The 142396-nt window shown below is 47.6% G+C and overlaps 5 protein-coding genes across 10 annotated transcripts in view; 1 reads left to right on the top strand and 4 right to left on the bottom strand.

Moving 5' to 3' along the window:
• Window positions 1–48116: 48116 nt before the first annotated feature.
• Window positions 48117–65601, bottom strand: znf574 (zinc finger protein 574). 2 transcript variants are annotated; one of them, XM_076040789.1, is made up of 10 exons: window positions 65508–65601; window positions 62731–62888; window positions 59250–60639; window positions 58952–59148; window positions 58352–58531; window positions 58124–58218; window positions 56163–56257; window positions 52970–53118; window positions 50617–50904; window positions 48117–48997 (listed from the first exon to the last, which is right to left on the bottom strand). In XM_076040789.1, the coding sequence occupies exons 1-10, from the start codon at window positions 65518–65520 to the stop codon at window positions 48407–48409; spliced, it is 3156 nt and encodes a 1051-aa protein (XP_075896904.1). In that variant the 5' UTR covers window positions 65521–65601; the 3' UTR covers window positions 48117–48406. The 2 variants fall into 2 exon arrangements, with proteins under 2 accessions (XP_075896904.1, XP_075896905.1); XM_076040790.1 differs by lacking the exon at window positions 65508–65601 and adding an exon at window positions 65296–65402.
• A 1193-nt stretch (window positions 65602–66794) lies between these two features.
• On the bottom strand, window positions 66795–81299 carry gsk3ab (glycogen synthase kinase 3 alpha b). Its single transcript, XM_076040968.1, has 11 exons — window positions 81153–81299; window positions 80864–81049; window positions 76981–77168; window positions 76505–76588; window positions 75768–75878; window positions 72596–72726; window positions 72232–72436; window positions 71821–71916; window positions 70248–70434; window positions 69543–69620; window positions 66795–68922 (listed from the first exon to the last, which is right to left on the bottom strand). Exons 1-11 carry the CDS (start codon window positions 81253–81255, stop codon window positions 68855–68857), a joined length of 1437 nt encoding a protein of 478 aa, XP_075897083.1. The 5' UTR covers window positions 81256–81299; the 3' UTR covers window positions 66795–68854.
• Window positions 81300–81427: 128 nt separating this feature from the next.
• Window positions 81428–87836, top strand: znf526 (zinc finger protein 526). Of its 3 annotated transcripts, none has more exons than XM_076040967.1 (8): window positions 81428–81763; window positions 82271–82699; window positions 82857–83026; window positions 83351–83446; window positions 83883–84613; window positions 84753–84888; window positions 85505–86989; window positions 87523–87836. In XM_076040967.1, the coding sequence occupies exons 2-8, from the start codon at window positions 82405–82407 to the stop codon at window positions 87679–87681; spliced, it is 3072 nt and encodes a 1023-aa protein (XP_075897082.1). In that variant the 5' UTR covers window positions 81428–81763; window positions 82271–82404; the 3' UTR covers window positions 87682–87836. The 3 variants fall into 3 exon arrangements, with proteins under 3 accessions (XP_075897082.1, XP_075897080.1, XP_075897081.1); XM_076040965.1 differs by having other exon boundaries at window positions 83348–83446; XM_076040966.1 differs by lacking the exon at window positions 81428–81763 and adding an exon at window positions 81798–81817 and having other exon boundaries at window positions 83348–83446.
• Window positions 87837–88960: 1124 nt separating this feature from the next.
• On the bottom strand, window positions 88961–122951 carry cicb (capicua transcriptional repressor b). Of its 3 annotated transcripts, none has more exons than XM_076040962.1 (21): window positions 122717–122951; window positions 111963–115980; window positions 100309–100458; window positions 100022–100199; window positions 99409–99520; window positions 99144–99326; window positions 98904–99036; window positions 98626–98804; window positions 98345–98483; window positions 97766–97863; window positions 96678–97671; window positions 96411–96550; window positions 96139–96299; window positions 93709–93893; window positions 93154–93606; window positions 92706–93061; window positions 92056–92213; window positions 91790–91941; window positions 91363–91497; window positions 90481–90612; window positions 88961–90295 (listed from the first exon to the last, which is right to left on the bottom strand). In XM_076040962.1, the coding sequence occupies exons 2-21, from the start codon at window positions 115849–115851 to the stop codon at window positions 90009–90011; spliced, it is 8214 nt and encodes a 2737-aa protein (XP_075897077.1). In that variant the 5' UTR covers window positions 115852–115980; window positions 122717–122951; the 3' UTR covers window positions 88961–90008. The 3 variants fall into 3 exon arrangements, with proteins under 3 accessions (XP_075897077.1, XP_075897078.1, XP_075897079.1); XM_076040963.1 differs by lacking the exon at window positions 122717–122951 and adding an exon at window positions 118420–118796; XM_076040964.1 differs by lacking the exons at window positions 111963–115980; window positions 122717–122951 and adding an exon at window positions 101139–103299.
• An 11968-nt stretch (window positions 122952–134919) lies between these two features.
• erfl3 (Ets2 repressor factor like 3) overlaps window positions 134920–142396 on the bottom strand; it is a 43234-nt gene continuing 35757 nt past the window's right edge. The window contains exons 3-5 of the mRNA XM_076041218.1: window positions 138509–138624; window positions 136796–137961; window positions 134920–135913 (exon numbers count right to left, since the gene is read on the bottom strand). Of these exons, the coding sequence (XP_075897333.1) occupies window positions 135209–135913; window positions 136796–137961; window positions 138509–138624 (1987 nt within the window). The 3' untranslated portion in view covers window positions 134920–135208. The remainder of the gene's footprint in view (window positions 135914–136795; window positions 137962–138508; window positions 138625–142396) is intronic.

Raw genomic sequence — 142396 nt, 5'->3', positions numbered from 1 at the left:
CCTAACCCTAACCCTAACCCTAGCTTCAACCTTATTTCAATGCAAGTCTATGGGGTAAAATTTCAACTTTGTCCTAGAGACATGGGGCCACTTGCTCTTTCATCAGGAGCCCCCAAGAAGCGCCCACAGCAAATTTGGGGCTTCTAGTACTTGAGGAACCCTAACCCTAACCTTAACCCTAACCCTAACCCTAACCCTAGCTTCAGCCTTATTTCAATGCAAGTCTATGGGGTGAAATTTCAACTTTGTCCTAGAGACATGGGGCCACTTGCTCTTTCATCAGGAGCCCCCAAGAAGCGCCCACAGCAAATTTGGGACTTCTAGTACTTGAGGAACCCTAACCCTAATCTTAACATTAACCCTAACCCTAACACTAGCTTCAACCTTATTTCAATGCAAGTCTATGGGGTGAAATTTCAACTTTGTCCTAGAGACATGGGGCCACTTGTTCTTTCATCAGGAGCCCCCAGGAAGCGCCCACAGCAAATTTGGGGCTTCTAGTACTTGAGGAACCCTAACCCTAACCTTAACCCTAACCCTAACCCTAACCCTAACCCTAGCTTCAGCCTTATTTCAATGCAAGTCTATGGGGTGAAATTTCAACTTTGTCCTAGAGACATGGGGCCACTTGCTCTTTCATCAGGAGCCCCCAAGAAGCGCCCACAGCAAATTTGGGGCTTCTAGTACTTGAGGAACCCTAACCCTAATCTTAACCCTAACCCTAACCCTAACCCTAACCCTAGCTTCAGCCTTATTTCAATGCAAGTCTATGGGGTGAAATTTCAACTTTGTCCTAGAGACATGGGGCCACTTGCTCTTTCATCAGGAGCCCCCAAGAAGCGCCCACAGCAAATTTGGGGCTTCTAGTACTTGAGGAACCCTAACCCTAACCTTAACCCTAACCCTAACCCTAACCCTAGCTTCAGCCTTATATCAATGCAAGTCTATGGGGTGAAATTTCAACTTTGTCCTAGAGACATGGGGCCACTTGCTCTTTCATCAGGAGCCCCCAAGAAGCGCCCACAGCAAATTTGGGGCTTCTAGTACTTGAGGAACCCTAACCCTAACCTTAACCCTAACCCTAACCCTAACCCTAGCTTCAGCCTTATTTCAATGCAAGTCTATGGGGTGAAATTTCAACTTTGTCCTAGAGACATGGGGCCACTTGCTCTTTCATCAGGAGCCCCCAAGAAGCGCCCACAGCAAATTTGGGGCTTCTAGTACTTGAGGAACTCTAACCCTAACCTTAACACTAACCCTAACCCTAACCCTAGCTTCAGCCTTATTTCAATGCAAGTCTATGGGGTGAAATTTCAACTTTGTCCTAGAGACATGGGGCCACTTGCTCTTTCATCAGGAGCCCCCAAGAAGCGCCCACAGCAAATTTGGGGCTTCTAGTACTTGAGGAACCCTAACCCTAACCTTAACCCTAACCCTAACCCTAACCCTAACCCTAGCTTCAGCCTTATTTCAATGCAAGTCTATGGGGTGAAATTTCAACTTTGTCCTAGAGACATGGGGCCACTTGCTCTTTCATCAGGAGCCCCCAAGAAGCGCCCACAGCAAATTTGGGGCTTCTAGTACTTGAGGAACCCTAACCCTAATCTTAACCCTAACCCTAACCCTAACCCTAGCTTCAGCCTTATTTCAATGCAAGTCTATGGGGTGAAATTTCAACTTTGTCCTAGAGACATGGGGCCACTTGCTCTTTCATCAGGAGCCCCCAAGAAGCGCCCACAGCAAATTTGGGGCTTCTAGTACTTGAGGAACCCTAACCCTAACCTTAACCCTAACCCTAACCCTAACCCTAACCCTAGCTTCAGCCTTATTTCAATGCAAGTCTATGGGGTGAAATTTCAACTTTGTCCTAGAGACATGGGGCCACTTGCTCTTTCATCAGGAGCCCCCAAGAAGCGCCCACAGCAAATTTGGGGCTTCTAGTACTTGAGGAACTCTAACCCTAACCTTAACCCTAACCCTAACCCTAACCCTAACCCTAGCTTCAGCCTTATTTCAATGCAAGTCTATGGGGTGAAATTTCAACTTTGTCCTAGAGACATGGGGCCACTTGCTCTTTCATCAGGAGCCCCCAAGAAGCGCCCACAGCAAATTTGGGGCTTCTAGTACTTGAGGAACCCTAACCCTAATCTTAACCCTAACCCTAACCTTAACCCTAACCCTAGCTTCAGCCTTATTTCAATGCAAGTCTAAGGGGTGAAATTTCAACTTTGTCCTAGAGACATGGGGCCACTTGCTCTTTCATCAGGAGCCCCCAAGAAGCGCCCACAGCAAATTCGGGGCTTCTAGTACTTGAGGAACCCTAACCCTAACCTTAACCCTAACCCTAACCCTAACCCTAACCCTAGCTTCAGCCTTATTTCAATGCAAGTCTATGGGGTGAAATTTCAACTTTGTCCTAGAGACATGGGGCCACTTGCTCTTTCATCAGGAGCCCCCAAGAAGCGCCCACAGCAAATTCGGGGCTTCTAGTACTTGAGGAACCCTAACCCTAACCTTAACCCTAACCCTAACCCTAACCCTAACCCTAGCTTCAGCCTTATTTCAATGCAAGTCTATGGGGTGAAATTTCAACTTTGTCCTAGAGACATGGGGCCACTTGTTCTTTCATCAGGAGCCCCCAGGAAGCGCCCACAGCAAATTTGGGGCTTCTAGTACTTGAGGAACCCTAACCCTAACCTTAACCCTAACCCTAACCCTAACCCTAACCCTAGCTTCAGCCTTATTTCAATGCAAGTCTATGGGGTGAAATTTCAACTTTGTCCTAGAGACATGGGGCCACTTGCTCTTTCATCAGGAGCCCCCAAGAAGCGCCCACAGCAAATTTGGGGCTTCTAGTACTTGAGGAACCCTAACCCTAACCTTAACCCTAACCCTAACCCTAGCTTCAGCATTATATCAATGCAAGTCTATGGGGTGAAATTTCAACTTTGTCCTAGAGACATGGGGCCACTTGCTCTTTCATCAGGAGCCCCCAAGAAGCGCCCACAGCAAATTTGGGGCTTCTAGTACTTGAGGAACCCTAACCCTAACCTTAACCCTAACCCTAACCCTAACCCTAACCCTAGCTTCAGCCTTATTTCAATGCAAGTCTATGGGGTGAAATTTCAACTTTGTCCTAGAGACATGGGGCCACTTGCTCTTTCATCAGGAGCCCCCAAGAAGCGCCCACAGCAAATTTGGGGCTTCTAGTACTTGAGGAACCCTAACCCTAATCTTAACCCTAACCCTAACCCTAACCCTAACCCTAGCTTCAGCCTTATTTCAATGCAAGTCTATGGGGTGAAATTTCAACTTTGTCCTAGAGACATGGGGCCACTTGCTCTTTCATCAGGAGCCCCCAAGAAGCGCCCACAGCAAATTTGGGGCTTCTAGTACTTGAGGAACCCTAACCCTAACCTTAACCCTAACCCTAACCCTAACCCTAGCTTCAGCCTTATATCAATGCAAGTCTATGGGGTGAAATTTCAACTTTGTCCTAGAGACATGGGGCCACTTGCTCTTTCATCAGGAGCCCCCAAGAAGCGCCCACAGCAAATTTGGGGCTTCTAGTACTTGAGGAACCCTAACCCTAACCTTAACCCTAACCCTAACCCTAACCCTAGCTTCAGCCTTATTTCAATGCAAGTCTATGGGGTGAAATTTCAACTTTGTCCTAGAGACATGGGGCCACTTGCTCTTTCATCAGGAGCCCCCAAGAAGCGCCCACAGCAAATTTGGGGCTTCTAGTACTTGAGGAACTCTAACCCTAACCTTAACCCTAACCCTAACCCTAACCCTAGCTTCAGCCTTATTTCAATGCAAGTCTATGGGGTGAAATTTCAACTTTGTCCTAGAGACATGGGGCCACTTGCTCTTTCATCAGGAGCCCCCAAGAAGCGCCCACAGCAAATTTGGGACTTCTAGTACTTGAGGAACCCTAACCCTAATCTTAACCCTAACCCTAACCCTAACCCTAGCTTCAACCTTATTTCAATGCAAGTCTATGGGGTAAAATTTCAACTTTGTCCTAGAGACATGGGGCCACTTGCTCTTTCATCAGGAGCCCCCAAGAAGCGCCCACAGCAAATTTGGGGCTTCTAGTACTTGAGGAACCCTAACCCTAACCTTAACCCTAACCCTAACCCTAACCCTAGCTTCAGCCTTATTTCAATGCAAGTCTATGGGGTGAAATTTCAACTTTGTCCTAGAGACATGGGGCCACTTGCTCTTTCATCAGGAGCCCCCAAGAAGCGCCCACAGCAAATTTGGGACTTCTAGTACTTGAGGAACCCTAACCCTAATCTTAACATTAACCCTAACCCTAACCCTAGCTTCAACCTTATTTCAATGCAAGTCTATGGGGTGAAATTTCAACTTTGTCCTAGAGACATGGGGCCACTTGTTCTTTCATCAGGAGCCCCCAGGAAGCGCCCACAGCAAATTTGGGGCTTCTAGTACTTGAGGAACCCTAACCCTAACCTTAACCCTAACCCTAACCCTAACCCTAACCCTAGCTTCAGCCTTATTTCAATGCAAGTCTATGGGGTGAAATTTCAACTTTGTCCTAGAGACATGGGGCCACTTGCTCTTTCATCAGGAGCCCCCAAGAAGCGCCCACAGCAAATTTGGGGCTTCTAGTACTTGAGGAACCCTAACCCTAATCTTAACCCTAACCCTAACCCTAACCCTAACCCTAGCTTCAGCCTTATTTCAATGCAAGTCTATGGGGTGAAATTTCAACTTTGTCCTAGAGACATGGGGCCACTTGCTCTTTCATCAGGAGCCCCCAAGAAGCGCCCACAGCAAATTTGGGGCTTCTAGTACTTGAGGAACCCTAACCCTAACCTTAACCCTAACCCTAACCCTAACCCTAGCTTCAGCCTTATATCAATGCAAGTCTATGGGGTGAAATTTCAACTTTGTCCTAGAGACATGGGGCCACTTGCTCTTTCATCAGGAGCCCCCAAGAAGCGCCCACAGCAAATTTGGGGCTTCTAGTACTTGAGGAACCCTAACCCTAACCTTAACCCTAACCCTAACCCTAACCCTAACCCTAGCTTCAGCCTTATTTCAATGCAAGTCTATGGGTTGAAATTTCAACTTTGTCCTAGAGACATGGGGCCACTTGCTCTTTCATCAGGAGCCCCCAAGAAGCGCCCACAGCAAATTTGGGGCTTCTAGTACTTGAGGAACCCTAACCCTAACCTTAACCCTAACCCTAACCCTAACCCTAGCTTCAGCCTTATTTCAATGCAAGTCTATGGGGTGAAATTTCAACTTTGTCCTAGAGACATGGGGCCACTTGCTCTTTCATCAGGAGCCCCCAAGAAGCGCCCACAGCAAATTTGGGGCTTCTAGTACTTGAGGAACTCTAACCCTAACCTTAACCCTAACCCTAACCCTAACCCTAGCTTCAGCCTTATTTCAATGCAAGTCTATGGGGTGAAATTTCAACTTTGTCCTAGAGACATGGGGCCACTTGCTCTTTCATCAGGAGCCCCCAAGAAGCGCCCACAGCAAATTTGGGACTTCTAGTACTTGAGGAACCCTAACCCTAATCTTAACATTAACCCTAACCCTAACCCTAGCTTCAACCTTATTTCAATGCAAGTCTATGGGGTGAAATTTCAACTTTGTCCTAGAGACATGGGGCCACTTGTTCTTTCATCAGGAGCCCCCAGGAAGCGCCCACAGCAAATTTGGGGCTTCTAGTACTTGAGGAACCCTAACCCTAACCTTAACCCTAACCCTAACCCTAACCCTAACCCTAGCTTCAGCCTTATTTCAATGCAAGTCTATGGGGTGAAATTTCAACTTTGTCCTAGAGACATGGGGCCACTTGCTCTTTCATCAGGAGCCCCCAAGAAGCGCCCACAGCAAATTTGGGGCTTCTAGTACTTGAGGAACCCTAACCCTAATCTTAACCCTAACCCTAACCCTAACCCTAACCCTAGCTTCAGCCTTATTTCAATGCAAGTCTATGGGGTGAAATTTCAACTTTGTCCTAGAGACATGGGGCCACTTGCTCTTTCATCAGGAGCCCCCAAGAAGCGCCCACAGCAAATTTGGGGCTTCTAGTACTTGAGGAACCCTAACCCTAACCTTAACCCTAACCCTAACCCTAACCCTAGCTTCAGCCTTATATCAATGCAAGTCTATGGGGTGAAATTTCAACTTTGTCCTAGAGACATGGGGCCACTTGCTCTTTCATCAGGAGCCCCCAAGAAGCGCCCACAGCAAATTTGGGGCTTCTAGTACTTGAGGAACCCTAACCCTAACCTTAACCCTAACCCTAACCCTAACCCTAGCTTCAGCCTTATTTCAATGCAAGTCTATGGGGTGAAATTTCAACTTTGTCCTAGAGACATGGGGCCACTTGCTCTTTCATCAGGAGCCCCCAAGAAGCGCCCACAGCAAATTTGGGGCTTCTAGTACTTGAGGAACTCTAACCCTAACCTTAACCCTAACCCTAACCCTAACCCTAGCTTCAGCCTTATTTCAATGCAAGTCTATGGGGTGAAATTTCAACTTTGTCCTAGAGACATGGGGCCACTTGCTCTTTCATCAGGAGCCCCCAAGAAGCGCCCACAGCAAATTTGGGGCTTCTAGTACTTGAGGAACCCTAACCCTAACCTTAACCCTAACCCTAACCCTAACCCTAACCCTAGCTTCAGCCTTATTTCAATGCAAGTCTAAGGGGTGAAATTTCAACTTTGTCCTAGAGACATGGGGCCACTTGCTCTTTCATCAGGAGCCCCCAAGAAGCGCCCACAGCAAATTTGGGGCTTCTAGTACTTGAGGAACCCTAACCCTAACCTTAACCCTAACCCTAACCCTAACCCTAGCTTCAGCCTTATTTCAATGCAAGTCTATGGGGTGAAATTTCAACTTTGTCCTAGAGACATGGGGCCACTTGCTCTTTCATCAGGAGCCCCCAAGAAGCGCCCACAGCAAATTTGGGGCTTCTAGTACTTGAGGAACTCTAACCCTAACCTTAACCCTAACCCTAACCCTAACCCTAGCTTCAGCCTTATTTCAATGCAAGTCTATGGGGTGAAATTTCAACTTTGTCCTAGAGACATGGGGCCACTTGCTCTTTCATCAGGAGCCCCCAAGAAGCGCCCACAGCAAATTTGGGGCTTATAGTACTTGAGGAACCCTAACCCTAATCTTAACCCTAACCCTAACCCTAACCCTAGCTTCAACCTTATTTCAATGCAAGTCTATGGGGTGAAATTTCAACTTTGTCCTAGAGACATGGGGCCACTTGTTCTTTCATCAGGAGCCCCCAAGAAGCGCCCACAGCAAATTTGGGGCTTCTAGTACTTGAGGAACCCTAACCCTAATCTTAACCCTAACCCTAACCCTAACCCTAACCCTAGCTTCAGCCTTATTTCAATGCAAGTCTATGGGGTGAAATTTCAACTTTGTCCTAGAGACATGGGGCCACTTGCTCTTTCATCAGGAGCCCCCAAGAAGCGCCCACAGCAAATTTGGGGCTTCTAGTACTTGAGGAACCCTAACCCTAACCTTAACCCTAACCCTAACCCTAACCCTAGCTTCAGCCTTATTTCAATGCAAGTCTATGGGGTGAAATTTCAACTTTGTCCTAGAGACATGAGGCCACTTGCTCTTTCATCAGGAGCCCCCAAGAAGCGCCCACAGCAAATTTGGGGCTTCTAGTACTTGAGGAACCCTAACCCTAATCTTAACCCTAACCCTAACCCTAACCCTAACCCTAGCTTCAGCCTTATTTCAATGCAAGTCTATGGGTTGAAATTTCAACTTTGTCCTAGAGACATGGGGCCACTTGCTCTTTCATCAGGAGCCCCCAAGAAGCGCCCACAGCAAATTTGGGGCTTCTAGTACTTGAGGAACCCTAACCCTAACCTTAACCCTAACCCTAACCCTAACCCTAGCTTCAGCCTTATTTCAATGCAAGTCTATGGGGTGAAATTTCAACTTTGTCCTAGAGACATGGGGCCACTTGCTCTTTCATCAGGAGCCCCCAAGAAGCGCCCACAGCAAATTTGGGGCTTCTAGTACTTGAGGAACCCTAACCCTAATCTTAACCCTAACCCTAACCCTAACCCTAACCCTAGCTTCAGCCTTATTTCAATGCAAGTCTAAGGGGTGAAATTTCAACTTTGTCCTAGAGACATGGGGCCACTTGCTCTTTCATCAGGAGCCCCCAAGAAGCGCCCACAGCAAATTTGGGGCTTCTAGTACTTGAGGAACCCTAACCCTAACCTTAACCCTAACCCTAACCCTAACCCTAACCCTAGCTTCAGCCTTATTTCAATGCAAGTCTATGGGGTGAAATTTCAACTTTGTCCTAGAGACATGGGGCCACTTGTTCTTTCATCAGGAGCCCCCAGGAAGCGCCCACAGCAAATTTGGGGCTTCTAGTACTTGAGGAACTCTAACCCTAACCTTAACCCTAACCCTAACCCTAACCCTAACCCTAGCTTCAGCCTTATTTCAATGCAAGTCTATGGGGTGAAATTTCAACTTTGTCCTAGAGACATGGGGCCACTTGCTCTTTCATCAGGAGCCCCCAAGAAGCGCCCACAGCAAATTTGGGGCTTCTAGTACTTGAGGAACCCTAACCCTAATCTTAACCCTAACCCTAACCCTAACCCTAACCCTAGCTTCAGCCTTATTTCAATGCAAGTCTATGGGTTGAAATTTCAACTTTGTCCTAGAGACATGGGGCCACTTGCTCTTTGATCAGGAGCCCCCAAGAAGCGCCCACAGCAAATTTGGGGCTTCTAGTACTTGAGGAACCCTAACCCTAACCTTAACCCTAACCCTAACCCTAACCCTAGCTTCAGCCTTATTTCATTGCAAGTCTATGGGGTGAAATTTCAACTTTGTCCTAGAGACATGGGGCCACTTGCTCTTTCATCAGGAGCCCCCAAGAAGCGCCCACAGCAAATTTGGGGCTTCTAGTACTTGAGGAACCCTAACCCTAATCTTAACCCTAACCCTAACCCTAACCCTAACCCTAGCTTCAGCCTTATTTCAATGCAAGTCTATGGGGTGAAATTTCAACTTTGTCCTAGAGACATGGGGCCACTTGCTCTTTCATCAGGAGCCCCCAAGAAGCGCCCACAGCAAATTTGGGGCTTCTAGTACTTGAGGAACCCTAACCCTAATCTTAACCCTAACCCTAACCCTAACCCTAGCTTCAACCTTATTTCAATGCAAGTCTATGGGGTGAAATTTCAACTTTGTCCTAGAGACATGGGGCCACTTGTTCTTTCATCAGGAGCCCCCAGGAAGCGCCCACAGCAAATTTGGGGCTTCTAGTACTTGAGGAACCCTAACCCTAACCTTAACCCTAACCCTAACCCTAACCCTAACCCTAGCTTCAGCCTTATTTCAATGCAAGTCTATGGGGTGAAATTTCAACTTTGTCCTAGAGACATGGGGCCACTTGCTCTTTCATCAGGAGCCCCCAAGAAGCGCCCACAGCAAATTTGGGGCTTCTAGTACTTGAGGAACCCTAACCCTAATCTTAACCCTAACCCTAACCCTAACCCTAACCCTAGCTTCAGCCTTATTTCAATGCAAGTCTATGGGGTGAAATTTCAACTTTGTCCTAGAGACATGGGGCCACTTGCTCTTTCATCAGGAGCCCCCAAGAAGCGCCCACAGCAAATTTGGGGCTTCTAGTACTTGAGGAACCCTAACCCTAACCTTAACCCTAACCCTAACCCTAACCCTAGCTTCAGCCTTATATCAATGCAAGTCTATGGGGTGAAATTTCAACTTTGTCCTAGAGACATGGGGCCACTTGCTCTTTCATCAGGAGCCCCCAAAGAAGCGCCCACAGCAAATTTGGGGCTTCTAGTACTTGAGGAACCCTAACCCTAACCTTAACCCTAACCCTAACCCTAACCCTAGCTTCAGCCTTATTTCAATGCAAGTCTATGGGGTGAAATTTCAACTTTGTCCTAGAGACATGGGGCCACTTGCTCTTTCATCAGGAGCCCCCAAGAAGCGCCCACAGCAAATTTGGGGCTTCTAGTACTTGAGGAACTCTAACCCTAACCTTAACCCTAACCCTAACCCTAACCCTAGCTTCAGCCTTATTTCAATGCAAGTCTATGGGGTGAAATTTCAACTTTGTCCTAGAGACATGGGGCCACTTGCTCTTTCATCAGGAGCCCCCAAGAAGCGCCCACAGCAAATTTGGGGCTTCTAGTACTTGAGGAACCCTAACCCTAACCTTAACCCTAACCCTAACCCTAACCCTAACCCTAGCTTCAGCCTTATTTCAATGCAAGTCTATGGGGTGAAATTTCAACTTTGTCCTAGAGACATGGGGCCACTTGCTCTTTCATCAGGAGCCCCCAAGAAGCGCCCACAGCAAATTTGGGGCTTCTAGTACTTGAGGAACCCTAACCCTAACCTTAACCCTAACCCTAACCCTAACCCTAGCTTCAGCCTTATTTCAATGCAAGTCTATGGGGTGAAATTTCAACTTTGTCCTAGAGACATGGGGCCACTTGCTCTTTCATCAGGAGCCCCCAAGAAGCGCCCACAGCAAATTTGGGGCTTCTAGTACTTGAGGAACCCTAACCCTAATCTTAACCCTAACCCTAACCCTAACCCTAACCCTAACCCTAGCTTCAGCCTTATTTCAATGCAAGTCTATGGGGTGAAATTTCAACTTTGTCCTAGAGACATGGGGCCACTTGCTCTTTCATCAGGAGCCCCCAAGAAGCGCCCACAGCAAATTTGGGGCTTCTAGTACTTGAGGAACCCTAACCCTAACCTTAACCCTAACCCTAACCCTAACCCTAACCCTAGCTTCAGCCTTATTTCAATGCAAGTCTATGGGGTGAAATTTCAACTTTGTCCTAGAGACATGGGGCCACTTGCTCTTTGATCAGGAGCCCCCAAGAAGCGCCCACAGCAAATTTGGGGCTTCTAGTACTTGAGGAACCCTAACCCTAACCTTAACCCTAACCCTAACCCTAACCCTAGCTTCAGCCTTATTTCAATGCAAGTCTATGGGGTGAAATTTCAACTTTGTCCTAGAGACATGGGGCCACTTGCTCTTTCATCAGGAGCCCCCAAGAAGCGCCCACAGCAAATTTGGGGCTTCTAGTACTTGAGGAACCCTAACCCTAACCTTAACCCTAACCCTAACCCTAACCCTAGCTTCAGCCTTATATCAATGCAAGTCTATGGGGTGAAATTTCAACTTTGTCCTAGAGACATGGGGCCACTTGCTCTTTCATCAGGAGCCCCCAAGAAGCGCCCACAGCAAATTTGGGGCTTCTAGTACTTGAGGAACCCTAACCCTAACCTTAACCCTAACCCTAACCCTAACCCTAGCTTCAGCCTTATTTCAATGCAAGTCTATGGGGTGAAATTTCAACTTTGTCCTAGAGACATGGGGCCACTTGCTCTTTCATCAGGAGCCCCCAAGAAGCGCCCACAGCAAATTTGGGGCTTCTAGTACTTGAGGAACCCTAACCCTAATCTTAACCCTAACCCTAACCCTAACCCTAGCTTCAGCCTTATTTCAATGCAAGTCTAAGGGGTGAAATTTCAACTTTGTCCTAGAGACATGGGGCCACTTGCTCTTTCATCAGGAGCCCCCAAGAAGCGCCCACAGCAAATTTGGGGCTTCTAGTACTTGAGGAACCCTAACCCTAACCTTAACCCTAACCCTAACCCTAGCTTCAGCCTTATTTCAATGCAAGTCTATGGGGTGAAATTTCAACTTTGTCCTAGAGACATGGGGCCACTTGCTCTTTCATCAGGAGCCCCCAAGAAGCGCCCACAGCAAATTTGGGGCTTCTAGTACTTGAGGAACTCTAACCCTAACCTTAACCCTAACCCTAACCCTAACCCTAGCTTCAGCCTTATTTCAATGCAAGTCTATGGGGTGAAATTTCAACTTTGTCCTAGAGACATGGGGCCACTTGCTCTTTCATCAGGAGCCCCCAAGAAGCGCCCACAGCAAATTTGGGGCTTATAGTACTTGAGGAACCCTAACCCTAATCTTAACCCTAACCCTAACCCTAACCCTAGCTTCAACCTTATTTCAATGCAAGTCTATGGGGTGAAATTTCAACTTTGTCCTAGAGACATGGGGCCACTTGTTCTTTCATCAGGAGCCCCCAAGAAGCGCCCACAGCAAATTTGGGGCTTCTAGTACTTGAGGAACCCTAACCCTAATCTTAACCCTAACCCTAACCCTAACCCTAACCCTAGCTTCAGCCTTATTTCAATGCAAGTCTATGGGGTGAAATTTCAACTTTGTCCTAGAGACATGGGGCCACTTGCTCTTTCATCAGGAGCCCCCAAGAAGCGCCCACAGCAAATTTGGGGCTTCTAGTACTTGAGGAACCCTAACCCTAACCTTAACCCTAACCCTAACCCTAACCCTAGCTTCAGCCTTATTTCAATGCAAGTCTATGGGGTGAAATTTCAACTTTGTCCTAGAGACATGAGGCCACTTGCTCTTTCATCAGGAGCCCCCAAGAAGCGCCCACAGCAAATTTGGGGCTTCTAGTACTTGAGGAACCCTAACCCTAATCTTAACCCTAACCCTAACCCTAACCCTAACCCTAGCTTCAGCCTTATTTCAATGCAAGTCTATGGGTTGAAATTTCAACTTTGTCCTAGAGACATGGGGCCACTTGCTCTTTCATCAGGAGCCCCCAAGAAGCGCCCACAGCAAATTTGGGGCTTCTAGTACTTGAGGAACCCTAACCCTAACCTTAACCCTAACCCTAACCCTAACCCTAGCTTCAGCCTTATTTCAATGCAAGTCTATGGGGTGAAATTTCAACTTTGTCCTAGAGACATGGGGCCACTTGCTCTTTCATCAGGAGCCCCCAAGAAGCGCCCACAGCAAATTTGGGGCTTCTAGTACTTGAGGAACCCTAACCCTAACCTTAACCCTAACCCTAACCCTAACCCTAACCCTAGCTTCAGCCTTATTTCAATGCAAGTCTATGGGGTGAAATTTCAACTTTGTCCTAGAGACATGAGGCCACTTGCTCTTTCATCAGGAGCCCCCAAGAAGCGCCCACAGCAAATTTGGGGCTTCTAGTACTTGAGGAACCCTAACCCTAACCTTAACCCTAACCCTAACCCTAGCTTCAGCCTTATTTCAATGCAAGTCTATGGGGTGAAATTTCAACTTTGTCCTAGAGACATGGGGCCACTTGCTCTTTCATCAGGAGCCCCCAAGAAGCGCCCACAGCAAATTTGGGGCTTCTAGTACTTGAGGAACCCTAACCCTAATCTTAACCCTAACCCTAACCCTAACCCTAGCTTCAGCCTTATTTCAATGCAAGTCTAAGGGGTGAAATTTCAACTTTGTCCTAGAGACATGGGGCCACTTGCTCTTTCATCAGGAGCCCCCAAGAAGCGCCCACAGCAAATTTGGGGCTTCTAGTACTTGAGGAACCCTAACCCTAACCTTAACCCTAACCCTAACCCTAACCCTAACCCTAGCTTCAGCCTTATTTCAATGCAAGTCTATGGGGTGAAATTTCAACTTTGTCCTAGAGACATGGGGCCACTTGTTCTTTCATCAGGAGCCCCCAGGAAGCGCCCACAGCAAATTTGGGGCTTCTAGTACTTGAGGAACCCTAACCCTAACCTTAACCCTAACCCTAACCCTAACCCTAGCTTCAGCCTTATTTCAATGCAAGTCTATGGGGTGAAATTTCAACTTTGTCCTAGAGACATGGGGCCACTTGCTCTTTCATCAGGAGCCCCCAAGAAGCGCCCACAGCAAATTTGGGGCTTCTAGTACTTGAGGAACCCTAACCCTAATCTTAACCCTAACCCTAACCCTAACCCTAACCCTAGCTTCAGCCTTATTTCAATGCAAGTCTATGGGTTGAAATTTCAACTTTGTCCTAGAGACATGGGGCCACTTGCTCTTTGATCAGGAGCCCCCAAGAAGCGCCCACAGCAAATTTGGGGCTTCTAGTACTTGAGGAACCCTAACCCTAACCTTAACCCTAACCCTAACCCTAACCCTAGCTTCAGCCTTATTTCATTGCAAGTCTATGGGGTGAAATTTCAACTTTGTCCTAGAGACATGGGGCCACTTGCTCTTTCATCAGGAGCCCCCAAGAAGCGCCCACAGCAAATTTGGGGCTTCTAGTACTTGAGGAACCCTAACCCTAATCTTAACCCTAACCCTAACCCTAACCCTAACCCTAGCTTCAGCCTTATTTCAATGCAAGTCTATGGGGTGAAATTTCAACTTTGTCCTAGAGACATGGGGCCACTTGCTCTTTCATCAGGAGCCCCCAAGAAGCGCCCACAGCAAATTTGGGGCTTCTAGTACTTGAGGAACCCTAACCCTAACCTTAACCCTAACCCTAACCCTAACCCTAACCCTAGCTTCAGCCTTATTTCAATGCAAGTCTATGGGGTGAAATTTCAACTTTGTCCTAGAGACATGGGGCCACTTGCTCTTTCATCAGGAGCCCCCAAGAAGCGCCCACAGCAAATTTGGGGCTTCTAGTACTTGAGGAACCCTAACCCTAACCTTAACCTTAACCCTAACCCTAACCCTAACCCTAGCTTCAGCCTTATTTCAATGCAAGTCTATGGGGTGAAATTTCAACTTTGTCCTAGAGACATGAGGCCACTTGCTCTTTCATCAGGAGCCCCCAAGAAGCGCCCACAGCAAATTTGGGGCTTCTAGTACTTGAGGAACCCTAACCCTAATCTTAACCCTAACCCTAACCCTAACCCTAGCTTCAGCCTTATTTCAATGCAAGTCTATGGGTTGAAATTTCAACTTTGTCCTAGAGACATGGGGCCACTTGCTCTTTCATCAGGAGCCCCCAAGAAGCGCCCACAGCAAATTTGGGGCTTCTAGTACTTGAGGAACCCTAACCCTAACCTTAACCCTAACCCTAACCCTAACCCTAGCTTCAGCCTTATTTCAATGCAAGTCTATGGGGTGAAATTTCAACTTTGTCCTAGAGACATGAGGCCACTTGCTCTTTCATCAGGAGCCCCCAAGAAGCGCCCACAGCAAATTTGGGGCTTCTAGTACTTGAGGAACCCTAACCCTAATCTTAACCCTAACCCTAACCCTAACCCTAACCCTAGCTTCAGCCTTATTTCAATGCAAGTCTATGGGTTGAAATTTCAACTTTGTCCTAGAGACATGGGGCCACTTGCTCTTTCATCAGGAGCCCCCAAGAAGCGCCCACAGCAAATTTGGGGCTTCTAGTACTTGAGGAACCCTAACCCTAACCTTAACCCTAACCCTAACCCTAACCCTAGCTTCAGCCTTATTTCAATGCAAGTCTATGGGGTGAAATTTCAACTTTGTCCTAGAGACATGGGGCCACTTGCTCTTTCATCAGGAGCCCCCAAGAAGCGCCCACAGCAAATTTGGGGCTTCTAGTACTTGAGGAACCCTAACCCTAACCTTAACCCTAACCCTAACCCTAACCCTAACCCTAGCTTCAGCCTTATTTCAATGCAAGTCTATGGGGTGAAATTTCAACTTTGTCCTAGAGACATGGGGCCACTTGCTCTTTCATCAGGAGCCCCCAAGAAGCGCCCACAGCAAATTTGGGGCTTCTAGTACTTGAGGAACCCTAACCCTAACCTTAACCCTAACCCTAACCCTAGCTTCAGCCTTATTTCAATGCAAGTCTATGGGGTGAAATTTCAACTTTGTCCTAGAGACATGGGGCCACTTGCTCTTTCATCAGGAGCCCCCAAGAAGCGCCCACAGCAAATTTGGGGCTTATAGTACTTGAGGAACCCTAACCCTAATCTTAACCCTAACCCTAACCCTAACCCTACCTTCAACCTTATTTCAATGCAAGTCTATGGGGTGAAATTTCAACTTTGTCCTAGAGACATGGGGCCACTTGTTCTTTCATCAGGAGCCCCCAAGAAGCGCCCACAGCAAATTTGGGGCTTCTAGTACTTGAGGAACCCTAACCCTAATCTTAACCCTAACCCTAACCCTAACCCTAACCCTAGCTTCAGCCTTATTTCAATGCAAGTCTATGGGGTGAAATTTCAACTTTGTCCTAGAGACATGGGGCCACTTGCTCTTTCATCAGGAGCCCCCAAGAAGCGCCCACAGCAAATTTGGGGCTTCTAGTACTTGAGGAACCCTAACCCTAACCTTAACCCTAACCCTAACCCTAAACCTAGCTTCAGCCTTATTTCATTGCAAGTCTATGGGGTGAAATTTCAACTTTGTCCTAGAGACATGGGGCCACTTGCTCTTTCATCAGGAGCCCCCAAGAAGCGCCCACAGCAAATTTGGGGCTTCTAGTACTTGAGGAACCCTAACCCTAATCTTAACCCTAACCCTAACCCTAACCCTAACCCTAGCTTCAGCCTTATTTCAATGCAAGTCTATGGGGTGAAATTTCAACTTTGTCCTAGAGACATGGGGCCACTTGCTCTTTCATCAGGAGCCCCCAAGAAGCGCCCACAGCAAATTTGGGGCTTCTAGTACTTGAGGAACCCTAACCCTAATCTTAACCCTAACCCTAACCCTAACCCTAACCCTAGCTTCAGCCTTATTTCAATGCAAGTCTATGGGGTGAAATTTCAACTTTGTCCTAGAGACATGGGGCCACTTGCTCTTTCATCAGGAGCCCCCAAGAAGCGCCCACAGCAAATTTGGGGCTTCTAGTACTTGAGGAACCCTAACCCTAACCTTAACCCTAACCCTAACCCTAACCCTAACCCTAGCTTCAGCCTTATTTCAATGCAAGTCTATGGGGTGAAATTTCAACTTTGTCCTAGAGACATGAGGCCACTTGCTCTTTCATCAGGAGCCCCCAAGAAGCGCCCACAGCAAATTTGGGGCTTCTAGTACTTGAGGAACCCTAACCCTAATCTTAACCCTAACCCTAACCCTAACCCTAACCCTAGCTTCAGCCTTATTTCAATGCAAGTCTATGGGTTGAAATTTCAACTTTGTCCTAGAGACATGGGGCCACTTGCTCTTTCATCAGGAGCCCCCAAGAAGCGCCCACAGCAAATTTGGGGCTTCTAGTACTTGAGGAACCCTAACCCTAACCTTAACCCTAACCCTAACCCTAACCCTAGCTTCAGCCTTATTTCAATGCAAGTCTATGGGGTGAAATTTCAACTTTGTCCTAGAGACATGAGGCCACTTGCTCTTTCATCAGGAGCCCCCAAGAAGCGCCCACAGCAAATTTGGGGCTTCTAGTACTTGAGGAACCCTAACCCTAATCTTAACCCTAACCCTAACCCTAACCCTAACCCTAGCTTCAGCCTTATTTCAATGCAAGTCTATGGGTTGAAATTTCAACTTTGTCCTAGAGACATGGGGCCACTTGCTCTTTCATCAGGAGCCCCCAAGAAGCGCCCACAGCAAATTTGGGGCTTCTAGTACTTGAGGAACCCTAACCCTAACCTTAACCCTAACCCTAACCCTAACCCTAGCTTCAGCCTTATTTCAATGCAAGTCTATGGGGTGAAATTTCAACTTTGTCCTAGAGACATGGGGCCACTTGCTCTTTCATCAGGAGCCCCCAAGAAGCGCCCACAGCAAATTTGGGGCTTCTAGTACTTGAGGAACCCTAACCCTAACCTTAACCCTAACCCTAACCCTAACCCTAACCCTAGCTTCAGCCTTATTTCAATGCAAGTCTATGGGGTGAAATTTCAACTTTGTCCTAGAGACATGGGGCCACTTGCTCTTTCATCAGGAGCCCCCAAGAAGCGCCCACAGCAAATTTGGGGCTTCTAGTACTTGAGGAACCCTAACCCTAACCTTAACCCTAACCCTAACCCTAGCTTCAGCCTTATTTCAATGCAAGTCTATGGGGTGAAATTTCAACTTTGTCCTAGAGACATGGGGCCACTTGCTCTTTCATCAGGAGCCCCCAAGAAGCGCCCACAGCAAATTTGGGGCTTCTAGTACTTGAGGAACCCTAACCCTAATCTTAACCCTAACCCTAACCCTAACCCTAACCCTAGCTTCAGCCTTATTTCATTGCAAGTCTATGGGGTGAAATTTCAACTTTGTCCTAGAGACATGGGGCCACTTGCTCTTTCATCAGGAGCCCCCAAGAAGCGCCCACAGCAAATTTGGGGCTTATAGTACTTGAGGAACCCTAACCCTAATCTTAACCCTAACCCTAACCCTAACCCTAGCTTCAACCTTATTTCAATGCAAGTCTATGGGGTGAAATTTCAACTTTGTCCTAGAGACATGGGGCCACTTGTTCTTTCATCAGGAGCCCCCAAGAAGCGCCCACAGCAAATTTGGGGCTTCTAGTACTTGAGGAACCCTAACCCTAATCTTAATCCTAACCCTAACCCTAACCCTAACCCTAGCTTCAGCCTTATTTCAATGCAAGTCTATGGGGTGAAATTTCAACTTTGTCCTAGAGACATGGGGCCACTTGCTCTTTCATCAGGAGCCCCCAAGAAGCGCCCACAGCAAATTTGGGGCTTCTAGTACTTGAGGAACCCTAACCCTAACCTTAACCCTAACCCTAACCCTAACCCTAACCCTAGCTTCAGCCTTATTTCAATGCAAGTCTATGGGGTGAAATTTCAACTTTGTCCTAGAGACATGAGGCCACTTGCTCTTTCATCAGGAGCCCCCAAGAAGCGCCCACAGCAAATTTGGGGCTTCTAGTACTTGAGGAACCCTAACCCTAATCTTAACCCTAACCCTAACCCTAACCCTAACCCTAGCTTCAGCCTTATTTCAATGCAAGTCTATGGGTTGAAATTTCAACTTTGTCCTAGAGACATGGGGCCACTTGCTCTTTCATCAGGAGCCCCCAAGAAGCGCCCACAGCAAATTTGGGGCTTCTAGTACTTGAGGAACCCTAACCCTAACCTTAACCCTAACCCTAACCCTAACCCTAGCTTCAGCCTTATTTCAATGCAAGTCTATGGGGTGAAATTTCAACTTTGTCCTAGAGACATGGGGCCACTTGCTCTTTGATCAGGAGCCCCCAAGAAGCGCCCACAGCAAATTTGGGGCTTCTAGTACTTGAGGAACCCTAACCCTAACCTTAACCCTAACCCTAACCCTAACCCTAACCCTAGCTTCAGCCTTATTTCAATGCAAGTCTAAGGGGTGAAATTTCAACTTTGTCCTAGAGACATGGGGCCACTTGCTCTTTCATCAGGAGCCCCCAAGAAGCGCCCACAGCAAATTTGGGGCTTCTAGTACTTGAGGAACCCTAACCCTAACCTTAACCCTAACCCTAACCCTAACCCTAACCCTAGCTTCAGCCTTATTTCAATGCAAGTCTATGGGGTGAAATTTCAACTTTGTCCTAGAGACATGAGGCCACTTGTTCTTTCATCAGGAGCCCCCAGGAAGCGCCCACAGCAAATTTGGGGCTTCTAGTACTTGAGGAACCCTAACCCTAATCTTAACCCTAACCCTAACCCTAACCCTAACCCTAGCTTCAGCCTTATTTCAATGCAAGTCTATGGGTTGAAATTTCAACTTTGTCCTAGAGACATGGGGCCACTTGCTCTTTCATCAGGAGCCCCCAAGAAGCGCCCACAGCAAATTTGGGGCTTCTAGTACTTGAGGAACCCTAACCCTAACCTTAACCCTAACCCTAACCCTAACCCTAGCTTCAGCCTTATTTCAATGCAAGTCTATGGGGTGAAATTTCAACTTTGTCCTAGAGACATGGGGCCACTTGCTCTTTCATCAGGAGCCCCCAAGAAGCGCCCACAGCAAATTTGGGGCTTCTAGTACTTGAGGAACCCTAACCCTAACCTTAACCCTAACCCTAACCCTAACCCTAACCCTAGCTTCAGCCTTATTTCAATGCAAGTCTATGGGGTGAAATTTCAACTTTGTCCTAGAGACATGGGGCCACTTGCTCTTTCATCAGGAGCCCCCAAGAAGCGCCCACAGCAAATTTGGGGCTTCTAGTACTTGAGGAACCCTAACCCTAACCTTAACCCTAACCCTAACCCTAACCCTAGCTTCAACCTTATTTCAATGCAAGTCTATGGGGTGAAATTTCAACTTTGTCCTAGAGACATGGGGCCACTTGCTCTTTCATCAGGAGCCCCCAAGAAGCGCCCACAGCAAATTTGGGGCTTCTAGTACTTGAGGAACCCTAACCCTAATCTTAACCCTAACCCTAACCCTAACCCTAACCCTAGCTTCAGCCTTATTTCAATGCAAGTCTAAGGGGTGAAATTTCAACTTTGTCCTAGAGACATGGGGCCACTTGCTCTTTCATCAGGAGCCCCCAAGAAGCGCCCACAGCAAATTTGGGGCTTCTAGTACTTGAGGAACCCTAACCCTAACCTTAACCCTAACCCTAACCCTAACCCTAGCTTCAGCCTTATTTCAATGCAAGTCTATGGGGTGAAATTTCAACTTTGTCCTAGAGACATGGGGCCACTTGTTCTTTCATCAGGAGCCCCCAGGAAGCGCCCACAGCAAATTTGGGGCTTCTAGTACTTGAGGAACCCTAACCCTAACCTTAACCCTAACCCTAACCCTAACCCTAACCCTAGCTTCAGCCTTATTTCAATGCAAGTCTATGGGGTGAAATTTCAACTTTGTCCTAGAGACATGGGGCCACTTGCTCTTTCATCAGGAGCCCCCAAGAAGCGCCCACAGCAAATTTGGGGCTTCTAGTACTTGAGGAACCCTAACCCTAATCTTAACCCTAACCCTAACCCTAACCCTAACCCTAGCTTCAGCCTTATTTCAATGCAAGTCTATGGGTTGAAATTTCAACTTTGTCCTAGAGACATGGGGCCACTTGCTCTTTGATCAGGAGCCCCCAAGAAGCGCCCACAGCAAATTTGGGGCTTCTAGTACTTGAGGAACCCTAACCCTAACCTTAACCCTAACCCTAACCCTAACTCTAGCTTCAGCCTTATTTCATTGCAAGTCTATGGGGTGAAATTTCAACTTTGTCCTAGAGACATGGGGCCACTTGCTCTTTCATCAGGAGCCCCCAAGAAGCGCCCACAGCAAATTTGGGGCTTCTAGTACTTGAGGAACCCTAACCCTAATCTTAACCCTAACCCTAACCCTAACCCTAACCCTAGCTTCAGCCTTATTTCAATGCAAGTCTATGGGGTGAAATTTCAACTTTGTCCTAGAGACATGGGGCCACTTGCTCTTTCATCAGGAGCCCCCAAGAAGCGCCCACAGCAAATTTGGGGCTTATAGTACTTGAGGAACCCTAACCCTAATCTTAACCCTAACCCTAACCCTAACCCTAGCTTCAACCTTATTTCAATGCAAGTCTATGGGGTGAAATTTCAACTTTGTCCTAGAGACATGGGGCCACTTGTTCTTTCATCAGGAGCCCCCAAGAAGCGCCCACAGCAAATTTGGGGCTTCTAGTACTTGAGGAACCCTAACCCTAATCTTAACCCTAACCCTAACCCTAACCCTAACCCTAGCTTCAGCCTTATTTCAATGCAAGTCTATGGGGTGAAATTTCAACTTTGTCCTAGAGACATGGGGCCACTTGCTCTTTCATCAGGAGCCCCCAAGAAGCGCCCACAGCAAATTTGGGGCTTCTAGTACTTGAGGAACCCTAACCCTAACCTTAACCCTAACCCTAACCCTAACCCTAACCCTAGCTTCAGCCTTATTTCAATGCAAGTCTATGGGGTGAAATTTCAACTTTGTCCTAGAGACATGAGGCCACTTGCTCTTTCATCAGGAGCCCCCAAGAAGCGCCCACAGCAAATTTGGGGCTTCTAGTACTTGAGGAACCCTAACCCTAATCTTAACCCTAACCCTAACCCTAACCCTAACCCTAGCTTCAGCCTTATTTCAATGCAAGTCTATGGGTTGAAATTTCAACTTTGTCCTAGAGACATGGGGCCACTTGCTCTTTCATCAGGAGCCCCCAAGAAGCGCCCACAGCAAATTTGGGGCTTCTAGTACTTGAGGAACCCTAACCCTAACCTTAACCCTAACCCTAACCCTAACCCTAGCTTCAGCCTTATTTCAATGCAAGTCTATGGGGTGAAATTTCAACTTTGTCCTAGAGACATGGGGCCACTTGCTCTTTCATCAGGAGCCCCCAAGAAGCGCCCACAGCAAATTTGGGGCTTCTAGTACTTGAGGAACCCTAACCCTAACCTTAACCCTAACCCTAACCCTAACCCTAACCCTAGCTTCAGCCTTATTTCAATGCAAGTCTATGGGGTGAAATTTCAACTTTGTCCTAGAGACATGGGGCCACTTGCTCTTTCATCAGGAGCCCCCAAGAAGCGCCCACAGCAAATTTGGGGCTTCTAGTACTTGAGGAACCCTAACCCTAACCTTAACCCTAACCCTAACCCTAACCCTAGCTTCAGCCTTATTTCAATGCAAGTCTATGGGGTGAAATTTCAACTTTGTCCTAGAGACATGGGGCCACTTGCTCTTTCATCAGGAGCCCCCAAGAAGCGCCCACAGCAAATTTGGGGCTTCTAGTACTTGAGGAACCCTAACCCTAATCTTAACCCTAACCCTAACCCTAACCCTAGCTTCAGCCTTATTTCAATGCAAGTCTAAGGGGTGAAATTTCAACTTTGTCCTAGAGACATGGGGCCACTTGCTCTTTCATCAGGAGCCCCCAAGAAGCGCCCACAGCAAATTTGGGGCTTCTAGTACTTGAGGAACCCTAACCCTAATCTTAACCCTAACCCTAACCCTAACCCTAACCCTAGCTTCAGCCTTATTTCAATGCAAGTCTATGGGTTGAAATTTCAACTTTGTCCTAGAGACATGGGGCCACTTGCTCTTTGATCAGGAGCCCCCAAGAAGCGCCCACAGCAAATTTGGGGCTTCTAGTACTTGAGGAACCCTAACCCTAACCTTAACCCTAACCTTAACCCTAACCCTAGCTTCAGCCTTATTTCAATGCAAGTCTATGGGGTGAAATTTCAACTTTGTCCTAGAGACATGGGGCCACTTGCTCTTTCATCAGGAGCCCCCAAGAAGCGCCCACAGCAAATTTGGGGCTTCTAGTACTTGAGGAACCCTAACCCTAATCTTAACCCTAACCCTAACCCTAACCCTAACCCTAGCTTCAGCCTTATTTCAATGCAAGTCTAAGGGGTGAAATTTCAACTTTGTCCTAGAGACATGGGGCCACTTGCTCTTTCATCAGGAGCCCCCAAGAAGCGCCCACAGCAAATTCGGGGCTTCTAGTACTTGAGGAACCCTAACCCTAACCTTAACCCTAACCCTAACCCTAACCCTAGCTTCAGCCTTATTTCAATGCAAGTCTATGGGGTGAAATTTCAACTTTGTCCTAGAGACATGGGGCCACTTGCTCTTTCATCAGGAGCCCCCAAGAAGCGCCCACAGCAAATTTGGGGCTTCTAGTACTTGAGGAACCCTAACCCTAACCTTAACCCTAACCCTAACCCTAACCCTAGCTTCAGCCTTATTTCAATGCAAGTCTATGGGGTGAAATTTCAACTTTGTCCTAGAGACATGGGGCCACTTGCTCTTTCATCAGGAGCCCCCAAGAAGCGCCCACAGCAAATTTGGGGCTTCTAGTACTTGAGGAACCCTAACCCTAACCTTAACCCTAACCCTAACCCTAACCCTAGCTTCAGCCTTATTTCAATGCAAGTCTATGGGGTTAAATTTCAACTTTGTCCTAGAGACATGGGGCCACTTGCTCTTTCATCAGGAGCCCCCAAGAAGCGCCCACAGCAAATTTGGGGCTTCTAGTACTTGAGGAACCCTAACCCTAACCTTAACCCTAACCCTAACCCTAACCCTAGCTTCAGCCTTATTTCAATGCAAGTCTATGGGGTGAAATTTCAACTTTGTCCTAGAGACATGGGGCCACTTGCTCTTTCATCAGGAGCCCCCAAGAAGCGCCCACAGCAAATTTGGGGCTTCTAGTACTTGAGGAACCCTAACCCTAATCTTAACCCTAACCCTAACCCTAACCCTAGCTTCAGCCTTATTTCAATGCAAGTCTAAGGGGTGAAATTTCAACTTTGTCCTAGAGACATGGGGCCACTTGCTCTTTCATCAGGAGCCCCCAAGAAGCGCCCACAGCAAATTTGGGGCTTCTAGTACTTGAGGAACCCTAACCCTAACCTTAACCCTAACCCTAACCCTAACCCTAACCCTAGCTTCAGCCTTATTTCAATGCAAGTCTATGGGGTGAAATTTCAACTTTGTCCTAGAGACATGGGGCCACTTGCTCTTTCATCAGGAGCCCCCAAGAAGCGCCCACAGCAAATTTGGGGCTTCTAGTACTTGAGGAACCCTAACCCTAATCTTAACCCTAACCCTAACCCTAACCCTAGCTTCAGCCTTATTTCAATGCAAGTCTAAGGGGTGAAATTTCAACTTTGTCCTAGAGACATGGGGCCACTTGCTCTTTCATCAGGAGCCCCCAAGAAGCGCCCACAGCAAATTTGGGGCTTCTAATACTTGAGGAACCCTAACCCTAACCTTAACCCTAACCCTAACCCTAACCCTAGCTTCAGCCTTATTTCAATGCAAGTCTATGGGGTGAAATTTCAACTTTGTCCTAGAGACATGGGGCCACTTGTTCTTTCATCAGGAGCCCCCAGGAAGCGCCCACAGCAAATTTGGGGCTTCTAGTACTTGAGGAACCCTAACCCTAACCTTAACCCTAACCCTAACCCTAACCCTAACCCTAGCTTCAGCCTTATTTCAATGCAAGTCTATGGGGTGAAATTTCAACTTTGTCCTAGAGACATGGGGCCACTTGCTCTTTCATCAGGAGCCCCCAAGAAGCGCCCACAGCAAATTTGGGGCTTCTAGTACTTGAGGAACCCTAACCCTAATCTTAACCCTAACCCTAACCCTAACCCTAACCCTAGCTTCAGCCTTATTTCAATGCAAGTCTATGGGTTGAAATTTCAACTTTGTCCTAGAGACATGGGGCCACTTGCTCTTTCATCAGGAGCCCCCAAGAAGCGCCCACAGCAAATTTGGGGCTTCTAGTACTTGAGGAACCCTAACCCTAATCTTAACCCTAACCCTAACCCTAACCCTAACCCTAGCTTCAGCCTTATTTCAATGCAAGTCTAAGGGGTGAAATTTCAACTTTGTCCTAGAGACATGGGGCCACTTGCTCTTTCATCAGGAGCCCCCAAGAAGCGCCCACAGCAAATTCGGGGCTTCTAGTACTTGAGGAACCCTAACCCTAACCTTAACCCTAACCCTAACCCTAACCCTAACCCTAGCTTCAGCCTTATTTCAATGCAAGTCTATGGGGTGAAATTTCAACTTTGTCCTAGAGACATGGGGCCACTTGCTCTTTCATCAGGAGCCCCCAAGAAGCGCCCACAGCAAATTTGGGGCTTCTAGTACTTGAGGAACCCTAACCCTAACCTTAACCCTAACCCTAACCCTAACCCTAGCTTCAGCCTTATTTCAATGCAAGTCTATGGGGTGAAATTTCAACTTTGTCCTAGAGACATGGGGCCACTTGCTCTTTCATCAGGAGCCCCCAAGAAGCGCCCACAGCAAATTTGGGGCTTCTAGTACTTGAGGAACCCTAACCCTAACCTTAACCCTAACCCTAACCCTAACCCTAGCTTCAGCCTTATTTCAATGCAAGTCTATGGGGTTAAATTTCAACTTTGTCCTAGAGACATGGGGCCACTTGCTCTTTCATCAGGAGCCCCCAAGAAGCGCCCACAGCAAATTTGGGGCTTCTAGTACTTGAGGAACCCTAACCCTAACCTTAACCCTAACCCTAACCCTAACCCTAGCTTCAGCCTTATTTCAATGCAAGTCTATGGGGTGAAATTTCAACTTTGTCCTAGAGACATGGGGCCACTTGCTCTTTCATCAGGAGCCCCCAAGAAGCGCCCACAGCAAATTTGGGGCTTCTAGTACTTGAGGAACCCTAACCCTAATCTTAACCCTAACCCTAACCCTAACCCTAACCCTAGCTTCAGCCTTATTTCAATGCAAGTCTAAGGGGTGAAATTTCAACTTTGTCCTAGAGACATGGGGCCACTTGCTCTTTCATCAGGAGCCCCCAAGAAGCGCCCACAGCAAATTTGGGGCTTCTAGTACTTGAGGAACCCTAACCCTAACCTTAACCCTAACCCTAACCCTAACCCTAACCCTAGCTTCAGCCTTATTTCAATGCAAGTCTATGGGGTGAAATTTCAACTTTGTCCTAGAGACATGGGGCCACTTGCTCTTTCATCAGGAGCCCCCAAGAAGCGCCCACAGCAAATTTGGGGCTTCTAGTACTTGAGGAACCCTAACCCTAATCTTAACCCTAACCCTAACCCTAACCCTAGCTTCAGCCTTATTTCAATGCAAGTCTATGGGGTGAAATTTCAACTTTGTCCTAGAGACATGGGGCCACTTGCTCTTTCATCAGGAGCCCCCAAGAAGCGCCCACAGCAAATTTGGGGCTTCTAGTACTTGAGGAACCCTAACCCTAACCTTAACCCTAACCCTAACCCTAACCCTAGCTTCAGCCTTATTTCAATGCAAGTCTATGGGGTGAAATTTCAACTTTGTCCTAGAGACATGGGGCCACTTGCTCTTTCATCAGGAGCCCCCAAGAAGCGCCCACAGCAAATTTGGGGCTTCTAGTACTTGAGGAACCCTAACCCTAACCTTAACCCTAACCCTAACCCTAACCCTAGCTTCAGCCTTATTTCAATGCAAGTCTATGGGGTGAAATTTCAACTTTGTCCTAGAGACATGGGGCCACTTGCTCTTTCATCAGGAGCCCCCAAGAAGCGCCCACAGCAAATTTGGGGCTTCTAGTACTTGAGGAACCCTAACCCTAACCTTAACCCTAACCCTAACCCTAACCCTAACCCTAGCTTCAGCCTTATTTCAATGCAAGTCTATGGGGTGAAATTTCAACTTTGTCCTAGAGACATGGGGCCACTTGCTCTTTCATCAGGAGCCCCCAAGAAGCGCCCACAGCAAATTTGGGGCTTCTAGTACTTGAGGAACCCTAACCCTAACCTTAACCCTAACCCTAACCCTAACCCTAGCTTCAGCCTTATTTCAATGCAAGTCTATGGGGTGAAATTTCAACTTTGTCCTAGAGACATGGGGCCACTTGCTCTTTCATCAGGAGCCCCCAAGAAGCGCCCACAGCAAATTTGGGGCTTCTAGTACTTGAGGAACCCTAACCCTAATCTTAACCCTAACCCTAACCCTAACCCTAGCTTCAGCCTTATTTCAATGCAAGTCTAAGGGGTGAAATTTCAACTTTGTCCTAGAGACATGGGGCCACTTGCTCTTTCATCAGGAGCCCCCAAGAAGCGCCCACAGCAAATTTGGGGCTTCTAGTACTTGAGGAACCCTAACCCTAATCTTAACCCTAACCCTAACCCTAACCCTAACCCTAGCTTCAGCCTTATTTCAATGCAAGTCTATGGGTTGAAATTTCAACTTTGTCCTAGAGACATGGGGCCACTTGCTCTTTGATCAGGAGCCCCCAAGAAGCGCCCACAGCAAATTTGGGGCTTCTAGTACTTGAGGAACCCTAACCCTAACCTTAACCCTAACCTTAACCCTAACCCTAGCTTCAGCCTTATTTCAATGCAAGTCTATGGGGTGAAATTTCAACTTTGTCCTAGAGACATGGGGCCACTTGCTCTTTCATCAGGAGCCCCCAAGAAGCGCCCACAGCAAATTTGGGGCTTCTAGTACTTGAGGAACCCTAACCCTAATCTTAACCCTAACCCTAACCCTAACCCTAACCCTAGCTTCAGCCTTATTTCAATGCAAGTCTAAGGGGTGAAATTTCAACTTTGTCCTAGAGACATGGGGCCACTTGCTCTTTCATCAGGAGCCCCCAAGAAGCGCCCACAGCAAATTCGGGGCTTCTAGTACTTGAGGAACCCTAACCCTAACCTTAACCCTAACCCTAACCCTAACCCTAGCTTCAGCCTTATTTCAATGCAAGTCTATGGGGTGAAATTTCAACTTTGTCCTAGAGACATGGGGCCACTTGCTCTTTCATCAGGAGCCCCCAAGAAGCGCCCACAGCAAATTTGGGGCTTCTAGTACTTGAGGAACCCTAACCCTAACCTTAACCCTAACCCTAACCCTAACCCTAGCTTCAGCCTTATTTCAATGCAAGTCTATGGGGTGAAATTTCAACTTTGTCCTAGAGACATGGGGCCACTTGCTCTTTCATCAGGAGCCCCCAAGAAGCGCCCACAGCAAATTTGGGGCTTCTAGTACTTGAGGAACCCTAACCCTAACCTTAACCCTAACCCTAACCCTAACCCTAGCTTCAGCCTTATTTCAATGCAAGTCTATGGGGTTAAATTTCAACTTTGTCCTAGAGACATGGGGCCACTTGCTCTTTCATCAGGAGCCCCCAAGAAGCGCCCACAGCAAATTTGGGGCTTCTAGTACTTGAGGAACCCTAACCCTAACCTTAACCCTAACCCTAACCCTAACCCTAGCTTCAGCCTTATTTCAATGCAAGTCTATGGGGTGAAATTTCAACTTTGTCCTAGAGACATGGGGCCACTTGCTCTTTCATCAGGAGCCCCCAAGAAGCGCCCACAGCAAATTTGGGGCTTCTAGTACTTGAGGAACCCTAACCCTAATCTTAACCCTAACCCTAACCCTAACCCTAGCTTCAGCCTTATTTCAATGCAAGTCTAAGGGGTGAAATTTCAACTTTGTCCTAGAGACATGGGGCCACTTGCTCTTTCATCAGGAGCCCCCAAGAAGCGCCCACAGCAAATTTGGGGCTTCTAGTACTTGAGGAACCCTAACCCTAACCTTAACCCTAACCCTAACCCTAACCCTAACCCTAGCTTCAGCCTTATTTCAATGCAAGTCTATGGGGTGAAATTTCAACTTTGTCCTAGAGACATGGGGCCACTTGCTCTTTCATCAGGAGCCCCCAAGAAGCGCCCACAGCAAATTTGGGGCTTCTAGTACTTGAGGAACCCTAACCCTAATCTTAACCCTAACCCTAACCCTAACCCTAACCCTAGCTTCAGCCTTATTTCAATGCAAGTCTATGGGTTGAAATTTCAACTTTGTCCTAGAGACATGGGGCCACTTGCTCTTTCATCAGGAGCCCCCAAGAAGCGCCCACAGCAAATTTGGGGCTTCTAGTACTTGAGGAACCCTAACCCTAATCTTAACCCTAACCCTAACCCTAACCCTAACCCTAGCTTCAGCCTTATTTCAATGCAAGTCTAAGGGGTGAAATTTCAACTTTGTCCTAGAGACATGGGGCCACTTGCTCTTTCATCAGGAGCCCCCAAGAAGCGCCCACAGCAAATTCGGGGCTTCTAGTACTTGAGGAACCCTAACCCTAACCTTAACCCTAACCCTAACCCTAACCCTAACCCTAGCTTCAGCCTTATTTCAATGCAAGTCTATGGGGTGAAATTTCAACTTTGTCCTAGAGACATGGGGCCACTTGCTCTTTCATCAGGAGCCCCCAAGAAGCGCCCACAGCAAATTTGGGGCTTCTAGTACTTGAGGAACCCTAACCCTAACCTTAACCCTAACCCTAACCCTAACCCTAGCTTCAGCCTTATTTCAATGCAAGTCTATGGGGTGAAATTTCAACTTTGTCCTAGAGACATGGGGCCACTTGCTCTTTCATCAGGAGCCCCCAAGAAGCGCCCACAGCAAATTTGGGGCTTCTAGTACTTGAGGAACCCTAACCCTAACCTTAACCCTAACCCTAACCCTAACCCTAGCTTCAGCCTTATTTCAATGCAAGTCTATGGGGTTAAATTTCAACTTTGTCCTAGAGACATGGGGCCACTTGCTCTTTCATCAGGAGCCCCCAAGAAGCGCCCACAGCAAATTTGGGGCTTCTAGTACTTGAGGAACCCTAACCCTAACCTTAACCCTAACCCTAACCCTAACCCTAGCTTCAGCCTTATTTCAATGCAAGTCTATGGGGTGAAATTTCAACTTTGTCCTAGAGACATGGGGCCACTTGCTCTTTCATCAGGAGCCCCCAAGAAGCGCCCACAGCAAATTTGGGGCTTCTAGTACTTGAGGAACCCTAACCCTAATCTTAACCCTAACCCTAACCCTAACCCTAACCCTAGCTTCAGCCTTATTTCAATGCAAGTCTAAGGGGTGAAATTTCAACTTTGTCCTAGAGACATGGGGCCACTTGCTCTTTCATCAGGAGCCCCCAAGAAGCGCCCACAGCAAATTTGGGGCTTCTAGTACTTGAGGAACCCTAACCCTAACCTTAACCCTAACCCTAACCCTAACCCTAACCCTAGCTTCAGCCTTATTTCAATGCAAGTCTATGGGGTGAAATTTCAACTTTGTCCTAGAGACATGGGGCCACTTGCTCTTTCATCAGGAGCCCCCAAGAAGCGCCCACAGCAAATTTGGGGCTTCTAGTACTTGAGGAACCCTAACCCTAATCTTAACCCTAACCCTAACCCTAACCCTAGCTTCAGCCTTATTTCAATGCAAGTCTATGGGGTGAAATTTCAACTTTGTCCTAGAGACATGGGGCCACTTGCTCTTTCATCAGGAGCCCCCAAGAAGCGCCCACAGCAAATTTGGGGCTTCTAGTACTTGAGGAACCCTAACCCTAACCTTAACCCTAACCCTAACCCTAACCCTAGCTTCAGCCTTATTTCAATGCAAGTCTATGGGGTGAAATTTCAACTTTGTCCTAGAGACATGGGGCCACTTGCTCTTTCATCAGGAGCCCCCAAGAAGCGCCCACAGCAAATTTGGGGCTTCTAGTACTTGAGGAACCCTAACCCTAATCTTAACCCTAACCCTAACCCTAACCCTAGCTTCAGCCTTATTTCAATGCAAGTCTAAGGGGTGAAATTTCAACTTTGTCCTAGAGACATGGGGCCACTTGCTCTTTCATCAGGAGCCCCCAAGAAGCGCCCACAGCAAATTTGGGGCTTCTAGTACTTGAGGAACCCTAACCCTAATCTTAACCCTAACCCTAACCCTAACCCTAGCTTCAGCCTTATTTCAATGCAAGTCTAAGGGGTGAAATTTCAACTTTGTCCTAGAGACATGGGGCCACTTGCTCTTTCATCAGGAGCCCCCAAGAAGCGCCCACAGCAAATTTGGGGCTTCTAGTACTTGAGGAACCCTAACCCTAACCTTAACCCTAACCCTAACCCTAACCCTAACCCTAGCTTCAGCCTTATTTCAATGCAAGTCTATGGGGTGAAATTTCAACTTTGTCCTAGAGACATGGGGCCACTTGCTCTTTCATCAGGAGCCCCCAAGAAGCGCCCACAGCAAATTTGGGGCTTCTAGTACTTGAGGAACCCTAACCCTAATCTTAACCCTAACCCTAACCCTAACCCTAGCTTCAGCCTTATTTCAATGCAAGTCTAAGGGGTGAAATTTCAACTTTGTCCTAGAGACATGGGGCCACTTGCTCTTTCATCAGGAGCCCCCAAGAAGCGCCCACAGCAAATTTGGGGCTTCTAGTACTTGAGGAACCCTAACCCTAACCTTAACCCTAACCCTAACCCTAACCCTAACCCTAGCTTCAGCCTTATTTCAATGCAAGTCTATGGGGTGAAATTTCAACTTTGTCCTAGAGACATGGGGCCACTTGCTCTTTCATCAGGAGCCCCCAAGAAGCGCCCACAGCAAATTTGGGGCTTCTAGTACTTGAGGAACCCTAACCCTAATCTTAACCCTAACCCTAACCCTAACCCTAGCTTCAGCCTTATTTCAATGCAAGTCTAAGGGGTGAAATTTCAACTTTGTCCTAGAGACATGGGGCCACTTGCTCTTTCATCAGGAGCCCCCAAGAAGCGCCCACAGCAAATTTGGGGCTTCTAATACTTGAGGAACCCTAACCCTAACCTTAACCCTAACCCTAACCCTAACCCTAACCCTAGCTTCAGCCTTATTTCAATGCAAGTCTATGGGGTGAAATTTCAACTTTGTCCTAGAGACATGGGGCCACTTGTTCTTTCATCAGGAGCCCCCAGGAAGCGCCCACAGCAAATTTGGGGCTTCTAGTACTTGAGGAACCCTAACCCTAACCTTAACCCTAACCCTAACCCTAACCCTAACCCTAGCTTCAGCCTTATTTCAATGCAAGTCTATGGGGTGAAATTTCAACTTTGTCCTAGAGACATGGGGCCACTTGCTCTTTCATCAGGAGCCCCCAAGAAGCGCCCACAGCAAATTTGGGGCTTCTAGTACTTGAGGAACCCTAACCCTAATCTTAACCCTAACCCTAACCCTAACCCTAACCCTAGCTTCAGCCTTATTTCAATGCAAGTCTATGGGTTGAAATTTCAACTTTGTCCTAGAGACATGGGGCCACTTGCTCTTTCATCAGGAGCCCCCAAGAAGCGCCCACAGCAAATTTGGGGCTTCTAGTACTTGAGGAACCCTAACCCTAATCTTAACCCTAACCCTAACCCTAACCCTAACCCTAGCTTCAGCCTTATTTCAATGCAAGTCTAAGGGGTGAAATTTCAACTTTGTCCTAGAGACATGGGGCCACTTGCTCTTTCATCAGGAGCCCCCAAGAAGCGCCCACAGCAAATTCGGGGCTTCTAGTACTTGAGGAACCCTAACCCTAACCTTAACCCTAACCCTAACCCTAACCCTAACCCTAGCTTCAGCCTTATTTCAATGCAAGTCTATGGGGTGAAATTTCAACTTTGTCCTAGAGACATGGGGCCACTTGCTCTTTCATCAGGAGCCCCCAAGAAGCGCCCACAGCAAATTTGGGGCTTCTAGTACTTGAGGAACCCTAACCCTAACCTTAACCCTAACCCTAACCCTAACCCTAGCTTCAGCCTTATTTCAATGCAAGTCTATGGGGTGAAATTTCAACTTTGTCCTAGAGACATGGGGCCACTTGCTCTTTCATCAGGAGCCCCCAAGAAGCGCCCACAGCAAATTTGGGGCTTCTAGTACTTGAGGAACCCTAACCCTAACCTTAACCCTAACCCTAACCCTAACCCTAGCTTCAGCCTTATTTCAATGCAAGTCTATGGGGTTAAATTTCAACTTTGTCCTAGAGACATGGGGCCACTTGCTCTTTCATCAGGAGCCCCCAAGAAGCGCCCACAGCAAATTTGGGGCTTCTAGTACTTGAGGAACCCTAACCCTAACCTTAACCCTAACCCTAACCCTAACCCTAGCTTCAGCCTTATTTCAATGCAAGTCTATGGGGTGAAATTTCAACTTTGTCCTAGAGACATGGGGCCACTTGCTCTTTCATCAGGAGCCCCCAAGAAGCGCCCACAGCAAATTTGGGGCTTCTAGTACTTGAGGAACCCTAACCCTAATCTTAACCCTAACCCTAACCCTAACCCTAACCCTAGCTTCAGCCTTATTTCAATGCAAGTCTAAGGGGTGAAATTTCAACTTTGTCCTAGAGACATGGGGCCACTTGCTCTTTCATCAGGAGCCCCCAAGAAGCGCCCACAGCAAATTTGGGGCTTCTAGTACTTGAGGAACCCTAACCCTAACCTTAACCCTAACCCTAACCCTAACCCTAACCCTAGCTTCAGCCTTATTTCAATGCAAGTCTATGGGGTGAAATTTCAACTTTGTCCTAGAGACATGGGGCCACTTGCTCTTTCATCAGGAGCCCCCAAGAAGCGCCCACAGCAAATTTGGGGCTTCTAGTACTTGAGGAACCCTAACCCTAATCTTAACCCTAACCCTAACCCTAACCCTAGCTTCAGCCTTATTTCAATGCAAGTCTATGGGGTGAAATTTCAACTTTGTCCTAGAGACATGGGGCCACTTGCTCTTTCATCAGGAGCCCCCAAGAAGCGCCCACAGCAAATTTGGGGCTTCTAGTACTTGAGGAACCCTAACCCTAACCTTAACCCTAACCCTAACCCTAACCCTAGCTTCAGCCTTATTTCAATGCAAGTCTATGGGGTGAAATTTCAACTTTGTCCTAGAGACATGGGGCCACTTGCTCTTTCATCAGGAGCCCCCAAGAAGCGCCCACAGCAAATTTGGGGCTTCTAGTACTTGAGGAACCCTAACCCTAATCTTAACCCTAACCCTAACCCTAACCCTAGCTTCAGCCTTATTTCAATGCAAGTCTAAGGGGTGAAATTTCAACTTTGTCCTAGAGACATGGGGCCACTTGCTCTTTCATCAGGAGCCCCCAAGAAGCGCCCACAGCAAATTTGGGGCTTCTAGTACTTGAGGAACCCTAACCCTAACCTTAACCCTAACCCTAACCCTAACCCTAACCCTAGCTTCAGCCTTATTTCAATGCAAGTCTATGGGGTGAAATTTCAACTTTGTCCTAGAGACATGGGGCCACTTGTTCTTTCATCAGGAGCCCCCAGGAAGCGCCCACAGCAAATTTGGGGCTTCTAGTACTTGAGGAACCCTAACCCTAACCTTAACCCTAACCCTAACCCTAACCCTAGCTTCAGCCTTATTTCAATGCAAGTCTATGGGGTGAAATTTCAACTTTGTCCTAGAGACATGGGGCCACTTGCTCTTTCATCAGGAGCCCCCAAGAAGCGCCCACAGCAAATTTGGGACTTCTAGTACTTGAGGAACCCTAACCCTAATCTTAACCCTAACCCTAACCCTAACCCTAGCTTCAACCTTATTTCAATGCAAGTCTATGGGGTGAAATTTCAACTTTGTCCTAGAGACATGGGGCCACTTGCTCTTTCATCAGGAGCCCCCAAGAAGCGCCCACAGCAAATTTGGGGCTTCTAGTACTTGAGGAACCCTAACCCTAACCTTAACCCTAACCCTAACCCTAACCCTAGCTTCAGCCTTATTTCAATGCAAGTCTATGGGGTGAAATTTCAACTTTGTCCTAGAGACATGGGGCCACTTGCTCTTTCATCAGGAGCCCCCAAGAAGCGCCCACAGCAAATTCGGGGCTTCTAGTACTTGAGGAACCCTAACCCTAACCTTAACCCTAACCCTAACCCTAACCCTAACCCTAGCTTCAGCCTTATTTCAATGCAAGTCTATGGGGTGAAATTTCAACTTTGTCCTAGAGACATGGGGCCACTTGCTCTTTCATCAGGAGCCCCCAAGAAGCGCCCACAGCAAATTTGGGGCTTCTAGTACTTGAGGAACCCTAACCCTAACCTTAACCCTAACCCTAACCCTAACCCTAGCTTCAGCCTTATTTCAATGCAAGTCTATGGGGTGAAATTTCAACTTTGTCCTAGAGACATGGGGCCACTTGCTCTTTCATCAGGAGCCCCCAAGAAGCGCCCACAGCAAATTTGGGGCTTCTAGTACTTGAGGAACCCTAACCCTAACCTTAACCCTAACCCTAACCCTAACCCTAACCCTAGCTTCAGCCTTATTTCAATGCAAGTCTATGGGGTGAAATTTCAACTTTGTCCTAGAGACATGGGGCCACTTGCTCTTTCATCAGGAGCCCCCAAGAAGCGCCCACAGCAAATTTGGGGCTTCTAGTACTTGAGGAACCCTAACCCTAACCTTAACATTAACCCTAACCCTAACCCTAACCCTAGCTTCAGCCTTATTTCAATGCAAGTCTATGGGGTGAAATTTCAACTTTGTCCTAGAGACATGGGGCCACTTGCTCTTTCATCAGGAGCCCCCAAGAAGCGCCCACAGCAAATTCGGGGCTTCTAGTACTTGAGGAACCCTAACCCTAACCTTAACCCTAACCCTAACCCTAACCCTAACCCTAGGTTCAGCCTTATTTCAATGCAAGTCTATGGGGTGAAATTTCAACTTTGTCCTAGAGACATGGGGCCACTTGCTCTTTCATCAGGAGCCCCCAAGAAGCGCCCACAGCAAATTTGGGGCTTCTAGTACTTGAGGAACCCTAACCCTAACCTTAACCCTAACCCTAACCCTAACCCTAGCTTCAGCCTTATTTCAATGCAAGTCTATGGGGTGAAATTTCAACTTTGTCCTAGAGACATGGGGCCACTTGCTCTTTCATCAGGAGCCCCCAAGAAGCGCCCACAGCAAATTCGGGGCTTCTAGTACTTGAGGAACCCTAACCCTAACCTTAACCCTAACCCTAACCCTAACCCTAACCCTAGCTTCAGCCTTATTTCAATGCAAGTCTATGGGGTGAAATTTCAACTTTGTCCTAGAGACATGGGGCCACTTGCTCTTTCATCAGGAGCCCCCAAGAAGCGCCCACAGCAAATTTGGGGCTTCTAGTACTTGAGGAACCCTAACCCTAACCTTAACCCTAACCCTAACCCTAACCCTAGCTTCAGCCTTATTTCAATGCAAGTCTATGGGGTGAAATTTCAACTTTGTCCTAGAGACATGGGGCCACTTGCTCTTTCATCAGGAGCCCCCAAGAAGCGCCCACAGCAAATTTGGGGCTTCTAGTACTTGAGGAACCCTAACCCTAACCTTAACCCTAACCCTAACCCTAACCCTAGCTTCAACCTTATTTCAATGCAAGTCTATGGGGTGAAATTTCAACTTTGTCCTAGAGACATGGGGCCACTTGTTCTTTCATCAGGAGCCCCCAAGAAGCGCCCACAGCAAATTTGGGGCTTCTAGTACTTGAGGAACCCTAACCCTAATCTTAACCCTAACCCTAACCCTAACCCTAGCTTCAGCCTTATTTCAATGCAAGTCTATGGGGTGAAATTTCAACTTTGTCCTAGAGACATGGGGCCACTTGCTCTTTCATCAGGAGCCCCCAAGAAGCGCCCACAGCAAATTTGGGGCTTCTAGTACTTGAGGAACCCTAACCCTAACCTTAACCCTAACCCTAACCCTAACCCTAACCCTAGCTTCAGCCTTATTTCAATGCAAGTCTATGGGTTGAAATTTCAACTTTGTCCTAGAGACATGAGGCCACTTGCTCTTTCATCAGGAGCCCCCAAGAAGCGCCCACAGCAAATTTGGGGCTTCTAGTACTTGAGGAACCCTAACCCTAATCTTAACCCTAACCCTAACCCTAACCCTAACCCTAGCTTCAGCCTTATTTCAATGCAAGTCTATGGGTTGAAATTTCAACTTTGTCCTAGAGACATGGGGCCACTTGCTCTTTCATCAGGAGCCCCCAAGAAGCGCCCACAGCAAATTTGGGGCTTCTAGTACTTGAGGAACCCTAACCCTAACCTTAACCCTAACCCTAACCCTAACCCTAGCTTCAGCCTTATTTCAATGCAAGTCTATGGGGTGAAATTTCAACTTTGTCCTAGAGACATGGGGCCACTTGCTCTTTCATCAGGAGCCCCCAAGAAGCGCCCACAGCAAATTTGGGGCTTCTAGTACTTGAGGAACCCTAACCCTAACCTTAACCCTAACCCTAACCCTAACCCTAGCTTCAACCTTATTTCAATGCAAGTCTATGGGGTGAAATTTCAACTTTGTCCTAGAGACATGGGGCCACTTGTTCTTTCATCAGGAGCCCCCAAGAAGCGCCCACAGCAAATTTGGGGCTTCTAGTACTTGAGGAACCCTAACCCTAATCTTAACCCTAACCCTAACCCTAACCCTAACCCTAGCTTCAGCCTTATTTCAATGCAAGTCTATGGGGTGAAATTTCAACTTTGTCCTAGAGACATGGGGCCACTTGCTCTTTCATCAGGAGCCCCCAAGAAGCGCCCACAGCAAATTTGGGGCTTCTAGTACTTGAGGAACCCTAACCCTAACCTTAACCCTAACCCTAACCCTAACCCTAACCCTAGCTTCAGCCTTATTTCAATGCAAGTCTATGGGGTGAAATTTCAACTTTGTCCTAGAGACATGAGGCCACTTGCTCTTTCATCAGGAGCCCCCAAGAAGCGCCCACAGCAAATTTGGGGCTTCTAGTACTTGAGGAACCCTAACCCTAATCTTAACCCTAACCCTAACCCTAACCCTAACCCTAGCTTCAGCCTTATTTCAATGCAAGTCTATGGGTTGAAATTTCAACTTTGTCCTAGAGACATGGGGCCACTTGCTCTTTCATCAGGAGCCCCCAAGAAGCGCCCACAGCAAATTTGGGGCTTCTAGTACTTGAGGAACCCTAACCCTAACCTTAACCCTAACCCTAACCCTAACCCTAGCTTCAGCCTTATTTCAATGCAAGTCTATGGGGTGAAATTTCAACTTTGTCCTAGAGACATGGGGCCACTTGCTCTTTCATCAGGAGCCCCCAAGAAGCGCCCACAGCAAATTTGGGGCTTCTAGTACTTGAGGAACCCTAACCCTAACCTTAACCCTAACCCTAACCCTAACCCTAACCCTAGCTTCAGCCTTATTTCAATGCAAGTCTATGGGGTGAAATTTCAACTTTGTCCTAGAGACATGGGGCCACTTGCTCTTTCATCAGGAGCCCCCAAGAAGCGCCCACAGCAAATTTGGGGCTTCTAGTACTTGAGGAACCCTAACCCTAACCTTAACCCTAACCCTAACCCTAACCCTAACCCTAGCTTCAGCCTTATTTCAATGCAAGTCTATGGGGTGAAATTTCAACTTTGTCCTAGAGACATGGGGCCACTTGCTCTTTCATCAGGAGCCCCCAAGAAGCGCCCACAGCAAATTCGGGGCTTCTAGTACTTGAGGAACCCTAACCCTAACCTTAACCCTAACCCTAACCCTAACCCTAACCCTAGCTTCAGCCTTATTTCAATGCAAGTCTATGGGGTGAAATTTCAACTTTGTCCTAGAGACATGGGGCCACTTGCTCTTTCATCAGGAGCCCCCAAGAAGCGCCCACAGCAAATTTGGGGCTTCTAGTACTTGAGGAACCCTAACCCTAATCTTAACCCTAACCCTAACCCTAACCCTAACCCTAGCTTCAGCCTTATTTCAATGCAAGTCTATGGGGTGAAATTTCAACTTTGTCCTAGAGACATGGGGCCACTTGCTCTTTCATCAGGAGCCCCCAAGAAGCGCCCACAGCAAATTTGGGGCTTCTAGTACTTGAGGAACCCTAACCCTAACCTTAACCCTAACCCTAACCCTAACCCTAGCTTCAGCCTTATTTCAATGCAAGTCTATGGGGTGAAATTTCAACTTTGTCCTAGAGACATGGGGCCACTTGCTCTTTCATCAGGAGCCCCCAAGAAGCGCCCACAGCAAATTTGGGGCTTCTAGTACTTGAGGAACCCTAACCCTAACCTTAACCCTAACCCTAACCCTAACCCTAACCCTAGCTTCAGCCTTATTTCAATGCAAGTCTATGGGGTGAAATTTCAACTTTGTCCTAGAGACATGGGGCCACTTGCTCTTTCATCAGGAGCCCCCAAGAAGCGCCCACAGCAAATTTGGGGCTTCTAGTACTTGAGGAACCCTAACCCTAACCTTAACCCTAACCCTAACCCTAACCCTAGCTTCAGCCTTATTTCAATGCAAGTCTATGGGGTGAAATTTCAACTTTGTCCTAGAGACATGGGGCCACTTGCTCTTTCATCAGGAGCCCCCAAGAAGCGCCCACAGCAAATTTGGGGCTTCTAGTACTTGAGGAACCCTAACCCTAACCTTAACCCTAACCCTAACCCTAACCCTAGCTTCAACCTTATTTCAATGCAAGTCTATGGGGTGAAATTTCAACTTTGTCCTAGAGACATGGGGCCACTTGTTCTTTCATCAGGAGCCCCCAAGAAGCGCCCACAGCAAATTTGGGGCTTCTAGTACTTGAGGAACCCTAACCCTCATCTTAACCCTAACCCTAACCCTAACCCTAACCCTAGCTTCAGCCTTATTTCAATGCAAGTCTATGGGGTGAAATTTCAACTTTGTCCTAGAGACATGGGGCCACTTGCTCTTTCATCAGGAGCCCCCAAGAAGCGCCCACAGCAAATTTGGGGCTTCTAGTACTTGAGGAACCCTAACCCTAACCTTAACCCTAACCCTAACCCTAACCCTAACCCTAGCTTCAGCCTTATTTCAATGCAAGTCTATGGGGTGAAATTTCAACTTTGTCCTAGAGACATGAGGCCACTTGCTCTTTCATCAGGAGCCCCCAAGAAGCGCCCACAGCAAATTTGGGGCTTCTAGTACTTGAGGAACCCTAACCCTAATCTTAACCCTAACCCTAACCCTAACCCTAACCCTAGCTTCAGCCTTATTTCAATGCAAGTCTATGGGTTGAAATTTCAACTTTGTCCTAGAGACATGGGGCCACTTGCTCTTTCATCAGGAGCCCCCAAGAAGCGCCCACAGCAAATTTGGGGCTTCTAGTACTTGAGGAACCCTAACCCTAACCTTAACCCTAACCCTAACCCTAACCCTAGCTTCAGCCTTATTTCAATGCAAGTCTATGGGGTGAAATTTCAACTTTGTCCTAGAGACATGGGGCCACTTGCTCTTTCATCAGGAGCCCCCAAGAAGCGCCCACAGCAAATTTGGGGCTTCTAGTACTTGAGGAACCCTAACCCTAACCTTAACCCTAACCCTAACCCTAACCCTAGCTTCAACCTTATTTCAATGCAAGTCTATGGGGTGAAATTTCAACTTTGTCCTAGAGACATGGGGCCACTTGTTCTTTCATCAGGAGCCCCCAAGAAGCGCCCACAGCAAATTTGGGGCTTCTAGTACTTGAGGAACCCTAACCCTAATCTTAACCCTAACCCTAACCCTAACCCTAACCCTAGCTTCAGCCTTATTTCAATGCAAGTCTATGGGGTGAAATTTCAACTTTGTCCTAGAGACATGGGGCCACTTGCTCTTTCATCAGGAGCCCCCAAGAAGCGCCCACAGCAAATTTGGGGCTTCTAGTACTTGAGGAACCCTAACCCTAACCTTAACCCTAACCCTAACCCTAACCCTAACCCTAGCTTCAGCCTTATTTCAATGCAAGTCTATGGGGTGAAATTTCAACTTTGTCCTAGAGACATGAGGCCACTTGCTCTTTCATCAGGAGCCCCCAAGAAGCGCCCACAGCAAATTTGGGGCTTCTAGTACTTGAGGAACCCTAACCCTAATCTTAACCCTAACCCTAACCCTAACCCTAACCCTAGCTTCAGCCTTATTTCAATGCAAGTCTATGGGTTGAAATTTCAACTTTGTCCTAGAGACATGGGGCCACTTGCTCTTTCATCAGGAGCCCCCAAGAAGCGCCCACAGCAAATTTGGGGCTTCTAGTACTTGAGGAACCCTAACCCTAACCTTAACCCTAACCCTAACCCTAACCCTAGCTTCAGCCTTATTTCAATGCAAGTCTATGGGGTGAAATTTCAACTTTGTCCTAGAGACATGGGGCCACTTGCTCTTTCATCAGGAGCCCCCAAGAAGCGCCCACAGCAAATTTGGGGCTTCTAGTACTTGAGGAACCCTAACCCTAACCTTAACCCTAACCCTAACCCTAACCCTAACCCTAGCTTCAGCCTTATTTCAATGCAAGTCTATGGGGTGAAATTTCAACTTTGTCCTAGAGACATGGGGCCACTTGCTCTTTCATCAGGAGCCCCCAAGAAGCGCCCACAGCAAATTTGGGGCTTCTAGTACTTGAGGAACCCTAACCCTAACCTTAACCCTAACCCTAACCCTAACCCTAGCTTCAGCCTTATTTCAATGCAAGTCTATGGGGTGAAATTTCAACTTTGTCCTAGAGACATGGGGCCACTTGCTCTTTCATCAGGAGCCCCCAAGAAGCGCCCACAGCAAATTTGGGGCTTCTAGTACTTGAGGAACCCTAACCCTAATCTTAACCCTAACCCTAACCCTAACCCTAACCCTAGCTTCAGCCTTATTTCAATGCAAGTCTAAGGGGTGAAATTTCAACTTTGTCCTAGAGACATGGGGCCACTTGCTCTTTCATCAGGAGCCCCCAAGAAGCGCCCACAGCAAATTTGGGGCTTCTAGTACTTGAGGAACCCTAACCCTAACCTTAACCCTAACCCTAACCCTAACCCTAACCCTAGCTTCAGCCTTATTTCAATGCAAGTCTATGGGGTGAAATTTCAACTTTGTCCTAGAGACATGGGGCCACTTGTTCTTTCATCAGGAGCCCCCAGGAAGCGCCCACAGCAAATTTGGGGCTTCTAGTACTTGAGGAACCCTAACCCTAACCTTAACCCTAACCCTAACCCTAACCCTAACCCTAGCTTCAGCCTTATTTCAATGCAAGTCTATGGGGTGAAATTTCAACTTTGTCCTAGAGACATGGGGCCACTTGCTCTTTCATCAGGAGCCCCCAAGAAGCGCCCACAGCAAATTTGGGGCTTCTAGTACTTGAGGAACCCTAACCCTAATCTTAACCCTAACCCTAACCCTAACCCTAACCCTAGCTTCAGCCTTATTTCAATGCAAGTCTATGGGTTGAAATTTCAACTTTGTCCTAGAGACATGGGGCCACTTGCTCTTTGATCAGGAGCCCCCAAGAAGCGCCCACAGCAAATTTGGGGCTTCTAGTACTTGAGGAACCCTAACCCTAACCTTAACCCTAACCTTAACCCTAACCCTAGCTTCAGCCTTATTTCAATGCAAGTCTATGGGGTGAAATTTCAACTTTGTCCTAGAGACATGGGGCCACTTGCTCTTTCATCAGGAGCCCCCAAGAAGCGCCCACAGCAAATTTGGGGCTTCTAGTACTTGAGGAACCCTAACCCTAATCTTAACCCTAACCCTAACCCTAACCCTAACCCTAGCTTCAGCCTTATTTCAATGCAAGTCTAAGGGGTGAAATTTCAACTTTGTCCTAGAGACATGGGGCCACTTGCTCTTTCATCAGGAGCCCCCAAGAAGCGCCCACAGCAAATTCGGGGCTTCTAGTACTTGAGGAACCCTAACCCTAACCTTAACCCTAACCCTAACCCTAACCCTAACCCTAGCTTCAGCCTTATTTCAATGCAAGTCTATGGGGTGAAATTTCAACTTTGTCCTAGAGACATGGGGCCACTTGCTCTTTCATCAGGAGCCCCCAAGAAGCGCCCACAGCAAATTTGGGGCTTCTAGTACTTGAGGAACCCTAACCCTAACCTTAACCTTAACCCTAACCCTAACCCTAACCCTAGCTTCAGCCTTATTTCAATGCAAGTCTATGGGGTGAAATTTCAACTTTGTCCTAGAGACATGGGGCCACTTGCTCTTTCATCAGGAGCCCCCAAGAAGCGCCCACAGCAAATTTGGGGCTTCTAGTACTTGAGGAACCCTAACCCTAACCTTAACCCTAACCCTAACCCTAACCCTAGCTTCAGCCTTATTTCAATGCAAGTCTATGGGGTGAAATTTCAACTTTGTCCTAGAGACATGGGGCCACTTGCTCTTTCATCAGGAGCCCCCAAGAAGCGCCCACAGCAAATTTGGGGCTTCTAGTACTTGAGGAACCCTAACCCTAACCTTAACATTAACCCTAACCCTAACCCTAACCCTAGCTTCAGCCTTATTTCAATGCAAGTCTATGGGGTGAAATTTCAACTTTGTCCTAGAGACATGGGGCCACTTGCTCTTTCATCAGGAGCCCCCAAGAAGCGCCCACAGCAAATTCGGGGCTTCTAGTACTTGAGGAACCCTAACCCTAACCTTAACCCTAACCCTAACCCTAACCCTAACCCTAGCTTCAGCCTTATTTCAATGCAAGTCTATGGGGTGAAATTTCAACTTTGTCCTAGAGACATGGGGCCACTTGCTCTTTCATCAGGAGCCCCCAAGAAGCGCCCACAGCAAATTTGGGGCTTCTAGTACTTGAGGAACCCTAACCCTAATCTTAACCCTAACCCTAACCCTAACCCTAACCCTAGCTTCAGCCTTATTTCAATGCAAGTCTATGGGGTGAAATTTCAACTTTGTCCTAGAGACATGGGGCCACTTGCTCTTTCATCAGGAGCCCCCAAGAAGCGCCCACAGCAAATTTGGGGCTTCTAGTACTTGAGGAACCCTAACCCTAACCTTAACCCTAACCCTAACCCTAACCCTAGCTTCAGCCTTATTTCAATGCAAGTCTATGGGGTGAAATTTCAACTTTGTCCTAGAGACATGGGGCCACTTGCTCTTTCATCAGGAGCCCCCAAGAAGCGCCCACAGCAAATTTGGGGCTTCTAGTACTTGAGGAACCCTAACCCTAACCTTAACCCTAACCCTAACCCTAACCCTAACCCTAGCTTCAGCCTTATTTCAATGCAAGTCTATGGGGTGAAATTTCAACTTTGTCCTAGAGACATGGGGCCACTTGCTCTTTCATCAGGAGCCCCCAAGAAGCGCCCACAGCAAATTTGGGGCTTCTAGTACTTGAGGAACCCTAACCCTAACCTTAACCCTAACCCTAACCCTAACCCTAGCTTCAGCCTTATTTCAATGCAAGTCTATGGGGTGAAATTTCAACTTTGTCCTAGAGACATGGGGCCACTTGCTCTTTCATCAGGAGCCCCCAAGAAGCGCCCACAGCAAATTTGGGGCTTCTAGTACTTGAGGAACCCTAACCCTAATCTTAACCCTAACCCTAACCCTAACCCTAACCCTAGCTTCAGCCTTATTTCAATGCAAGTCTAAGGGGTGAAATTTCAACTTTGTCCTAGAGACATGGGGCCACTTGCTCTTTCATCAGGAGCCCCCAAGAAGCGCCCACAGCAAATTTGGGGCTTCTAGTACTTGAGGAACCCTAACCCTAACCTTAACCCTAACCCTAACCCTAACCCTAACCCTAGCTTCAGCCTTATTTCAATGCAAGTCTATGGGGTGAAATTTCAACTTTGTCCTAGAGACATGGGGCCACTTGTTCTTTCATCAGGAGCCCCCAGGAAGCGCCCACAGCAAATTTGGGGCTTCTAGTACTTGAGGAACCCTAACCCTAACCTTAACCCTAACCCTAACCCTAACCCTAACCCTAGCTTCAGCCTTATTTCAATGCAAGTCTATGGGGTGAAATTTCAACTTTGTCCTAGAGACATGGGGCCACTTGCTCTTTCATCAGGAGCCCCCAAGAAGCGCCCACAGCAAATTTGGGGCTTCTAGTACTTGAGGAACCCTAACCCTAATCTTAACCCTAACCCTAACCCTAACCCTAACCCTAGCTTCAGCCTTATTTCAATGCAAGTCTATGGGTTGAAATTTCAACTTTGTCCTAGAGACATGGGGCCACTTGCTCTTTGATCAGGAGCCCCCAAGAAGCGCCCACAGCAAATTTGGGGCTTCTAGTACTTGAGGAACCCTAACCCTAACCTTAACCCTAACCTTAACCCTAACCCTAGCTTCAGCCTTATTTCAATGCAAGTCTATGGGGTGAAATTTCAACTTTGTCCTAGAGACATGGGGCCACTTGCTCTTTCATCAGGAGCCCCCAAGAAGCGCCCACAGCAAATTTGGGGCTTCTAGTACTTGAGGAACCCTAACCCTAATCTTAACCCTAACCCTAACCCTAACCCTAACCCTAGCTTCAGCCTTATTTCAATGCAAGTCTAAGGGGTGAAATTTCAACTTTGTCCTAGAGACATGGGGCCACTTGCTCTTTCATCAGGAGCCCCCAAGAAGCGCCCACAGCAAATTCGGGGCTTCTAGTACTTGAGGAACCCTAACCCTAACCTTAACCCTAACCCTAACCCTAACCCTAACCCTAGCTTCAGCCTTATTTCAATGCAAGTCTATGGGGTGAAATTTCAACTTTGTCCTAGAGACATGGGGCCACTTGCTCTTTCATCAGGAGCCCCCAAGAAGCGCCCACAGCAAATTTGGGGCTTCTAGTACTTGAGGAACCCTAACCCTAACCTTAACCTTAACCCTAACCCTAACCCTAACCCTAGCTTCAGCCTTATTTCAATGCAAGTCTATGGGGTGAAATTTCAACTTTGTCCTAGAGACATGGGGCCACTTGCTCTTTCATCAGGAGCCCCCAAGAAGCGCCCACAGCAAATTTGGGGCTTCTAGTACTTGAGGAACCCTAACCCTAACCTTAACCCTAACCCTAACCCTAACCCTAGCTTCAGCCTTATTTCAATGCAAGTCTATGGGGTGAAATTTCAACTTTGTCCTAGAGACATGGGGCCACTTGCTCTTTCATCAGGAGCCCCCAAGAAGCGCCCACAGCAAATTTGGGGCTTCTAGTACTTGAGGAACCCTAACCCTAACCTTAACATTAACCCTAACCCTAACCCTAACCCTAGCTTCAGCCTTATTTCAATGCAAGTCTATGGGGTGAAATTTCAACTTTGTCCTAGAGACATGGGGCCACTTGCTCTTTCATCAGGAGCCCCCAAGAAGCGCCCACAGCAAATTCGGGGCTTCTAGTACTTGAGGAACCCTAACCCTAACCTTAACCCTAACCCTAACCCTAACCCTAACCCTAGCTTCAGCCTTATTTCAATGCAAGTCTATGGGGTGAAATTTCAACTTTGTCCTAGAGACATGGGGCCACTTGCTCTTTCATCAGGAGCCCCCAAGAAGCGCCCACAGCAAATTTGGGGCTTCTAGTACTTGAGGAACCCTAACCCTAATCTTAACCCTAACCCTAACCCTAACCCTAACCCTAGCTTCAGCCTTATTTCAATGCAAGTCTATGGGGTGAAATTTCAACTTTGTCCTAGAGACATGGGGCCACTTGCTCTTTCATCAGGAGCCCCCAAGAAGCGCCCACAGCAAATTTGGGGCTTCTAGTACTTGAGGAACCCTAACCCTAACCCTAACCCTAACCCTAACCCTAACCCTAGCTTCAGCCTTATTTCAATGCAAGTCTATGGGGTGAAATTTCAACTTTGTCCTAGAGACATGGGGCCACTTGCTCTTTCATCAGGAGCCCCCAAGAAGCGCCCACAGCAAATTTGGGGCTTCTAGTACTTGAGGAACCCTAACCCTAACCTTAACCCTAACCCTAACCCTAACCCTAGCTTCAGCCTTATTTCAATGCAAGTCTATGGGGTGAAATTTCAACTTTGTCCTAGAGACATGGGGCCACTTGCTCTTTCATCAGGAGCCCCCAAGAAGCGCCCACAGCAAATTTGGGGCTTCTAGTACTTGAGGAACCCTAACCCTAATCTTAACCCTAACCCTAACCCTAACCCTAACCCTAGCTTCAGCCTTATTTCAATGCAAGTCTAAGGGGTGAAATTTCAACTTTGTCCTAGAGACATGGGGCCACTTGCTCTTTCATCAGGAGCCCCCAAGAAGCGCCCACAGCAAATTTGGGGCTTCTAGTACTTGAGGAACCCTAACCCTAACCTTAACATTAACCCTAACCCTAACCCTAACCCTAGCTTCAGCCTTATTTCAATGCAAGTCTATGGGGTGAAATTTCAACTTTGTCCTAGAGACATGGGGCCACTTGCTCTTTCATCAGGAGCCCCCAAGAAGCGCCCACAGCAAATTTGGGGCTTCTAGTACTTGAGGAACCCTAACCCTAACCTTAACCCTAACCCTAACCCTAACCCTAGCTTCAGCCTTATTTCAATGCAAGTCTATGGGGTGAAATTTCAACTTTGTCCTAGAGACATGGGGCCACTTGCTCTTTCATCAGGAGCCCCCAAGAAGCGCCCACAGCAAATTTGGGGCTTCTAGTACTTGAGGAACCCTAACCCTAACCTTAACCCTAAGCCTAGCTTCAGCCTTATTTCAATGCAAGTCTATGGGGTGAAATTTCAACTTTGTCCAATGGGACATGGGGCCACTTGCTCTTTCATCAGGAGCCCCCAAGAAGCGCCCACAGCAAATTTGGGGCTTCTAGTACTTGAGGAACCCTAACCCTAACCTTAACCCTAACCCTAACCCTAACCCTAGCTTCAGCCTTATTTCAATGCAAGTCTATGGGGTGAAATTTCAACTTTGTCCTAGAGACATGGGGCCACTTGCTCTTTCATCAGGAGCCCCCAAGAAGCGCCCACAGCAAATTTGGGGCTTCTAGTACTTGAGGAACCCTAACCCTAACCCTAACTCGCTGCTTCCGCTGCTGAGAGCTTGTGTCAGAAGCAATTGGCTGTACGGAGAGCCGCGGGCGACAGGATGCCGTTTAAGCAGGACAACCGACTCGTTTTACTGCGTCTGCTGTAAAAACCTGACTGGGCCCCCCGGTATCTTGCCAGCAACGCAATTGAAAATTATTTAGAACCTTTTGTTTTTGTTGTTTTGTTCACGTATGGACTATCAAAAGAATGAGCCGCTGCCATGAGATGTAAAAAGGGTAATAGAAGCTTAAGCTTCACCCTACACCTTTCTGGTCAATATAATTTTGTTGTTCACAAACTGATTTTGTTGTAGTTGTATCCTTTGCGATCTGTTTATTTGTATTCATACAATTATGACCGATTAGAACTAACTGAAAATAACCGAAAAAGCAGATGGGGTCAAAATGATGCAAAACAACAGAAAATTTGCGCAACATTTTTATTTAGACAACTGAATTTTGTTCCTTGCTGCTCTGCCGTAGTGTTGATCTGCAGGTGCGATTCACTAATTACATTCGTCCATCGGTCCGTCCGTCCGTCCGTTTTCCATCAACTCGTGGGTCACCAATCAATGTGGACCAATTAAAGGGATTATAACATTTTTTTAAAATCTTTTATAATATCTATCTATCAACAATTCAAACTTTGTACATGTTAAATAAAAGTCCTCCATCTTCCAAGGAAGCACTCCACCACCGTGGCACCTCCGCACTCCTCATACAGTCTCCTCCACGATGAACTCGATGGCGTGCTGCGGAGACTGGCTCGTCTCCACCATGGTGATCTCGTTTCCGTCCATGGTGATGGTGGGCACGGCGATGCCCTGCGCCCCCAGCAGCGACGACGGCAGGATGACCACCTGCGAGGTGCCGTCAAGGCCGCCGATCTGATCCGACGGGATCATCACCGTCTCCGTGGTCCCCTCCGCCCCCTGCAGGACGTAGATGGTCTGCACGGCGCCACCCCCGCCGGTTCCGTCCTCGGCCGCCACCAGGTTGGCCCCCTCCAGCACCTTCTGCACCTGGGCCACCTCGGCCGCCTGCGCCGCCTCCTGCACCGAGTCCATGAGGTCGCCGTGCAGGCGCATGTGCTTGTCCAGGTTGGAGCGCGAGCGGAAGGCGGCCGAGCAGTAGCCGCAGGGGTAGGGCTTCTCGCCGCTGTGGGTGCGCGCGTGCTCGGTGAGCCGCGCCGCCACGCTGAAGCTCTTGCCGCAGATCCAGCAGCAGAAGGGCCGCTGGCCGCTGTGGATGCGCTCGTGGTCCTGCAGGTGGGGCAGCTGGCGGAAGCGCTTGCCGCACGTGGCGCACTGAGGAGACAGAAAGGGAGAGAGGGAGAAGAAGAAAAAAACGAGTTACGCAGGGCTACAGAAACCTTGAAATTGGCAGCAGCAGCAGCAGCGGCGGCGGCAACAGCGGTGCATGAGTGCAATTTTTTCCACTCTCTCCATTTTCCTCTCCGCGCGAGGCAGTAATGGATGAAAGGGGACAACAGGAGCATCAGGAGGGATAAAGAGGCGACGACGAACTGGGCCAGGAAACGCTCATAAACTGCCCAACTTGTTTCCCTGATCGATCAGTCTGACATTTACCCTCACAATAATTTAACCGATGGCGTCCAGACGTCCACCAGCAACAGTTAAGACGTCAACAAATGTTTTGCTCGCTTTTCACAAAGGAGACAACCAAGGCCAAAAAAAAAAAAAAAAAAAAAAAAAAAAAGCGTCTGCTGACAGCCAATCCCTTCCATTATTAAATCCTTCCCCGCCCCCACCGGCTTGTTAGCACCTGTCTGCACACAGCAAACTCAAACCTAGAAGCTTGGGAGTGAAGCGAGAACTAGAGGTTCCTGCTGGGAGCTGCTAGACTGAGAGCTGTGCTCCATGTGTAAAAACATGCTGCGCCTCTTTAAGAACCTGGCAGATTTCAACCCAGAGCTCCCATTACTATCCAGAAATTTGTTTTGGATGCCAGTGGAGCAGGAACATACGCTCCATCATGTAAAGAACTACGCAAGTCTGCAGAAAAACGTATATATTTAGCCCTCTGTTTACTGCAAAGACTGACTGTATCAGTATGCAGGGCAAACACTTGACTGGGAGGGTGCAGCCGGCAACCTTGGAGAGGTTGTCGATGTCCCCTGTGACGTCACAAAGGGCCTATGTTTAAAAAAAACAAAACAAAAAAAAACCTGGTTTGACTGGTTCCTGCACAGTTCACTAGCAGGCGACAGAAACAGATTATTGGTGGCGAAGGGAAATCTGTGTGATGAAGGGCCTTTAATCTCAAACTGATCCCCCCCTAGAATAAAAGCACATTGTGTTACAGAGACCAACTTTCCTTGAACCACGAGGCCGAGGAGCGATAGCACTCCAAGAGGAAAAAAGAAAGAGGGAAAGAAAAAAAAAAGAGCGTAGCCACAAACATTAAATCAATTTCTACAATGCGACGCGCTGCCACGGGCTCGGATGGCTCCGTGCTTGATGTCCTGCCTCGTCACCGGATAGAGAGGGAGAGAGAGAGAGAGGGAGAGAGAGAAGGAGGAGGGGGTGGGGGGCAGAGAGTCCCAGAATAGCAACAGTCGCAGAGGGAGGCTGACGGGCCCTAACTCAGCTCCGTCATTAATCACAGGTACACAGGGAGGGAGGAAACACCCGCAGGACACACGCTGCACAAATGGCCACGGTCCAGAATCGGGGAGAGAGAGAGAGAGAGGGAGAGAGAGAGAGAGAGAGAGAGAGAGAGAGAGAGGAGCTGGAAGAAGGTGTGACCAACAGGGAGGGACGGAGGCAGTGACCAACCAGAGTTAAAGGGCATCAAAACCTGCCGTTACTTTGTATTAAAAAAGAAAACAAGGGACTTTTCATTCAAAATCTGAGTCCTTCGTATGCGTCTACACCCCCCACCACCACCAAGCCCCCCCTCCTACCTCGAAGGGCCTCTCGTCGGTGTGCGTCCTCATGTGCACCTTGAAGGTGGAGTTGTAGGCGAACTCCTTGTGGCAGTACTGGCAGCGGAAGCGCGGCCGGTTCTTGGACTTGCTGAGCGTCCCCTGGAAGTGGGCAAGCACGTGCTCCTCCAGGGCGGCGTTGGAGGTGAAGCGGCGGCGGCACGGCCGCACTGGGCACTTGAGGGGCGTCTGGCCCGTGTGTGAGAGCCGGTGGAGGTCCAGGCCCTCCTGGGTCATGCAGCGGTGGCCGCACAGGTCACACTCGATCTGAGGGAGGGAGAGAGCGAGGAGGGGGAGGAGGAGGAGGTGGTGCAGGACGCGGTGGTGATGGAGGAAGAGGAAGAGAACGTAGTGATGGAAGAGAAGGAGGAGGTGATGGGGAGGAGGAGGAGAAGAACATGGTGATGGAGAAGGAGGAGTAGGAGGTCGTGGTGGTGATGAGGAGGAAGAGGAGATGATGGAGGAGAATGAGGTGATGAAGGAAAAGGAGGTGGTGATGGAGAAGAAGGAAGGGGAGGAGAAAGAGGTGATGATGGAGGAGGTGATTGCGACAGAAGACGTGAAGGAGGAGGAGTAGGAGGAGGAGAATAAGGTGGTGATAGAGAAGGAGAAGGGGGTTGTGATGGAGGAGAAGGAGGAGGAGATAATGGAGATAATGGAGAAGGAGGAGGAGATGGTGGAGGACATGGTGGTGATGGAGGAGGAGGAGGAAGAGGACGTAGTGATAGAAGAAAAGGAGGTGGTGATGGAGGAGAAAGAGGAGGTGGTGATAGAAGAGGAGAAAGAGGATGAGGTGGTGATGGAGGTGAAGGGGTAAGACGTAATGGAGGTGACAGAAGACGTGAAGGAGGCGGAGGAGGAGATTGGAGGAGGAGGAGGGGAACAAAAGGTCAGACGTTGTCACGCTCTGTGTGTCCCAGACGGAACCACCACGAGGTTTCATTACAATTGAAAACCTTGATTGGATTCCACACACATTTCCCCAAACCTGAACTCTTAGTTAATAAAAAGGCAAATGCCGAACAAGAAAAAAATAAAATAAAAAAAAATCACTGACATCAGACACACAGTCGCACTCTGTACAACAAATGTTCTGATGGCTGAATTCTGTGCTCGATACTCTTGTTTACAAATACAATCTGGCTGGCGGCCAGGATGTTTTCAGGCCCCCCCCCCCCCTTCTTTTTTGTGCCAGTTTCTCCAAGACTTACAAGCCTCGGCACAAATACATGACACCCCCCAGTGAGATAATCAGGAGCTGCTGCCACCAGTGATGGCAGATATGTCATTACTTTCCCGACAGTCGTTTCGTCGATTTCACACAGTCACGGCAGCCAAAAGTGTCGCAACGACATTTGATGGTTTCACACAAAAACGTCACCTGGGTGTCATTTTTCCCCATCAAGTGGCAATGTACATAATATGGCACATGCCTTCCGAAAATGCCAAGAACTGCAACTGGTACCGGTGGTTCTCGACTGGTGGATTCTCAGGACCCACATTTATTCCCTTGTCATGAAGTCTGGACTCAAATTCATTCCACTAAAATAGAAATGCCACTTTCTTTCATTTCTAGCGAATAAATAATTGAAATTATTGAAGTGTGTGTCCTGCAAAATAAATGCATCAAATCAATCGATATACAGGGAGTCCCAAAAAATTTGACATCATTTTTAAGGCCAATAATTTTGGCAATTCTTGTTATAAACTCAAATTTTCACAAAATGTATGGAAACAGATCAAGGTTTTATATTAGTTCTGTTTTCAGGTCGAGCCATGCTTCGCACAGTCGCCCAGTTGTGACACGGCACACCCAGTTGACGTGTGCCGTGTCACAGACGGTGCAAATAATGAAGACTTGATAATGAAATAGGTCCCATAATAAACTTGTTTGTTCAACACCTAAACTGTTCAATTTCATTGAGCAAACTGAAAGTGAAACTGAGTAGTTTTCAAGATAATTGCTTTTAAAATGATGTCTTTTGTTCGGGACAACCTGTACTTTAAAAGCACATTTTAAACACTTTAATAGTTTGTTTGTTTTTTTTGTTTGTTTTTTTGTTTTTTTTTAACAAAAATAATGGAAACTGCCCACAAAGCTGTGAGCCACCAGTTGAGAAATGCTGACTTGTACAATAAACCCACTAAACTTTTTCCTATTTTTTTTTTCTTTGTTTTGTTATTCATAACAGAGAATCACTGTGCACATTTCACACAGGTTTTATCCTGGCAGTGAGATTTGGTTATTTTTCCATCCTAAGTGAAAACATTCCAAACTCTTTTCATTTTCGTCCAACACAAATCCACAAAGCCGGCTCTGGCCGCTTCTCACCTGGCCGGTGGATCGTCCCCGTCCCTGGCCGCGGCCGCGTCCCGCCCTCCGCTCCTCCTCCGTGGTCGGGCACCGCTGCTGGTGGATCTCCAGCACTGCCTGGTTCACAAACTGAGACGTGCAGAAGGCGCACGTGGCAGGTTTCTTGTCTGCAATTAGACAAAGACAGTCGGCTTTCAGTCAGATTAGCGGATGTCGGATGGCGCCGATGGCTTTTCCCCCCTCGGCGCTACGCTATTATTGCGCTGCGCCGGGGCTGATTGTGAGCAATGTGCCAACAATTGTAAAAGGGAAGGAGAGTGTTGAGGTGATAATGGTGCCGGTGCGGACACATAATGAGCCCGAGGTGAGCGCTGGTTCATTATGTTGAGTGCAGGAGGAGAAGCAAACCCAAACAATCCAGGCGCCAAGATTTACGGGAAGAGAAAATCAAGGTTTTTTTTGGGAAGATACTGATGAAAGAAGCAGATAGAGTCAAATGAGAAACAAATCTTGGCCTCCACTTATTGGGTTTACCTGGAAGATCACTGTCACTCAGTATTAAAAGGTGCTTAAACAATCCGGAGGCGGTAAACGAGCTGGCGGGAACAGCTGCACACGTCGCTAATGACCTTCCAGCCGTTCACGCTTGTAAAGTGTTTCAGTGTCCCGACATCCCGCAGCGCCGCTGCTGTGCCACCCCGTCGTTTGGGTCTGCTCCCGTGTGACTCACTGGAATTAACTGCGATCGCTATTTGCTATCAGGGGAGACAAAGGGCTGATAAGCACTCCCAGTGCCATGATATGACTGCGCCGCCGGCCAAGTGAGAAACTAACCGGCGTCACGCCGAGGATCTGGACCCTCACCAAGGATCCGTGTAACGCCAGTGACACGACAAGAAGCACCGAGAGGGGATTAGCGACTCTGTGGCGGTCAAGGACACTCCTCGTTAGGACTGGCAGAAATGATAGGAGTGCGTCTTCACTGCGGCAGCGAAATTTAGAAGATTTTAAGGAGCCGGGGCGAAATATAGCGTGAAAGTTGAATTGAAAAAAGTTTTTCTTTCAACGAGGCATGCAAATTATCGATTAGTTCATTAATCATTAGTTGATTGACCTTATCGATCGATTGACGATTAATTGATCAGCGGCGATTTTTCCTGAGAACCTAAATTTCACAATGAAAAATGTGTAGGGAACACATTATTTACCCTTGAATAATGTTGAGGGTCCAATGTCAACCAATGTCCAATGTTTTACATTAGAGAACAGTAAAAACACCCTAAACATTTATCCTCTGACTTTAAGTTGACTTCTAATGGGTCACATTTCAACTTTTTTTTAAAAAGTTGTTTAAAAGTAACTTGTTCTAGGTATATGACCGTCACAATATCTACAGGTGAGCTGCTCTTTCCTGACACTACACTGTTATAATGACATTAACTACCCGCGTCAAAAAAGTTTAATTAATTGCGACTAATTTAATTGAATCAACTAAATTTTCTTAATCGATTAATTCATCGATAATCGATTAATTGTTAACATCCCTAGAACTGATTTTTTTGTTCTCTTCCAGGAGGAAAAACAAACCCCTCCAAAACCTTTGCTTGCTAAGCAATTTTCACTTCCTGAGCATTTTCTATATGTAGAGCCGTCGCAATCCAAAGCGGCATGATCCATGACAATTTTCTGTCCGTTGGCTCATTATGTCGTCATAATCGGCCCAATCAGCCGGGGCCTCGTTAGTGTTTGGCTAAATGAGCCACATTCTCCCGGCATCGCTCTTGGAGAGAAAAAAAAAACAAAAAAAAAACACAACCTGGCGTGGAAATGGCTGACGCTTCATCGGCGCCGTCCACGTCTATAGGTCATCATGCCAACATCTCGCAATCTGCTAACCATCTGTGCCGTCTGTCCCGGCGGGGTGGATACACTCTGCTCCCCGTCGGGACCCGCTAATTAAACCTCTAATAAGGACAGTCTCTGCGTATGGCCCTGAACTGATCAATGGATCAATCCCTCCAATCATCTCCCTCAGAGGAGCAGCGTACCTCTGACCCCCCCCGCCCCCCACCACCACCACCCTCCCCAACCCCTCCGCCTGCTGATGCTTCAAGCTGAACTAATGAGGTCGACGTTTCAACGCCCCCCAATTCATTTACCACGCCCCCCCCTCCCGCTCTCCCTCATCCCATTGCAGGCGGGAGACAAATCAATGGAAAGCCAATGACTTAATGCATCGGGGGAACAATGCACATATAACATGGAGGTTTGTTAAATGAACAAGATAAGCCCGCCACGAGAACTGATAGGGCCGTTTATTGTTAGCTTTGTTCCAATCAATGGCAATTCGCTAAACTGCCTGCGCTGAGAAGAACATGGCCTCCACTTGTTCTCCAAGGCAGGCCACCACGTGCCAGGCAGGTCGTTGTGAGACGCTCGCCAGCAGTTTCAATCTTTCAAAGGCCAGTTCAAAGCGCTCAAATTCAGGGTGTGCTTGTGCCTGAGCCTCAAACTGCTATTTTTATCCCCCTTTTTCTCTCCCCGCCGCCGCCGCCATGTGACCTGACACAGGCCTCCGCTGGAGTCCTTGTTACATTTCAGCCCTCCAGCCTCTCAATACCTTCATTAACAGCGGGGGGGTTCTGTTTGAACATGGTCAGTGGGATGGCCGACACGAACACGTGCACTTCCTGTACACGCGGAAAAAGCAACAACAATGGGCAGCAGAGCGAAAGGTGGTGAAACACAGCAGCTCAGCAGCTTCCAAACCTGGAAGCTTCCAAACCTATATATATATATATATATATATATATATATATATATATATATATATATATATGTACACATTTACATTTGCCTTACAATTGCAGAGGGGGGGGAAAAAGTCTCCACAATTTTAGGGCAAATTTTGCCTCTATCCCTCCAAGATATACATTATCAAAGTTGTTTAAAATTCTATTTTTCATCGTCATCATCATCCTCCTCCTACTCAGCATATTACTCAAATATTCTTCCCCATACCTCTGAAGCGCTCTGGGCATCAGCTCAGCAACATACATCATGTGTAGGTGCAGACAGTCACAAATTAAGCGGAGACAGATATTCAATTTCCCCTGCAAATAAATTAAAACTCTGACCACAGCAGCTGGAGCGTCATGTGTATCATCGCTTCTGGATGAACGTGGATGAGCTATGAATGTCAAACTCTTACCTTGGTGCATGAGTGAATGCAAGTCCAGCTCTTTCCTGCGTTTGAAGGCCTCTCCACATTCGGTGCACGGGAACGGGTGGCTCGTGTGGAGCAATCTGTTTGAAGATGCACGACGGCAACGACTTTAATATTCATAATGGCAGTGGAAATGGGGGAAAAAATCCGGGGAAAAAATCCGGTTGCATCACATTGAAGAGTTAAAAACAGACATCTCAGATGTGACTTGCAGGTCGGCATCGGCATCCCTCTGGTTTTGAAGGAGTATTGAGTGAGAGTACAAAGACCGCAGATAAAAGAAGAGGCGTAAACAAGGAGAAGCCGGTGTTAGCACATGAAAGACTATATTTATCCATTGCATAACATTACTCCGGATACAGCCTAAGGTGAGGAGGGAAGTGTTGGGATGTTTTCACCTCACAGCTGCAACAGGCGCGCTTTCGCTGGCGCAGAACAAATAAAAATACTTGTCTCTTTTTGTCGCAGGCGGGGAAGCATCCTGCTCGCTGCAATATGTATGAAGAGGAGCCTGCTACAGGTGACGCCACAACAAAAGAGCTGAAAGGGGGTATGGGGGGTGGGGGCGACGAGTCACTTTAAGTGTATTACAATGTCACGGTTGATATGCAAGGACCTCTGGGCGGCGGGATGATAGGCCGGGGCCGTTTCTGTCGCTTTTAAATAAAGAATAGAAATCAATATTTCAGGGACGGCTGACCCTGAGGCTGGAGGGGGAATTAAGATCTCCGTCAGGGTCACCTCTACCTCCAGCCAAACCGATGTTGGGCGATGGGGAGAGGTGGAGCCGTGCGCAGTGTTGCGCTCCATATGGATACATTTACACAAACGCACGACAACGTTCAAGGCTGGTTATGTAACGTTCCCAGGGATCCACGTATGGGATAAAGTACACATATGTGCGCACCTAAAAATGAATGACTGCGGTTTATATTTGCTAAAAAATAAGCATCTATATTTACATAGCGGTCTCATGAGGAGACATACTACAGTCACAAATGTGTCCCTGCAGAAGCGCAAAGCACGGATGCACTCCTGAGTTTCAGTATTAAACCGCGAGGTTGGAGTAACGAGACAGGTGGCCACAGGAAACCAGAATTCACATCAGCGTGACTGATTTTTCATTTTTAATTTAAAATTTCATTCACTGGTTCTCCACATAAGCCAAGATGTGCTACTTCTCTTCTTAGAGACGCTTTGAGAAACTATACATACATTTTGGGGGGGGCTTTCTGCACACTGAATTTGAACAAGGCAGACTCAAGATTTCACATTTAAATAATTGTTATTTTGGTGGGGGGGGTGGGGGGGGAGACTCTTAAATTCTATACACACTGCTTTAACCTTGCTGATAAATACACATCACATATTTTGCTCGAGCTAATAAAATGTTGTATATCCTCCTTCCCTCCGAAGATCAGCGAGGTAGGAAAGGTTACAGCCTTATTTTTTTTCCCCAGTCCTGGCTTATCATTATCATCTTAATTTACTGGGTCTCTGTCTGTCAATCATAAGTTGCTGAGGCTTAAGGGCAGCCAGACATCTCAGTTTGTGTGCTCGCTACACAGCTTAAAGGTTTCGCTCAGTAGTTGGACACGGCTCGGCTGCCACAGCTCCTGTGTGTGTGTGTGTGTGTGTGTGTGTGTGTGTGTGTGTGTGTGTGTGTGTGTGTGTGTGTGTGTGTGCGTGCGTGTGCGCACGCACGCGGGATGTTTAATCTAAATCCTGTCCACGGTTCAGTTTGTGACAGTAATTCTTATGTATTTACCTGGAACACAGAGATAGAATTTATTGACTGCTGATAATCTGCGATTCCTGCAGGAATCCAGATGTTTAGTGGTGCAGTTTGGTGCACAGAGTCGAAAGCTGGGATAAGTGGTGGTACTATTTCCACCAGAAACTATACATATATTTTTTAAATGTTACTGGAATGCTGTGGTCATTACCTGTGATGGTTCAGCTGATCCTCGGTGGAGAAGCGCGAGGGGCAGGACGGACACGGGAAGCCGTGCACAGCCTCGTCGTTGTCCAGACTGCACACCTGCATAGAGCGACAATCCACACAATTAGACAAACATTTCAAACACCACTGACCGACATTGTGCTCACATGTTGAATTCAGTCCTCTACTGCAAAGTGTGCAACAAATGCAACGGAGTCTGACGGAGGCGTACCGGCTTGCGTCCACGTTTGCGCGGCACCATGGTGGACGAGTGGATGCGCTGGTGCCTCTTCAGGGTGGGCGCCTGCGAGAAGCTTTTGCAACAGACGTCACACTTGAAGGGTTTGTGGCCCGTGTGGGTCATACTGTGACGCAGCAGGCTCTGGGAGTTGGCAAAGGACTTTGGGCACACCTTCACGACACAAAAGAGTGAGGTTTAGCATCCGGGCTTAGTGGTTTGTTTGTTTTTAGCGATTTCAGACAAACTATATATATGTGTGTGTGTGTGTGTGCAAAGACAATAGCAAACATGTCAGTCAAAATAAAATTTAAGTTCAACCAGCTCCTTAAGCATAACTTGAAACTTGAACTTGAAAATACAGGGTGTCCAAAACAATTTGCCATAATTTCGCAGGCCAATAATTCTGGCAATTCTTGTTGAAATAACCTCTAATTTTGACAGAATGTTTAGAAACAGATCAAGATTTCATATCTAATGTTTTATTTTTGTTCTGTTTTCAGGTTGAGCCATGCCGTTCGTTTTTTGGGACACCCTGTACGTTGAAAGAGTATAGTCAATTAAAAACATGGAAAATAAAGGTGGCACTGTCACCTTGCAGGTGAAGAGCTTTTCTCCCGTGTGGCTGAAGACGTGGGCGCGGAGGAAGACCCTCCTGGTGAAGGTCTTGCCGCAGTAGGGGCAGACGTGGGGCAGCGGGGTGCGGGCCCAGTCTTGCAGCAGCTTGGCAGGCGGGGGGTGGTTGGCGTTCTCCAAATCTGGTTTCTCTTTGGCGCCTGAAACTTTGCTTGCTAGAAGAAAGACAAACGGAGGAATAGTTCAGAGAGGAAAACATTTCTTATCCTCCCCCACGTGTGGTGTGCACCATTTCAGATGAATATGTCTTTGGCACCTTTGAGTCCGTTGCCACCGCTGACGATCCTGAAGGAGGGTCTGCCTCTCTTTGGAATGGGCGAGCTGAACTCGGCGGCTGAGGGTGAGAGGGGTCGCTTGGAGCTCTGCGAGGGCTCCTCAGGGACGGCGGCAGTGGCAGCAGCGGCGGCCTCCTCCTCGTCGCCCGTGTCCCCCTCGTCCTCCACCTCCGTCTCCGGCTTGAGCAGGTGCTGCCGGCGGTGGTATAGGTACTTGGTGGTGTTCATGAAGACCTCGCCGCAGTCCATGCAGCTGTGCAGCGGCTCGTGCAGGTCGTGGCTCTGGCCGCGGTGATCGACCAGCTTCGCCTCCGAGGCAAAGTTGCGCCCGCAGAGCGTGCACAGGAAGAGCGGCGGCTGAGTCAGGCTGGGGGCCGCGTCCTGGCCCTCCTCGGCCGCCTCGCCACCCTGAACGCCCACTTCCTGCGCCGCCTGCCGAGGGGCGGCGGCGCCGGGGTCGACGGGGTTTCCTTCCCCTTTCTGCTTGTGCTGCTTGCGGTGGTAGAGGAAGAGCGTGGTGTTGAGGAAGCACTCGCCGCACACGGAGCATCGGTGCAGGGCCTCCTCGAAGCCGTGCTGGGTCTTGCGGTGGGACACCAGTTCCGAGACCATGCCGAAGCACGAGCCGCAGTCCACGCACAGCAGCACCGGCTCCGGTTTGGGTTTCTTGCTCGTCCCCCGTTTCCTTGGGGAGGAATCTTCTGAGTTGGGCTCTGCCGGCACGGTCGCGTCGGCCGCATTAGCCGCATCGGTCACATCAACTGCATCAGCAGCACCCGTAGCCTCCGAGCCCTGAGATATTTGGATCTCCTCCTCCATTCGCTCCTCCTTCACCACCGCTCTTTCCGTCTCCTCGGCCTCGACGCTTTGTTTGGTTTCGCCGGCGTAGAGAGAGCAATCATCCGGATTTAGAGTGGAATCAGCGCTCTCAGCTGGAACAGTCTCGGGCTCAGGCTCCGGCTGTGGCTCAGGATTTGCCCCGCTGTCAGAAACAGCCTGCTGACAGTTTTCTTTGCGATGCTGCTGCCAGAGGTCGAGGCTCTTAAAGAGTTTTTCACAGTCTCCACACTGGTAGAGGATCCTGGGCTGGTCCGGTACCTCCTCATCACCGGCTGCGGCCTCCCCCTCGGCGGCCAACGCCGCCAACTCGTGCTCCTCTCGGACTTGGATCTGTGGGAGGGCTGCTTGGACTTGAATGTGTGGGACCCCTGAATGGAGTTGAATCTGTGGAATCACTGAGTGGAGCTGAATTTCAGGGACCGCCGACTGGAGCTGAATTTGCGGAAGCATCGATTGGATTTGGATTTGTGGAATTTCTGTTTGGAACTGGATTTGCGGGACATCTGCTGTCCGAGAGACATTAATGACATGCTGGAAAGACAAGAGGAGAAAATCATCATAATGCTGTCTGTTTTTTGTTTTTCATCATTATTATTATTATTATATTACTATTTTTTTTTAGTCTACTATTTTTTTTTAAATCTATCTGACAGAGTAAAAATTAGTTTGGTGTTGGGAAGCCAAACATGAGGTTACCGATGTCAATCTCTCGTGAGATCGACAACGTTCAATGGGAGGCCCAAATGGCTCACAGTTAATTATCAGTTTTTTCTTTGGTAATCCAACCAGTGGACTCCTCTCAAGGACCTACATTTAAATTTTCAAATAACATAATTTGTGCATACTCAGGGCAATAAGGGTTGCAAAAAAAAAAAAGATTATTCTGCTGTCCAAGTACATCGCCCCGTGTCATTTGGCAGGGCACATGGACTTAATTGGGTTAGAGTTCCAACACCAACACAACAAACTTAGCTCGAGGCGCAAATGAAGCAGCTAAGGTTAAAAGTAACAATTAACACTTTATTCACTTGGCACCGGGCCGTACTTTAAAAAAAGAAAAGAAAAAACTAGGCTCTTCATTTTCAAGTTTAAAAGTCACCTTTTGGTAGTACACAATATTATATACTTGCCAAAAACACATAAATTTCCTCTACATGATAAAAACAATGAAACCTCGCTGGCAACATTCAGCGTGGATGCAATCAGTCAACAGACTTGTGCTCAGTGGAGGCCAGGAAACCATAAGGCACTTTAGTTTTAAAGAGTTTCTCCAGCTGTTTCATCCGTTGGAGGGACCGATAGTGATCCATCAGAAGAAAGTGCGGCACCGACTGACGCATCATTCCTCCACCTCGTCTTCCTGCTGGTGATTCAGGACGCAATTAATCTGCCATGAATGTCACTGTGCTTTATGGACATTTGTTGAAGACTTTAAGGATGGAAGTCTGGGAACGCATTCAAGGAAGCGGCGGTGACTGCTCTGCACCCGCAGGGCTGTTTTTGAAAGAGTCATGCGTCGGTCCAGAGATGTGCAGTGGCACCAAGACCTTGCTCCAAAATGTTGAAGGGGATAACGCGTACGATTATACAACTCCCAAACTTTGAAATTCAAATAGCTCCTTCGGAAGACTTAATTTGGTTGAGAAGTTTGATAGAATTCATCCCAAAAGAATATATTGAAAACTGTACAGATAATAAGACTGAATAAAATAAAATAATATCCAGAGGCCTTTTCAAATTCACTATGAGCCCACTAAATTTACATACAGAGATACCGGGAGAGAACAAACGCTATAAAACCAGAGCAAAATTAGTATTTCTTTCCCCTTTCAACAACAAAGATCTTTATAGATGTTGGGAATATGAGGAACATAGAGATGGCTTTGCCTGATAAGATGCAAATGCTGGACTTGAATCCAACCTGCACCCTTGTTTCTTTCATTTCTGCCTCTTCTCTTTTCATGCAATTCATCAGACGAATGTCCTGAAACATGAAACTGGCTGCGTGTATGTGTAATATTACCTGGTTGAAAGTAACGTGTTGAGACAATTGTATGAACTGCACTGAGGCTGTGATATAACTGCAACTTTACAACTATTTATTTAAAGCTTAATGATCTTCAAGACTGTAATAAAAAAAAAAAACATTTCATTGTATTTATCTATCGAGTTGCTTTTTCAACATTTAAACACAGCATCTTCTTAAATAAGTCACCAAGTCCATACTTTACTGCTGTTGTGTACTCAATGTTGTCATCACCATAACACTTTAGTTTAGCATGAGGCTAAAACTGTTTCTGCAGGAAACTGTAAACAGAGGGCTAAACAGACTGCGTTCTGGAGACCTACTGATTTAAAACCCAAAAAAACATTAAGGTTGCTTCACCTGAGTCAGGGATGAAAAACAATAATCTAATGTAAATATGGGACTTTAACATTTGGTTGATTAAATTCATAGTATTAGATTGACAGCTGACATTTTTGCAGTGTAGGTAATGTTAGGTAAAAAAAAAAACAATACAAACCACCAAAACCATATAGATGTTATCCATTTTGCCGCACAACTTCATATCCTGCACTCACTCCATAGTGACAAGAAAAGGGAACGTGTGCTGTATTTACCCGAGTTTGCAGCACTGGAACTGTTCCAGTCGTGTCTCCAGATGTGTCAGGCTGTTCCTCTTCTGATGTGCAGGTCAACTGATGCTCGAGCACCTCTTCCAGGGTGTTGAACTCCCGGTAGCAGGGGAAGCACATGTACACTGATGAACTCTCCATGGCTTCAATGGGATTGGAAATCAAAAAAACATTTTAGTCGGCAAACACAAAAGAGATTTGGAAAAAGGTGAACGAGGTCACCAAACTCTGCATGCCTCGAATATGAACCTGACAACCAGTGACATGCCGTCAGGGGAGGCAGTGCCTCACCTGTCACAAAGTAAAATGCTCACAATGAAAGATAAGAGAAAATCTTTTTTTTTTTGCCACTTGAATGTTCTAAAAATGCTCAAAATTGCTGAATTTACACTGACTGAAGCAGGCAGTTGACGCTGTCTGATATATTTAATGAAATTTTGTGACAAATTCAGTCATTCTAATCGGCCATGAATATGAAAGTACCGAGCCACACTGATAGGGGGCAGTGACGTGCATTACTGACGACGCTAACAGGTGCACATGGTGCACAGGTGAGGTCAACACTGAGGACAGTCAGTGATGACCAATGATGATGCAGATATAGGTAAGAACACAGACAATTTCCAGTTTTAATAAAATAAAAGCAAGATCCCCCCCCCACCAAAAAAAAAAAAATAGATACAAATTGAAAGTTACCTACTGAATATTCTGTTTACTTACTATCGTATTGAATTGATTAAAGCAAGATTAAAATATTTTTTAAACTAACCAAAATAAACTGAATGTTACAATTATTATTATTATGCCGATTATTGTTACAAAATAATAATTTTCTATTTTGGGTTCATTTATTTGTACACCTGACTCCAGGGGAGTCAGTGGCTCAGCAGTCATGAACCTCACCGCACCGTCACTGCTGACAACGTGAGCCTTGTACAAATGTCCATCCACCACTTCCACACGACTGAGGTTGCGTTGCGAACATTGCCCTCTCCTGATGAAAAAACGTGACTGCATATACCACCCAGACCACAGCCTCGACTCCTGAGCCAAGAGACGAGCTGTGGCACTGCCAAGATGACTCACCACAACTGGGCCTAAGTTAATTGTTATTTTGGCCAGGCGGGTTGCGGCACAGCTGGAGACCTTGCCAAGTCTTTGTCTCCGTCTGCCATTTAATCGACCGAGACAACGTCCTGCTCAAAAATCTATTAAATATGCACTGTAAGTGGTATCTGAAGGGCCGGTGTGCTCATGCTGCTTTTTCAATGCGACAGTTATAGGAGAAAGCCCTCCTACTCAGCACACACACACTAACTAACTTACACTGCGGCAGCAGAGATCACCTGGCCACAAAAAGTACCAAAAAGCACTAATGAGTAAAGTTTATTAAGTAAATAAACAGACAATTTTCACAGTTCATGGTAAATTCAATGCAACATGTCCATACGAAGTTTTTTTTTTATTATTATTAAATAATTATTATAACGATGATTGGCCATTTTAAAGACAGATGCCAATTTTGTGTTAAAATATTAAAATGTCATAATACTCCAGCTTTTACTATCACACTCTGTAATGCATGCATTTTTGCAAATATAAGATACAAATAACTTAAAATTAGCCGCAAATATACATTTACATACGTAGACTACGTAGACGTAGATTTACTTAAAAAGCCAAACCAAGAGCTAAATGTAAACAAAATTTGGACAGTGTGGGCGGTTGTAACCACACACAAAAAGTCTGATCTGGGGTCCATACTCTCTGATATGCCTGACTAGTAAATAGAAGCAGATGGCAACCGTAATCATTTTGACGTGCTGATATTGCAGTAGTGCTTTGCACTTGGTGAACAGTATGTTCAAGGTTGGCCAGCCGCATCACTACCAGCTTAAAATACTGTTGTGCTAAATAACGCAGATGTTTACGTATAAACCAGGCGGTTGGCGCAACAATGCTGACGGCGACGTTTTAGGATCACAAGTGAGGCGTATTTGCACATTTAACACCAAACCAGCTGTTCTCAATATCATTAATTCAATGACAGCCGTACACAATATTCAAAGCCAACTAGAATATGAATGACTCGCGTTGTGAGTGGCAACGTTGGCGAACGCTGACCGACAACTTCTCCCTTTGGCCGAAAGAACATGGCCAGAGAGATTATTAGCACAAAGAGGAACAAGATCGAAAACACTGCTAACATATATACGTTCGAGTCACGCGGAGCCTCATGCTAGCTTGTCTGCCCCAAGTCTTGGCTAACTTTGTAAACACTGCGACTAGACAGCTCATCTTCGCCGAGGCTAAAGGAGAGCAGCTAGCCGGGGAAACAAGTGTCGTATTAAAGCCAACGCTTCGGTTTTAACATGCCACCATGGCCGTCTTTCTCGCAACATGGCGAACGAGCCATCAGGATGTTAGCTAACAAAATCAGAATATCGGGACACATTCGCGCGATTATTTAGTGTTTCCTTGACACCGAGCTCTGCGTACGACTTAGCTGGCGTCTAGACCACTTATACCACATGGACCAGTAGCGCTTACTTTCTGGTACAAGGAGGAGAAGAAGAAGAAGAAAACAGCGAAGAAGGAGGGCGGGCTATGCTTCTTCGGTGGTGTAATGGCGGCGGCTGATCAAAGTTGGCATTAGCTGTCTCCCCCCGTGGAAATATCGTGTATACCGTCATTCGAAATAAAATGTCTTTAAACTTGTGGCATTTCGATGAAATAAGATAAATTATTTCAAAGCTACTCACCGTGTTCCGACATTGTCGTTCAGGGAAATAGGCCACGAACTTCAGTTTTTTTTTTCTTCCAAATGTTACATGAATCGATGTGATTGGTTGTTCCTTTCGAATCCTGCGCCAATCGTGTTCATTTACGTCAAACACTGAGGAAGTTTGTATGTGAAAAGGGCGCCATTGTTCCTGACTGCATATGCAGTGCTCCACACTCCGTATTATTTTGACATTTCTGACATGTAAATCGTCTGATTTATTATAATTAATTTACCCGTTGATAATACTACATTGGAAAATTATTTTACTTGATTGTGCTTGAAGCTTAAACAAGTAGAAATAACTGGTACATTTACGTAAAAAAAAAAATGCATTGGCCATAATTATGATTAAAATGTTTTTAGAATGTAAAGGTAAATAAAATCCAGGATACTTCTTCAAACAATATTCGTGTGTGTATGTAGTTTTATGCTTACTTGAAAAGGTATTGGATTTGCTTTGATAAGACCTTAACTGACCTAGCATAGTACCGGTATCAAACAAGTCAGAGCTGAGGTTGCTGTTTATAAATAGAGAGGTAAAAAGTCAGTCAGGTCACACATACAAAATGTTAATTTGCTAGCTGAGTCTGACGTGCAGCTTTAAAATGAATGGGCACGCTGAGATTAATTAAATTGTGCTTGGTTTAAATTTTTTAGTGGGACAGACTTGTTTGGGGCATAAAGTTGTGTTGGCTGTTTTAAGATGTGTGCCAAAGGCCAATAAAAGCACAGACCTGGTGAGGTCTGTAAAACACCAATTTCACTGGAAATTCATTAAAAAAATAAAATAAAAATAAAAAACAGCATGTCAGACATCGCTGAATGAGCAAACACCTCTGTGAGCTCATTGCATGGAAGTGCAATATGTCATCAGCCAAGGTCAAAACTATTTTCCCATTTCAACTGTCGCACAGTCTCCATGACAACTGGCCTGATTTCATCATTCTGCAAAATGGTCCCCTTCAGATTCCACACAGAGGATCAGATCTTAATTTAAACCACTTATGAAGAGCGTTTTAGTCAAAGCTGGTGCCAATATTGCAATGGCTCATAAACTCATAATCCTTTGCTCAACAGAAAATATTTTAACACATAATGCAAAAAAAATCTAGATCTGCATGAAAGAGAAACTGAGATCTGAAAAAGAAATAGAAACTCTCCAATACAGAATTGTCCATTGCAGTTGCATGATTACTGATTATTGGTGTCTGTCTCTATAGCTCCAGTGACTGAGGTATGATAAAATCATGGACATAAGACAGAGGCAGTTTCATCACTTTATTAATGAGCTTAATTATTTATATCAACAAACAAAAACTTGTCTCTCTCCCCCCATCCCTCTCCCCTGATTATCTCCTTTAACCAACCGCTCTGTTCCCAGCAGTGACATTTGACCCCCTCCCCCCGGGCAAGGAAAACGGCAGGGTCACAGCCAAAAAAAAAAAAAAAAAATCAAACGCAACGTGACAGATCAGAAAACAGGACACACACACATACACACAAGCACAGTAAAATAGCATCACCTCTTCCGTCAGGAGAACAGAGGATAATGTCCGTAATCCACATGCATGCACACACACGCGCACATGGAAAAAATAAAACTCAAATGATCAATGGAGCAGACACACAACAGGAATAACCTGTTACAGTTACACGACGCATGGTGAGGCAGAACAGGCGATGGTCAGACGGAGGAGACAGACACGGGAGATGATACATGTCAGTGGACGAATTCACATTCACACATTTGTTTTCTCTCTCGGACACACACACTCGCGCACACACACACACAAACACACACACACACTGAAGAGGGTGGTCCGTGCTCCCTCCTGTCACCACGACCCCAGAGATCCAGAGGCTTGTAACATTCCCTTCACATTGAAGTTTTATCCTGCAGGCTTGGTATGTGCTCATCACACACCCTGACGTCTAGATTGAAATACAGTATCTCAGACTTTAGGTCACATTACATGCGACGCCGCTGACGTAAAATTTGGAATTAAAAAGAAAAGACAATTTCTCAATTACCAACCCAGTGGAAAAGTACGCCCTCCCCACCCCTTAAAAAAAAACAAAAAAAACAAACACAATACAATAAATAACACAAGTCATGACAACATTTTTGGTGGAAGAGGGAGACTCGTGTAGAGAGACATAGAGGGAGAGAGAATAAAAATGAAACATTTGTTCTGTTGTTTCCCTATTGAACCAGGGACTGAACTGAAGTTTGTATTTACAGACTGCGACTGAGGATAAACAGACCAGCCGCTGCTGCACTGGTCTACTAGAGGGAAAAAAAACAAAAACAAAATTACAACAACAATATAATAACAATAATAACAAAAAATAACAAAATAAAAGGTACTTGATATTTACAGTTGAGCAGTGAAAAAGGGGAGCGGGACAGAGGAAAGCAGTGGGATGAGGACTGATAGGAATGGAAAAGGAGGCTCCGGGTAAAAGAGACGTCGGCGGTGGGTCGGCAGCTACAGACGGGCTGAGGTGCCCACCCCACTTCAGGATTAAAATTTAAAAACCATCTCATCTTTAAAATCATACCGTCAAGGAAAAAAAACAAAAAAACAAAAAAAACATAAATTATCAGTCAAAACTTCTACCTGATAAAGTAGGGGATTTGAATTTTTTTTAAATTTCTTTTTTTAAAAAAAAAGGTCCTCTCTCTTCACCTCTGAACAGGGTGAGCTGACAAAAGCAGAGCGGAGATCAAAGCAAAAAGTGACAAAACCATTTTCTGCACCGCAGGGGTTTTTACATTACAAAGCATGCCATGTATGACCCTGCTGAGGATGATTGTCCATGTTAAATTATTCTCAACTCCGCAGTCAGTCAGGACCCGATTCAGCAGCAGTGCAGCCGCACATAAAAATCTGCTAATGCAAATAAAAGAAACATAAAACAGGATAAAAGTCAGCTGCAGATTATACACATAACCCATATGACATGTACAGCCCCTCCCCCAAACTCCCCCAGCTCATCTCCCAAATATCCTGCATCCCAACACACCAGACACAAGGCTTAGAACCACAGCTTTTATCGAAGCAAGGCCACTTCCTCGAGCTCTCAGCCACAGAAATCATTTTCTTTTGAACACCACTTTGTTTTTTGTCTTTTGAGAGGGGTGGGGGTGGGGTGGGGGGGCGGGGGGATAATCAGCATCGCCGGGTGTTTCTGTGGGTGTGGTCAGTCATTTTTATCTTAAAGGTTCTGGAGCCAGGAGGAAAGTTGAGAGGGCGAGGAAGGAAAAAATGGAAGGAGGAAAAAAAAGAAAAACAAAAGAAAAGGTGACTGAATGATGGACGCTCAGGTGCTGTTGTTGAGAGATCCAGGTGCTGAGCTAGGCTGGGCGGAACTGTCTGAGAGGCTGCCCTCTGGAGGTGGGGAGAGGAAACAAGACAAACGTCATCAATACGATCTGCTTTCTTTGGTAGACGACAGTAGGAGAATGAGGACATTGATGAAGTCATGGCAATGCATTTCAAAGAGTTCAGTGTATTTGCTTCATTTTAATGAAATATCCAGTCTGTGAGATTTATTTTTAAGTAGTGAGAAATGGAATATGATATACACAGCTATGTTTATCATAATCACCTTACCAAATCATTGTTGTGAGATGTTACGAATTTCATCTTCCATATGTGTTTTCAGTATAAAAAATATATTTCTAATATTTATTTTTCTAATATCTAAAACAAATTCACATATTGTGTCTTTTGATCTGACTGCAACCCTATGCTCTACACCTTTCTATGGGGAGTTGGGCTTTGGATATCAAATTATTTAAATCCTGCTTCCTCAACAGTGTATGCCAATAAATCTTGCATAACGGCCGTTTAAAAGTGTTCAGATCAAGGCCATGCATCGTACAGTCCAAAAAGATTTGGTTGCCAGCGCTGCCTTCATACACGAATAATGAACGGCTATTGAATGTAACCAAGCAATAAATCCACTCTTGACAAAAGTCAGTTTCATTTCAGGTTCCGACACTCACCGTGTGAGGCAGGCGATGTCTGCGCGCGAGCGTGAGGTGGAATGAGTGTGGAGTTCAACTGGGGCTGGATAGACAGCTCTGAGGGCAGCACAGGAGCAAAGACACGCATTCAATTAAACATGCAAAAAAATTGCGTGCCACAACATGTTATTCAGAGGTCAGAGTGCACTACACAGGGATGGGGATCGAGCATCTGTACTTTTTCCAGTACTGGAAAAAAAATTTTTTTTTGTCTCACCACTGTGTCCTGACTGCAGTCTGGTATATTTTTCCATTTCTTACAAACAGAGAGAGAACTGTCTCTCAATCTGCATAGCTGCTACTTGTGGGAGTAGGAACAGAGCACAGAGCCACGGCTCCAGTGACACAGGCGTTCACGCATGCGCACATACACATGCGCGCGAGTCTGCTAGATAGATCAACGATGGCAGAGACGACTGAAGTGCGTCTCTGCCTAACTAGGCTCGAAGGAGGTGTGACGAGTGTCTTGAGCGCAGCACGAGTCATCTGATGACACAGTGGTTCATCAGAAAAACACTGCTGCCGTCTCTTGTTTTGTACTTTTTTAAAAAATAAATCAACCAAATAAAGCCGTTTACCAGCTGTGCTGTGAAAACACGGGATCATTACTGGGTAGCAGAGTGGAAATCTTAACAATCCCCATCCCTGGGAGTCAAGTATTAGAAAGCCTGGGAGTGAACTGACCGACAGGACTGAAGTTGAAGAGGAGCGGCAGTTCTCGCCCGCTGGGCAGGCGGGTGTTGGGTTGACGCAGCTCGTCGAAGAAGGCGTGCGCACACGCCTCCAGGGGAGACAGCCTCGTCACCGGTGTGTACTCCAGCAGCCGAGAGCAGAGGGCGATGGCCTCCGGTGGGGTGCGAGGCTTGAATACCTGGAGGGAAATGGACATTTTGGGAAACACGTTGGCAAATCACTCTGAGTGGGATTAAGAGTTTGTGGGCATTCAAACTAGGGATTTAAACAATGAATCGATTATTGTTTAATTGCCGATTAACAGTTTAAGTAACTAAATTAAATTAGTCGCAATTAATTGTTTTTTTTTTACACGGGTAGTTACTATCATTATAACAGTGTAGTGGCAGGAAAGAGCAATTCACCTGTAGATGCTGTGATCACCATAATAAACCTAGAACAAGTTACTTTTAAACTTTTTTTTTTTTTTTTTTTTTTTTTTTTTTTTAAAGTTTAAGTGTGAAGTCAACTTAAAGTCGGAGGATAAATGTTTAGGGTGTTTTTTTCTGTTCTCTAATGTAAAAATGGGTCACATTGGACCCTCAACATTATTTAATTGTTAAATCATGTTTTCCTCACACATTTTTTATTGCGAGATCCTGGTTCTCAGGAAAAAAATTCCGCTTATCAATTAGTCGTTAATCGATCGATAAGATCTATCAACTAACGATTAATGAATGAATTGATCATTTTTATCTCTAGTTCAAATAGCAAACAAGTGGAAGTGGCCCCCACTGTTTTCTATGTGCACATATAGACTATGATTAAGAGGAAAACTGCAGAGAATGAAGGACAGTGTTGCCAGAGATATAAACAGCTGCGCCAAACTCATTTAAAATAGTGCAAGATAATGACAATTATGTTGAGTCTCAATTTTACAGATTTGCTTTAATTTAAAATACTATTTAAATGACACATTGGAGGATTGTCTGTTAATTGAATTGCCAATTGCAACTATGTATCCCATCTGGATTTGTTTTGACCCTGACCATAATGCAGTCTATTCTCACACCATAGTTTTCTTCTTCTTCTTTCTTCTTTTCTGCCAATGTTGAACCCCCTCACAGTGGTTCAGGCAGAGTACTGCAGTCTGGCACAGGCAAACTAATTCACATATTCAACGCTAAGAATTAGTCTGGTGCCTCTGTAGAGGCGTTCCATGTCAAGAGGTGGCGCCAACAAGCGCAGGACCCGAGCATGTGATGTGGGCAGGAAACAACCGGTTCAGACCTGCTGAGCGCTGTGATTGGCTAGGATGGCTTTAGTCCTGTAAAGCATGTTGTGAAGGGATTCAACGCCACACCCATATGCAAATCAAATATATTAACCAATACAGTCCGAATAACAGACTGGCTGACCCTGCATGTGTATTCTGGTGCTTTAGAAATAACTGTGCAGCTTATTATATTGAAGGACTTTAATATTTCTAAGAAAGATACACAAGCATGATGCATGCTTGACTGAGATGTTATATATTAACATATTGTCCTACACAGCCGTACTACCTGTTGACGTATGAACCTACCTTCGTCCAGGGATGTGCTTTGATCTGTGGGAATTTGAACTCTGTGTAGTTGGGGTTCATCTCCCGGATCTGCTCCCTTGTTGGTGTTCCCAGAACCTAAAGGAAAGAAAACAAAACATGCTTCATTAATATTTAACAGGAGCCAAATCTTTCTTCTAAATGAAGTCACTTGTCTTTTATTAAACCTGCTAGTTAACATCTTTAAAACAAATAGACCTTCACTAATCTGTGGCTTAGTTGAAGATCCATGATGTTTTCAATGTAACTTTTCTCTCTTTTTTTTTTTGATCTGAAAAATTCAGAACTTTCTCTGAAACTGTTCGCTTGAAACTTTGCTTCATGCCTCGTTTCATCTCTCAGCTTGCCACTGCTTGGCTGTGGGCCACCAATTCGCAGCCCCCCATACTGTACCTTGATGATCTCCACTAGCTGGTCCACGCCGCTGTCCCCGGGGAAAATGGGCTGGCCCAGGAGCAGCTCGGCCAGCACGCAGCCGGCTGACCAGATGTCGATGTTGGATGTGTAGTCGGTGGCGCCAAAGATGAGCTCCGGGGCACGGTAGTACCGCGAGCAGATATAGGACACGTTTGGCTCTCCTCGAACGAGCTGCTTCGCACTGCAGGGGCGGCGGAGGATAAAAGAGAAGAAGTTAAGGACAGGACAGACGGGCAAGACAAGACGGAACCCACAATAATACGGTTTGAAACAGGGGGATTAAAAATGAGGAAGGGGCACTGTAGCAGCCAATTAAAACATGCACAGAGACGGCACTGACCTGCCAAAGTCACAGAGTTTGAGGATGGCCGTCTCCGGGTCCACCAAGAGGTTCTGAGGCTTGATATCTCTGTGACACACACCCTGGGAATGGATATAAGCCAGACTGCGGAACAGCTGGTACATGTACACCTGTAGGGAGACACAGAGGAGCGACAGGACTTGACATCATGCAGCTTGCGTAGCAAAAACACCAACAGGCCATTAGAGGCAACCCGGTCAGTGATTGTCACACGCTTCCTCGGTTCCGGTTGTGCACGAGTCCAGCAGCGCTGGCGCTCCAATGTTCAAACTGGGTTCCTGCAGGTTTAAAGACTGATTCATTTAATACAAATCTCTGCAGATTTCCAGTGGAACAATGAAAGTATGCAACGGTACAATTTCAATTCTATTACTGCAACCTTTAATCAGGACTAAGGTCACATGAAACACATTTTTTTTTTTTTTAACAATTAATTACTTTCAGACCCTGTGGACCAGCTTTGCTTGTCTTATTGTAGATGCAGGTCGACTTAAGTTAAAAGGCAGCATTTTTCCCCACATCTTGGGCCTTGAATCAGTCTGGAAACCTGGTGCAACTTGGTGCTGAACCATGATGAGCTTCAACAACCTCTCTGCCAGCAGCCGTGTAAAAGTCCTCACAGATTTTCATCATGTGCCAGTCACGTCTCCGAGTGGCCTAATTTTGCACTGGGTGCACAGTGCGGGCACAGACTGAGAGACAAGACAAGAAAAAAAAAACCCAAGTCGTCTGCAGCGGTGTGTTTTTGTGAAACGGGAGATGGACTCGATCTGAGCTCTGACTCAATTATCTCTCGGAAAATTGCTCACGTATATTTGCTGCGACCGTTTAGCGGGGGGATAAGGAACGCAGACGGCGAGCACCTCGGCGTGACAAATCACTGGATTCACCGCCATTATCATCATTATCGCCCTCATGATGCGGCGACGGCAGGCTGGCTGGCTGGCCGCAGATCAATTTGCAAAAGATGATCACAGAAAAGATGAGCTGAGCGAGTGTCGAGAGATGACGGGGGGGAAAAAAGAAGAAATAAAAGAAGAAAAATCAGCTCAAAGGCTACGAGAGGAGGATGACGGAGAGACAGCAGCAGCAGTCCCGGGGGACTGGAAGTTGGAGGGGTGTTGGGGAGAGAGCGGGAGGGGAGGCGGGGGGGGGGGTGTCACAGGACGATGGAGGGATGACAGAGAGGAGGGAGGCGGCGTCTCGGGAGCCGCGGGGGAGCAGCGAGCTGAGGTGAGGAAATGGACCATGAGACGACTCTAATGTCCCCTCTGCTGCGACGCACTCCGTAAACACATAAACACTCGGTGAGGAACAGGCACCCTTTCAGGCAGCATGTCGCAGAAGCAGCACTCCCTCGCTCCCGTGGGACCATCCCTCCCTTTCGGGGGGCGGGGGGGTGGGAGGCTTGGTAATCCTTTAAACAGCGAGCCGTCTGTGCGTCGCAATACGGCAACAACAGTCGGCTGCTCGCTACGTCCACAGGCGACGCAATCAAATCTGACTTTTTGGGTTTTAAAAGCGGCGGATCGGGCTCGGTAAGGAGAAACTACGGAGGAATCTGGACATATGATGCAAGTTATGCGCACTGTGTTAAACACGATGACCGCAGGGGAAAAACCTAAAGTTGGAAGGAGGGATGTTAACAATTGATCGATCATCGATTAATTGTCGATTAAGAATTTAATCGAATAAATTAAGTTAGTCACAATTAATTGAACATTCTTTACATGGGAGCTAATATCACTATAACAGGGTAGTTCACGTGTAGATACTGTGATGATCATGATATACCTTGAACAAGTTACTTTTAAATAAAAAAAAAAAAATTGAAATGTGACCCATTAGAAGTCAACTTAAAGTCAGAGGAAAAATGTTGAGGGTGTTTTAAATTGTAAAAATGGGTCACATTGGACCCTCAACATTACGCAAGGGTTAAATAATGTCTTACTTACACATTTTTCATTGTGAAATTTTGATTCTCAGGAAAAATCGCTGCTTAACAATGAATCGTTAATCGATCAGTAAGGTCAATCAACTCACGATTAATGAATTAACCGATCATTTCCATTCCTAGTTTAAACAGCAAACAAGTGGGAGTGGCCCCCGCTGTTTTCTACGCGCGCATATAGATGATGATTAAAAACTGCAGAGAATGAAGGCCAATGTTGCCAGAGATATAAACAGCTGCGCCAAAGTCATGTAAAATACTGAGACAATGACAATTATGTTGAGTCACAGATTGACTTTAATTTAAAATACTATTTAAATGAAACATTGGAGGATTGTCTGTTGAGAACAATCATTATGAATCAATCGATAGTTTGCATCCCTAGTGGGAAGACAATGTGGAGAAATATGTACCTCTACAACCTGAAGCTGCAGGAGCTGCAGTGGTTCTCAGTGAAATCTGTCAGCCCACATTCCAGTTTCTCACATCCTAGTTTGTTAGAATTCTGTTTGATCTCCTCATCTGTTTGTTTTCACGCTAATGTTAATTATTCAAGACCAAAAGTTGCAGCACGGCACGTTATGTGGCGCTCGCAAGTTATCTGCAAAACAAGTCAGCTGTTGTTTTCGGTCCAATAAACAAGTTTTGCATTTTGTTTCAACAGCTCTGTTGACATTTTGCACTTCCAACATGCCTGTGTGATTTTGCAAAGTCGGATGACTGAGTCTTTTTGAAGCTGCATCCTGGTGTTCCCATGTATTAGTGATCCCCCCCTGCCCCCCTCCCCTCCTGAGAATAACAAAATCAGTTTTTCAGTGATGAACACCCGACCACCCTGCGGATCTCAGCAACTAAATAGCAAATGAACATTTCCTGCTGGGCAATCTGGAGAAATCTACATCGCTAAAAAGAAATACGGCAGCATTAATGAATATCCCATGCAATTATTCCCAAATAAAAAAAAAATGTAAAATGGCATCCAAGAACCACCGGCATGATTTAAAATCCTAGCGGTGTTTTTCCCAGATAGGGAACCTGCTCCAACACAAACAGCATGTTTCAATCAATGATAGAAACCTAATTATGACAAAACCGTGTCCCTGCTGAGGCACCAAAATTAACCTTTTCATGCCTGCGCTGCCAGGATGAGAGTACAAAAACACAAAAAAACAAACCCGTGTGTGTGTGTGTTCGTCTCACCTTAACATAGATAATGGGGATGGTGGCCTTGGCCTTGTTGAAGTGCCGAGCCACCCTGTACACAGTCTCGGGGACAAAGTCCAGCACCAGATTCAAATAAACCTCATCTTTCTGCAAAAAGGAGAGAAGGAAAGAAGGTTGCTCATTCAGGGAAGGAAAATTTGTACAACAAAAGATTTAGTTCTTCCCATGTAATTAAAAGGGAAAAAAAATATGTGGCAACTGTCACTGTGATTCAATAAGGCCTTTACCTGAACCTGGGATAAAATAAGTCATTTCATGGATTTTACACATTATTCAAAACATTTATTAATTCATTAAATTTAGCAAACTAAACATACATTTATCATGTAGCATCTTCTGCTCTTATTTGTCAGATAAGTTTATGTTTGTAATTGTACAATAACACTGTGGAGGACGGTCTTTTGTAGCCTCAACACTAAGTAACGACGCTGTCCGTCAAGTCTGAATATTCACTCCTCAGCCCACTTGTTTCCTTCACGCAGGCACCTTCAGCTAAACTACAGCGTTGATTCCAGCAACAGAGACTAAAACTCAGGGACTCTGAGCAAACACTGAAACTAAAACATACAATAAAGACCAAAACCGACTTGTCTGAAACGTGTCTATGAATCACTGCTCGTCTTGTGTGTGTGTGTGAATGTGCGCGCAGCTTTAAATGTCTGGGTGTGGAGGCAGAGTTCCGACGCTGGCAGGTCATGTCGGTGCGCACACACCTTCTCCCCGCTGGAGTAGAAGAAGTAGCGTAACCTCACGATGTTGCAGTGGTCCAGTTTCCTCATTATTTGCAGCTCCCTATTCTGAAATGAAGAAAGCAGAGAGAAAAAAATTTGTAAAAAAAAAAACAAAAACAAAAAACTGCGACAAATGACCTTGCTCGGCAGCAAAGGGGACGACTTTAAAAGATTAAAATAAAAATCCACAGTAAGTCTCGGTCGTCAAGCCCACCTTCCACTCCCTCCATTACCCAGAAGGCTACATGCTGATGCTGTAAAGGTGCCCCGCTGAATTCAAGCAGTTTGCTTCACCGAGGAGTTGAAACAAACCAGGATTCCCTCAGCGGTGATGGGATGAGACGAGGAGCCCGCGCTCTGAGCTGATTTGTAGACTTAAAGGTTCCAATTTAAAGCTTTTTTTTTTTTTTTTAATCTGGGCTGTAATTACCTGACCGCTGCCAGTCGTTTGAGCGTACCTTAAACCTCTTGTCTTGGAGAACTTTCTTTATTGCGACCATCTCCTGGCTGTCGGTGAGGCGAGCCTGGTACACCACTCCAAAGGAGCCATTTCCTATGACCTTTATGTCTGTGTAGGACACTTCCTGTGGGCGGTCGGGGCCCTGTCCGGGCGTGGCCACCACCGTCGTCACTTTGCCGCTGTCTCCTGTGGACCAGAGTGAGCACAAAATTAGTCACGTTATGACTTGCTGAGAGTTATTGTTTTCGAGTGGCTTTTGGTCACGCATGAAACACCCCAACAGTCCTTGAAGCTGGGACAATAACACGCTCCTACTGTTATCCAGCCAGATAACACACTGCTACGGATTTGAGGCCCCGCATTGTCTCTCCGGCAGGTGCTGGGTCTGACCTATAATTCTTTTGGTCAAGACCCGAAGGTTGTGTCCATAGGTTAGCAAACTTACAAGGTCATGCCAAATAAACTTTATTGATTCGTTCTACAAAACAACAACAAGAAAAAAGCCTTGTGCTTCCATCCGGTCAGAGAACCTCCTAAGGGAAGTCTATCCTTTTCTTCCTTTGCCCATTCTGACTTTTCAGATGTGTTTGATAAAGCGACATTGGTCTCAGAGAGCGGCGCCAACACCTGGCTGGAAGTGTTGGCTCCGCCCTTTGAGACGTTTCCCCCCCACTGTCAATCAAATCATACAAATACAGCTTTCTTTTTTTTGCCTTCATTGTAAGACAAAGTAAGAGTGCATCATCATCATCATCATCATCATCATCATCATCATCACCACCCCCTCCTCAACCATATAATCTAATTATTTTACCCCCCCCCCCTCACCCACAGTCTCCTGCAACAGAGGCCATTAAAAAACAATCACACACGACTAAAACCCACAGTGAACTCCTCTCCTGGATGCACACGAAGCGCAAAATGTGCAGTTTTTTCCCCCTTTCCTGCGGGTCACGTTTACTGCTTCCAAACCAAGCCAATTTGGACAACCTGCTTCTTATTGTCATATTATTAGTGCGTTTGAATAATGCCCTCTGACAAACATCTATCTCAGCTGAAAACATTTAACGGAACAGGGAGACAACTGGCTGCTGAGGGCGTCCTGGATGGAGCAAAGGAGGAGAGAAAAAAGACCCGCCCTAATGACATCACCAACAGTCAAGGGTCAAGTTGAAATTCTAATATGAGAAAATGTTTTACAGAACCATCGCCGCAGGGGTTCTAATGTTCGACCTTGTGAAAACCGGGCAAAGTGAGATGATCGGGACCTAACAGCACCTGACAACTCTGGTAAGGGTGCAGGGGGCCGCTCGGCATTTTTCACGCGCCGGGTTGGGACTGATTTGACAAATTGTCACCATGAGCAACGGAACAAGGAGGGAAGGAGCAAAAAGAGAAGAGCCCCATTGCCAACAGGCTTGTCAGAGCCTGTGATACAATTGCGTGGACAGTAGCTGAAAAAGAAGTGCTACCATTTCCTCGGCTTGCTCACTTTGCCTGTCTCAACAGGAACCGTTTGGATCTCTTGAAGGTCTTTGAGGCTGAAAATGGAGCCAGGTAATGAAGCATTTTGTTTGTCCTGTAAAGTGACATAAGAACCAACAACTCTGGCTCAGAACACAGCTAGTCATTACAACCGCTGGTTATAAATAGTAAAAGGAATGATTCAGTAGGTACAAATTTATTCTTGATTGTTTCCTTTCCTATTTATACATTTTTTGGGGCAAAACCTTTTTTTTAAGCACCAGCGGTAAACACTTGCTGACAGCGTCTCCGCATGATCGGCCCGAGATGCGATCTGTACCCTCAGGTCAGCAGGAAACATTGAGCCCTTGAGATCAGCCATTGTGCGGCTCCTCCGCATTCCTGAATCCCAGTTACAAAATAGCCGATGCTGTGTCTGTCTTTTTAGCATCACGTTAACACTTTCTTCAAACAAATCAAGTCAGAGGGGAGCACGTTAAATGTGAAGCCGTTGTGGCTCGATAGTCTGTGAATAATACATGCAAAAAAAAAAAAAGAGCACTCTGCCCAGCTGTCAGCCAACGAGCTTTAGGGTTCCGATTTGTCGACGCAGGGCCTGATGAGTAAGAGCGGAGAATGAGTTGTGTGGCTTAACATCACGCCCACACTTCTCAGCAATTAGCCAGAGGTTTGTTTGGGAGTTTAAAACATTTTCAATTACATTAAATAACCAGTACTTCAGGAAAGATTACAGGAAATGCCCTATTTATAGTGGCTCGCAGAAATGACATCTCACCTTGCTGGATGCTGTTTAGAGACAGATGCAATTTTCAGCTCCCATTAATCACATCTGAGCTCTTTTGTGTCATCACTGATATGCAATGTAAGCTCTCAGGGTTTGTTTCCCATGCAAGTGGGTGATTAGTTGATAAGGACTTGGTTCTCAGGTTGTTTGTAATGACCAATCAAAGAGACAACTGAGGAGAGAAAACCTACTTCAAACTGTGGTTACTGACCAGTCATCAGCTGCGCTTGCTGTCTAATGTGTAATAGACTGAGGAGGAGTACTTAGTAGACAGAGGGTCTTCGCACGGTGCATACGATTTGTTGACTCCTCATTATCCCCTGCATGATATACCGAAGATAAAATATGATGCTACTATTACAGGTCTATATAAATATTTAAGATCAATCAGGTCAACTCCCATATTAACCCTTGAGTACAAATGCACAAGTTTCAAACGCAACAAGAGCAGGGCATACTTTTCATTCTCCATCAGTGTCAATAAAACTTTCCACATATCAATATGATATTTGAGACACAGGCTGTAACACTATGTTCTATCACACCCAGTCTAACTCTGCAGATCTTAAGCCACCCACCTACCACCACATAAGTCTCATGACGAGCCTCTGACATGTCATCATAACAAGATAGAGGGGTGACCCCAGGGGTTTAAATATTGGCTACAGGTGCAGGTCCAACCAACGACAAAAACTGATTCAGAAACATTGACTATTGGTCGTTTGTTGATAATAAGGAGCAATGATGATGCTCACAGGTTAAAATGTTTAAAGGTCTTTCCAGAACTCCCATTTGTCCACGAGACTGATGGTAATTAAGAATTAAAGGTACAGTGGAACAATATAATGTGTCTTGCAAAACCGTTTACAGCAAACTGAGGGGGGGATTATTTTCCACAGGAAACCTAACTTGGATGGACTTTGAGTTTTACTATATCAGTTTACAGAAACGCCGCATGAATGTGATGTCCTTAAGCCATTGTAATATTCAGAGCATCTGCAAGTCGATACCTGTCATGTATAGCCCAAATATAAAAAGATGTCTATAAGCTGCCACATTGGATGTACTGGTGGATAATTTTAGTGCAAAGGCTCAAGGCAAAACTAAAGCAGAGGACGACGCCTAAAATCCTATACCGTTTGAAACACCCCGAAGAAGCGTTAGCAAACTAGCTAGCTAGCATCCCAATTTGATTTCAGCGACAAATACAGATGAGAGTCCGCGGACATCGCGTATATCCCTGTGTTACAATGCAGAAACGATGTGGTACTGTTAGATTGGTGAATATTGAAATGGCAAAACCTCATGTGATGACCGAAACACGGACTATCTAAAACCTTGCAGTCGGCTGCTAACCCGAGTGTGAGCTAACAGTTTGACGATAAAAGCCCTTGATGGCAGCAGCTCCTCGGTGAAAAACACCGCTACCGCTAGTCAGCAAGCTAGCGCAGGCCTACTGGGCTAGGGTTAGCTGCACGATAATCATCGACATTAGTACAATCCAGTGCGCTCCTTCTTTCTTTCTTTCTTTTTTTGAAAATACGTTTCAACCGAGTCACCGCCCCAACATGTCACATAAGCGTATTGTTAGAAATGGAAAAAATATACTCACTCGGTAGTTTAAAATTCCCAATGTTCGATGAGCTACTTCCACTGGCTTGTGAAGCCCCAGTTTTTCCTGTCGAGCTTCCGCCGCCCACTGCTGATCCGGCACCGGCTACAGCAGATCCGGGAGCTCCGGTGGGCTCAGCGAATGAGCTGGCCCTCGCCCGCCCGCTGCCGCTCATATTTGTGTAAACTAAAACCCGGGACAGGGTTATTCGTTATTTCCCGTCAGAACGGCAGAGATCTCAGCCAGACGAAGCCCTGTTATTAATATATAACTGTACACACTCACTTACAGCGTTCTATGTAGGTTGCCCGTCTCCCCCTTTCTTCCTCTGTACAACTGTAATGGTGGGGGGACTGGGAGTTGACGCTCGACAACGTAAGCTCGCGAGACATGCTGGGAGATGGAGTTGTTTGGAGCTGGGACTTGACGATGCTAAGCTAACGGGAATTTGGTCAAGGACGGAACTGAGTGCGATAACTTTATGATGCCATTCAACTGTTAATGAAGCCAGAACGAAATATGTTGGAGATAGGGGAGCTTCACTCCCTAGGCTTTACATCTAGAAAGTAAAATATCAATAAAAATCCTTCAGCACGTGACAAAAACTACAATAACCAGCAGCAATGCACCATTATTGACTGACGTTCACGCTGTCCAATAGGAAACTTGTAAATTTTCTCGTTCGCACATTGGGCGGGGCTAAGGATCACAAGAATGGAGATAGTCGGCGGGTAAACGTCCCACAACACGCTTCGAAATGTAAATTTTCCGCGTAGGTTATTTATTTATTTTTAATATCCTTGCGAGAACTGCGACCGGGGACCAGTGTGACGTGCGCATGTGCGTATAGCAAGGACTTGGCGACAGCACGAGGCAAGGTCCAACGAGCGTAAATGGAAGGTAAGAAGAAAGAAGAAGGGCCGGCCGCGCTAGTCACAAGAGCTGCGGAGGAAAGTGGGTAGCGCCGCCTGACGGACCGCCCGACTAACCGGGGAGCTGTTTTCGGGAAACCGCGGTGCCGGAGAAAAAGGTCTGCAGTGGCGGAGGGAGCGCCGCCAACAGCTCTCCAAACGCCATCGCACACTGTAAAAAAATTTTTTTTACGAAGGGGGAGAAACTAAGCAGTGATTCGTGAGATGTGGCTAAATTGTTGCTGCTGTCTCGTTAGCACCCGAGGGCCTCGTTCTGGCTCTGCGATGTTTGCTTTCGCCACTGTTTTCATCGGGCTTCCGAAAATGTTTGGCAAAACCAGGAATGCTGTAAGGTTGTTTACATGACTGAACTGAAATCGCGTGTCATTTGACTTTCTTGCGTATATCCGGATCACTGAGAACAAAACTGAATTTCGAGACAAGTATGCATCATTGAATGATTTTTTTTTTTTTTTTTTGTCTTTGGTCTGTGCAGGTATTTGCTCTCACGGCGCTCTGGATGACAGCGTCAGTCTTCAATCACTGGCTGTTTAAGGAAAAAAACTCAGCCTAGCCCTGCACACCTCAATCACAGAAAGATCACACAAAAACACAGATAAAGACCCAAGCATGGCTGAGCAGCTCATGGACACCGAAGAAGCCTACACGGAGCATCAGTTCATGTGCAGCGAGTGCCATCAACTTTTCAACACGCTGGAGGATGTGTTGATCCATCAGCAGGTCCACACGGGTCAAGAGGTTGAAGGTGAAATACAGGCCACCACGGTCCAGGGTGTCCCAGAGGATGGTCACGTGCAGCAGTTCCAGTGTCTGGAATGTGGAAGCCTCTTTGTGGATCCCGAGGAGCTGCTGCAGCATCAGGAGATGCACATGCAAGAGGCCGGGATGGAGGTGCAGCAGCACGGTGAGTGTGGGGAAAAACTTGATTGCGCGTTATTAAGGTACAATAAATGGATAAAAACCATCACGCAATCTGAGGTTAATTATCTTCTCTTGAGATTTGCTGTCGCTTTGGCGCTACACGAAACAGCCGTCACAGCTTCGGTGTCTGATTCCCACAGAACTGTGTGAGGTTCTGGAGGCAAACGAGTTGGTGTCAGAGGCCCAGATATTGGAAAACGTCAAGTACCAGTGCCTTGACTGCCTGGCTATGTTCTACTCGCCTGAGATGTGGCTGGAGCACCGCAAGAGCCACAGCAGGAGCAGCACACACAGCAACACGGAGGTGACGGTGAGGAGCAATTTTCTTAGCCTACCATCATAAACACAAACACTGGCAATAATGAGACCACCCCGGGTCTGGTTTTGACCCCCCAAAAATATTTTCAGACGCAGCTAAATTCTGTATAATACCTACTGAGAGCTGCTGTGGATTCATCTGAAGATTCTGTCAGCAGGGCGTAAAATCGCTGAACTACCTTGAATGACTCTGACTGTGTCGTCTGACACACTTTGATCAATTTTCACAGCGTGCTTACTGGTGATTATACGCACAGCTTCCGTCGTCGTCTTTTAATGGCGGGGTTACTTATTACCCCCAATTTTTTTGCAGCAGGAGTACGTGTTGCAGGCCGATGGCACCATCACCCCACTGAACAGCACGCAGAACTTTGTGCTGAGCGAGAAGCAGGCTGGAGAGATCCTGGCACAGGTACACAGAGTGGAAAAACCTCTGATGAAGAGAACTTGATATCAGTTCAGTTCAGTTTTCAATTTCTCCACATGAACCGGACACTCAAAGGAATCAAATAGTTTCTCACTAATCCATGGTAAAGATAAGACCAGGCATTTCTGACACAGATGGAAAGATAAACCGGTAAAGTGCACAGACACGACAGATGAAGGCAGACACGTCCTAACACTGGGTTACCAAGGAATGAAATTCACAGTAAATAAATGAGGCATTTAAAAATAAAACAATAAGAGGGTCCACAGTGTGAATGTAAGCAGAGGCAGCAAAAGGTTTTAACATATACGTTGAACAAGTTTTAATAGACTGTTGTTGTGAGGGTATCTAGATTGCAGTAATATTGTAATACACCTTTACAAGTTGTAATATGACTGTTCTGTAACGTTACGCGTCCCAGGTGCTTGCGCAGCAGAAGCAGCCGCCGCAGAAGAACCACCAGTCGCCCTCCAAGTCCGTGCTGCTGTCGCACGCCTCCCTGCTGCCCCCCGTCACGCCGGCCCCCGGCTCGGCCACCATGCACCTGCAGATCCTCACCGCTCAGGCGCTGGCGGACAGCAGCAGCTTCCCCTTCCAGCGCCGCGCCGGCCTGCTCTCGTCGCTGGGCGGAGCCTCTCCGTCCAAGCTGGGAGTGGTCGACGGCGGCGGCCAGCAGCTGCAGCGGGCGACCGAGGTGGTGGTGGTGCACCCGTACGAGTGCTCCGAGTGCTCCCTCCTCTTCCACACGCCCGAGGACTTCCTGCAGCACCAGGGTGTGCACTTCCAGGCCCAGGACAAGGAGAGCGGCGAGCCCTGCGTCCTGGAGGAGCTGCGGCCGAGGGACGAGGTGGCCGAGGCGACCGAGGGCTTCCGCCTCCAGCGGCCCGCCGACGGGAAAGCGGCGGCGGCGGCGCAGTGCGCCAAGCCGCAGAAGTGCGAGCTCTGCCAGCGCACCTTCACCTCCGTCAACCGCATGGCGGCGCACCGGCGCGTGCACGAGCAGGGCACGTTTGAGTGCGACGAGTGCGGCAGGATGTTCAAGAAGGCCACGTCGCTGCAGACCCACATGCGCACGCACTCGGGCGTGGCCAGGTACCTGTGCGTGGACTGCGGCAGCGGCTTCACCACCGAGATGACGCTCATCATGCACAGGTGACGTGGGAGGTGGGGAGGGGGGTTGATGGAGGTGAGGAGGGGTGAGGGAAGTGAGGGTCAGACGGCGGGCAGAGCTGCAGGAGCGCCTTGGAAGTGACGTGTTGTCTCTTTCCTTCCCCCTCCCGGCGGCCGGCAGGAAGAGCCACACCACGGACCCCTTCCACAAGTGTCACTTCTGCAGCAGGACCTTCACCAACATGACCAAATACCTCTACCACCGCAGGAGCCACCTCAACCACGACACCTCCCAGACGCCGCCTCCCGCCTCTGTGGTAACCTCCATTTGTCATGACAATCTAACAGAAATACTGTTCAGCTATTCTTCTTCCTCTCTTTTTACTGTTTTTAACTATCTAATACTAAGTATCAGCCATGAGCTGATGAATAGTACTATTACTACTGCTACTACTACTACTACTACTACTACTACTACTGATGATGATGACTTGCACAGCACTTTTCAAAATACAGTTACAAAGTGCTCTACAGGAAAATAAAAAGATATATAAAGACAAAAATAAATAACATGGAAAATACTTTGTCTGCTTTACAGGACAAGATAAAACAGAGTTGAGGTAAAACTATAATTAAAACATAAAATTGGTGACCTGACAAAAGGAGGTGTGTAAAAAAAAACCCAGAATGAACTAAGAGCATTAAAAGCTGTCATACAATAGATTGAGTCTAGAAACTGCAGAAACTGTCTGGACTGGAAGGAAGATTGTTACTGTCCATTATTTAAGGAGAAGGAGTGGGAGTGACAAAGTTATGCTTCTTCTCACTCACTTTCAATTATGTCTTGTGTTTAAATGTTTTACTTATTTTATTGTCCTTTATATTGGAAATAAATACTGAAATCAAATCTTTGACACCTCTCCTCCCCCGCAGGTGTCCTGCCCGAGACGGGCGTCCCCCACCACCCTGGCCATCCTGCAGCGGGCCAGAGAGAAGGCGCAGAGCCGCATGCTGCCGCCGCTGACGGAGGAGGAGCTGGAAAGAATGGGGGAGGGGTCGACGGCCAGTTCTCCCAGGAAGGAGGGAGGCGGCGAGGAAGACGAGCAGGTGGAGGCTAGCGGCAGAGAGATGGCGCCACCGGGAGGGAACGACCACCGCGATGATGGCCTTCAAGCGGCGGTGACTTCTGACCCCCAGGATGGCGGTGGAGAGTCTGGTCTGAACCATCTGGCAGAAGCGGCGGCAGAGACCAGCGCCACTGCCACTGCCACTGCCCCGCCGCCGCCGTCTGAGCGCCGCTTCGTGTGCGGCGTGTGCGGCAAGTCCTTCAAGAAGCACGTGCACGTGCGCAATCACATGCGCACGCACACGGGTGAGCGGCCCTTCCAGTGCGCCGACTGCGGCAAGACCTTCCCGTCGTTGGCCAACCTGGGCCGCCACAGTCTCACCCACTCAGGCGAGCGGCCGCACCGCTGCGACATCTGCCACCGCCGCTTCTCGCAGGCGTCCAACCTGCGGCAGCACCGCCTGCTGCACGGCGCTGCCGCCGAGGCGCCGCACTGCTGCCCCGACTGCCCCGCTGCCTTCCGCCGGGCGGCCAAGCTGGCGGCGCACCGCTTCGTCCGCCACCCGGGGGCGCCGCCGCCCTTCACCTGCGTCCGCTGTGGCGCCGGCTTCCTGACAAGGAGGCAGCGGGACACTCACAGCCTGGAGCAGCACCCCGAGGAGGCTGGGGTGGGCGAGACGACCCCCACGACCCCTGAGCTCACCGCAGTGCCCGACCCGGCCACCAGGGGGAGCCTGGACTGCGGCGTCTGCGGGAAGCGGCTGAACTCGGCTGCCAACCTGCGGCTGCACCGGCTGAGCCGCTGCTGCAGCTCCGCCGCCAACGCCGGCGCCGGGATCCCCGCCCTGCGCCTCAAGGCCCACCAGTGCCCCCTGTGCGGCAAGCTGTTCGCCTCGCCTTCGGGCGTGGCGCTGCACCAGCGCGTGCACACGGACGAGCGGCCCTTCCCCTGCCAGGTGTGCGGCAAGCGCTTCCGGCAGAACACGCACCTGCGCGAGCACCTGCGCACGCACTCGGGCGAGCGGCCATTCCGCTGCGAGGCGTGCGGCAAGCGCTTCATCCAGAGCATGCACCTGGCCGAGCACCGCCGCACGCACACGGGCGAGCGGCCGCACGCCTGCCCGCTGTGCGGCAAGACCTTCAAGACCTTCTCCAACCTGAGGAACCACAAGAAGACGCATGTGCGGCAGCAGCGGCTGGACCAGGAGGCCGCCGCCGCCGCCGCTCAGGACGCCACCCAGGTCGTCGCCATGGAGACGGGCACCGCCGTGGCCGTGGTGGATGCGTCGGCGGTGGAGCTAGCCAACGGGCAGCCGCAGCTCATCCAGATCCAGACTACGGATCTGCAGCAGGTGAGATGCCGCTCACCTCCTGGAGCCACAGTATTTAGCTCTTTATTGAAATGACTCTTAAAAGACCGGAAAAATTATGAAATACAGTTATTTTATGTCTTACTATTAATATAGCTCCTAGTTCCTTCAAGTTGGGCGGGCCGGATTGAAAAGCTTTCACGGGCTGCATGTGGCCCCCGGGCCGTAGTTTGCCCCTGCCTGAGTACCATGTTCCCAACTGTGATGTCATTTCAAACCGAATGAATTACTGTTTTGAACTCAAGTTGCATTCACGGTTCTGCTTTGTATTAAACAGCACAAAGCAGAATCTTACAGTATGAACAGCTGTGGGGTCCCTTGCGATGGACCCCACAGCTGTTCATATGCTTGTGCTTTGCATTGAAAGCCACTTGAGATGTGACTGCCGATTGCCAAATGTCATTTTCCCATCACGACGAAGACATTCGGTAGTTAATCTGGCTTGTAATCTGCAGTGAGTCAGCGGAAATCACTCAGCGTCATCTTTCTTTGTCGTTCCGTTTTACCTCTTTCAGGCACAAGGCACAAACACAATCATGTGCAACGAGTTCGGGGAGACGATCGCCATCATTGCGACGAGCGAGGGAGAGGAGCTTCCCCTGGAGCAAGCCCTGGAGATCTACCAGACCGCCATGGAGAACAGCATGGCCGCAGAGCGACTGCAGCTCCTCTGAGGACAAACTGACGTCAGGACAAATACAAAACAAAACAAAAAACAACCAAACACCCCGCTGTATTCTGCTTTCACCAAATTGATGAGTTTAATTTGTTATTTTACCGTTTGTATGAAATTGACTTTTTTTGTCGTTGTCCGTGCCACTGAAGAAATGTTTTGTTGTAAAAAAAAAAAAAAGTAAAATAAAAAAAAAAAATGAATAAATGGTTTTTCTAGATGATAAACATTTGTAGTCAAGTCACATCCAACATGTAGGCACATGAAAACTCGTAAATACTTCATTCTGTTTACTGACCGTCATTCTAAAATAGGTCGAGAAAAGCTGTACTTCATAATTTGCATTCCCGTTTATAAAACATTCACTTTTTTTTTGTTTTTACCAGCGATAAACATGTCAATTGTACACCTATTTTATTTGCATACTCAAAGATACACGTACAAACTTAATTTAAATAACTCATAGCTTTTCCTACCTTGTCTACTCAAACAGCAAAAACAAGGAGTATAACACAGGAACATTAATAGCCATATTTATTTTTTTTCCCCCCCATTTGATGCGACTTACTTTCAGTAACATGTGTTTCAAAAGTCAACTTAGGCTGAATGACAGATTGTTTTTTTTTTCCTTAACAATAATATGACGAGTCTACCGACTCTACAGTAATTATTTACAACACAACCAAGTCTTGCACAAAGACACCACCAGTATTAGATCCTACCAGCTCTCTTTGACTCTTTACCTTCCTCCCAAACTTCCCCTGGTTTTTCTCCCTGCCTGTGGAACAAGGTCTGGAGAGAGCAATAAAGTGACAAAAGGAGGAAGGAGGGAGTTGAGAAAGAGGTGCAGGATGAGGATGTACAAGTGTGTGCGGGGTAACAAATGAAACTCGGTGGGGGTCAAAGGAGTTGTAACCAAAATCAAACCGCTTGTTACTGTTAAAACGACGGAAAGGTCCTTGTGTTAGTCTTTGAAATGAAAAAAAAAATTTCAAAAAAGTGAAGGAAAGAAAAACTTCACCGCAGGTCCTCAAAGTGACGAGCCAGTCAAGGGAAGACGACAAACGTGCACCAGCATCTCTCAACTGCCACCGCACTTTGAAAACAGAAGTAAACGAGTACAACAACTCAAAAAACAGGTGGTAGAATCGAAAAAGGAACAAAGTGGACAAAGGATTCACTGCAGTGATATAAAAAGAGGAATAATAATTATAATAACATCCATAGGAATAATACAACAAATGGATAAAACATGTTAAATACAAATGTTCTTTTAAAAAAAAAAAAAAGTTCATAAAACTGCTTGGCGATAGAGGATTGAAGGCCGTGGTGGCCTGACCTCTACGACGCGGAGCCAGGATGTGCCTGTTGACTCCGACACCACCTCCTTCCTTCATGGCTAACGAGCGAGAGGCACGGGAATGCTTGGCTCCTTCCTTCCGGCATGTGCTAAGTTTCAGTTGCGAGAAGGGAGGACTTGGCCTGACAGGTGATTGATTGCAGGAATGATGGCACCGCCTGAAGTTCACTTGGATTTCAGTCACTTCTTCAGTCTCTTCCTGGCGCTGGACCTCCTGAAGGTCCTCGATGCGAGCGATAAAATGGAGGAAAAGGATCTTTCCAGGTCCATAGCAATGATTTTTCTTTGTTGTTTTTTTTCTGGTCAAATAAAATCAGCTCCGGCTGTTGAGGGCCCAGCCCCCCCCCCACCCCCCCACCTCCCCTCCCCGGGTGTCTGTCAGCGGAAACAAGACACAAGCTCACAACAGTCTGATTACGGCTTGTTCCTCCAGCAGATGAATCCTGCTTCTTTTTCTAGCTCTTCTAAGCACAGTAGAAACAAGATATCAAACATTGCGTCCTAGTTTTTTTTTTATTTAAAACTGATGACTGGCTGTGTCCCAAAGCGTTTCCTCTTTGAGGGACCAGAACAGTCCTCCGGTTCACGGGACTTTTCTTCAGTGTGGTTCATTCAGAGTCCGAGTCCGGAGCGGGAATAGAGAGTTCGCGTTGAGGAAAGTTTTGTTCGTGTGCATTACCATGATGTTTACGTGGGAGTCTTGTGCCACTGCTGTTTTGTGTGTGTCTGATTATTTTGGTCCGAGAGTCACACTTAAAAAGAAAAAAGGAAATCCTGACATACCAACATCTCTCAGCGGTTTGGCTGCCCGAGATCCAAATCAAATACATCTGACGGGAGGAGAGTGGATTTAAAAAATAAACAACAATATAATCATAACAATAATAATGATGGTGTAAAATACACAAGGGGGTAAAAAGTTGTGACGTCAGCGGTCACTGATTGGTCAACCGGCAGGGCGGCGGTCCTCATCTGGAGGAGTCCTGCGAGTCCCGGGGGTCCTCTGGGCTGCCCTCGGCCCCCCCCTCATCCTCATCGTCCTGCAGTTCCCCCCTCCCCGACCCCCCCTCGCCCAGCTGGGAGCCCGACGGGCCGGGGAGGGGCACGCCGGAGGAATCGGTCGGGCACCCAATGGCGTCGGAGGGGGTGGCGGTCTGCATGATCTTCTGCCGCACCTCGCGAATCTTGAGCTGCAGACACAGCTTGGTGGGGAAGATGTCCGAGTACCTGGCCTGGAAGGCTGCAGTGGCCTGAGCTGCACGCACACAGAGGGGCAAAACACAGTGAAGAACTGGCAGCAAAATATATGCTGATGTAATGCATAACATTAACAGAATGTCATATAAGTAGTAGTAAAAATATTATGTTGAAATAAAATTCAAAGTGTCTTTACTGATTTAAGTGTGTGTGTGTGTGTGTGTGTGTGTGTGTGTGTGTTACCTGACGGAAAGAAGCCCTGCTCCTGGAACAGCTGCATGACCAGCGCCCTCCTCTGGTCCAGCGTGCGTCTCAGCGAGGAGTACGGCACCTTGTCAAACTCCAGCTCTGACAAGATGTCTTCACCGTCGGGTGCTGGAACACAGCGAGACGCAGGCTCTTTGGAAAAACACCTCCCACTTTGTACTTCCTCTTATTCTAGATCTTTTCTTGCCCTCTGCCTCAATACTGACTTTTTACAGTGAATCAGCAGCTCAGAAGCCATTTAAGTCTTTGTTTGTTTGAATTAGATTCAATCCATTGTTGCATTTAATCACTCCAGGTGGCAAAAATGCAACATGTAGCAGGGGTTAAAAAGCTACGCTAAAATGAATGGTCGATGGCGGTATGTACAGTGAGTGGTAACAAGTAGGTTAAAAAAAAAAAAAACTACAAAAATAAAGTCAGCCTGAAAATACCTGAAATAATTTAAAATAATGTAACTTTTATTGGATAAACTCAGGAAAACATCACTAAACATCTGATCTGATACCTTGGGCTTTTAAAGGTCCAGTGCGTAAAAGTAATTTTGAATTTGAAAATTTATGATTTTTATATTGGTAAAAGCTTGACATACAGCCCATACATACATTCATATAAGTGTATACTAGCACTACAACAGTACAATTTGGTTTTCCTACCCTTAGAATAGTTCTCATAAATATAAGAATATACACAGAGCACGAAGGGTCTTACTGCTGGTTAGCTGCCCTCTTGCGCCATCATTTTTTTTAAGGAAACCACCTGACAGTCGTCTAAATAAGAAACGTGCTGTCAGGCAGGCTACCTTTTTTAGGACATTTGACACACTGGACCTTTAAGCTGGAGCCACTCGCTGCGTGTTACCTGTGCGGTCGAAGGTAAAGATGTCTCCTTCACACTTGGCGGCACTTTTGGGCGTGTTGGGCTCCGAGCTGCAGCTTGAGCGACGCCGGCTCTTTCTTTTGGGAGAAACTTGATCGTCGGTGGCCGAGTCCAAATCTGAAGGGTATACGCAATAAACAATCCTTACACCCTCCCGGAGAAAAAACAGATCAGATCACCGATACAAGTGCAGCTTTCGTAAAGATGTCAAGATATTGAATTACATCATCATAACACATTTAAACCCCAGAATTGTGGCTGAACGCTAAAGCTGAGCCTGAGACCATTCAACTGTTTAAACAGCACCTGTGCTGCTGTTGACCAAAAAAAACACTGCACTGTTGTGAGTCAGACAAGCGCCGTGGTCCAAACATTGACGCGGCCGCTTATATAAGAGCGAAGCCAGAACCTGTGGAGTTCTTCCTCTTGCGTCGATAGCTGCCCAGGATGGCGCGGGGGGACGTGGCCAGGCTCTGCAGGGTGGGCGAAGGCAAAACCTCCTCCGGACGAAACTCAGGCAGCTCGGCGAAGCGCTCCTCGAAATACACCTCGGACAACACCCTGCCAGACCAGCGGTCGCAAACGCACACGCAAAAAAAAAAAAGATACAGCATAAACACACCGGACGTTTTCTTTTTCTCCCCCCTCAAAGGCGATGCAAATGCCTCGACTCACTTGTCGACAGAGTCAAAAGTCCTCTTCAGCGGCGGCGGCCGGGCTTTGACCTTCTTGGGGGCAGGACCGTCTTTCTCGGTCTGCGGCGGCGGCAGGCTGGGCTCCGTGGCCAATGAGGGAGGGAGGGGGGAGGAGGGGAGGGACTCCTTCCAGCCGGCCTTCAGTGGAATAGGACAGAATAGAATTGAATGCCTCTATTTATCCCCCATAAGAGACATTTGCATAATTACATCAGAAGAGAATAAAATTATTAAAAAGAAATAAAGAAATAAAATATTTACACACAAAGAAAGGAAAAAAATGTATACTCCATCTATATGGACAGTTGGATGATTTACAAATTATTTAGACATCACTGAATATCAATGAGGAGAGTTCAACTGAGTGCAGTGATGCAAATTAGTAAGTAGCTGCGTTTCCATTAAAGTTTTTCACAAAATAAAAGCAATATTTCTAAAATTTCGACAAAGTACAATTGTGATTTGCAGGGGTTTCCATTGAATGGTGTGAAGCGCATCAGCCGTAATTCTCGTCCCGCTAGAGAGAATTCTAGGGGTGATGTGAACGCAGCTACTAACAACATTCTTCCTTCTTCTTCTTCTGATGACATGAAGGCAGAGCAGCTGTGCAGTGCGACGCGACTGCCTCACCTCTTTGGTTGCGGTGCTGTTGCGCCCCTCGCAGGGCTCCGCCGTGCTGGCGCCCTCGGGGGGGCGCTCCGAGGATGGCGGCTCCTCCACCGAGTGCGTGGCCGGCGACTCGGGCTCGAAGGAGAAATGCGGCGGGCCCGTGGATTCCCGTTCCCGTTCCCGCTCCTTCTCCCTCTCCTTGTCCCGCTCTCGCTCCCTCTCCCTCTCTCTCTCCCGCTCCCTCTCTCTCTCCCGCTCCCTCTCTCGGTCCTTCCCTCGGCCTCCTCCTTCGTAGCTGCCCACCGGGATGTTGGCCACTGTCGCCTTCACCTTCTGCGGAGTCCTGAGCGGCACCTGGGCAAGTTTGGCCGTGCCGCCTGCGAACGCATAGGAAAATAAAAGTCGCGAGCTCATTTCAAAGCAATTTTGCTTCGGCTTTGTGACTCACAAACAAGGAAGAAACAGGCACCTGGTGTTTGGATCTGCAGCGGAGGGCTGATGGGTTGCAGGGAGCCAGCTGGGCCACCTGGAGGCGCCACTGAGTTACCGCCGCTCAAGTTCTGTGGCTGCCAGTCATGGTGCATGGCTCCGTCGGCCTGCCGCTCGCCGGACCTGTCCGGGGGCAGGAGTCTGTCCGGCTGTCTGTCCAGGTGGAGCTGCTGCGGGTGCACCACCGCTGTTGCTGCTGCTGTTGCTGCAGTGGTGGCGGCCGTGTGTTTGGACAGGATGTGGGGGGAGGCGCTGGAGGGGCTGGACAGAGAGTAGACCACGCTGGGGGGCACGGCCGTCATGGAGACCACCCCCGCCGCCACGGTGACGCTCGGGGAGGGCGGGTAGATGGCGGTGACGATCTGGCCCCCGGCGGGAGGGGCCGGGACCGAGGGCGAGGGGGACTGGGCCGGGGCCAGGAGCGGAGGCTGACCTGGGCGAACAAAGCAAACAAAAAGGAGAACACATTCACAGCTGGAAATATCTCTCACGCAGCCAACTTTTATATCAGAGAAGCTCGCTGCAGGTTTCTGACCTGTGATCAGCGGCTGAACCAGCGCCTGGCCAGGCGGCGCGATGGCCGTGAAGCCCAGCGTGGCGAGCGCCGACGGGACGTAGGCGGGGCCGGCCACCGATAGGGCCTGCTGGGCGGTGGAGGGGACCGTGGTTGTGGACACCAGAGTGGAGGGGACCCCAGGGGTGGACTGGACATAGGTGATCCTGGATGCCAAGGGGGGGGGGGGGGGGGAGAGAAAAGGGACAGATGATTAGCAGAGAGGAATAATTACAATAATGGATTGGATTGGATTTGTTCTAGGCACTCAAAGCGCTTTACATTGAACTTATTATTCATTCACATCACATCCACACTGATGGTGGTGAGCTACATGTGTAGCCACAGCTGCCCTGGGGCAGATTGACAGAAGCCTGGCAGCCAATCTGTGCCAAACGACCCCTCCGACCACCACCACCAAACATTAGTCCAGACAGACCGGGATGGAGCGGGACTTGAACCGCCAACCTTCCGGTCACTGGACAACCCTCTCTACCTCCTGAGCTACAGTCACCCCGGGAAAAAAATGAGTTAAGAGGAGGTGTGAGGGACGGAGAGAAGAAAGCAGATAGAATGAGTTTGGATTAACGAACGAGCAGAGTCACAGAGAGACGAGATAAAAGAAAAGAGGAAGACAAAAAAAGAAGTTCTGCAGCGAGGGTCAGTGGGTGAGTGTACATCACAGTGAGCAGCCGTGGATGACTAGAGAGGTAGTGTGGGGGAGGAAGGCAGAGGCAACAGGGGCCACCAGCAGCATGACTAACACATCCAGAATAGAGCTGCTGCTGCTGCTGCTGCTGCTGCACCCGTCGGAGTTTTTGTGTCTCGTTATCGTCGGGGCAGCTCTGTGTTACAGACATGCAGACACAATGCAGCATCTTGATTTACAGTGCAATCAAGCATTACCTTAATGACCACACTTCTAACAGGGGGAACATTGTTTTGCGGCTGGGAGAGGAAGTGAAAAGAAAAGCTCTGAACTAGCAGAAAAATAGCAACCTTTTGTTCCCTTTAGTCACCACAATGTAAGGAAACTTTGAATAATGGCCGAAAATAGTCACTCCCAGTTTGAGCTGAAGTTTCATTGCGTTCTTCTACTTCCTGGCAGCTTAGTTTCGAGGCCGGTAGATTAAAAAGCCATTTTTTAAAATTCTTTTGTAAAAGTGGGGCAATTAATTCAACATTTGATTCGTCCATCAGTGAGTCTCCATAAAAATCAAACTGGCAAACTGATCACCTTTATTTGCATATTCCTTATCCAGTCATAACCCTGTGCTGACACGCCTCTGTGCACAACTGAAATTACAGAGACGGCATGCAACAACAGGAATTTTCAGCTTTAAAAAAAAAGAAAAAAAAAGAAAGGCCAGCAAACATAATGGTTCCGACCGCATCTCCAACCGACAACGGAGCACAAACACTTTGCGTACTGTTCCACCACTGCCGCTGAGATCAACTGGTGACCACTTGGGGACGAGTGAGGCCGGCATATGTTCAATAATGGGCGCCTGGTTTTAAGAGCCCGACTCGAGCTTTACTGGCACATTATTTGTTTATAGACCTTTTATGGTCATGTGATGTGCAGGCCTGGTGGGTAGAGCGCCATTTCAGTTACATTTCTAGAGAGATAAATCTATTGTTTCTGGCTGTAACTGATTTTGAGCGCCGTGAACAGATCTGGATCCCTCAGCGGTTAAATGTGTAAGTGGATCAGTGTGTGAAAAAAAAAAAACAGGTTTCAAGTTGAGGGAAAGCGAGAGGTTGCAGTTACTGACTGAAAATGAAGACCACACACGTATTGTTGTGTAACAGTAGCTGCGTTTCCTTTACAGATTTTCACAAAAAAAAGCGATATTTCGAAAATTTCGACAAAGAACGATGTGTTTCCATTGAATGGTGTGAAGCGCATAAGCTGTAATTTTGGTAATATCTCGTCCCGCGAGATTTACGAGAATTGCGTTTTGTTTTATTTACATTTGTTTTCTGTCAAGAATGGTTGTTATATTTTCCTCTTTGATTACTTGTAAAAATATTCTGTCTCCTCCTCTCTTCAAACTAATGTGCTATTTTCACTTGAAGTGAACTGGTCACATGACCACGTACGTCACTTCCAGTGACGCGTAAATGCGGGAAAAAAAATGTTTCAATGACACTTTTGCGATATACCTCTATATTGGTACATCTGAAAAATCACCTCACGAGAGCGTAAAAACCTTTTAGCGATATTTGATTTTGGTTTTTCAAAATTTAGGTGTTTTCATTAACAGTTTTTTATTGCGAGATTTGGGTTTTGCGCAATTCTAGTGGTAATGGAAACGCAGCAAATAAGGATGCCGATTCATTGTGCTGTGCCTGTAAAAAAAAGTGGCAAAAATGAAGAGTGCAAAGACGGAATACCAGTTGACTTTGTACCTGGTATGTGCAGGTGGCAGCAGCACAGCCTGAGAGGGGGCTGATCCTGGAGCCACGACGGCTGCGGTGCCCATGGTCACAGGAAAGGCGCTGGCAGGATGGACGGCTCCACCTTGAGGCAGCTGGGGCTGGACCACCGGCATGGGGGCAATCTGGATAATCTGTATCAGCAGAGGACAGCAGGAGCCATGAAACCAACAGAGACTGAGGAAAAACGAAGTGGGGAAAATGTTCTGCATCGTGTATGTGATGTGTCTAAAATGCTGTCTGACCTTGCTTCCGGTCTGAGCCCCGTTCTGGACAGGAAGCGGTGGAGCTACGATTGGAAACTGCGGGGCAGGAGCTGGCGCAGTTCGCACTGTTGCCATAGGAACAAGCATTTTGCCCTGGAGGACTGGAGACTGTGTTTGAACTGAAGCAAAGACAAAAACGCAAAAAAAGGGTTTTTCATTACAAGTAAAATACAAACAAAAAAAACAAACAAACAAAGCTGAATTGACTGCCTGCGTTCGGTCACGACCGGTGCACTTGTGTCTCACCTCGGGCTCCGGGACTGACGACTCCCACCGCCTGGCTGGAGGTGAATCCCGCCAGCGAGCCGCTGACCTGCTGCTTCCCGTTGGCCAGGGAGACGTGCTGCATGGGCGGCGCCGTGGGCAGGTTGAAAATACCGGCCGTCTGGCTCAGCTGCTGGGGGGGGCTCTGGGAGTGGGCGCTGGCCGGGAGGGTGGGCAGGATGTACTGCACCTGCGTGATGGCCTTGCCCCCGGGGGGCACCAGCGAGGAGGTGGGGAGGAACTGGGGCTGGAGCAGGGGGACGGGCAGGGGGCCGTTGGTGTGGCCGTGTGGCGCCGAGACGGCGGCGGCGGCAGGGAGTGTCTGGTGCTGGGGGGCGTGCGGCTGGGGGGAGGGGCTGATGAGCTGCACGGCCGGCTGAGCCGACAGTGCCCCACCCAGCACCAGGTTGGTCACTACGCCTCCGGGGCCGGCGACCACAGGGTTGGGCGAGGCCGAGGCGAAGTAGCCCCCGCCCCCTGCGGCTCCGCCTCCCGGGCCAATCAGGAGCTGCGGCTGCGGCTGCTGCTGCTGGGGAGTCAGCGACTTCCTGTCGGGGGGGTGCGGGCTGGACGACATGCCGCCCTCCCGGGGTTTGGAGGCGATGGGCAGCGGCGTGCTGATGACCGGCCGCATGACGTTGGTGACCACGGTGGACGCCACCCGCACTGGGTTCAAGCCCAGCACCGAGGGTGCCATCCCTGAGTGCGGGGGGCCGGAGAGCAGCGACTGGCTGGCGGGCAGGGACAGCGAGACGGCCTGGGCTCCTCCCCCGTCCGTCCCGCCGCCCTCCCCCTCCCCCCTCTCCTTCCTCCTGGAGTCGGAGAAGTGGCCGCCGCTGCCGCCACCGCCGGGTCGGCCCTCGTCGTAACGAGTCCTGCTGTGGTAGGAGGACAGCGAGACGCTGCGGCCGTGGGGGACGTGCTGGTGCGTGGAAGAGGACAACGCGGAGGAGCAAATCACCGGAGCAAAGACCCTCTGGGGAAACAGGAAGACAGACAGGAATGTGAAAATGCTTTAGTTTATTATTACTTTTCTCCTGTGGAGTTGGTTTGTGGTTCGAGCTGGTCACCTTTCGGTCGCTTTCATCACCAGAGCCGTTGTCACTGTCGCTGTCGGTCACCCGTTCCTTACACTTAAGGTCTATGGAGTTGCTGGGATACGGGTCCTCTGAGGAAGAGGAAAGGCACTGGTATAATAAAGTTTCACAAAGCACCTCCCTCTTCAACTGTTCATGCACTTTTAAGCATTTTTTTATTTATTATTATACCGTTTCTATGCGTTTTTATGGCTTCTATTTTACTATTCATTGCTAGCAGCACTACCAAGAAGGACTGCCATTAAATTTTATTGTGCCTGTTGCAAAGAAAATAAAAAGATTACGTTCAATTCTATTCTGCACAATTTATAAATCAGTCAAGTTAGATGATCCAGATGACTCTTTGTATTTTATGTATTTAATCATGCCCATGCTTTTAAAGTGGCGCTTAATGCCTAAAAATGTACGCTCACGTTCAGACAAGACCTCTCTGCGCTACAAGTACACATTTCCTAGAAATTTGCAATTTGGTTCGATGAAAGAAGAAGTGCTGTCCACTTGAAACCTACTCTAACATTTGGTTTCATGAGTAAGGCTGGTCTGATTTCTCACCGATGACATCATCATCTCCCTCCTCCTCACAGATGACCATGCGCTCCTCGTCACTGGTCATGTCCTCGCTGACGCCCCGCTGAGACCGTGACAGGGCTGGGGCTCGACTGGAGAACTGGCTGCCGCTTTCTCCACACATCTAAGACAGACAGCGAGAGAGAGAGAGAGAGAGAGAGAGAAAAATAATTAATCAATCAATTAATTGGGTCACATTCAAATCACATTTGTGCAAAATCAGCAGCTGAACGGCATCTCTGGTGTGCGAGGTGTGACTGTGGTACCTGTGCCAACTCTGACAGGGCCTGAGGGTTCCCTCTGTCGCCACGCTCCAGGCTGTGCATGGCACTTTGAGAAAAGGCTCGGGGGCGGGTTAGCTGGGCGGCGTTACTTTCTCCTGCAGTCCTCTCAGACATGCCCACCAGACCTGGACCGACTCCCTTCAGCTCGACTGAGTGCGGTTCTGTCAAAAGGCATAACAAAAAAGAAGAGGCCTGTTAAAGGCAGAAACCGAAAGGAGGTATTTTGTGATGAAAAAACAAAAAACAAAAGCCAAACAAACCTGTGGACTCGGACATGCTCCTCTCTCTGATATCTTTGCCCCCCGGCACCCCGCGTCCTTCAGAACTTGACTTCTTTCTGTCTTTGTTGCACCACTTCCAGTCTGGGTGGGCCTTAAAGTGGGCCTCTTTCACCTATCAAGAAAAGAAGGGATGAAAAAAAATGTATTTCAAGCCAACACAGACTCAGGGAAGGCGCCGTTTATCTCGAACGTTCATCTTCCGTGAAGGCACTCATGTACCTGAAAAGCCAAGTCGTGGTACTTTTGCTTCTCCTTGGGCCCCAGAGCGTACCACCACTCCCCGAGAATCTTGCTGACCGTCCTGTTGTCTTGGTTTGGGTGCCGCTGGTGCACCAAAGCTCGATGGCGCTTACTGAAAATCATGAAGGCATTCATTGGTCGCCGGATGTGGTCCTTCTCTTTCTGAAAGCGCAAGAGACATGACAGCACGTTAGTACAGTATAAGCAATCAAGGGTATTTGAGGTCTCCATGCGTGAAGGCTACCTTTCCAGGACTATTCTTGTCTCCATCTTTGGGCAGTGCACTGAGAGACTGAGTGCGTCTCTTCACTGGTGATGTGGAGAGGGGCGGCTCTGGTACGACTCCAGGAAGGAAGCTGCAAGCAGAGAGAACAGTGGCACCGTCTGTAACATTTGCAAGATTGCTCCCTTACAGGCAATAAAGTTAAGAAGGTATATTTTCAGTGCCACGTTGTATTTTCAATCTCATAGTAGTAAAGCAAAAAAAATGGTTATGTTTCCGTTATAGTGGCATACAAATGTCCTACAAGCTTCCAATCTATGGGTTTAGTCTCATAGCTCATACAGTTTAACTGCTGACAAGTGAGCCAGTGCTTTACATATCGTGATGGAGCCCAGCAATGATTTGCTTTTGTTCCCACCTGCTTTGTTCTTGTTGTTGAGCTCTTTCTGCCCAAATTAGCACAAAGACACACAAAGCATCACACTTTCTTACTGTAGGGGTGGGTGCACAGTAGCACACAGATTTTTCACAGTGTTTTTTGTTTGCAAAAACATGACAGGCAACTGCAAAAACTCCACACGTTTACTCGCAGCATCGTGGCTTTAAAAGCAGATGAGGGGGTTGGGGGACTCACGGGTCGTCCACATCGCTTTCAGTCTCGCTGTCAGGCCGCTCCCTCTCCGCTTCTCCTTTCAGCTTCTCTGGAAGTGGCTCATCAGTGGAGGCTAGAGGCTGGGACAGCGGCGGACCTTTCTCAGCTGCAGGAGGCGCCTCGGTGGGCTCCTGTGACAGCGCTGCCACCCCCTGACACTCTGAAACATAACAAAGAAGCACATGGTAAAAACAAATATTCACACCAGATGACACCGGCTCCTTGTTTTTTCTTCATCTTATTTGTTCAGGCATACGGGTATTCAGTACCTGACTTCAGACTGGCAGCTTGGGGGTGGTTGACAAGGTGAGGGCCCTCTCCTGGCTGAGAGGAGGCATCGGACTGGGCAGGTGCCAAGAACGGGACCAGTGAATGCCAGGGGAAGACTGGGACTGACCGTGGCTCCACATTGGTCCACACTGCAGGCAAGGAAGATGATTTATCACTATCAGCAACTATTTCACATCCTGAACTGCATTACGCTCTTGTCCACTGAAACACATTTTTTTCCCCTTTTTTTTTCAAACCAAAGCTTTCATATTTAGTTGACAAAAGATTCAATTTCCTTCACTGGGGAATCGTGAACCCCAGTGTAACACTCTTCTAGATGCACAGTCCAACTCTGATTTCGATCGAGGATCAAAATAAACATGCAACATGAGCATGTGTCATTTTCATTCATGAGGTGCAGGAACAAACAGCCCAGATCCCATCTGCATCTCACAGCCGGACACAATACAATGTCGGTGCCTGGCGAGATGTAAAATCTTAGTACCACCAAAAAAAAAACAAACCATCAGCCACATAGCAGGTTAAATCACCCAACAACAGCAGATGCCGAAGAGGACTCTCTGTTCTCAATAACAGGCTTGATGGAGAACAGAGACTGGTATCATCCGAGCAGTCATAAATTACAAAGGCACAGCAGGCGAAAAAAACAAAACAACATCAACAAGCCACAAATGTATCAGTGCTGCATCATTTACAAAGAAGATGTCTTCTTGAAAAGCAAGAACAAAATCTACGACATATGAGCTTTTCATCTTGGCTATACATCACACGTTTGACAATAAGAACAGCGATCTAAAAAAGCACTGACCAAACATGCTCAATCCTTGGCGGAGATACTGGGGATTCTCTGATGAAAACATGGTTGAAAAAAAAAAAATCCTTGTTGATCCTTCCAACAATTATATGCCTCTTTAAAAAGAAAAAAAGTCTCTTCTACAAAAGATTAAAAAAAAAAAAAAAAAAAAGTAGAAATAGAAAATGAATCCAAAAGCTCGTGCAGACGGTGGATGTTGCAGGAACTTCAGAGATGAGTGGTCTGTGTTGGTTTCATCTCCACAGGCTGCAGGCATCGTTCACCATAATTAGGATGACGTTGACCTGCATCGTGAGATCTTCAAGATGTATCGCTCGCAAAACAAGGACCCTGCGGCCAGTTCCGATGAAAAGAAGAAAAATAATAAATCTGCTCGGCAGTGTTCAACACTTCATATCGCATAATGCCGCAATCTAGTAACGCACACGGAGCAACAACAACAAAAAAAAACCCGTCGGTGGACAAAATGTACCACAAGCGAATTGCCCAAAATGCAAAAATTGGATTTGAACTGTTCACGTCCACAATTGCAAAGACGCTCCGTCAGAACTGATAGTTACGATCGACGGCAACGATCCACCTTCCTTTGGTCTAATTACCCCCGATGCCCTTTCCTCCCTCCCCGTTTGTTTACATGACTCCTGCAGCCCGGTCGTGAAGGGGTTAACACGGCCTCCGCTCCATCCGCGGCCTTGATTTAGAACGCCAGCGCTAAATGTGCGCAGTCTTTCCGGGCCATGGCAGATAAAGCCCTCGGCTACATCACAACAGCGGGCAGAGGAGCTCGACGCGGGATCCAGAAGCACACGAAGACCCCCGTAATAGAAGGGTGAACGGGCCTGCTGCTGTGGGTGGGCACCGTATCGATCAGGCTCAACAGCACTGCAACAAGCAGATTGGAGGCAATAATAATAGGAATAAAAGAAAATAGAGGGCTACTGTAAATGTCTGCAAAAAAAAAACAAAAAACAAAAAACAAAAAACGACGTGACAAAATGTCCAATTGCTTTACACCCGACAGTCACACACACCAGCCGATGCGTTCAATGCACGCCGTTCTCCCAATCTCTGGCCACAACCGGGGCAAGTGCACAACTCCGAACAGGACCGACCTCTTGGGAACGCCCCTGGTCGTGCACCCGCTGCACAAACAGAGGCAAAAGAAACGCAATTGTTCTCATGTCTCGGCCACACGGGCGGTATTCTCATACGCACACTTTAGTGCCAAAATAACCAGGACAGGGAAAGTGCTTCACTCCACATGCTAACTGTTTACCACCCCGCCGTTACCTGCCCTCGGGATTGTGCTTTACGCACCTGTCTTGAAAATGACAGCACCTGCCAAGATCCCAAATGGTTTGTTAACGGGGAGAAGGGAACGTGTGCAACATGAGTTCACCAGTGTTTACTACGCGACAAGCAGACGGCGCTGACTGTTGATCTGGCGCATTCATCCATCAACCAGGGGCACACGAGTCCGCCGTCCGCCGATTATGACTCTTTAAAAACACACACACACACACACACACACACACACACACACACACGCAGCTAGCGAGCACAGGCGAATCTCTAACGTCTCTCACAGCCTCGAACGTCCCACTTCACGTAGGAAAGCCAGCGTTGAGCTAGCGGTTGCTGTGTCTTACGACAGAGCGATAGACGCGACCGCGGCGAGGACTCCTGACTCCGGCCAGCGAGCAGAAAGGAAGGATGGATGTCGCTTGTTGTATTTCCTTTCCTCCCCCCTCGGTAGCAGCAGCAGCTAAAGTCGGTGACTGAGGAAGGCAGATTTACGTAGCCGAATACAACGACGACGACGGCGGCGGCGGCGGGGGGCTTCGGAAGAAGCGATACGGTGCGCTGGGGGTACCGCCGTAGGAGAGCTCCGTCTCTCTCTCTTTTTTTTGCAGCAGCAGCAGGTTAGCTAACCACTCCGCGCGGACGACATCGGCGCGCACACCGTCCGCTTCGTACGGTGGTTGACGTCAACGGCAGCGGCGAGTTCTAGACTCCCTGGCGGCGCACCTCCACGGATCCCGGCCCCGAGTTATCTCTTGATATTTTTTTGACCCTCTCGTAAGCCGTGGCCCTTTCTTTCTCTTCCCCTCCCTCTTCCTCTTGTTGTAAACTAGGCTGCTTGCCCCCACTGTACTCGATCCCCTCCCCTTCTCATCCTGTCAACCTCGCCCAGGCTTGTCCCGCCTCCCGTAGCAAATGGTGTCATGCTATTGGTCGGGCCGGCCACCTATCATCTGCCCGCCGCGGACGCTAATTGGTCGGAGTGTGCACTGGAATGCCAGTCATATGCAAATACGCTCGGCTATGCGATCGCTTGCTTTCGTTACCAAGGGGGAAATACTCGTTGTTGGCGTAAAAACACAAAAATGTTCAACAAACTACACTTAAACACAAAATGAAGAGTTCTTAAACATTAACTATCGTTCAAGTAATGCCTAGAATAATATATTTTTTATCTTTCTTTCCGAAAGCCCACCCACGGCGGGAGGCATTGGTATGGAATCCGTAGTAAACCTTGAGTGATGAAAGACGCCGCCAATCAGAGGCCGATACTCAGATGTAGGCCAACCAATGGCTTGACAGAAGTTCGCCGTAGCCCCTCCTACTCACAAATGCTCAACAGAAGCTTTGTTACCACTGGCGCTAGTGAGCCATATGCAGCTTGCCGTCTCTGCTGCTTTGAGTCTTTCCAGTGCAGGCTGTGCAGAGGAAATGTTTGGTGAGACCTCTGGGGTCAAGGCTGACAATGCACACACTAATAAATATTAAACTGACACTATTATGCAGGATCATAATTCACACTTTAAAAAAAAACCCGTGTGAACAAGTTTACTTTTTTCAATCAGAACAATGACACAGCAGTTAGACAAAAAAATACACCCCCCGAAAAAAGAAATAGTACACAAGGTCATTTTCGACGAGTCCGAGCGCAAGGCAAATCTTGAACATCTTATCCTCAAGTCTGGACACAATCAACCCGAGAGCCAAACATTTAGAACAAACGTTCAGAAGGACAGAGGAGAATTGAAACCAGGAGGGTGGGAGTGGTTGGAAAGAGAGGGAAATGGGTGGAAGGTACTAAGAGAGGAGAGAACCAGAGGGTAAAAATAGACTGAGAGTCATTTTCAGCGGGGGTGGGGGGGCGGGAGGGGTGACTGGGTGGGATGGTATAGAGAAAAAAAAAAACAACTTGCGAAAAAAAACACCAGAACTCTCACAGTGAGCGTAGGCACAACGGGTGAGCAGGGACGTGGGGGGGGGGGGGGGGGCACAGTGAGGGGGAAAAAACCTTTCAAGGCACCTTTGCCATTGGCCGTGACAAAAGGAGGGAAAGAGCCGATGAGCGAGGATGACGTGGTTTCCTGTCATACTGCACAGTCGAGGAGTCATGCTGAGATTATCTCATCTGCTCTTACAATAAATACAATTTTAGGAGGGGCGTAATTACTCCCACCAGCCAGTCAGCTCATCAGGAGCTTGAGAACTGACCAATGAGGTTCTGAGAGAGTTTCAGCAACTGTGGACAGTAGTAAAAAAAAAAAAAAAAGTTAACTCTTTCTTTCCTGGGTTACGCTTTTTCACTAGGACCTGCAAATATGTATACATATATCAATATAAATGTCAATCTTGAATACGGGAATCTTGTAACATTGAAGTGTCTTCAGCTGATTAACAAATAGCCGCAGTCTGCCGAGTGTTTTCCATCAGAATTCCAACAAATAGGTTTTGCAGCAGCAAGAGTAGGAAAGAGTAAGAGATTAAGGCTTATCAATTCCACTAAGCTCTCGGCGAGTCAATCCAGTAAACACTGCACTCAACTGTGTTAGCGAGCGGAATAGACAGTAAATAAGGACACAGGGTGGAGATGAGGGATTAGTGTGGCTGCACCGTGGTTCCAACCATTGGTAAACTTTATAAGCACTATGCAATGAACCAAATCTGACCAATTATTTATAGAAGCGCAATGAGCTCATCCTAAATCAACACACAGTACATTTACACGTACACTAATATTCCACCTTTTATTCAGCATATGCTAGTAGCCCTTACTTGACGCTGACCGTGTACATCTGGGTGCGTTCAAGAACTCCATGTGGTTCGTGTTGGCATCGACGGCGGCTTGAAACTTATGCTTAGTTGTGAAATATAGGAAGGATGGCTTCAAGGACACTAGCTTGCATAATTTGGAAAAGAGTTACATAACTTTGTCAAGATGATTGTAGCTTTGCAGTGGAGCAAAAGGAGGGAAATTAGTCTAGATAGAAATCTGAATATTACCGAGAGGTATAATGATGGAATGCCCATTTTCATTAGCCATAGAAACAGATTAATTCAAAAGTATTTTTTTGCAATAAATAACAAATTTGTGTCAATTTGATGTAATATATATATATGTATATATACAAAAATACTTTCTGTTTCAGGTATAAATGTCAGAAAACAGCTACTGACGCATTAAACAAAGGCACAGGGACAACAAAATCTGATGACTTCATGCTTCTAAAAGTTGGTAGGATGAGGTGAGGAACGAGGTGCCTGTGGGAAACCACAGTTATATAAAAATACAGATTAGCTGTCAGGAGTAGCACAAGTGGGAGAGGCAAAGGTGTGAAGGAACAAAAGAAAAGAAAACCCTCCGAGCTGAGCTCAGCTAACTCTGCCTGCTGTCCGGCTGGCGATGCAGTCAGCGTTTATGGAGGTGGTTCAGCCGCTCTCATTGGCCGTCCGTCCCTCAGGGACCTCGCGTGTGGACTCTGCTAATGGCCAATTAAAAAACAGTCATCCGCTAAATGTCAGAAAAAACTTTTTTCCTCGTCGTCTTTACCTTGGCTGCTGCACGCGGGCACACACAACGCGATGCCTCGCATCCCATCTCCCCTCATACCTTAATTCATCTTCCGCCCCCCTGCACTCCGCCTCTCCCTCCCACAACCCACCATTTGCTCCATCTAATTATAACTCCATCAACCAGTCCTTTGCTGTTACCATGGCAACAGCAATGTTGGGCACAGGTCCCCGTGTTGCCTGTGGTCACCAGCCTGCCATTGACCACCACCATCTATTACATCAAAATAAAGCCAACCTCATTTAAAAAAAAAAAAAAGAAAAAGAAAAACATAGCAGATGGACATAGGTTTGTTATAATTCAGAAGAGGCAGTTATTTTTAGTCAAGCCAAGGCTTGGATTATTTCTAGCAGAATAAGGTCATTTTTTGCTAAAAGGTGACAATGACTGCGAACTCTAAACAAACAAAACAACAACTACTCAGAAATGGGCAGATCCTATAGCCACCAAATCAGAGTAACGCTATTTGGTCACAGCTAATGACTAACTGACAATTTCTCTTCCACCAGCAAGTCGTTAGCAACAGAAAAATATATATAAATGTTACATAAACCCGAAAACCGGTTTACTGAGGAGCAACGTTCAATCCACGAGAATTGTAATGTGTGAATGCAGCCATCTGGGGGCACTACTAGCCTGCAGAAAAATATCCAACAGACTGACAGCGGCAGTAAAACAGTGCAAAGTCTTTGGGAGCTTGAGATGCGAGGAGAGGAGAGGAGAGGAGAGGAGAGGAGAGTGGGATGAAGGACACGGAGGAATCTCTTCGGTAAAATAAAACTCATTGCAAACTTTGGGATGTCTGGGAATCCCACAGGCTGTGCCAACTCCTAAACGACGTGAGATCATGGAAAGGGCGTCACTCGAAATACTGCTTTAACTTCTGGTGCATGCATTCTTGGCTGTCTCACAGTAAAAAAAAAAAAAAATCCCACTGCACCATTGTGTTTGCACATTCTCTGCAAAAGTGTGCCACAGCGACACAAAACAAACCATTGGTGCAGGCGACTTTTGTGGCCGGTCTTTTCGGGGGCATCACGTGTGCTCTGGTGCCAGTCTAGATGGCTGTGTGATCCAGATGTGGTTGTTGCCATGGCCTGGGAGGATATGCAGGGCTTTAAGTGTTACGTAAAACAGGGGCGGGAGGGAGCGGGGATGTTATTCCCGGGTATCCGTATCCGGGTAGACCAGGATGAAGAGAGTGAATTGGAGAGGAGGGGAAGAGAAGCCCCTGCAATGCGAAGGAGCAAAGGGGTTAAAATGGATGCAAAAGAGAAACGAGTGCAACGAAACGATGCATCTGAGTGCAAAACAACAGGGCGATAAAGTGTAATCAAGTGTATTTAAGAAAAGCGTGGGCAAGTTTACCCGGTGCAGTGCAAACTGCATGTGCGTGTGCAACGCGGCGGGAAGAGACTCTTAGATTGTGCACACTACGAGCATACATGCCGAGACTGAGGTGTCTCTGGTACTCAAATTATGTAACCATAAGGCACTGATATTAGAGTTTGAACATCAAAACAAAGGAAAAAGTCACACAATTATTGAGCACAGTGCAAAAGGCAAGGCAAAAAGTATTGCTCAAACTGACATCAATAGTTGCGATACACTAAGGCGTTATCACAGGACAAAGTGTGTGAGATGCAGAGCTGCTACGGGGGGGGCATGAGGCTTTCGACGCAAGAAACTAACACACAACCGTCATCTCAGACCTTTACGACAGCAAGGTCATCCTGGCCCTCTCTTTAAATATCACACAATGCACATTTATTTGCCTGCACCGGCTCCAGAAAGAAACGAAAAAGAAAACCACATGAAAGATGCTGTTTCACTCTTCATAAGTTAAAATGCTTAAGATACGGACAGTGATTTATTTTTAAAATGGAAATGTCATGAGTCATCAAAATGGCTGTTTTAAATGTGACTGTGTGAAAAGAGGGATATATGATAGAAGGGGAAACCCCTTCAATGATCTGAGGTGGAGTCAGTTTCAGTTGGTGTTGACAAAAAAATACCCTCGACACAACAGAAAAACTATCGGCGGTGAGCTGGTGTGCAAACGTGCAAAAGTTCTCCACTCAGACTGGAAAGTAAGACACACACACACACACACACACACACACACACACATGGACTGGCTGCTATTTCTATTTGTGAGCACCTTGTGTTATGTACTGGCTACACTGGTGCGATGTTTGCTTTGTTGCCATGGCAACAGACGTTTTGCGCTCACGCATCATATCCGTTACTGTGTGATTGATGCTTGCTTTCGACGTGTCATACACACTCGGTGCATGCATGCAGCGCACACGTGACACGGTAAAAAAATAAAAAAGGATCACATCCTCCAGCTCGCTATTTTTTCTGTGCAATCCCTTTCGCAGGTTCATCTTGCAGGAAGTCGTGAAGACACTTAATTTACATTCTTCGTTAGCGTGTGTGTGTGTGTGTGTGTGTGTGTGTGAGTGAGTGTGCGCGGCGGTGGGAAAACAGGGGCACAGAGTGAATCGGCAGCACTTTCCTCTGTTTAAATGTGTGTAACTTGAGTGCAGCATAGCTGAACTGGGACACTGGTGCCTTATTTTGAAGGGAATCAATACAAACAAATGCAGACTGATTTATTTATCATCATTATAATTTATACACAAATAAAGAGAAAGCTCAAAGGTCATATTTTTTTTTTCATTTATGATACGACCTGCTGTCTTCTTTTTACATATTACATAACATGGCAATTATAGATGATCTGAAAAATTCACGTCTTTATTCTTCTTCAAATATGACTACTTATTTATCCTGGTGAAATAACAGCTTTTCTGAAAAGTGTATCAGTGCAATAGACTGATTTTTCACTCTAATGTAAATGCAGCAATGTATGGCATCAAATGTCCTTTGCCAAAAGTATAATTCAGCTCGACTAACACTGACAGAGAATTTCAAATCTCATGTATTTCTCTGAGATAAAGTTCGACGTGAAAATGCTTTGGGAGCTTTTGGTAACTACAATATCTCTCCTATTTGTTTATTATCAAACAAAAATATTACCGGTGAAAGAAATACTTTGAAAGCCACAGCATAAACAACATTTAAGATGTTTAGTCCCAAAGTGGAAAAATCACAATTTGTTCATCACAACAAGCTGGCAACAAAAACACTAACACGTTAATTTGCAAATCCCTAACACAGCACACGTGTGATGGCGCACGTGGCCTTTTCTTATTTCCCCCCCCCCCCGATGTTTTCCGCACTCTGCAGCGGCCGTCCGCACGAGAAAAAAAGCTCACAAAACAGTCCCGACTTCACAGAAAAACGCTCACACGTGTTTCCCACTCAAAGGTCTTTAAAACGAGCGCACATGGCATGCACACAGACAAGCGTGCATGCACTCGCACAAAGGGATGCTATTCATTCATTCACTCTTTCATTCCTTCAGCCTCCTCCCGGCTACCGAAAAAAAAGGAGAGAAGGGATCTTAGGGGGGAGCGTGGACTCTGAGATGACAGCGCTCTCCCCCCTGTCCACTTCTCTGTCACACTCCCGGCAGTCCGCGCCGCCGCAGCTCCAAACCCAGGGCGAGAGGCTCGGGGGTGAAGTGAATTACACCCGCTGATAGCGTGTGTCCACATTCAACACAATTGATAAGCAGACTTTGCGGGCAGTTGTTGAAGAACTCTCTGTCGTTTAGTCGCGGGCAGCGCGCACGCACTCACGCGCACGTTTTGGTTCCCACGTTTCCAAATTGACACCGGAGAGCAGCGTGTGTGACATTCCCACGTAAAATGGTGACCTTTTTTTTTCCTATGCATATCACACGCACTCTCGCTCACACACTGTGCAACACTTTTGTGCAATTTTTTTTTTTAAACCATTCACTAATAAATAGCCACACAAACAACCACTGAAGTGGAGGAGGACGGAGGGAATAGTTTGCAGTGAGGAAGCTACAAACATTCAGTGGGATCAGAGAGCCAAACAAACCTAAAAAGTAAGAATATAAGTCTAATTTAGCTATGAGTTGAGAGACATTTATTTTCACGTTATCTTTTTACCCTTATTTAATTTTAGCCTCCTTATTTCATTCACACTATTAATTTGTCCAATTGCATTCCACACCGAGCACAGCTGTGAGCACTTCCACGCTGTCACTAGATTTCTGTCTATTGGAATTGAACAGGGACTCTCCAATCAACATCAAGCAATTCTGGATCGTGTTCACTGTTATCCTTAAAGAAAATAAAATAAGAAAAGGAGTGTGCAATCCAGCGCATACAATTTCTAGTTAGTATTTGTGCCTTCCCACACTCTACACACACACACACACACACACACTCACACACTCACACACTCTCACACACACACACACACACACACACACACACACACACACACACACACACACACTCACACACACACACACACACACACACACAATCATTTCGCATTCAGCTCGTCCATTTTCACTCACATTCAAAATGCAAGCAAAAAAACAAAACAAAAAAACATCCAGAGCACTTTCTCTTTTATTTTGTTTTGCTAAATGTCATTTCCCCAAAAATAGCTGCCTGTCTCTGGAGTTTCCTGGACGAATGGCAGATATTATTCTTAATGAACTCCGTGCTGCACAGTGAAAAATAGTTGTGTTTAGTACTGTCAAACCGCGGTCCTGACCCGGGGACTCACAGGTGCCTATTCTGGGGTTCATATGAGTCACACAAGCGGCTTCTGAATTGAGTTTAGTCGAAGCATCGGACAGCCAGAGTGCTGGAGCGATGACGAGAGGACACCATATGGGACAACAGCATGCTGGCCAACAGAGAGACAGACCTCGTTCAGTAGGCATCAGCACAAACAGGTCGAGAAAAAACAATAGCAATCACGCCATATAACATACACCCATTTATACCCGTCAAGGCTCGACACAGGTGTGATGAGTGGAAACATTTGACCAGAATTCAATAAAACACAATATGCAAAGAGTTGGCTGGAAGATTTGGGGAAAAAACCCAACCACTCTATTTCCTGTTAGATTTGTTTTTTCCATTTAGAGCACATCTAATTTTAACATATGCCTTTAACACCTCTTGCTTTGCTGGAGATATAAATGCTGATCTGTGTGTGTGTGTTTACAAAATAAAAGGAGGAAATTGTCATTTTCACACCATTGCTTAGTCCTTTTTCATTTGCAAACCTCTCACACTGAACTAGGGATAAATCTATATTATTTAACACTTTTTTTCTGTGTCATCTCTTCTCAGTGCATCACTGCACATTCACTGGATTTCTCTCTGGTGTCCTAAGTAAAGGATTCATTGCCATCATGCTGCACAATGTCTTTTTGTGTGCTTGCTGAACGCCATGAAACAAGAGTTTCTCAGGAATGTTTTGATTTGGCACCGTGTGTCAGTAAGTGACACTGCAAATCACTGGGCAGATTTTCTTTTTCTTTTCATTGTCTGAGTCTATAATCGACACAAAAGCAACCATAGCCAAACCATGCGACATCAACTCTAACGTCAACATAACAACAAGACTCTTAGAACCATTCACACACTGAAGGGAATAATTTGACTTGCTAGTCATTAAGAAGAATATGTTATTCATATATGTATGTATATTTTTCTGAATCGAGTTGCAATTTTTCAGTTTTTTTCAAAATATTTTTCATGGGTGTGAATATGAACTATCTCTTCTGTATTTCTTGACTGTGCAATGTTTAGGCCTAGAGCGATATAAAACATTATACCTAATTCTTCTACTAATTTTCTCATTTGTTCTACATTTTTTCTTGCAGACAAGATGTTGTTTTTATTGTTTTGTTTTGTTTTTTTCAAATATTGTGCTGCAAAATACAACTCAACATCGTCCCACCTGTAAAAAAAAGTCTCAAATCATCCCTGTAAAGTCTGACAAAGCGGGCAAGTATGGTTAAAAAAACAAACAAAACCTCTCACCTGTGCCAGGGCGTCCCATGATGATGTCTTTGCACGGCGCAGGGTGAAGGTTCTCCGCCGGGAGGATGAGGGGCAGTAGAGCAGTGGGAGAGGGGTGACAGGGAACCGGTTGCTGGACTTCACCCCCAAACCCAGTCGCCCTGTTGTCCCCTTGATCTCCGGAGCCGTCTGTGCTATTTGCGACGGGAAGTGTGACCGTGGCGCTGACGCTCACTGACAGCGTCTGCAGGGCGGCGGGCGGCCCGTCGGCGGAGGAGGACAAAGACGAAGGCGTCGGGGAGACGAGCACCAGCGTTTGGGCCGGACTCCGCAGGAGGACGGTGCCATTGGGTATGGTGGTTGAAGCCACGTTGATGGGAACGGGAACTTGGAGGCCTGGGTTCAGCTGAGGAGCCAGCGGTGAGTCTTTACACGAGGGACTCGCTGTGCCGCCCTCGTTCGTGCCTGCGCCCCCGACTCTATCGAGCGGGACTTCGGGATTCCTCACGATGACGGGGGAGTCCCGCAAGGGTTGCTGGGGAACGGGTACGACGCGGCTAGGGCCGCCGTCCAGGGCGAGAGGGGAGGGAAGGGTTGGCGATACCAACAGAGGGGGCGGGGAGACGGCAGCGGACGAGGGCGGCCTGCTGGAGGATGGCGTGGTCGCCCCTCGGGGTCGGGAGAAGCCCGGCGTCTGCGTGCAGGAATGTGCGGCGGGTGTCTGCGGGGACAACACCCTGAAAGAAGCGGTGAGGTCGCCCTGCTCTAGCTCAGTCTTGGGCGTGTAATCGTGGTGGTTCGAGGGGTGTGATGGGTGCGGGGCCAGCGGAGCCACGTCGGGCTTGCGCTTGCTGGGGCTCATGGGGACCGTAAACATGAGGTTGCTGTGGAAAGACGACTGGACACCCGAGGTGTGCCTTTCACGCTCTCCTCCTCCTCCACCTCCTCCTCCTCCACCAGCTTGGGCCGTGGCCGTCTTCCCCCCTGTCCCTCCTCCTCCAGTCCCACTGGGCTGTCTGTGTCTCCTGTGCTGAAGGACCGGGGAGGCGGTGATGGGGGAGAAGTTGGCGGGCCGGAAGCCAAATAGCGGCGAAGGCGAGGGCGAGGGGGCCGGGGAGAAGGGCGACTGGTTGGAGACGGGAGAGAAGGAGGGGGTGCCGGAGCGGGAGCTGCCCAGTGACACCAGCATCGTGGCCGCCTCACACTCGTCGTAGTCGAAGCGCGACGACAGCTCGTGGGGGAGGAGCGAGGGGAGGACCAGACGGGGCCTGGAGTCGGCCCGGCTGCTAGCCTCGCTGCTCTCCCTCGACGTCTCGTCCCACTCGAACTCGCTGCTGGCCCGTCCCCGCAGGTCCGATGGGGTGACCGTCCCTGAGCTGTTGCCCCCACCGCCCCTCTCCCCGCCTGCTGCCTCCATCTCCTTGGTCCTCATGGACAAGTGTCGGGAGCAGTATCCCCGGCGCTGCGACTCCTTCATGCAGCCCTCGCGGGAGCACAGCCTCCTCCACTGCTTGCCGTTGAACTTCTTGCGAATGCCGTTGGGGGTGCACACCACGTCACCCTTCTTATACTTCTGCTGAGCCAAGGAGACGGCGGCCCTGGCACGGCCGGAGGTAGAAGAGGTACCCCCGCCGGAGGTTGGGGTGGGGATCTGAGCAGGGGCGCTTTTTAATGCGGCTGGGTTGGGAGTGACGGCGCTCGCTCCGGTCCCCAGTGAGGCAGGAGCCTGGGGGGGCGGCTGAGAACCAGTGAGGGTTTGTAAGGGTTGGGTACCGAGACCTTGCACCACGGTGAGATGAGGGGAGGAGGAAGAGGGGGTGTAACAACTGGGCTTGGAGACATTGTTGTTGATGTGCTGAACAGTGACTGTGTTTGGTTGGTGGCTGACGATGTGGCCCATGTTAAAATGTGACACCTCGTTGTCCTCGTCCGGACTGTTGGGCAGTTTCTGCCTCTCTCTGTGAGGGTACTCCTCCCCGCCACCGTCAACCACGCCACCCGCAACGCCGGGGTGCGACGTTGGGTGTGCGTTTCCGCAGGGACGCCCACCATCGGCCGCCTCGTGAGGGAACCCGTGTCCCAGCCGCGCTCGCCCTCCCAGCACACCCATCCCAATACTCAACTGGCACACCTCCCTCTCCACCTCCATCTCCTCCCTGCGCTCCCTCTCCTCCCTTTCCCTCTCCCGCTCCAACTCCTTGGCCCTCCCACCGTCCAAATGGGAAACCTCCCAAGGGGGAGTCAGCAGTCTTAGACTTTGGCGGGACACCCACACCGTTTGTCCGTTGGTTTTCCTTTTATCTTTGTCCTCCACCGCCCGCCCACCGCCGCCATCCGTAGACCCCCTGTCTTCACTGAGGAGCACCTGGTAAGGAAACGAGACACCGGGGTGTGGGTCCACCTTTGTGATAATCCCCTCTCTGTATAGCAGGGGACGGCCCTCCTCTCCACTAAAGGGCACGCACACATTTATACCGAACGGAACAGGTGCAGTGCCAGGTGGGGGGGCGTCCAAAATGAAATCCACAGTGCTTTGAGCTTCAGTTGTGGGCGACACAGTGCCACCGCAAAAAGGGTACTTGACCAGAGTCTCCTGTCCTTGGAGCTGGACTTCAACGGTGTCTCCGATCACCCTACGCACCACCCCTGGTCTAAACACAGGCCATGAGAATTGTGAGCCGACCCCTCTCTCCCGTGAAATCCCTGCCCCAACGTCCATGCTCCTCTGAACTTGGCGAGCGAGAACTCTCTGGTTTTTCAAACCCTTGGCCAGCGCTCTGGCCAGGCCTTCTGAAGGACTGGCCTCTGCAGGATGCACATTGTGTTTGGGGTGTTCTGGGGTGTTGAAGTTCCTTTGATGATGTGTGCTTGCCCCTGTGCCGGCTTCCATCCCGTCCAGGTCGGCTGAGTGCTCACTAGCCGTGTCCGTGGACGAGGAGCGCACCGAGTTCGGCTTCTCCTCGGATTCATTGTCCGCACATCGGGCCTCTTTTACACGGTAATCGGATGTTGCTGGTTCCCTTTGCTCTACGGACACAAAATGGTTAGCCTGCGTGGCTTTTCCTTTCAGGGTTAGCACTGATGGCTGATTACCTGAGAAATTATTACTTATACTATTACTGCTATTGATTAAAGTGCTATGGCTCCCAGCACTGGCGTTACTACTACTACTACTACTACTAGTAGAGTTTGTAATACCATTTGTAGGGTTACTCTTAGTACTACCGTTGATGCTAACGTTGGTGCTTTTATTAATGCTATTAATAATGTTAAAATCTTTGAAAGTATCATTTGTTCTATTCAAACCACCACCAGCTTTGCTATTAGTACTGCAGTAACTATTTTCTATGTGTGCGGGGATCGAGGTAGAAAGGAAAGTCCGGGGACTTGCGCTATTAACAAAGTGCTCGTACGTGTACTTTTTCTTGGGCACACGGGCCTTGAATGTGGCTGTTTTTCGACTGGAAACGGAGCCTTGGCTGGGGCTCTGGTTGGATGCCTGAGGCTGTCTGGCTGCTGAGAGTGGCGCTGTGGCAGAGGTAGGGATCGCTACAGCATCGGTGGACACGGCACCGTCTCCGTTTGTGCCCAGCAAATTTTCTGAACTTTTTTCTGCCTTCTTCCCGTCCGTTTCGACCGTCTCTGTGGGTTTCCTCTGCTCGGGGGACTCCTCCTTTGTGGGGGATTTGCTGTGTGGGATCGGTTCTTCTTTCGAGACAGTAGTTGTGGGCTGGGGCTGTTTGCGTGAAGATGGAGTGTTGGGTGTATGTGGCGTGGTTTTCACAAGTGTCTCCCTCTTGACTCTCTTGGGGTCTTTTTCTTGGAGGGACTGTGAGCCTCCTCTCCTCCGTCCTCCTCTGCCTCTTGTTAACGGAGATGAACGTCCTCTGTGTTTTTTTAAAGGTCTCATCTTTTCTTCAGCGTTCACAAAGTGCGTCAGGTTTTTGTGGTGCTCTTCCTCCTTGTTCACTTATAAGGCACTCCTTTTCTTTTGTTTCTCTGCCTTTCTTTGCCGTCCTGCGGTCCTCTGAATTGCAGCCTGAAAAAGGACAATAAAGGATGCTTTTTAGTTCTCTAAATCTCTACAATCAAAAACTCACAAAGGATAATAAACAATAACACACCTAAAAAATGTGTCCCTGTCAAGTATTCACAAAGGCAAAATGGTTGATGTGCAGATGCATACATTTTTTCTCTTCAAGTGAAAGAGTGTGTGCTTGAGGAAATAAAGTTTTTAATGGGTGTGCTTGATTTATTATTGACCACTTTATAAACTAGACGACTGCCTTATCGACAGGGATGAAGGTGTCTTTAAATTATATTTTTTGGCCTCTGAAAACAAAAATCTTCTACATAACAGTATTTTAAAATGTAATATCAGTGTCCATTTATCTATTAAACTACACTTTCAGACTGTCGGACAACGTCAAGAGAAGCGGTGGCGCATGACCTCTAAGAATCCTCAAGGAATGTGGGAATGGCACATTACATTAGAAATGGTACATAAACAAAAAACAATGATGCCAGGGCAAGTCATGTGTGTGGACTGAGAATTAAATTATGTTCCTTGTGAATTTGACACTAAAAAAAATAATACAAACAGTAAATGCAAGGAAATGCCATCTGAAGCCTGACATTCTTGACAGTGAGAGAGAGCAGGATCCGACTTATGGAGACACATTTAAAAAGGTCCTGCAAAGAAAAGCTAAAACTAGCACTGTTTTTGTTTTGTCTACCATTTATCTACTGCCGCTTGAGAAGATAATAGCCACATAAATAAACATCAAACAGAAGAAAACAATGAAAAAAGACAACAAACCAAAAACCACAGTCTCCATTCAAACAGAGTTTTGCAAAAGCTCAATTTTAGCAACGTAAAAATATGTTTGAATGTAGAAAAAACTGTCAAGAAAAAGTTACAATCATATCTATATATGAATGTATATACACACAAAATATATATACATATATGTACACACCTACTATATATATACATATTGTATATATGCCACATGATTAGGGTTTTCAACCACCTTCGTATGCACATTTATACATAGTCATATTTTTTTAAAATCAAAATCAAAATCAAAATAATCAAATTAAATAAAATATAAAGCTTTTAATTTGAAAATGCTTGTATCCCCCCAAAATGATGAAAAGGACTGTGTGAGAACTCTAGGGAGGAATGAAGAAAACATGCAAGGTCACTCATTTTGACTCGTGCTGACTACCCAAATGGCTGCTTTTACACAGACCTTCAACGTTTTGATCTCAGATGCATGCAGACTCGCATCTTCATCCCAACACACACACACACACACACACACACACACACACACACACACACACACACACACACACACACTGCTTCCTTTTACAGCGGTTCTCCAGGCCTGTTCTCCGTATTCCCAGATATGCAACGGGCTTCATCGCGGCAAAATGCTGCATTTATTTTGGTCTTTGATTCACACAGTGGCAAGAGAAGAGCGGCGGTGGCCCGAGTGAGGTCACTATGAGTGAGAGAGGACGAGAACGGAGGGGGATGCGTGTGTGCAGCTGTTAGAGCGCTCAAGAAAGCTGCTCTTGTGTAGTCACTGGGAATTTCCACAGTCATTCTAGCGCACGCAGGGCACCGCTCACTCGTTCTCGATGTCTCAGTTTCACCAGTCATCGTTTGTCAGTCAACCTCAGTGAAACACACACACACACACACACACACACACACACACACACACACACACACACACACACACACACACACACACACATACACTCAGACTTGCATCAACAAAATACAATTTTATTGGAATAATCTGCTAAGAGAAGAGATGCCTGGAATGAGAAAGAATGAAATGCTTTGCATGGGATGAGGAACGCTCGCTGGCGCAAGATTACAGGCTCGATACGCTCCTCACACACATTTGCGCAGATGTGTGCTTGTGTGTGCTCCACTCTATTAAGCTTAGCAACTCGAGCACCGCAAACCGTCGCTGAATTCCTACAAATACAAGCACGAGCAGATTCGTGCACTTGGTTCATTTCATACTGTGCACCCTGTCACCCTGTGACATGCTACGTCTGAGACTTTCAAAACATGTCATGGGGCAATAAAAGTGACCTTGCTGTTAACCATCTCTTCTTTGCGGATTCCGGAGAACATACAGGCTAAATAAACCAGCGACACAGTCATTCCACAATGTGCGACACAGATAAACCATCCAGGCCCTGAATTAAAAAAAAAAAAAAAAAAAGCCAGCTTGAGTAATTTACAGTCATTTCTGACACTGCATACACAGTAATTGTACTAAGAGAGAGGCAGGGTTTAATTTTCTTAACCACAGTTTCCCTGTGTCATTATTCTTGCTCTTGATACGACAACTCATCATTGCATAGGCTTTAAATACACAGAAAACACATTTATTGTAAATTAAATCTGTCTCTAGATGTCTGTAACTGAAGACAATTGTGCAGCACTTACCTAACATTGAAATGACTTTGAAGCTCTTTCAAGTTCTTTTCACTTCATTTGTCTTCTTTTCTTTCCCTGTTCTTTTCGGTTAATTATTAAAAGTAGTACATACTGAATATGTCCACATCAAGAGCAACAAGCAAATCCCAGATAAATCCTTACGCACCGTTAACAAGAGGACACAAAGTGAGCTCCACAACAGCACTAACTCTCGGTTAATACACTAAATGTTTTTTTTTGAATTCCGTCAAACAGTCCACCCAAAGGAAAAATCTTGCAGGAATGTACTTCCTGTGTTTCCAGGCTGCCAAATATCCCTTCATTACAGTAGATGCCAGTAGGGACTAAACTGGTGAGAGCTGGTCTGGAGAGGTTACCATAGAGTTCTGGACGAGTCGCACCCCCTTGACTGACTGAGTGACTCAGGAAAGTCTGACTCCGCCAGCAAAAATGTGTTTGGTCATGCTTGTGGCCTCTGAAAATGCTCCACAATATGGCTGATAAGCTTGCGGCAGACGTGTGTGTGTTCACATTCTGTAACTGTGAGTTCCAGCATCTGCACTACATGGAGATAAGAGTTTTAGAAATAGGAAGTGGAAAATCCATATTTGGTGGTCTCAATACAACTAGGATCCATTTATTGTTTTAGTTCTTAGATATGTTAGTAGCAAAATACAGCTAATTTGTTTTTTACGTTACCGTTACGTCTGCATTTATTTTCAAGCAACTTTTTGAAAAATACGCGCTGTAATCTGCAAGAGGGTTTGTTTTTTATAAAGATGTAAAGCAAAACTTAAAGGTCTTCAGTAAACATAGCAGAAGTCTCAGGGATTACATATTTTTGAGCTGCCAAGTTCTTAAAGCATAAAAACACATAATGTGCATCTTAATTCAAACCACTAAGAGTGTAAAGGCTACAACAAAATCGACTGGAAGATTTCAACCCAAAATTTGTCAATATTAATGCTATTCTGAATTTTTTAATATATGACTTTTCATGCAAGAACAGAACACAGAAAATGAATAATTAAATGCAAAATTTAGAACCGTCGTTATTCATATTTTAACCAAAATTAACATTTAAGTCCGGAGACGTAATTTTTGTTTTTTTTTTTAAAAAAAGAAAAGAAAGAAAAAAAATGGAGGAGAAAAAGAAATTAAGTGGCAGAAGCTTTTCACATTTTCGCAATATTCCACAAAAAATATCAAAGGCGCTCGCGATGCGCAGTGTGGGCTTGACAGGCATGACCTAAATTGCAAATATCTGCAGATCGTAATCTCTCATTTTGTAGCTGCAATCTAAGATTTCAAGAGAAAAGAAAATACCAAATCTGAGCACTCTCTCTTGCACATTATCAAAGTTAGGATCCGACCCATCCAGGACGGTTGACAAAAAGCAGGTTGTCATCGGAGCAGAAACCAGATGAGAGGCCAAACTTCGATCACACCAGTCAGGGCATTTCCACCATTTGGTGTTTAGGCGTGTGATGGCTAAAATATTCAGATCCTAAATAGTGGGGGAAAAAAGTGATAAAATATCAGCAGCTTTGGTGTCAGGCTGCACTTCCACTCAAACATTAGACATGGCTGCGATACACACTTCACATACCAGAGCTCACAATGTTGCCCCCCACGGCACAGCAACATCAAACTTTCCACACACACACTAAATTGTTTGCCTGGAATTTACAGTGCAGTTATGCATGCACTGTTAAAAATCACACTTAAAGCTATATATTATGTTACTACCTACACACTCACACACACAGACACACAGCATTCACAATGTGATGTGGCCTCACCTGTCAATTCAGGCAAAGAAAAAACAACTATAAAACTGAAATGTGCTTTTACAATTTACTTTGTGTTAAATGTGAATTAAAAATGAAATTGTAGAAAAGGCTCCTGACTGACGCTGCTTCGGCGAGCGTCAGTGCACGCATCCATGTGCCAAACAAGCACAGAATGCTCCTCTCAGACACTCAATGGAGAGAAGAAGCTATTCACGGTTTATTGCAGAGCTATACAATCCTCGTGAAGCTCGTCATCATGCAGCTCTATTTGGTATTTTTTAAACCTCTCTTTTTTTTAATCTCTATTCTCTCGTAAAGAATGTGCACGAGCGCACGGCGGAAGGGGCAACTGAGCGGCTGATATCACACAAAGTACACAATCATGCAGCCGTCTTTAGGTTGAGTCTACCTTATTTCACCCTGAATCTGCACAATTGTCCGTGTGAGCAGCAGACGTAGGTACGCTGCGGTCGGCCCCGCTACGAAAAAAAAAAAAGAAAGAAAAATTATGGTGGTCTGTATGGGCAGACGGATGCAGTGACGGGGACAGGGATGGAGTGAGAAGATGCGCCCTGGTACGGCACAGAAAGAGACGACAGCGCGGTCATGATGGCAAAGCCAGCCGTGGCCCTCGTACACTCCAAAGCGAGGCAGGGCGGCTTTGCCCTTAACTGGGTCACCGGGGAGCACATTCATACATGAAACAGCAAAAAGATGGAAAAAGAGAGAGACAGACAGAAAACATGTTCTCCGTGACTCACATGCACTTTGGTTGATGTGCATTTCAAGCAACGTGGGATGTGATGAACAGGCAACACGACACGAGTGCAATAAAATATTTGAGAGGGGCATTTTAGCCGTGTAAAGAGGTCGCGCTGTGGAATACGTGGACTCGCCAACACGCAAGGAGTGTTGCTGCTGCGCCTGTTGTGGAAAACATCCATTGTGACGTATTAGGAACACTGGCAGCCACCAAGCGCACGGAATACCTGACTGGAACTACTGCGTCGTACATTTGAAGGGAAAAAATATTGGGAGTCAAAGGCTTTTTGTGGATAATGGCCCGGTGTTTGAGGCAGGAAAGATCAGAGGTGACTACTTCTCTTTTTGGGGGCCAAATGGCAAGAACACCGATTGTTCACTCACCAAATGCTTCACAAGCCATATGTAATAATACATTATTTATTTATTTATTTATTCAGATTTGATGTAATAATCTTCTTTGCATCAACAAATGCAGTCAAGGAAGAACCATGACTCTGATTAAACGAGAGGTGAAGAAACCCTCATTACACAGCAGGAGTCTGGACATGCAGTCCACACGGAGATGGACAAGTGGTGAAAACTGCCCAGTCAGTGTTGTCAGCGGTGCAGGGGCACTTATTGCAGAGCACTAAAGTGTGTAGAGTCGGCTCGAGGAGGTGTAGCGGGGGGGGGGGGGGAAAGGGACGAGAAAACACCGAATGCGTTCCCCGCTCCCTCTGCGCTGATCGCCGGGCAGAGTTTGCGGCGGGAGGCGCTGCGCTGCGCCGCGGTGTCAGAGGGACGACGCCGAGGCGGTCCGTCGGTCCGTCCGACAGACCCAAACAACCGCTTAATTATCCTCCACTGAGGCGGGCGCGATCCTTCCAACCGCCGTGCGACGATGTGTGTAATGCACGCAAATCTTGCACTACAACAACAACAACAACAATAACAACGCAACAAACGCTCTTGAAAAACACGGGTGACACTCCGCGGGCGAGATTTTTGCGGCAACTTGTATTTCAAATAATAATAATAATAATAATAATAATAATAATAATAATAATAATAATAGTGACGATGAGGATGATAATAACAACAAAAACGACAAATCCCGTCGTGGCAGTGCTTCGCTCTAGTAAGCAGTTCTGTAATGTTTGTAGTAGTGCAGCCTGCTTGTAGTAGTGGTAGTAGTAGTACGCAACGGTGGCAGGCGGACCACTCGTACTCACATATGGCACCGACAGGCAGACCACAAAGAAAACACGCTGTCTTCTTGTGGCGCTTATTTCCTCTCGCCCTTTATGGTGCCCCCTTTTTTTCTGGTGTCGTTATTACCAAAAACAACAACAAATTAACGACCCTTGCGTTGCTATTTGTAAATACCCGGACGCTGCAATGCTGCAAAGACGGTCGATTTGTTGCAAGCCGGCGATGCTCCGCGCCAAAGATAGACGGAGGCGGAAAAAAAAGAAAAAAAGAAAAAAAAGAATAATAATAATGAAAATGTTCGGAGAAAGTAATCAACAATGGCTGGGATGTGGCGTAAAACAGTCGTCGTTCGCGGGACTGCGGTAAAAACAACATTTGATAAAGTTTTGTGTGCTCGTACACCACCGCCGCCGCTGGTGTCACTATTTGATTTTTCGACCAACGACCGCTGGCACTCGGTTCTCTTGTCGCGCACCTGGGGTAGTGGGGAGAAAACCCATGAAATTGACGCCGGTTGACGCGTCGCTGCCTTTCAACAAAACTTAGTTCCAACTCACCTAGTTTCAACAGAGGCTTCCCTCGCGCTGAGGAAAACACTTATGGTCGTAGTTGGCTGGACCAGGAGCTCCGCGCGACCCTCGCGAACATCCCTTCGCTTGTCGACTAGCGGCGCGTGCAGGCCCGTCTTCCTTCCTTCGCGCCCTCCCTCCCTCCTTCACTTTTCCTCCGTCAAACACCGTCTTTCCCACACAAACTCACAACAGCGATAGAAAAAAAAACTATCGCTCTTCTTTTTTTCCCACTACAGTCACAAAATGGTGAATGAACCACTAACAGCTGGAAGATTCGGCCAATGGGAAGCCGCCGACAGGTACAGTAGCCAATGAGGGCAGCCGCCGGTGCCTGGGGGGCGTGGCCGGCTGTCAAAGTCCAGCTGACGGACGCGGAGAATCGACCAATGAGCAGAGCGATGCTGTGGCGGAGCGGTCTCCTGTCCCAAACTCTACAGTAGCCAATCAGAGCGTCGGGAACCATAGGAACAGTATGAGGGAGGGCTGAGAGGCGGGACTAAACAACGCTGAAAGCCAATAGAAAAGCACACATGGCCCCTCCCATCCCGAAGAGGAGCGTGTTTACCATAATTGACAGCGCAAGTGCCGTCCTAAAACAGACGATAGTGCGTCTTAAACCTTCTGCTCCAGCCTGATGGTTTGACACTTCGCGTGGCAGGAAGAGAACATTTGTTGCAGGAATCTGCGACAGACTCTCGACTCTCCTCCACTTGTCCGCCGTGTAAACTCTGTCGAGTCGTAAATGTATGTTCCAAAACATCTTCAATCGACTAAAACACAAGCAATTGGCATTAAAAAGGAGATTAAGCGACGCCGAGTGACGAGTGTCGACGTCGTCTTCTTCCGCGCGGAGCAACCCCTGGTTGCAGCGGCTCACTTTTCTCTCAGCAACAGACGTTCACTCTCGCCGCTTTTTCAGCCAATCAGCGCTCAGCATCCCGCCGCCACTTGGCTTCGATCATCTCTCCGCCCCGCCCAGCCCCATTCAAAGTGAACGGGACCCGGTCTCGGCTGACGTCACTTCACCGCCAGGCGATTGGGCCTGTGTGGGACGTCTCGGGGCCAATGGAGGCGCGGGGAAGTGATGTCATCAAGAGTGTTGCCACCAGCTGGACGGAGGGGGCGTGGCCTGGCGTAAACTCGACTAACCTCCGCCGTTTGTAACTTGCACGCGCCGAAAAAAAGACGCGCGTGTTGGTGAGGACGCGTGAAACGTGACGTTCACACGCGGGGAATCGCCGTCGTGCACCGCACACGCACACGATGGCGTCTTGAAACTGTCGTGATAAATGCAGAAAAAGTCACATTTCGCGTCAAACGACTGTGTGCCGTAACGCGTTACATAATCATCTCCCCTTCTGTTTTGTAGTAAACCCAAGCTCAGGCACCGACCCGCAGCTGTGGCTGAAGTCATACAAAGAGCGCCCTCTGGTGGTTCGAGCGAAATAATATTAAGCTTCTCATGTGAAGCTGCCATTTAAAATAATGGGGGAAAGTCGGGCACCTAAAATAACAGTAATTACAAAATAAAAGTTGCGAACGGCCACGGGAAATAATGTAAACTCCAATAATAAGCAAACTGTCATTTATGTGCGTTTGCATGGGTGAGAGCAGTCGGTCTTGTTTGATGACGGAGGAAAAGGACAAGGAGAAAGGTGGCTGTTGATCAAACGTTATTGTGGACTACCATCTAGCGGTGATAATTCAACACTGCAGATTCCTCATTAAAACTCCGTTGTGCTCGAAAATTTTAGTTTACAAAGTGGCCATGAATACTACTTTTCACGTTTGTTTATAAATTCAAAAACAAAGAATGGATTAACATCACACCACTAAATTTACATAGTAGACGTTCCTGAACAGCGATTTTTTTTCTTACATTTTATTTTGAAAGAACTAGTTTGGTTTGGTTTTTAGACTTGAAAGTGGTCACGATTCATTATAATACTACTTGGAATACAGGTGAGATTATGATGTTATAAAGATAGGTTGTATGTATCTTGCTATTTGCTACATAAACTACTTTAATTTAGTTCTACAGTCTCAACTGATTCACGGTATATTCAGTGGACTAAAATACTGTTGCTATGTTATGATGACTCACTAACAGATAATTACATTTCAAAAACATGGAAATACGATCATAAATGTTTGTTTTAATCTATGCACTTTTCATTAAATATAAATATATTCATGGACATTTTCACCCCTACACATTCACAAACGCACTGAATGCTGAGACCAGTGTGATGAACCAGCCAATCATCATCCAAACTGGTGGAGATAAAAGCTTAAGCTTCGCCCCCTTGTTAGCACGTCCCCATGCACTGTCTCTGGTTTCTCACCCTCTCCATGGGAGGCTGACCTCTGACCCCGACCCTTCACCTTCTCTCTGGGTGCTCATCATTTGTCTGTCAGTCAAACACCAGAGGCCCTCGTCCCCCCCACTGAGCGCCGCTGTCAGTTTGGCCTCAGGTACACTGGGAGACAGCAGCGGAGGGAGTCACCATTGAAAAGGGGCGGGGACAGGGGAGGGCGGGATCTGCAAAAGACGGAATGTGAAACGACAAAAGATAAAAAACGTGCAGCAACGCACAGTGTTGTGGCTGGGTGTCACACTTCTATAACCCCAAGTCCTCACCATGACCTCTGACCTGTGCATATCCCATTAAGCTTTGGGAACCAAATAGAATTTAGACGAACAAACAGATTAAGATTAAAGTTCTTGTTTTCTAAACAAAGATCCCCTTATCAGGGATGGAGCAGCGTGATGATCTTGTCGAATGCGATGATCAAAGTCAGCCAAACTGATACTGAGAGTTCTGCAGCCTGTTTCATCTGAAGGCCTTTTCTTTAACATCTGTTTCTTGTTAAGTATCTAAGGGGATAAAGGCCTCAAATTTATTCATTCATCTTCTATACCCACTTATTCCAGAGCTCAGGGTCACGGCGGTCTGCTGGAGCCTATCCCAGCTGTCATTGGGCGAAGGCAGGGTGACACCCTGGACAAGTTGCCAGTTCATCGCAGGGCCACATAGAGACAAACAACCACTCACAGTCACATGCACACCTATGGACAATTTAGAGTGTTCAATTGACCTCACATGCATGTTTTTGGACTGTGGGAGGAAGCAAGACCATTTTCACAACAGAATGTTGACAGCAATGTGATTGTGCATGTTTATATGGAAGAAAAGGCAGATGAGCTGCTAACCTATAGAGTAAAAAAAAAAAAAAAAGACCCAATGAGAAAGAAAAGTTATAATGCAGTATTATAAAATCATGGTATGAAATAAAATATTAATTCCTGAGTACAGTTGTCATGTTTCATACATTAAAGGGTTAAAATGTATATATTAAAAAAAAACTTCCAAATGTGTCTTTTCTTGCATTTTCTTTGAGAAGCCATTCAATCTCTTCAGCTCTTGAACACCTTAATAACAGACTGAACGTGCACCGGAGCAAGTGACTTTTAATAGATACATCACTTTACCTTCTTCCAACAGAACTTCCAGAGTGCAAGAGACAACTTCAGAGGGTCATTATGCCTGTGCACATGGCAATCACAGCTGGCCTTTAGTCAACCCTGAACTGCTGGTATATGTTCAGACCGCGTGGAGGGAGAAAAAAAAAAAAGAAAAAGAAAAACGTTCACAACAGCATTCGTGGCATTCATACCAGCTGCTGCACTGAGAACAGGAGACTGTCCTGTTTGCCGCATTCCCCTTCACAGAAATTTTACACCGCTCAGCTGTTCCCCGGGCTCAGCATCAAGTCCAGGGGCTGAAGGCCGCAGGACTCTCAAAGTCAGGCATCGTCGGAAGAATGCGCTCCGTCCTGTGTTAGAAGGTGAAGGAAAGTCTTTACTGTCTTTCACCGTCCTGCAATCAGTCAAGTATTCAAGTCCTTCAGTACTTTTCTCTCCATGTTTTGAACCAAAATTCATTCTCATGGCCAGAACCACCACGATAAATGAATGGATATCATTGGTTACACAAGCAACCTCTAAGTTGGATTAATTTGTCAGAATGAAAATGACCTGTGTGAGATATTAAAATTCATTGAAAAGAAACCTGATATGTTTTAAATGCTAGTAACAGCAGCTACTCAATTGTCTATTTTGTTTAGTAATGAACTGTAAAACAAAACAAAACATGAATACCATTTTGTTTAATAATGAATGGTAAAAATAAATAAATAATGATAACATCAATAACAGTGATTTGAAAATGTAATTAAAGAATCATTTACACGGTATTAAGTCCCCAAGAAAACCTGTGGAATATGCAGTACACCTTTCCAACAACAGGGGGAGACATTTGCCCCCAGATAAATCAGACAAACAGAAACGACAACAAAGACAAAATAGTTAAAAAAAAGAAAAATGTATATATATATATATATATATATATACATATATATATATATATATATACATATACATATATGTACATGTACATATATACATATACACATATATATACATATATACATATACACATATATATATGTATATATATGTATATATATATATATTTATATGTGTGTGTGTGTGTGTGTGTGTGTGTATACACAAAAAATAATAATGAATATTAAAATCTTTGTTCTTCACTGATATTATTACAAGTTATGAGATGGTTTATTTGAGCCCAGGGGCAGGTCTAGATAAGCCTTGTACTTCTTCCTATGACCCTTTCGAACATGACAAACACTATTTAGAAACACTATCTGTTACATCTTGTACAGATACAACACATACAGATGTAACACATCTCGCACTGTTGTGTTGCCAGTTTGTTGCTTTCACTGTGTGCTTGTCTTTGCTTTGATAAGATAAAATAAAAATAGAATAAAATAAAATAAAATAAACGGTTTTGGCGCCAATAAACCCTGGTGCTCTGAGTGTGTGAAAGCTTCTTGGTGATGCTGGTGAAGGTGGTGGTGGTGGGGGGCGGCGGGATGGTGGGGGTCAAAAAAGTCACACGGGCTGACTGCCAGGAAGGAAAGAGAGAGAGAGAGAGAGAGAGAGAGAGAGAGAGAGAGAGAGAGAGAGAGGGAGAGAGAGAGAGAGAGAGAGAGTATAACTACGGGAGTTTCAAACCGACCACATCAATGCGCGCAGGCCGTCGGCAGCGCTCGGCGCACCGGCGCTGCCGCTCGCTCTCACCTCTGTGGTGCAGCTCTTCTCTGTATACTAGAGGATGTGGTCGACGCGCTCGTAGGGCCTCCGCGTACACACATCCACCAGTGCCAGAGCGGTGACACAAAACTGTATCAGTCAGATGTGTTTGTGTGTGTGTGCGCGCGTTAATAAGCGCTTCTTGCTGTTGCTCAGTGCACAGTGCACACTGGTTGCGGTGCGGCTCTGTATCTATGTGGAGCGCTGAGGGCACCGGAAAAGTTTCTCCGAAAGCAGGCGCCCCGAAACGACTGCTGCAGGAGAGGGATGTGGTGCAGCGGAGGAGGAAGTACAGTGTTGAATGGAGCAGCTGGGCGACATGCACGCACGTACGCACGCACACACCACACGCTTCTCCCTGGTCAGTATAGCGGTCTGTTAAATCTGGTGACATCATGAGTCATGACTGACACGTTTAGAGTAGAGCAGGTATTGCAGTGGAGTATTAAGCGACAACCGACCGACAAGGCTGTGAGCCAATTGTGTGCAGGAAACGTGTGCATGGAATCTCAATTGACACCTTTTTTTTGTTTTGTTTTAACAGTTTAGTCAAGTGTGTTGGACTTCCTCTCTGCAGCTTATGCAAATGTTTCGGGCGGAGACACAAAAGGTGAAAAAAAAGAGAAAAGGTTTTGACATTCCAGATGTACACATGCCGACCACATGAGAGCCAGAGTCAGGATGGCTGCTCCTGCGTACATGTGCATGAAGTTAAAGAAAACAGCCCTGACAGAACTGCAGCGATGGGTGGAATCGGTTCTGCCCCTCCGTCCCAATCTGAGAGAGAATTCACATCCACACTTGGATAAACGAGTGAGGAAAAGTTCTTATCATACAAAAAAACAACTTGAGAAAAAACCCTTCACACTGACACTGGCAAAATCACAGGTTCCAGAACTTATGTACTTTGGTTGAACAATAATCTCAATAGTCTCTATTTAAGATACTCAGACCTGAAAAGTATTTTTGTCAGTGCAACTTTCTGAAAGCAAAAACAAAAAAAACAAAAAAACAAAAACACCCAGTTCTGGAAATCAGCCCTTTATGACATCACAAGAACACATTTTTTGTCCACATGATATGGTTGAATGAATCTGATTTGAATTTTTAGAGATGAGCTGATCACTGATGCATGTCCCTGTGAAACCTTACATGAGATTAGTTCTCTCTCTCTCTCTCTCTCACACACACACACACACACCCTCATCATGAACTAACATGACCCCATCTCACGAGCATGAAAGCCCATCCCAGAATAACTCTCAAATACCTCCCCCCGTCTCTAAATCTTGTTCTCCACTCACGCAGCGACAGCTCTGACCCGGAACCAGGGTCGTCAATACATTTGGTACCATGACTGTGTGTCATATCAATAAGGCTGCAGATGTTGCCATTGTGGTCGACCGGCAAAGCACCACTTCTACTTGTGCAAAACACTTTCCTTTCTCCAAAAAAAAGAATTCCAACATTTCCACTATTCAGTCATTGAAGCCCCAACTTACCGAGTAAGTGAGGAAGTGGAGTGCGACGTCTCTCAGCTCAGCCTTCAGCCCCGGTAGCAGCAGCAGAGGACAGGGGTGTGTGTCTTCTTCTTTCGAGCCTGTAGTTGCTTTTTTTCTGCATCTTTGTACATTTTGTGCAACAGGTTGAGACTTTATTCTAAAACAAGCTTCCGACTCGTTTTCCATGCTTTGAATCTAGAACCAGCCTTTCCAAGTGGAAGCAACGGAACCTTTCTGAATACCACTGCACTATTACAGATTCATCTTTTCTAAATTAGGAATAAAAGTTTTCTTAATCTTCTCTTTTGCCTATATGCCATCACATATTCAGTGTGTGTGTGTGTCTGTCTGTGTGGCTCTGAAGTGTGCAAGATGACAGAACAAAGAAGCAACACAACACAATCTAAAATTTTGACAGGAAACGATGGAAGTGGCTGACGAACAGAATCGTAACCGGTTAGACGTGTTTGTGTGTGCTGCACCGCAGGGCCACCGGGACGAGACGAGACTTTGGCACGAGCGTCTCAATCCAGTCACTCTCTCTGGGTGGGCCTCAGCCCCGGGGCGAGCAGCCTCCTGACGTCATTCCACAGAGAGGCATGATGGGTAAATGCGAGACAGACACGCAGACGCGGCGCTCCGCATCAACAAGTGGCAAATCTGCAGGGAGCGTCTGTTTACAACCAGCATCAGAAATGATGGGATGAAACTGGGACTTCAGCTCGGTGAAGGTCTGCAGCTGTGTGGCCCACGGTGCCACCTCCTACCCAGAGTTCATTGTGCTGCTTCAGGAGTCCCAGGGCTCTGGGCTGAAAACCTCTCAGCAGGATTTCCTCCAGTTTGTTCTCCAGTTTCACAGCTTACCTGTCATCCGCTGTCATGTGGCTCCAGTTTATCTCCAGCCTTTTCTCCAAACTTTTTTTTTTTTTTCTTTTTGCCTTGAACTCATTGGGAACATTTGACTCCTGACTTTGGACTTCATGACCCATTTTAAGTTTCACAAACATATTTTCTTGATGACTTAGACAGACTAGAGCAGGGCTGGGCAAACTATTTCACTGGTGGGCCACCAAGGGTTGTAAAATTTGACAGAGGGGCCTTTTTAAGCAGCCACTGTATTTAGCTCTTTATTGAAATGACTCTTATAACAGGGCTCTTATATTTCATCCAGAAATGGAGGAATTACAGCTATTTTATGACTTAATTACTATTTAATAATATAACTTTTCAAGTTCAACGGGCCAGATTAAAAAGCTAATCGGGCCGCATATGGCCCCCAGGCCACAGTTTGCCCACCCCTGCACTAGATTCAGTCAGAGCAAATCTGCACACACCGAGGTGACATCGTTGTTTTGTTTTTTTTCTTCAATGGAGGGAGGTTGCGGTTAAAATGACTGAAAGTTTCTCCGCATGCAGCGCACGGAGGGTTCAGACTTCCTGCGTACACATCTGGATGTTTCTGCTCGGTGCCTGTTCGCAGCCAAGTGAGACGTGCACGATTTCTACAGCTGAGCCACAAACTTCCCGTTGAGCTGATTTGAATAGAATTACCGAGCAGGGCGGCACCTGTTTGTCTTTTGGTCTGTTTTTTTTTTTTTTAAACACCATATCGAAGAACACATTTAATTCCGGTAGGTAACATGACGATTGACACTTACTGAAACTGTGAGCGTTAGCCTGAAAGAAGACGTCAACAACAGTGTCTCTCTCTCTGTAATGTATGTGTGTATGTATGTATGCATGCATGCATACATACATATATATATATATATATGTATACATATACACATACATATAGATGTATATGTATATGATGAATGATAAATGTTTCAACATAACTCATGGTCAAATATCGTCTTTTTAGGGTTAGCTAAATACGTCCAAACCTAAGAAAAAACAAACAAACAAACAGACAAACCTGGGATTATTCTTATTTTTAACTGGTTTAATTAACCCTGATTACAGCTTAATTACAAGTTTGGAAAAAAAAAAATTGAAACACGAAAGTGGAGAAATTCAATGTTACATCATGGTATTAATTCTCATCCCTCCATGTGAGTGTTATGTAACTGCTCGGGTGGGAGATGAGGTGAAAGAAGAGAGGCCGAAAGAGGGAGAGGAAAGACTTTTTACGCGCTCTGACGATACACATCGTCTTGAAAAATGATACAACCCTCCTTCCAAAAAAAATTAAAAATAAAAACAACGAAAAATTATATAAGAGCAAGGAAAAAAAAAAACATTAGGAAATTAAAAATTACAATACATGACAAAAAAGGATAAAACCACTCCCCCCTCTGTCCTCCGCCGCTGCCCCCCCTCCCCCCATGTTACTATGAATGTCAGCATCAAAAATTAATATTACGCATTTTTAGTTTATATTACATATGTAAAAACTAAAGACACAAGGTCTGCGGTTTGGGAGGGGGGCGAGGGGCTCTAAAGGAGGGGGGCGGGGGGGTGTCACAAAAAATCCAAAAAAAGTGAAATACACAAGAGGTAAATAACCCAATGAGAACAATATTAACAACAGCAATAATCAATATCGACATCGGAGAAATAAAAGCGAGAATGATCGGGACTCCTCCGGGAGACACATCGAGTCTTTGTGCTGTTGGCTTGCCGCTGGTCCCACGCCAGCGGAGGCCTGGAGCAGGACGAGAGACAGCCTGTGGTACAATCAGAGTCCAAACGGGTGTGTGTGTGTGTGTGTGTGTGTGTGTGTGTGTGTGTCTGCGTGCGTGAGTGAGTGTGTTTGTTTTCACCCCTCACCCTGCAGAGTCACCTCGACGATGACGACGACCTGGACACGGATAAAAACGAGAGCCCGAACGACGAAAGAGAGGAGAGGAGAGGAGGAGCCCAGACGGGAGAGCGGGATCAGTAAGGCAGCTGTCAGTTCACATACAGACGTGGGACGTGGTGATGGAGTGTGTGAGAGAGAGAGAGAGAGAGAGAGAGAGAGACACTGCGTGTGTGTTTTCATGCTCCAGCCAGAGACGACGAGTGGGGTCCGACCAACAAAAAGAACTCAACCGGCTCAGCCAGCGGGCCGCACGCAGGTCTGCCTGCATGCACTGACAGGTGGTGGATGCTCTTAAAGGGCCAGTTTACCCAATTGCGGACAGCCTCGGACTCCAGCACGCAGCAAAGAGCGGCTGGAAAACAGAGAAATGAGTCTCCTCACTGCCCGCGTGCTGCCGTCCCAGTCTCCCCAGACGATGCAGCCGTGCAAAACCTGTTGCTTCGCAGCCACAGATCGCGTCACCTCTCACAAGTTTAGAGGGAGCGCTCATCACACCAGCAAAAAAAAAAACAAGCTCCGATTTCCACCCGCTGTTACCTGAGCACGTGGGAAATCTTCCCTCCGTTAAAACTCTGAGCAGCTCCGTCCGAGAGTAAACGTCGCCCGGTTTGTGTGAACTATCCCTTTAAATGTGATAAAAAGGGACTGCGTGTTAGTGAGTGACATGAGTGCATAGTCGTGAAGGTGGTGGTGGTGGTGGTGGGGGGGGTCCTTCAGGCCAGGAGCGTCCGGCTTCCTCCCGTGTTCGGGCTGTGATCATTAACCTCAGAGAACTCAACGCTGACTGGCTGGATGGCAAGCAGGCAGAGAAGAAATAGAGCAAAGGATTACAGCTTCAATAATAGCCGCGAGCTAATTCTGAGCGTACACACCCGACCCACACACAAACACGCACGCACGCAGAAGTATCCTGGGGAGAACCCCCACTGAGCCGAACTGGACGCCGCGGACAGAGACGAGCTGGAGCGGCCAAGAGTTTGAATCATCCAACAGGCTGTTCAACAAGAAAAGGTGCAATAAGCTGCTGCTGAGTCGCGTGACCTGCATCTCGCCGCTCAAAACAATCCATCAATTAAAAAGTAGAAATCCTGAATCGGTCGCATCAATCTCTAAAATCCTGCGGCGCTTGTTTATTTATTTATTTATTTTTTTAAATCTCACTTTCAGAATAACTCAATTTGGAATATATATATTTATAGATATACACGTATAGAAAGATAAAGTTGCAAGAGTGTCGCTAGAGCTCAGTTTGCACTTAAATACAAGCTATAAAAACAAGGCAGAGAGAGGTGTGTGTGTGTGTGTGATGTACCCTGATCTGTGAAGCGCTCTCTCTCTCTCTCTCTCTCTCTCTCTCTCTCACACACACACACACACACACACACACACATACACACACTGTGAACAGGCCTGGTCCAGACACAGAGAGAGAAAGAGAGAGAGGGGCTGGGGGGGGGGGGTTGAAAGCTAAAGGCAGTGCTGTGTGTGTGTGTGTGTGTGTGTGTGTGTGTGTGTGTGTGTGTGTGTGTGTGTGTGTGCTTGCTGGTTTCGTGAGTTAACAACTCTCTATGATTATCAGAGGAGCTTCAGCTGGTGAACTGGGACTGTGTGCTGATGGGACGTCGGAGACACTGATGTTTTTTTTTCCACTTTGCAACAAGTCAGGTGAGGTGCAGAAGAAGAAGAAGAAGAAGAAGAAGAAGAAGAAGAAGAAGAAGAAGAAGAAGGCGACCGATGGTTAGCAGGAGCCGTCAAACCCTAACATTCCTTTCTGCAGTCCTGCTCGCCGGGCTAAAAAAACAAACAAAACAACAACAACAAAAAGCGATTCTGCGAGCAGAGAAAGTTGTTTTTTTTCCACAGGTGGTTTCACAGGAAGTAGCGGCGGCGGCGGCAGGACTGGAGGGAGACGCACTGAGAGGAGTTTGTGCCACGGAGTCAAAAGTCGGTGGACGCGCCAGTCGGAAAGCGCGTTTGTGTGTCTGTGTGGGTCGTCACTGGTGAGGATGTGTTCATGTTAGTGTGCATGTGAGTGTGTGTTGGTTTTCTTTCCTCTTCCTCTGTGTTTGCTTTGTGCGCGTGACTCCGATAAAAGCGTACAGCGAGTATCTTCCCTGAGTGGAACGAGCCCGTCTGCAGTCAGTCAGACCACCGGCGCGACGACGACACCCAGCACCCCCCCCAGTCACAAACCCCACCCCCCCACCCCCTTCTTCCCCCTCCTGTGTGTGTGTGTGTGTGTGTGTGTGTGTGTGTGTGTGTGTGTGTGTGTGTGTGTGTTTAAATACAGGCACTTATCAACGTCCCATACGTTTATCGGAGGAGAAGCCAAGCGGGAGGGGGGAGGGGGAAGGGGGCGGGGCTCGTCGTCATCTGAGGTGTGTCGCTGGGTGGTTAGGGAGTGTGTGTGTGTGTGTGTGTGTGTGTGTGTGTGTGTGTGTGTGTGTGTGTTCCCCTGAGGAAAGTGCTGACTGGCTGCTGATTCTACGTCTGGGGGGCCTTGAGGGCAGAAGCTGTGCTACTGGGGGGGGGGGTTGGCGTGAAGCTTTACTGGCCATGTTGGAGGTGACACTCGGGGAAGAGGGGGTGGTGGTGGTTGTGGCGGTAGTTTTTGGTCGGGATCCTCTGCTTTAAAAGTTCTCCAGGAGGACGAAGTCTCTCACGAACCCTCAGGGAGCCCCGACTGTCTCTGAGGTGGCGCTTTTTTTTTTTTCTTCTGTTTTTAATAATGTGTGTGTGTGTGTGTGTGTGTGTGCCGGACTGAGATCTCAGTTCACTGGAGAGTTTCAGGGATCTTGTTGTTGTCAGTGTGGAGGGAGGGAGGTGGAGGAGGAGGAGGAGGTGGAGGTGGAGGTGGAGTGGGAACTACTGAAGAACATTTCCTTGCTCCTGTGCCGCCTCCCGCTGCTGCTGCTGTTGCTGGAGCAGTAGTGTTGTGGGAACCGCGTCTCTCATCATCATCATCATCATCATCATCATCTTCTTCCTTATCAGCAGTCCTTGTGCTCCAGCGAGAGCTGCGCGGTGGCCCGGTGCAGCTCGGCGCTCACCCTCAGCTGGCCCAGGGGCCCCTGGTAGCCCAGCGGCGGGGGGCTGTCGCCGTCGCCGCCGCTGCCGGCGCCGCTGGCGTCGTCCTCGGGCGGCGGAGCCGCAGCCGCGCGCCCGTTGCTCAGCCTCTCGCGCTCCCGCTTCTCCTGCGGCCGCACCTTCTTGTCGTCCGACTCCTCCTGCGACGCCTCCATGCGCTGGTCCTCGCTCCAGCGCCGCTTGAAGCGCAGCTTCAGCGGGATGCACTTGGGCTGGGCGGGCGGCGGCGCGACGGCCGAGTGGGGGGGCGGCGTGCCCCCCACCTCGGCCGGGTCCACCGGCTCGCTCTTGAGGACGGGCAGCCCGCGGTGCTGCGAGGCGTAGAAGGGCGAGAGGCCCGGCGGCGGCGGCGCCGGGGCTTTGAACACGTCCTCGTCCAGGTCCTCGTCCGCCGGCGGGTGGTGGGGGGCGGCGGCCGAGCCGTTGGAGAGGCGGTGGTGGTGGTGGTGGTGGTGGTGGAGCAGCAGGAGGTGGTTGGGCGCCCTGGCGTGATGGAGGTGGTGGTGGGAGAAGAGCTCGAACTCCTCGTCCTTGTCGTCGGGGTCCTCCTCGCTGATGTCCGTCACCTCCACGTCCTCCTCCGACTCCACATCCGAGATGGGCTCCACCTGGACGGGAGGCAAAGGTCGGAAACTCACAACGGGAACTGCGTGCGTGAAGAAGGGCGACCGAGTCACTCAAGTGAATAAATAAGAGTGAAGTTTTTTTTTTTCTTTTTAAAAAAACTTAATAATATTAAAAACTTGATATTGTCTATTTATTCTATTAGAGACCGTTTAAATCTTATACTTGTGTTTTTTCACAGAAATCAATGTCTCTCTGCTTTTATGTGGGCCACGTCAAAGACGATTTTCTGTTACGACAGATATTAAAGTTTTTTCTGATTCTGAACGACCAGGGGTGAAGTGGTGGATGAATATTGACATAAAAAAAAAAACTAAATGAGGAAAAAGTATCATCAAGGTTTAAAATAATGATTGAACTTGAATATATTTGATAATATTTGAATCGTGTGGTGGCTGTAATTTCACTGTTTGTGCTACGTTTTACTGCAGCAGAATCTGCATGCGGTCTATTTTGTGTCTGCCTGGATGTGCATCTTTCCTGCTTTTCTCATTTCTTGCCACACTGAAACCAAAACACTTTCACTCGCAGCCCTCACAATGCCACATTTGCATCCGTCACTCTCACGCTCCTCTGCAACCAATGCGAACGTTGGTGACTGCAGTTGCAGTTCCACCTGCTCTGCCACACACTGACTGACTGAGAAAGAAACTCAACTTCCTGCAAGTGCTGCACAACCAGCACCGCCACATCCTAACAACATGCACCAGCGTGTTTGGCAGGGTTTGGCAGAGAGTTTGTGATTTCAGGAGAGTCTAGCCAACTGGCAGCCTGTCATATGACTCAGGACCCATGAAGTAGCTCTCAGGTTCAAGAAGGTTGGTGACTCCTGCTGTATAGCAATTAGCTTTTTCTACGTCTCTCACCTTGATCTTGGGGAGCCCTGCGCTGTTGAGCGACTGCGTGGAGGACGAGGCCGAGACGACCCCGGAGCCGCTGGCCGAGCTGAGGTCGCTGCCGAAGGACAGCGAGGAGCCGAGGCCCGACGTGGACGACATGGATCCGGAGCCGGAGCCCGACGACATGGAGCTCTGCCGGGCCTTGCCCTGGCTCTGCCCCTCCCCCCTCTGCTTGCGGCCCGGCGGCGGCGGCTGCAGCTTGAACTTGAAGGGCGAGATGTGCGCGGGCTCGTCGCCCAGGTGCAGCGGGTGGTGCATGGGGTGGGAGTGGGGGTGCGGGTGGGCCGAGTGCGGGTGGTGCGGGTGGTGCTGGTGGTGGTGGTGGGCCGAGTGAGGCGGCGGCGCCCCCGCCGGGTGGTGGTGGTGGTGGTGGTGGTGGTGCGGGCGCTCGCCCCGCTCCCCTCCTCCGCCCGCCGTGCCAGCCCGCTCGCCGGCCAGGCCGGCCTTGTCGGCGGCGGGCCGGTGCGGCTGCGGGATGACGATGTTGGGGTACTGCAGGAAGGCCCGCGGGCTCAGGCCGTAGTTGTACACAGACTGCGTGTGGGCCTGCAGGTAGCGCTTCATGTCCTCCGGGTTGAAGGAGAAGTGGGAGCCCAGCATGGGCGACAGGGTGGGCGAGGGCGTGTAGGCCAGGTGGGACGTCGGGGTCATGGAGAGCGCCGGGGAGAGGGGCGGGGCCAGCAGGCCGGCTCCGCCCGGCCCCGGCAGCGGGGAGACGGGGAAGGGCGACAGGGGCTCCGGGTGGATGCGGTGCCCAGCGGGGCCTCGGGAGCCCGCCGGGCCGTACAGGCGGAACAGGGACTCGTGGGGCAGGCGAGGGTGGATGATGCTGCGGTAACCGCCTCCCCCTCCTCCTCCAGGCCCGCCTCCGCCTCCTCCTCCCACGCCCCTCTCGGCGCGCTCCTCGCCCGCCGCCGTGCCGCCCTCCTCCACCTCCGAGTTGACCGACGTGCCGTCGCTGCAGTCGCTGACGGAGCCGCGCGCCATCCGGCGGGTCACCGAGCTGAAGACGCCGCCGGGGCTGCGCAGCTCCTCGTTGGGCGAGAGCACCTCGGAGGGCGTGGAGGGCGGGAAGCGGAAGTGGGTGCCCGCGCCGGTGGGGACGGGCGGGGCGCTCTGGGGTACGCCGGATCCTGAGGGGAGGAGAGAAGACGGCCGTGAGGAGGAATCCTGGGTGATCGCTGAGCCCCACTGGTGGGATTAGGACAGTGCTTTTCAACCACTAGTGTACAGATATAATGTCAGGTGTGCTGTGAAAATTTATCTCATGTCACTTAATTGGTCTAAAAAGATAAAACCAAAAAAAAAAAAAAAAAAAAAAACCCCAAAAATAATTCAGAGTACAAATAAATTAAGAGATTATGTTGTCGCTAGCTGCGTTTCGATTACCCCTAGAATTGCGCAAAACCTAAATATAGCAATAAAGATCTGGCCATGAAAACACCTAAACTCCTAAAATCCTGCGAGACTTTAGAAATAATGCTTTTATTTTGCAAAAAGCTGTAATGGAAACGCAACTAAAGTACGAATGCGAGTCTAAAAAGTGTCATTTTATAGTTTTTGGTTGGTGGTGTGCCATGGGATTTTTTTTCACTGTAAAAAATGTACTGTGGATGAAAAATGGTTGAAAAACACAGGATTAGGAGACGTGTGAATTTGCAAGCAGACGTCCAGACGTACCGGTGGAGCCCATGTCGATGAAGGGGTAGTTGACCAACACCAGCTTGTTGAAGTTGAACTTGTAGGTGAACCTCTTGCCTTTGGTCTTATGGAGGATCCTCTTGTTGTAGTAGTACCTGGTGGGAAGACCATCAAACAGACGTGATGAATGATAATGACGACAACAACAACAACAACAACAGAGTCTGGACTCATTCAGAGTTAATAAGTGAGCACACGCCACCTCCAGTGAAAGGATCTCGGTGTCGTCGTACCTGGAAACACAGAGACCTTTCATCTTGGAACCCGCACGTAATTTTTTTGAAAACTTATTGGCTCCCCGAGGATGACGGAGCCAAGTGACAGATGTGGCCGCCACACTCAGGCACACATTTTAATAAGCGGGAGTCTTCCAGGTGCCCCCCCGCCACATACACCCTCCATCCGCCACCCCCGCTTCTGCTCTAATGATAGATATTACAGAGTGTTGTATGACATTTGCACAAAGCAGCAGACAGAGGAGCAGCAGGATGGAGGATGTGGCCACGACGCCGTCGCTGTGATGAGGGTTAAAGGTCACGTGTTGCAGCCTCCCCTCTGATGTTCCCTCAAGACTCCCCCATGGCTCAGATTATTATTCAAGCCACTAAAGATCTGCACCATACAGCCGATCGCTGAAATGGCAGATAAATCACATCACTGACTGATGTGGTGAAAAAAACAAAACAAAACAAAAAACATTGGTGTGGGACCTTCAACACCAGGTGGGATGGTGGAAGTGTGGATGGTTCAGGGTGACGGGGTGTGTGAACAGGTGAGCCACATGTATGCAACTTGTTGGATTAGATTTTTTTTCCCTGAAAACTGTCCATCAATCTGTCTCCATGTTTAATGCCGTGTGCCACACACACACACACACAATTTTTTTTCTATTTTTCTCATCGCATCCGTCTCTTTATGTAACACCAAAACACCAATAATTCACCTCATCTTTATCTGTTTATGTAATACCCATTCTGTGTGTTTTTTTTTTAAAGCTTTCTCTCCCTCTCTCTCCCTCTCTCTAGCTCTCTCTCTCTCTCCCTCAGCTACTGCCTCCAGTTACAAGGCTCCATTTTTATTAACCTTTGTCCAGCTACAGCTCTTTATGTAACATCTCCCTGCTTTCTTGCACAGATCCACATCCACTTTATGTAACCTCTGCTGGATTTCCCGACTGAAGCGGCCCTGGCACGCTCGGGGCTCGAGTGGAGGGGGGAGGAGGAGGAGGAGGAGGAGAAAAACATAAAGAGATAAAGAGCACAGCGGGGGGGGGGAGAGGAGGGGAGACAAAAGACTGTGTCTGTCTGTCTGTCTGTCTGCTGGTCAGTCGTAAGGGCGGTGGAACAAAACTTGCAACCTTCCCTTCGCAACGTGATGTAACCCGGCTACACATCAGCGGCATCGCGTCTGCTCGGACCCCCCCCGACCCCCCCGCCCACCCGCGTCTGAGAGGAAGGCGTGCTGACAGCGGCGAGGTCTACATGGGACGCTAGGTAATGCTTAGATAATCAAAGCCCATTGACTATCATTACGGTGACTGGTTGTTATCCACACAGCAATATGACTGCAGGGCTGCAGGAGGTGTGGCCCGCCCTCTTCCTCCTCCTCCTCCTCCTCCTCCTCCAGCCAGCACCTTATTACGCTGGTTACCCGGACAGCCCGGGCCACTCCGGCTCTGGGAAGAGACCGCTGCTCTACCGCCAAACCCCTGCTCTCCTCCTCCTCGTCTCTCTATCTCTCATCAACGCACTGGGACTGTCTCCCTGCACGCCGCCGCCACTGCCGCCGCCGTCCCCGGAGGAGGAGGAGGAGGGGGGAGTCGGAGGAGCAATAGGACGGGCCCGCACCGTTGAAAACATTGTTTACGGCGGCGCACACACAAAGCAGCAGCAGCATGTAATTTCTGCTCCGGGGGAGACGGGCCGGGAAAGGAAGGAGGGGAGGGAGGAGGGTGGGAGAGGCTGCCATTTGCAGGAAGGAGGGGGCCAGAGTTGGAATCGCAATCCAATAAAAGCTGGAGCGATAAAAGCTCAACAGGCTGCGGAGGCCACGCCAGCGTGAACTAAGCGGTTGGAGGGGTGAGGGGGCGGGAAACGAACAAGTCAAATGTTGAACAGTGATAAATAATGAGGGGCGCAGCAACCACCGAGACCTCACTGGCAAAAGCCGACGACGAACGTTGTTGCCAACTGATTTGCACAACACTCTGTGGTTGTGAAGAGGACGACGGCCTACGAGGAGGAGGAAGATCATGTGATGGGAAGTGACACTACTGCACGTGCTGTATGGGCCTATTAACACGGAAGTCAAAAACTTTCTTGGCGCGAGCGCTGGGTGAGCGACTTGACTGAAATGAACGGGCCGCCCTCTTGGAGTCTGGGGGTGTGGTCTTCCCGCTGAATTTACCGCCCACGCGCTTCTCGTAGCTTCTGCAATGCGGGATGTTGATGTTGTCGTGTGAAGGTTTTGCCTGGGAGCCAAAGTATGTTCTGGCCGTGGAGCCCGGGGCAGCCCTCCGACCTTATTCAGTCGTACAGCGGAGCAGCCGGGAGCGCTTGGCTGTCATTCTACCTGTCACAAGTCAATAAATCCTAAATCTCTTGTTCGGGTTCAGAACCCACAGTGGCTTCACCGTCTGCAAATTGAGAACTTTTTGTTTTTGCCATATTCTTTGTGCGAGCTCCTCCTCCTGCAGGCCAAGCGGATTCCAAATATGGGAGGCAGAAACGTGGTGCTGGGTTGAACTTTGCACAACCCCGAGTGCACGCGACCGCTACGGTCGACCACATGGTCACCTATTCTTCATCGGTGGTGCCCCTCCCACCTCCGATTTTTTTAGTTTTCCTTTCCGCCACCTCATCGGTTCAGACGCTCTTTGAAGAGCATTTGAACTCACTTCAAAAGAGAAGAAAGAGATTCTTTGAGTGCCTGTGTTTAGCTGCCATACTGCACTCGTCTTACACACACTGACACACACGCATGCACGCGAGTCGCATGCCTCAGCCCCGTTATCGGCCATCTCACACGGGCCTGCTGGAGCACACGGGTGCGAGGGCGACACCCACAGCGTGGATCACACACACCATTGACCCACCTCCCTGTCTGACAAAAACACTGGATTGAACAGTTAATCCAAGGGTGGATTTTGGCAAAGACTTGTGGGGGAAAAGAAGAGCGGGAGGAGGAGTTTTACTGACTCAGTGCTTCCTGTGTGTGTGTGTGTGTGTGTGTGTGTGTGTGTGTGTGTGTGTGTGTGTGTGTGAGCGGGAGACTTCAGCATTGGGATTAATACTGTCATTACACAAACTGCTGAGAACGAGAGACCGATAAATAGATGTCTCGGGAAATTCAGTGAATTCTAATGTAAACACGGAGCAGCAATGGAATTTTTTTTTTTTTTTTTACAATTATATCCTGCATTCCAAGAGCTCGCAAGAAGTATTATGACATCTTAAAGTCTTCCTTAAAAAACTCGACTCACAGGAAAAATATTAATTAAAAATGTATGTATGGTATTTATTTTACATACCTACCAGTGCAACTGTAGCACTTATAGTAATTGTGCAATTTCATGGTTATTATTATTTAATAATTTTCTGGACCTTCAGGGATTGACACTGTGACTCCCAACCTGCTGAACCCTTGGATAACGTCATTTAATAAAAGTATAGACAGACAGAGCCAAATTAAATTCAGCCCTAAAGTTTCATTTTATAGTGTTTGATGCGTCTTGATTGTTGCATTTATTTTTAATGCTTGTGTGACCTATGTGTGTGAACTGACTGGAAATCTGCTCTGTGCTACTTAAGTTAGGTCAGCAGGTGGCTCTGCCAGGTGTGTGTGTGTGTGTGTGTGTGTGTGTGTGTT

The sequence above is a fragment of the Nelusetta ayraudi genome, unplaced genomic scaffold (assembly GCF_046127955.1).
Source record: "Nelusetta ayraudi isolate G7.1 ecotype Tasmania unplaced genomic scaffold, CSIRO-AGI_Nayr_v1 ptg000063l, whole genome shotgun sequence".
Taxonomy (NCBI): Eukaryota; Metazoa; Chordata; class Actinopteri; order Tetraodontiformes; family Monacanthidae; genus Nelusetta; species Nelusetta ayraudi.
This window is presented reverse-complemented; position numbering and strand designations above follow the sequence as displayed.

Coding starts and splice junctions, on each gene's coding strand:
- znf574 (XM_076040789.1), bottom strand. Junction 60,640..62,730: donor TTCCAGTGCTGCAAACTCGG/GTAAATACAGCA, acceptor TTGTCTTTCCAG/CATGTCATTAATGTCTCTCG. Junction 58,219..58,351: donor GCAAACGTGGACGCAAGCCG/GTACGCCTCCGT, acceptor CGCTCTATGCAG/GTGTGCAGTCTGGACAACGA.
- znf526 (XM_076040965.1), top strand. CDS start 82,405: ATGGCTGAGCAGCTCATGGACACCGAAGAAGCCTACACGGAGCATCAG. Junction 83,447..83,882: donor CTGGAGAGATCCTGGCACAG/GTACACAGAGTG, acceptor TACGCGTCCCAG/GTGCTTGCGCAGCAGAAGCA. Junction 86,990..87,522: donor AGACTACGGATCTGCAGCAG/GTGAGATGCCGC, acceptor TACCTCTTTCAG/GCACAAGGCACAAACACAAT.
- cicb (XM_076040962.1), bottom strand. CDS start 115,851: ATGAGACCTTTAAAAAAACACAGAGGACGTTCATCTCCGTTAACAAGA. Junction 100,200..100,308: donor AGCTGCCAGTCTGAAGTCAG/GTACTGAATACC, acceptor GTTATGTTTCAG/AGTGTCAGGGGGTGGCAGCG. Junction 96,551..96,677: donor CGTCAGTCCCGGAGCCCGAG/GTGAGACACAAG, acceptor TCTTTGCTTCAG/TTCAAACACAGTCTCCAGTC.
- gsk3ab (XM_076040968.1), bottom strand. CDS start 81,255: ATGTCTCGCGAGCTTACGTTGTCGAGCGTCAACTCCCAGTCCCCCCAC. Junction 75,879..76,504: donor TCTACTCCAGCGGGGAGAAG/GTGTGTGCGCAC, acceptor TCCTTTTTGCAG/AAAGATGAGGTTTATTTGAA. Junction 72,727..75,767: donor TCCCCATTATCTATGTTAAG/GTGAGACGAACA, acceptor GTCTCCCTACAG/GTGTACATGTACCAGCTGTT.